Genomic DNA, 144,179 nt, shown 5'->3' on the forward strand with positions numbered 1-144,179 from the left:
TCAAGGGAGGCTGAGGCAGGAGGATTGCTGTGAAGCCAGCCTTGCCTACATAATGTGTTCAAGGCCAACCCAAACTACACACTGTCTCAAAATTTAATTAAACCAGGCATGGTAGTACATGCTTTTAATCCCAGCACTCGGGAGGCTGAGATAGGAGGATCGTTATAAATTCAAGACCAGCCTGGCTTCCAAAATGAGCTCAAGGCCAGCCTGAATTGCATTGCAAGACCCTGTTTCAGAAAGACAAAAATAAATTAATTAATTAAAACAAAAGAACTCAGGATGTAGCTCAGTGCTCCTTGGGTTCAATTCCCAGTATGGCCAAAAAAATAAATAAAATCAAGGAAATTTTCACTATTAATTATCCAAGTGCTTTTCTGGGGCAGCCAGTATGTAAATCCTGCTGTCTTTCAATTTTGGTTTAAAAGGGAGTCAGACATAGTTACAGCCTCAGCCTCCTCAGCAGCTGGGACAACAGGTACATGCCTGGCTGACCATCTGTCATATATATCGTCATTTTATACTATATATATATATAATATATATATATATATATATATATATATATATATATATATAAATGTACTCGAACTCATGACCTTGCACTTGCCAAGTAGGCGCTTGTGCCGCTGTTACACCCCCACCCTCTGGTCAGCTTTGTTAACCGTTTGTGTCATTCTGGCCGGGCCCTTGGTCTGCTTTGTGATTTTTTTTTTTTTTTTTGTCTTTTTTTTTCATTTTTATCGGTACCGGGGATCGAACTCATGACTACCTGCTTGCAAGGCAGGTACTTATGCCGCTGAGCTAAATCCCCAGCCCCCCGGGTTGCGATTTTGACACGTGGAGACTTTCTTCGGGCAAATGTCTTTCTCTACCATGTTACTCATCTTTGGGTTAGCGCTTGGCTTTCTTCTGCCCTTTCTGGGCTCAGCAGGGTTTCCGGGGCGCAGAGGGTTTCCCAGGCCCTGAACAGCTGCGGTTTTCAGTGTGCATCAGACAGGCTGCTTCCCTTCCCCGATTTTTACTATCCTTAAAGTTTTTGAAAAAGTAGAGTGACAGAAACTATCCTTCTTTCAGAAGATTTTTCCATGTTAACTGGTCATTTGAAAAGTTTTTTTCCCTAATACAAAGGGAATTCAGTATTTTTTAGACTGCACTTTTAAATGAACTCACCACCACCGCCCCTCGAGACAGCATCTCACTTTGTAGCCCTGGCTGGCCTTGAACTCACAGTGATCCCCCTGCCTCAGCCTCCTATGTGCTGGGATTACAGGCATGCTGGGCATGATGTCATATACCCAAATTTCTAAGCTGAAGCAGGAGAACTGTAAGTTTGAGCCAAGCCGGGGCAATATGAGACCCTGTCTCGAAATAAAAATTAGGGTTCACTCCCTAGTAAAAAAATAAGAAGGACCTTTTAAAATATTTGTCAGTTTTGCCTTAGTAAATCTGGGGGATATAATATGAAAGTATACATTTTTAGATGTGAAATGTTATAAAAATCAAAGTTTATAAAACATGTCAGCATGAGTAAATAACCAAAAACTAGTATTAAATAATTTTAACGTTTTTGATAATAGTGAATTTCTAGTTCATATACCGGAAATTATCATTGTGTGAGGTTTTCCTATTGTGCATAGAAAGGATTCAATGATTTGATAGGTTCCATCATACTGACCGACTTCTGCCAACATTTAAACATATTTCCTTCTTGACACCTGATCTGGTGTTTAATGACTCCAAGTGCTTGGCACCCAGAGCCAAGGGATTTCTGCAGCCAAAGGGAGTTCCACCTCCTGGTGGGCAGCATCCTCTTTAGGAAAACGGGTTTACGGAAAAATTCCTGCTGGTTTTCTCTGCTGACATTCTGTGGCTGTGTGAAGCATTACAGCTCATGAGAATGTGCAGCTTTATAGTGAATAAACGCATGCATTTTAAGCATACAATTTGCTTTTTATTTTTTTTGGACACAGGGTCTCATGATGTAGCCCAGGCTGGCCTCCAACTCCTGTCTCAACCTCCCAGCGCTTGGGATTATAGGCATGCACCACAACACCAGGTGCCAATTTGCTTCTTAGCACACTGAGTGGTGCACCCATGATCACAGCCCTTACTTAAAACACTACTCCCATCACTCCAGCAAGATGGTGCTGTTCTAGTTGACTCCTTCTTTGATTTTATTTTTGTTGTCATGCGTACATCTAACCAGAGAAGTACCTAACTGATCGACACCTGGCAGCCGCTGCCTAAGATAATTTTCAAACTCCCCTGACCAGTGATCAAGACAAAACAACTCAAGCAGCCTCTGGGGCTTTGAGATTTCTAAGCAGAGAGAGGAGGTCCATGCTGCTGTGAGACTGTGGACAGTTTTTGAGTGCCCACAGTGCAGTGGACACTGTCTGCTCCTCCGCCTGGGTGTCTGATAGTAATAGAACCACAGGCCACAGGCCTTCTGCCTGCACATGGACATCTCTGGCCATCCAGGACAGTACCCTGAGCTTGGAGAGCTGTTCACCTCCACCGCTTCACCCTATTTGGGAAATGATTTCTCCAGAAAGAAAACTGCACCCATTCACAACTTCAAACCCAGCTTCCTGTCCTAAAGTGAAAACTCTCTGCTGAACTAAAACCCTGCGAATCCCACTGCTGCCAAACCCGCCAGGGCCCTGAGACACTTCGGGTCACTGTGGGCCACACAGCACATTCACTTCTGAGTTTTAAAGCACCAAGACATGGATCCAGTTTACTTCTCTGTGTTTTGGGTCTGAGCATCGTGTCCACCTCCAGGACTCAATATAAAGAGCCACAGACCAGGTCACTCTGAATGGTGCCGAAGGGCTAAATAATCCACAGGGCAGCTGGGGCAGTGAATACTGTTCAGACGCTAATCCCAATACTAGGGAGGCTGAGGCAGGAGGATCCTTGTGAGTTACAGACCAGGCTGTTAAAAAGTGAGCTCAAGGCCAGCCTGAACCATAGCAGGATAGTGCCTCAAAAAGACAAAAAACACAACACGATATGATACAATAAAATTCACAAAAGTGACAGGGGCTGGGGAGAGTGCTTTGGAGAACGTGTTTATGGGAAAAATGAAAACTGCAAAACACAAAAGTATAGTTTACAAAAAGACTGATGGGCACTTGTCTCTGTGAAGTTTACAGAACACACTGCACTCTGCTGGTGCTCTGAGAACCAAGCCTGTAAGTCCACTGGATGTGGGGACGCCATCTCACACCCCCCAGGGTCACCCACACCTCCAGGGCACTCCACTCCCTCCAAGGCTACCCTGAGGAGCAAGGCATTATGGAAACAGGTGGCCCCCTGCGGGGCGGGCTCCCCGGGGGTCTGCAGCTGTGTGCAGCTGGGTGCTTAGCTTGGCCAGGTGGGGAGGGCGCTGGGCGTGGGTTCTGCCCTGAGAAGGTCTTAGAGCAGGGCCGCAGCAGCGCAGCAGAGCCGCAAGGGCGGCTCCCCAAGCCAGACCCAGTGGGCTCCGGGACTGCCAGGTGAGAAAGGGCAGGCCAGGCAGCTGCACGGACCAGAAGTGGCGGCGTCGTGCTCTGTGAAGGGCTGGCCGCACGGAGGACAGCGACAGCCTACCCGGAAACCTCTGCACACCGTTACCAAAGAGCACGCCGTGAAGCCCAGAACCGAGGCCGCGCTCGGTGATGCCCGCTCGCCCAGCAGATTGAGGGCCTGGGCTGGACCCGGTTGCCGCCGGGGAGGCGGAGAAGGCTGGAATGCGAGAAGCAAAACCATGGGACACGCGAAAGACGCATCCCGAGACCTGGAGCCCCACGAACACAGTGACATAGAAGAGCGGGCGGCGGAGCTCGCCACAGACCCGTGAGGGGCAGCGCCCAGGCCGAGACCAGGCCAGCTCAGTGCAGGAGCTGGGAGGGCGGACACGTGGTGCGGAGCCCTCCGGGCTAGACGCCAGACGGGGATTCCGGAAAGCCCGGTGTCACCCCGGGGCCTGCCCAGATGTGCCTCAGGAATCTGAAGGCCGAAAGTTAAAGAGGTCGCAGGGGCCCTGGAGGCGCGGACCCACCCGCAGGAGGCGCCCGTCCCCGGCCACGCGGGATGGGCGGGAGGCGGGGCTTAGCAGGGCGGGGCGGGGCAGCGGAACTCTGGGGTCAGGGGTCAGGGGGCGGAGGGTGCCCCTCTCCCACCCTGTACTAGGGCACATACCTCCAGGAGGGTGCCAGGGGCCTGGCATCCCAGTGTTCTGGGAGGCTGAGACAGCAGGATCGCAAGGTCGGTGCTAGCCTGGGCAGTAGCCTTTAGAGGGGCCGCGTCCAAAAGTATAAATAATAAAGCCGGGGCGGTAGCTAGGTGTGAAGGCCCGGGGTCCAATCCCCAGTGCCAAACACATACACACAGCCTCCCCCAAATAACTAAAACAGGGACCGGCGCCGAGGAGGGGTCCCTGGTCTTACAGAGCCCGAGTCGGGTTGCCGGACACTCTGCCTGGCTGGCAGGTGGCAAGGCTGGGTCGTCGCCGCAGCCTGGGAAAGGCTGGGCACCGGGCCCGGGTGAGCCAAGGCCGGGCCTCTGCCCAGACACCCAGGCCATGCTTGGGGCTTTATAGACAACTCTGGGATTTTGTGTTACGCAGCAGTGTATGCAGAGTGCGCCCATTGGCTGGGAGGCTCTGGCAGCCTCTAAGGTTGTGCAGCCAACCTGCCAACACAGAGACCAGGAGAGGGTCTGAGAACACGTGCTGCTGAAGCAAGCGCCAGGATGGGGACTTTAATGGGCACCTCGTCCACCCCAGCAGGGACAGAGACAGGATGCCTAGCGCACTGGCATGGGCTCTTATATTATTTGTATGTTATTTAGATGTAGGGTATGGCTGTGTATTCCAGGGAAGCCTCGAACTTACTGTGCAGCCTAGACTGCCTCAGCCTCCTCCGTGCTAGGATGACAGGTGTGCGCTTCTACTTTTGATCATATCACCAACTTTGTATCAGCTCCATGTCCAGTGAGGTAGATGTGCAAGTGGCCTGCGATCAGAGGTGGCCATTGGTAGCCTGCAGAAACACTAAAATGACCAGTTTTATCAGTAAGGGAAGCCAGCAATTTGCTTTGTTTTCCAAGGTAGTTTTTATTATGTGTTAGGGGCATTTATTATTTTATTTTTACGATTTAATTTTAGTGTTTCTGGAGTCTAGCAGTCTGATTAAATGAGATAATGCACAGTACCGTACTAGCTCAGTGCCTGGAATATGGTCTGTCCTCAGTGAATCTTAGCTAGTATTATTCTTTTTTTTTTTTTTGTCTTTTTCGTTTTTATCAGTACCAGGGATCGAACTCACGACTGCCTGCTTGCAAGGCAGGCGCTTATGCCGCTGAGCTAAATCCCCAGCCCCTAGCTACTATTATTCTAACAATGATAATAATAATAATTTTCAAGATTGCAATCTAATCTCTCACTGTTTTCTTCTGGCTTATATTTCCACTGGCTGTTGCAGCTAGAATAATTTCAAGATTAATTTTAGAGTAGATAATGAGATTTTTTTCTGGAAGAATGCCTAGGAAGATAGGAATCCACCCTCAGTAGGTAGTGAAGCACCTTCTGGGTGGGTTGAGGAAGCACGGGCCTTGGTGCCTGGGTCTAGTCCCCTGCTCCTCTCTGGCACTATTCCCCCGCTGTGCCTCCTGGCAGCTGTGAGCCCCGTTTTGCTCCGCCACGTCCTGCCCTTCTGCTGGGATGTGTCCGGCTTTAGTCAGTGATCATGGACTGAGACTGTGAATCAAATTAAACCCGTCCTGCTTTCCATTGTGGCTATAAAATGCTGTGTTCCGACGTCAGGAAAGCTGATTAATGTCAGAACTGAACCTGAGGCCTTCACACCAAGCTGATGTACATCCTTGGCCCTGTTAGAATTTTAAAACTTTGAGACAAGATCTCTTCACTAAGTCACTAAGTAGTCCCGCTAGGCTTGAATTTGCAGTCCTCCTGCCTTAGCCTCCCAGACTACAGGGATTACTGGTATGCACCACCACTCCCAGCTTGACTTTCCCTCTTATATTACAATTTCCAATGAAATTGTAGTCAAATATTAGCAATCCAGGGATGATCTACCTGGGAACAGTAGCACACACTTATAATCCCAGCACCATGGGAGGCTGAAGAAGATGCAGGAGGATTTACAAATTCAAACCCAGTATGGTCAAGTTAGCAAGGCTGTCAGGGTTCTGGGAGGCTGAGATAGCAGGATCACAAGGTCAGTGCTAGCCTAGGCAGTAGCCTTTAGTGGGGCTGTGTCCAAAAGTATAAATAAAAGCCCCCTTCTCCTCCTCTTCCTCCTTGGCTCTTACCTCAACACTCAGTACCAAGAATATAAAAGTCAAAACTTAACTGCCAAAAAAAAAAAAACTAAAAGTCACCCACAGTGGTGACTTCCCCCTGTTGGAGACTGCTATTTAACATGGTATGCTTCAGTTCGGATGAGCGGTAGGCTAAAACTAAACCAAGCCAGCAGACGGTGAGGTAGTCCCCACACCTGGAATTCCTGTCTGCAGCCTGCTCGGGGTGGCTGGTGGGAGCCAGAGCAGTCAGCAGCCTGCTCCTGTCTGGTTTGCATCCTGAGTTCAAGGCAGGCCAGAGAAGTGTTTCAAGTGGCACGTCTCACAGGAGCATAAGTGTGGTGTGAAGACAGAATAGGTGACAGAGGGCTGCCTGCGGGCCTGGGGATCATCCTCACCAAAGTGTGGACCCTGCAGCCTGGTCTTTATTCCTGCCCACCACTCACTGACTTTTCTGAATAACGCTGTCTTCGAGATGCAGTTTCAGGCAGGGTTTTTCCCATAGGCAGCTCACCTCGAAAGCGACGGTGAACACAGTTTCCTTTGGACTCTCTTCTCTGCGTTCTGGAAATTCCTGAGTACCTTTCAACAGTGCAGTGCAGAAGTTTTTCATTTTCAAGGGGAAAAACTAACACTGTTGCTTTCTCTCAGGTGCTCACTTGGCCACTGAGCCAGTTGGAGCGAAATATTTAAGGTAAAGGCTCCCTGCCTCTTTCTGCATGGCAGCCTCCAGCTCTGGTCCTGATTGGAAAACAAATGTCAAGCCAAGGATCATGCTGTTTCCTCTGGACTGAATTGGCCCCTCTCAGTTTCTCCTTAAACAGAACAGTACAGGAGGGCCCTAGGAAGGGACCAGGTTGCATTTGCAGTCCATAAAAATCTAATGTGGTGGTTTTGGAAGAGCTGTGTGCTTCTTTACTTCAGTATGCGTTGACTCCTGAAATAAATGCCCATTCTCAAAGGTCATGGACACAAAAAAAAAAAAAAAAAAAAAAAAAAAAAAAAAAAAGGACTCATGCACATTGGAAAAAACAAAAAAAAAAAGGTCATGGACACCATAGTCTGTACTCGGAATCATTTCCTTTTTCATACATTTAGGAAAAAAAAAACCCTCTGGTTTGTAAACAATCCATCTCTTGACTTTTAAAGCCGTTCTCTTAGCAAGCGAACAAGGCATTGTTAGCATGTGGGGGTGAGGAGGAAAGTTTAGTTTGATTAGAAACTCAAATTAATAATCACCATGAGAACTGCAGAAGGCAGACAATCCTTGACTGAGGAATGCAAAGTTATACAGATCTTTGTTTTTGCATTTGTTTCTAGCTTTCATAGTACTTCTGCTCCCGCCCCCCAGCCCAGCACAATCAACACCACCCCCAAGTTACCAGTGTTGTTAGGATGACCTAAAGCAAGAATCAGCGATGGTGTGGTGGTGCGTGTCTAAAATACCAGCACTCTGGGAGGCTGAGGCAGGAAGGAGGATTGCAAATTCTAGCTCTGTCTGGGCCACAACAATTTATCAAGGTACTGCCTCAAACTTTAAAAGGACTGTGGGTGTAGTTCATTGGGAAGGCACTGAGTTCAAGCCCCAATACCAAAAAACAAAACAAACCAAAGGAGGAAAAAAAAAACCCCTTAAATCCTGAGAATCAGAAGGTTAAAGGGTTCATTGGGATGCATGTATAACTTCAGTTTATCAAAATAAATTTGAGGCCAGGGATTTAACTCAGCGGGTATAAGCACCTGCCTGGCAAGCACAAGGTCGTGAGTTTGCTCCTGGGTACAAAAAAAAAAAAAAAAAAATGGATTTGAAAGAGTAGGTTCCAGCCATAGTTTGCATTTTTTTTCTTTCTTTCTTTTTTTTTTTTTTTTTAAATTGGTACCAGGGATCGAACTCATGGCCACTTGCTTGCAAGGCAGGTATTTATGCTGCTGAGCTAAATCCCTGGCTCCCCATGGTTTGCATTTTATTGCAAGGTTTCTAACTGCTGGCAGGTCCGAGGAGATGCCCACAATGAGATCTCCTTCTCAGCCCCACTCCATTCTGACTTTGCCTGCTGGGCAGCAGTGAGGGATGAAAGTCCTCCCTTGCTTCCATGTTTCCCTGCCCTGCTCACCCCAGCATCAGGTGCTGGGACACCGGGGTCACACGAGGTGAGACCACAATGCCCACCAGTGCAGAGGGTACCACTGCTGGACGGTGAGCTCAGCGTGTGGGTGCTAGGGCTTGGGGACCACTGGTCGGTGTTCCAAACTACATGTCACATAGGTTTGTCTTTCATTTAACTGGGAGCAACACATTTATAGATCTGCGTACATCGAACCACCCTTACCGCCCAGCTGTAAATCTCATTTGACTCTGGTGAATGATCCCTTTACCACGGTGTTAAACTCAGGTTGCTAGTGTTTAGTTGAGAATATTTGTATCAAAGTTCCTCAAGAATATTAGCCTGGAATAATAATAATGATAATAGTAATAATAATTCTCCTTTCTGTAGCATCTTTGGTTTCAGGGTAATTATGCCCTTATACAATGAGTCTGAAAATAGTCCATCTTTAGTTTTTTAGACAGAATTTGAGGCACATTGGTGTTAACTACTTAAATATTTGCTAGTTACATACCAATTTGTTAGGTGATGGACTTTCCTCTGGTGGGAGACTTTATACTCATTTGATATCATCCATTATTGGTCTTTTCAGATTTTCTATCTTTGCTATGTCTAGGAATTTATCCATTTCTCTTAGATTATCCAGTTTTACGATCTATAACAGTTCATACTCATCTTTTGTGGTCAGTTGTAATGTGTCCTCTTTTGTTTCAGATTTTAAGTGCTGTATTTGAAATTCTATTTTTTTTTTTAACCTAAGAAGCCTTGGTTTGTCTTTAAAAACAAAGACCCCAAAGCTCCTGATTTTCATCGATCTTTTCTACTTTTTTCCGGTGTCTGCTTCATTTACTTTTCCTCTGATCCGTATTATTTCCTTCCTCCTAACCTTGCTCCTAGGTAGTGGCTGTTCTTCTAGTTCCTGGAAGCATGATGTGAGCTCGTTTATCAGAATCTTTCTTGAGATAGACATTTCTTGCTATATATTTCCCTTTTAGTTGACCCAAAAGTTTGCTATGTTATGTGTCCTTTTTTTTTTTTTTAGTCCCAAAGTATTTTTAAATGTTTCTTTTACTTTTTTATTGACTTCTCAGCTATTCAGGACCAGGAGTTTAATTTCCATGCATTTGTCAGGGGTGGTGGTGCACCCCTGCAATCCCAGCATTTGGGAGGCTGAGACAGGAGAATCACTGTGAGTTTGAGGCCAACATGGGCTATAAAGTGAGTTCAAGGCCAGCCTGAACTGCATAGAAATCCTGGCTCTCTTTTTTATTCTTTTGGTACTGGGAATCGAACTCAGGACCTCATATTTGCCAAGCAGATATTGTGCCACGGAGCTAAATCTGCAGCCCCTCCTGTCTCAGAAAAACAATAACTAACTAACTAAATAAATAAATAAATAGTTCCATGTTTTTGTGAATTTTCCAGTATTCATCAGGAAAAGAAGTGCATGCTATTATTTTCTTCTTCTTAAATGTTTAAATCTTGGTTTGTGGCCTGACATGTACTCTATTCTGGGGACCAACCTGTGTGTGCCCAGTTGTACATTCTGCTCCTGTTAGATGCAATGGCTGTTTGGTCTGGAGTGCAGCTCAGCCGGTCCTCTTGTCTTTTCTCTGGGATATCTGACAATCACTGACCCTGGACCATAGCGTCCTTGCTGTTACCTTACAGCAGTCTATCCTGGTGGGCCACCCAGAGCCCAGGCAGGTGTTATAGGCAGCTCAGTTAGATAGAAATATAGGTCAGACAGTGCTGGGCCCTCGAAGGAGCCAGTGAAAGAGCCCAAATACCCTGTAACTGTGGGGAAAAACAGACACCTCCTGCTGGCTGTAGGCCAGATCTCAAGACAAAGACAAAACAAGTGCAGCCACACCCTAAGGACATGAATCAGGAAGCCAGGAGTCACCATTCCAACCCCCTACAGTAAAGACCCTGTTCTGTATTCATGCCCACTTGCTAATTGACTTGCCTCCCCATTGGATCCTAATTTAATCAATTTTACCTGAGAAATTATACTTGTAATCTTATTGGTTGACCATAGTTCTGTCCCACTTCATGCCTGCCTTGTGTATTCCCATTTTTTCTCACCTTGGACAGCCTCACCTTGTGGTTTTACTCTACAAAAATCCTTAGAAAAGGTAACCCACTTGGGACCCCTTGTGTCTTTCTCTCTCTCTCGGACAGAAGCTTTCTTTCTCTCAAAAAACATAACCGCCATTGTTCCTAAAATTCATTCTTCAATTTTAGAGAACATGAACTCATACCAGACATCTAGTAGGTTGGGAGTCTCATTCCCCTATATCATTTGGAGGTCCCACCGAGATTACTGGACAGAGCTAAGAGTTTGCTTTTGTTTCATAGACTCTGGACTGGGACTTATTTAGGTAACAAGTTTTTACACTTCAAATTTTATGTCTTTGCCCATTGGTTATATAATTGCTTGTGCTTTGTCTGTTATATAGTTTTGTTAAAATAATGATTAATCTGGATCAGGATTTAGCTCAGTGATATAAGCGCCTGCCTGACAAGTGTGAGGTCATGAGTTTGATCTCCAGTACCAAAACAAAAACAAAACAAAAAACAATGATTACTCTAAGTTAAAGCATGCTGTTGAAGGAGGAATTTGAGACCTTAACCAGTGGTTTGGCAATGGACCTCCACACCTCAATTGGGTATTGCATGATTGACTGAACCTGACAAGAGATGAATCGGGTTGCTGTGTGGCTGTGAAGGGCACCCGTGCTGGCTGCCCTTCCCTAGGCTGACTGTGGAAGGAGGCCCAAAGATGTGGTTCAGTTTTTAAGACAAAGAGGAAAGCAAGCCTGCGTTCCAGTGTTCAGTTCCAAACAGCTGTTTTGCTTGCAGAATCCCGACCTAAGACGACGATGCTTCAGAGATATGGCCCGCCAAGCATTGCTGTGTGCAGTGCAAGGAACAAAGGCAGGCCTCTTCAGTCATGGCATTTACAGGGGGACTCATGGTACCCGGAAATGGGAGTCTGAAACCTTACCTGTGTCACCAATGCAGAAATGATGTGTCCAGTAAGCCTCAGCCACTCTCCTAAAAACTGGAAAAAACAAAAAAAGGAACTCCCTCAATAACATGAAGGAAAGGGATTTATGCAGTGAAGGATGATTTTGTTCGTGCTTTTCTTTTTTTTTTTTTTTTTTCAATCAGGACCTCACACCATACCACTGAGCTATATCCCTGGATCACTCTTGATTTGGAAATTTTAATTTCTGCCAGTGCTGAATTGCTTCAAAATCTCCTATCCTTTCTAATGTTTCAAAATGAGTCTCTAAGGAAAAGCAGAAGATCCTTAACCTGTGGGTAATCACTTGTTTGGGGGAGCCATTCTGCCTATATGCTTGGTACAGAGATTCCCTTATGTTGGGATTATTTTTAGGGAGAAGGGTGTGTTTCCCCTCTTCTTCTTCTCCTGTGCCCTCCCTTCCCCAGTGTACATTGTAGAGGGAACAGGAGAAGCCTTCTTGCTGTAGATTTACTCTGATAAACCATTTGCTAGCTACCGTCTGATCCAGGAGCTTTTTTAGTCTTCACTGATGACGGGAGTTTATTCTGTTTTTCAAAGCCCTGATATAATTTTAGGCAAAGTAACCGAGAGCCTTTTGTTTTGGTAAATTATTGGGGAAATGGTATTTAAGATGACTCTTTTTTCTCAAAGCATTTTATTTGAGAGTAGAGGTCTTGTTCCCTAACCAGCAAAGCTAAAATGGAAATTGCAGAAGGCTATTTTTTGAGCCTGTGATATAACTCAATGGCCTGAGTGTCTGCCTGGCAAGTACAAGGTCCTGAATTCAATTACACACACACACACCCAAAAACCAAAAAACCAGAAAGTGACGCTAAGCCATCACTAAAGATATATCCAGGCACAGAATTAGCACGCATGCTCCAAAATGAGTGGAATTATGGGCAAAAGCACTACTTTGATTTTCTGTCTAATGATATCAGAGAATGCTGCTAATTTAACATTTTTATTTTAGAACTGATTTGTATTCTGAGTGTTCAGAAATGATCAAAAGAGCAACAGCAAACGCATGATATAGTGGTACCTTGGTTCACGAATGCTTTTTGTTTGCAAATAATTTGGTTTGCAAACAGAAGCATTTGGCAAAAATTTCTTTTTGCATACAAACTCTGAACTGGGTGGCAAATACAACTGCAACCATCTTTCCCCCATGAACACAAACATGGGCATTTTTTGCAAAATTGTAGAACAAATCAAGCTCATGAATTGAGGTACCATTGTATTTTGGTCTTCGAAATTTCCTCTGGATGTTATTTGTTCCTAATATGTACAGTTTAGTTTAATCACTGATTGCCTTATTCTCTTCCTAGGTCATTTTTCAGATGAAAAACAAATCACTGACTCAGAAGCGCCCATGCCTTCAGAGATATCCACAGGCTGTCACAGGGTAGAAGAGAGTCCTCAAGTGTCCTGATGAGTAGCAGGGAGCTTGTGTTGCTTATGAAATGGTCAAGTAGCATTTTTTGCAGATTCTTGCTGGGTTCTGCATGCTGATCTAGAAAAGCTGTTTATTTCCTTATTTGCAGAAGGCAGCTATAACCAGAGCACACTGACACAGCGAGTGGCAGGGCATCACCAGGGACTCTTGTACCCTCTCCCTCTAGATATTACATCCTAACAAAGTCCTGCTTCTAAGGCTCTGATTCCAGCCTTGGAGTCATCTTGTCCTTCTGGAATTCATTATGCGGAGCCATGAGCATTCATTCGACAATCATCAGCTGGGCCAGTAGGGCTGGCCTGGAAGCTAGTCTCATACTCTTGGCACCTCAGACTTTGGCATGCAATTTGAACTGCCTACTTCCTATTGAGACAGGAGATTAGGGCGTGGCAGAACTGGCTGGGGAAGTAGGCGTGACCTGGTCATTATAAGGGCCCAGCACACACGCCTAGAACGGTTCCCAAACCCCTAGACACAGATTTCTCCCCAGAACTCAAGTAGGTTTTCCATAGGATGCGCTAGAGGAGTGGGATTGGAGGTCAGGCCACCAGGAAAGTTGCCTTTGTGTGTGCTCCTGCTCGGGGTTCACCCTCAGGCTACAGGTTATACCTCTTTTCCTACTTTAGCTTGGCCCACACTCACTCTGCAGAGTCTGTTTCTTTCCCTACCTTTAATAAAACTTTGCTATAATTTGTGCTTATCCTGACCAATAGTTTGCTCAGGACAGAAAGCACCTAGAAACTACTTCCAGAAGGAGACTCCAGCATCCCAAAACCCAGTAACACTCTCCCTGGAGTTGCTTTGGTGCTTTTCTTTTTCTTTTTTTTTTTAATAAAATGCAAACTTAGGGGCTGGGGATTTAGCTCAGCGGCATAAGCGCCTGCCTTATAAGCAGGCAGTCATGAGTTCGATCCCTGGTACCGATAACAACGAAAAAGACAAATAAATAAATAAATAAAATGCAAACCTGTAGAATCTTCCCTTCTTCATTCAAGGGAACAAAGGAAAATAATGTTTTTTGACAGTGTTTCTGAAAAAAAATTTTTTTAAGTCTTTTTCCTTTTTATCGGTACCGGGGATCGAACTCACAACTGCCTGCTTGCAAGGCAGGCGCTTATGCCGCAGAGCTAAATCCCCAGCCCCTGTGTTTCTGAAATTTTAAAGTAGAAGGAAAAAATGATGGTATCCAGAATTCTTTTATTTGCTGAATATGACAAAAGATTCCCTTAACACAGATTCAAGATCCACACACAGAACCTCAGTTCATACAGACTGATGACTTCAGGGGTGTTGATCAATACCATCACAGACCTTTCTCATTTGTCATGTTGTGAATTTTGTTGCTTAGAGGAATTGTGTGTGTGGTATGTGTGGTGTGTGTGTTTAATGTCCATTGTCAGTGTCAGTGCCTGCTTGAGTTAGGAGCATCACATCCCTGGTCCTGTGTGAGGAGAAGTGTATATAAAGCAACATAAAACGTTAGCTCTTTTTTTTTTTTTTGGTGCTGGGGATCGAACTCATGACCACGTTTGTAGTGCAGGCACTTACGACGCTGAGCTAAACCCCCAGCAAAACATTAGCTGTCTTAAATTATAGCACAGTGATGGCGAACCTGTTAGAACTTTCAGTGATACAAACAACCTGCTCTGGCACACGTGTGATAGGTCACCACCCCTGTACAGACCAATGTTAATTGTTCTCACAACTGGATTTTTCCCCCCTAAAAATCACAATTTTTTTTTCATTTAGTAGAACAATGCTAGCCAAAGCCAGTTTGACACAGAAGAAATGTCAGACTGATGAAACATATGCAGCCTATTTTAAATCCAAATTCTGAACCCTTTTGAGGAACAATATAACATATTTTACATGCCAAAAAGAAATCTACAGTCAAGTGGGATGGCACACTTCTGTAATCCCAGCACTTGAGAGGCTGAGGCAGGAAGATCATTGCAAGTTCAGGACCAGCCTGGGCTATAAAGTAAGTTCAAGGCCAGCCTGAACTGCATAGCAAGATCTTGTTTCAAAAAGGCAAAAAAAGAAAAAAGAAATCTGTCTTTTCTTTCAGATCTATTAGTATTTGTTTTACATATTTAGATGGCCTAATGTTAGTTGTGTGTGTATTTATAACTGTTACATTCTTTTGGTAATTTGACCCATTTAGCATTATATAATGGCATTTGTTATTTCTTTTTGTGGTTTTTAAATAAAATCTATTTTTATATAGGTATAACTAACTCTTCCCTTTTTTATTTTTGAGGAGAATAAAGCCAAACAAAGTATAACAGAATAAAGCCAGTCAGAACAAAGAAAGTGATACAGGACTTCAAAATAAGATAATAGGAAATCAACAATGGTTACCACATTACATCTTGTTATCTTCAAAACAGCTGCCCATACCACCAGACATCATAAAATTAAACAAAACAAAATGGAATAAATCCAAACCAAACCAAACAATGAGAACAATACAGGACTTCAAAACAAGATAATAGGAAATTAACAGTGGCTACCATCATGCCTCTTCTCATCCTCTAAACAACTATTCAGACTACCTATTTTAGACCTGCAAAGTCGATTGAACTGAGCATGGTTTGTTTACCTCTGTTGCTATCATCTCGGCCTGTGTTCCTCCAAATCAGCTGTTGCTTATGGTGTGTGTGTGTGTGGCTCTTCTCTCCTGGCCCACAGGACCTGCTGGATCCTGATTCTCCTCCAGCTGTGTGTCTTCTGCTGGCTCAAGGGGGTCGGGCTCTCAGATTCCTGGTTCTTGCCCTGCCAGTGTGACTGCTGCTGACTCACGGTGGGAGGAGAACAACATGGTGTGGCTTCCTCCTTCTTAGTTTTTTACTAATTTTTTTTTTTTTACCTTTTTGAGACAGGGTTTCATTATTCAGTTCAAAATAATGCTTTTTGGGCTGACCTTGAATTCACTTTATGGCCCAGGCTGGCTTGGAACTCCCAGTGATCCTCCTGCATTATGGCTCCTGAGTGTTGGCATGATAGGCATGTGACACCACACCTTTTATTGCCACTTGTATGAAATGTTTTTCTCCATTCCTTCACTTTATGTCTGTCTTTTTTACATATTTTATTTAGAAGTGCTTATACCAGTGCAGTGAAACTAAACTTTAGAGATAGGGGATGTCATTAGTTTAGATATCATCAGTTTATTATAAAGGAGACATGGGAATTATTTACATGATGAAAGAGTGCAGAGCTTCAGTGGAATGGGCAGAGTAGTGTGATATCATTTCAACAATGATTTGCTTCACTCTACATATTTTCCCAGAATGTCACCATCTCTAAATAAAAGCTAGTCCTTGTCCTCTAGAACTGCAATGGAGCCTCCATGTTCTGGAAGAACTTTGTCTCCAACTTCCACACTGGCATTAGATTGTTGGGGCACAATTATCATGTAAGAGCACATTTATAAAATAGCAAACTTAGAGGTATTTCATGATACAAATTAAAGAGCATTTAGAGGTCTCTCACCAAGTTTCTGCTGCTGAATTCAGTTGACCTTGACAGCTGCCTGAAATCAAGCTGCACACCTCTGATAAGCACTGAGTCAGTAATTATCTATACCTTGCTGGGGGTTTAGCTTGGTGGCAAATTGCCTGCTTGGCAAGTGTGAGGTCATGAGTTCGATTCCCAGTACAGAGGGGGAGGGAGAGGAGAATGGAGAGGAGGGGGAGGGGCAGGAGGAAAAAATGGCTATATCTTAAGGCTCGACCCTGGGCCTTTAGCAGGACAACTGTAGCTGTACTCATCCTGTAAGAGCCCCTTCCCCCAGAGTGCTTCTATTATTATGATAAACAATCCTCAGTTTCAGTGCATCTGTTCAAGACTAGTGTGCCCAGCAATATGTGACTCACTGCATATAACCAGTTATATAACAGCCACTTGCTTTGCATGTCCCACTTCTAAATGCTCTATAAACTGAACTCTTTGTGAACCCAGTGCTGTTGCCTTTGGGAATGATCTCAAAACGGTCCATTGGCATAAAGATTAAAGGTTGCCTTCGCATCTCCTTGGTGCTAAGAGTCTTCCTTTTGGTTTGACTTGGGAAGTTTCCCCAACATAATCTCTCCACCTTTTCCCTTTGAGCCCAATCCCACAGCTACCATGTTGTCTGTAGTACTTGGCCTTAAGGTTTTTCTGGAAGCATAATGCCTCTTTTGGTGACAGTTGCAGTTATGCTCCTTTCAAACAACACTCAACAGTGGGCAAAACTTCCACAGAGCCTGCCCTGCCAGGGGCTCCTGCTCTGCAGCCCATACTCTGCTAGGTGCTGCTGTAGAGAGAAACCTGTTCTGTCTGTGTCTTTAGAGGTAAAGTGGGTGAGGGTCTTACAGGCTTCCTTCGTGCAACATTTAGTTAGTTTTCTAGTCTAATCCACTCAGCCGCATTATTTTATTTATTTATTTATTTTGGTACTGGGGATTGAGCTCACGACCTCATGGTTGCCAGACAGGCACTTGTGCCGCTGAGCTAAACCCCCAGTGCACTCAGCCACTTTAATAAAAATGCTTTGCTTTTCTTTTTTTCTAGCGGTGCTAGGGATTGAACTCAGATCCTCCTGCATGCTAGGGAAGCCCCCTACATTCCCACTGCACTATGTTTTTTGATGAAAAAATTTAGTCCCTTTGTATTCAAGAAGATTATATATTTTTTCTTTTAAACTAATACATAGTTATACATTTCTGTGTTTATAAATGTGATAAGTTAATACATATATACAATGTGTAGTCATCAAATTAGAAGAACTAGCATTCCCATCTCCTTGGCATTGTGTTTGGAGACGGTTAGGATTGGATGCGGAATTCCAGTTCCCTGTGCTCTCTCCTTGCAGATAGGCCACCAGGATGTGAGCTGTTTTATGCCTGACCTTTGCAGCATACTTCCCCAGTTGGAGCTGGCCACCTGTGGACTGAAAATAAACTTCTCTAAATTGCAGTGTTGGGGACCAGGTCCCTGTGACTAAGAAAGAGACTTAAAACTTCACTCTCCTGGTTCTTCACAAAATGTGTACTGCAGTGAGCTGTGGTGCTGGGTGTAGCAGTCCCTTACCTGTGCGGGAGCACACAACTTGCTTAACTGAGCTGATTGGGCTTTGGTGACCGTAGACCAGCATCCCTCTCTCTGTCTTCCTAGACTCTCAAGGTAATTACTAACCAGGAAGGACTGACTGTTGCCCTTTTGTTTACTCTTCCCTTGTTTTCCTTCCTTTCTTGCTATCTTTGGCAATTAAGTGATATGCTTTAATTCTTACCTTTTTCTCTTGTCTACCACATAGTAGATATTTCTGCTCTGTGATTACAAGAGATTTTTAAAAACTAATAACAATTTAATGTTGATACCATAAAAATTCTATACTTTACAAATTTAATGTCATGATTTACATACTTTTATACTCCATATCCCTTAACAAATTAACTATGACTATTTTGCATAGATTTGCCCTTTGATCTTTCTACTAAAGTTGTGGGAGTGTGGTGAATTCATAACTGGTGGTCAGCTTGTAACAGCAGCTGAACTGAGTCGGTGAAGTGCTGCTTATGGAGGGCCCACCTGAGGATTGTTACCACCAACATAAGAGGGAGGACTGGAGGAGACCATGGTGTTGATTGTCCTGTCACTGTTGGCTCTCCTGGAGGAGCTTGTTGAGCTTCTTTCCTGATATGAACTTGGCTGTTCTCATCATCAGAGGAGCTTGGGACCTTGTTGTTGCTGTGAATGGCTGCGGTTCACTTTGGGGGAGCTCTGGTCCTTGCTTTGAGCATCACTTCCTAGCTCTGGAGGGGAAGATGTGTGCTATTCAATCTCCTGGAGAAGCTTGTCATGCTGGCTTCCTGATATGAACTCAATTGTTCTCATTGTTGGAGGAGCCCAGGACCTTGTCATGGAAGATGGCTATGATACTTTTCAGAGGAACTCTGGTCCTTTTGAGCATCATTTCCTGGCTCCAATGTGAAAGGTTCTTGCCCTAGTATAAATTACTGTACAATTATGGCGGTGGTCTAACATGGCGGAAGGCCAAGTGGGAACGCTTACCACTTCCTCCTTCTTCAGCCCTAATTGCAACTCCCCTTCCTGTTTGCATGCATAGAGAATTCCAATCGGTTCCTCACACATCATCAATATCTACCCCATGCACCACTTCCAGACGTTATGTAACCCTCTGCTTCTGCATCTGGTCAAAGGAGACAGCCCAGCTGCCATGGGTTGTGTGCTCCTTCCCATGTCTTCAATAAGCCTGTTCATTTTGTACTTTTTGGTTCTCTATTGCACCAGAATATTCTAACATAGTGTAGAACTCTCAGCCTGCTGGCACAGATCATTCACCCCGCTGCCACAGACTTTCTAGCTTCCTCTGATCTTTGGGCCTTCCCAGTGCAGATCTGTGAAACAGACTTGCCTGAGACAGTGTCATGAGCTTTGGGCCTCCAGCTGGATCTGTGGGGGGCATTGTCATGGGCTTTAGGTCTTCAGCTGTGTTACTCGCTGCTGAGTTGGAACTGTTATAGGCAATCAGACAGGGCTGGGCCCTCAAAGGAATCAGTGCAAAAGACCAGGTCCCTTGCAACCTTGGAGGAGACAGATACCTCCTGCTTTGAGCCAGATCTCAAGACAAAAGGCAAAACAAATGCATCCATACCCTGAATATGAACATCAGAGATTGATATTCTAAATAGGTATGGATCACCTTGATGAAGCCAGGAGCACCATCCCAGTGCTCTAAAGGAGGAGTCACTACTCTTTAAGCACGCCCACTTGATACATGACTCGCTCCCCCATTTGTCCCCGATTTGGTCAATTTTACCTGAGCAGTTAATATTATTGGTTGATCCTAGTTCTGTCCCACCTTATACCCACCTTGTGAGTTCCTATGTTTCCCCAATCTTGGACCTGTCTCACCTCATGGTTTTACTCTATAAAAGTCTTCAGAAAGGACAGAGTTTTTGGTAACTCACTCAAGACCCCTTTTGTCTCTCTCTCAGACACAAGCTTTCTCTCAAAAATTATATTCTGTTCTTAATCTTCATTGTTCCTAAAATTCATTCTTTGATTTTAGAGAACAGGAACTCTTACTGGATATCTAGTAGGTTGGGAGTTTCATTCCCCTATGTCTGCTGGACTCTTGCAGGAGGACTCACCAGGGATCCAGGCCTTCAGCTAGATTCTTTGGTTCTATAGTGTGTGGATAGATTTCTTGCACTTTTTTTTGGTATTTGACTTTTGGGTGACTATTATAAAATATGTCCTGTATTGTTTTTTCTGGCAAACACTGACTACAACAAAGAGATTTAAGCATGAAAATTATAGAGTATTCTGATTTTCACTGTTCTTATTTTACGTATGAGTTTTTTTGTTTTGTTTTGTTTTGTTTTTGAGATGGGGTCTCGCTATGCAGTTCAGGCTGGCCTTGAGCTCACTTTGAAGCCCAGGCTGGTCTTGAACTTGCAATGATCCTCCCACCTCAGCCTCCTGCGTGCTGGGATTACAGGTGTGAGCCACCGTGCCTGTTTTCCCTATAGTTTCTTAATTTTTATTTTTTGATGGTAATCAACACCCTCATCTTTTGTTTGCGCTATCACTCCTTCATCTCTGAAGGAAGACTTTAATGCCCACAGTGTTACACTGGACTTTCTTTTCCGTTAGCACCTTGACAACACCCTCCTGTTCCTCCCAGCTAGTTAAGGCTCTGCTGAGAAGTCTGTCCCCTCCACAGGACTCTCTTGTTTCCATTGTTTCTTTCCTCTCTCTGCAGTTTAGATTCTTCCTTTGACAATTTGATAATATTATGTTGGGGTAGTCTTATTCAAAGCTAATCTAATTAAGGGGCTGGGGATTTAGCTCAGCAGGCATAAACGCCTGCCTTGTAAGCAAGGAGTCATGAGTTCAATCCCCAGTACCGAAAAAAGAAAAGAAAAAAAAAAGTTAATCTAATTAGAGACGTTTGTACTTCCTGTTTCTGGATATTTATGTCTTTCTTCAAATTCTACTATTATTTCTTTAAATGAGCTTTCTAGCTACATTTCTTTTCTTCGTGCATTTTAGGAATTCAAATATATGCTGTTTTGGTTTTACCCCACAAACTTTCAAGCTTACTGTACTTTACACTTGGCTATTTTTCTCTTACTATGTATTTTTAAGTAAACCATCATAAATGCTGTCTTCTGATTCATTCATTCATTCACTCATCATATTTTTCAGGTCCAGAGTATCTGCTTGATTTTTTAAAAAATTTCAATTGCATTAAATTTTTAAAAATTTTTGTAGATCTTCTGATTTCACTGAATTGGTTCTCCATATTGTCTTGAATTTCATTGTGTCTTTAAATGAGTTATTTTGAATTCTTTTTCAGGCAGTTGATATATCCCCTTTTTTGAGTTAACTACTGGGAGATTATTATTTTCTTTGATTTGTCATGTTTCTAAGTGCATTATGATAATGTCTGTTTCCTTGAAGAAGTACTGAATTCTTACCATATTCACAAATTGGCTTTGAGAAGCCTCACAGAATCTGGTCTGAGATGTGTCTTACCGGTCAGACCTTCCAGCGGTTCTGGGCTGGCCCCTGCCGTGTTCCTGGGGTAGGCTTGGAAGGGGCCAGCCTGGCACTTTATCTGTTGAGATGACCTGAGACCTGGCTCAGGAGGTGGCCTGTGGAGTGGGTATGCAGAGACAAAAGAAGCAAGGTTGCAGGATGCACAGGTCTGTAGAATGGGCCTGGAGTCTGTGTATGTGGGTCCACAGGGGCTGGCCTGGCACTGGGCTGATCCTTGAGCTTCCCTCTGCCAGGGCTGGCCAAAAACAGGTAGCAGCCTGGCACCTGAGACTATTAATGTGGGTGGGCAGTGGGGTCCTGCCTGAATCCTGAGCCTGCAGGTCCCACCTGGGTCCAAGATCTGCAAGAGTAGGCTTGGCCACAAGTCTGCAGGAGCATGAGACTGCAGAGGCTGGCCTGGAGTGCTGCAGAGGCTTCCTGACACTGTGGAGACCAGGAGGCTGTCTCAAAGCTCCTCTTAGCTGCTCAAGGCAAGAGGTGCCAGCCTGGTACTGGGGCAGGCCTCGAGCCTAGGACTACAGGGGTGGCTTGGCACAATCAGTTTGGACTGAGATGTACTTAGCAGCTGAGTACATGGGTGCTAACCTGATTATTGGGCTCTGGAGACTCACATGGGGTCGGGACTGAGACTGAGGCCCAGGGCCATGGAGACTAGCCTGGGGCTAAGGTAGCTAAGTTAGAACATTACTGTTGTACTCTAAGAAAATAGCTTTGTTATATGTGTATTATAGCAAACCTGCAACATGGCTTACTAAGGTGTTTTTTATCCTTTTTCCCTAACTGATATGTTAAGTGACCTAATTGATATGTTGAGCAATACTCTCCTCTGTAAAGAATTGCAAGAATCTCACCTAACTGATATGTTAACCATTGTTGCCCTCTACAAACTTCAGAAGTTGTGCTAAAACAAGCTAACAAGGGTTGTTAATCACTGTTAGGCGCCTCTATTCTCCACTAAAGAGCTAAAGAAAACTAGGATGGCCCACTAATTTATACTTCTTGGAAGTAACTTGCTTGTGTGCAGAGAGATTTGCGTATGAGTTTAACCCTTTCCCTGACCTTGACACATAACCGCTGTTTTCTGTTCTGTATGGCACCTTATTGCCTCCCTTTCCCCTCACCTATCTATCTAGGCCATAAAGAATTTGGGTTTCTGGTGACCTCTTCCCGACCCGGTGATGATCTGTCATAAAATGAGCCTGCCCCAATTTTAAGAACTGTTTAGCTTCAAAGAAATTACCAGGAAATACTATGGTCCAAACCCCAATCGGTGCTTTCCTTTTGTTCTGTATGCATCAAATGAGTTAGATATCAGATCTTTGTAAAACTTAAGTTTCAGCTTCTTGTAACTCTTGACCCCTTCGCACCCACTAGTGAAAACGAGCTGTCCTGGGATAATTAACTCTCCACTTTCTTCTCCAAATATTGCTGCAGATGTGCCACTCCGAGATAATGTCAGTCTGTAGGATGGGAGTAATTTGAGAAACACCAGAAACTCCCGATATTGTCAGAGCTAAGTGGACAGCAATACAGTTTCCAGACTCGGGTCAACAAGTTTGATGGCTCTGCAGGTTTCTTTGTTTCTCCCCCCCTTTTCCTCCAGCCTCTTTTTAAAGTCCTCCCTTCAGTCTCTGAGGGACAGTCTCCAAATTGGCTCCTGGAGACTGGTTGCCAGGCCTGGAAATAAAGCCTTTGCCACCTAAATTTTCGGTCTCTTGCTTCCTTGGATTTTATATCGGGGCCTGAGTTATAACAATTACAAGCAGCCACACAGGCATAGGCCCTGGAAGAAGCCAATGCAGAATACCTTGCAATGGTGTGGGAGACAAACATCTCTCAGTGTGGGTCAGACCTCAAAACAGAAGATAAAACCAATGCAGCCACACCCTAAGGATAAATATTCTAAAGATTGATGTCCTAAATAGTTATCACCTTGAGGAAGCCAGGAGGACCCACTAACCCGACCCCCTACAGGCAAAGACCATGTTCTGTATTCACACCTGCTTACTCCTTGACCTGCTCCCTAGTTTGATACAGATTTAATCAATTTTATCTGAGCAATTACATTCTTGTAATCTCATTGGTTGGCCATAGTTCTAGCCCACCTCATGTCCACCTTGTGAGTTCCCATTTTTCCCCATCCTGGTACTCCAGGGGCTGGACTAGTTCAGAACCTGGAGCTGCTGGAGTTGTTCTGGCACTGGCCTGGGACCAGGACCTGGATCCTGGAGGCTGGTGGGTCCTGGATCCTGGACCACACTCTTGGAAAGAAAAGAAATTATCTCCAGGGGGATAGAGGTAAGCCAGGCCCTATCTCCATGTACAGGTATGTACAGAAGAACTGGATAGCACATTTCTTTGGCAATGTGAATTAGACTGGCTGAAAAGCTGGTGTGTGTAATCTCTGAAGCAAGGTGACAGTTGCTGTTTCCCCACCCAGTGACTCCCAGAAAAGCACGGTTGAACCAGGTGGATGGAAAGCCGTGTTCCATGCTGTGGAATGAGACTAGACCTCAAAAAAGAGGCTGTGACTTCCCAGGACAAAAAGATTGTACATCACTGTTATGCAGATTACTCTTTCCGCATTTTTTGTCCTCTGCATATTGCAGAGGTGATCTCAGTCCTCCTGCCTAGCCCAGCTCAGGACTCTCGAATTCCCTGCCATCCATAGTCATTATGGAGAATTAATAAAACCTGGGTTGGACCCTGAGTTGTGGCTGGACCATATTGACTGGACTTAGGACCCTTGGGTCCCAGAGCTATGTGTATGTGTTAGTATCTTTATCTCTGCACTGAGTGGTAGATTGGAATTAACTCACTAGAACTCTAACACCTTCTCCATGGGATTAAAATATAAACCTTCTGGCTGGGGATTTAGCTCAGTGGCATAAGCGCCTGCCTTACAAGTGTATGGTTGTGAGTTCAATCCCCAGTACAAAAAAAAAAAAAAAAAAAAAAAAAAAAAAAATATATATATATATATATATATATATATATATATGTTTGTGTGTGTGTGTGTGTGTGTGTGTGTACATATATATACCTTTGGGATCATGGGATTTAGAACCGAGATGAGATCTGGGAAAGGGCTCTCTATATAAATGTATTCAGTGAAAGGTTGTTGCCCTAGTATAAATTACTGTACAGTTATGGCAGTGGTCTAATGTGGTGGAAGGTCAAAGTGGGAACGCCTATCACTTCCTGCTTCTTCTTCAGCTCTAATCGCAACTCTCCTTCCTGTTTATGCACAAAGAAAATTCCAATCAGTTCCTCATGTTGTACCCCAAAAATGAGCCCCCAAAATGGTGTCCAAAAAAATGGGACAAGACGTATTTTTTAAAGAAAAAGTAGCACTTTTATTTATCCTGGCACCAGTGACACAGTGCAGTTGGGGTTTGTAAAGCTGTGTAACTTGCTTAAAATTTTGACATACTTTTATAGAAAGGACAATTACAAAGTAAATATTTATGGGTGTGGATCAGGAATGAGGAAATCCTTTATTTCCCTTTGCTTGAGGACAGAGAAGATTCCCAGGAATTTACAGTCCTTTGTCAGCTAATTTCAGCACTTAATTTTAGATAACATCTGTTCTTTGCAGAGGGGAACAATGGTTAACATATCAATCAGGTCACCCAGGAAGATGGCACATACACAACAGTATGAAGCATGTGGTCAATGTCCCTGGGTGTCTGGTTGTAGAAAATAGTTGTGTTTGCAAAGGGAATTAACAGGTAATTTGGTCATATAACTTGGGCATTGGCAAATGTAACACAGGATGACAAAGCTTTTTGTTAGTATACAGAGTCTTCCTACTTTATAATTGTGCCCCAACACTCGGAGACTGAGTATCTATAGGCATAACCTGCACAGAGCAATGGCTATGCAGCTACATTCTATGAGAAGTGAAGAACAAGGATGAAGTAAGAGCACACATGACCTCAGCAGAGCCGAGAGGGCTGGAAAGATGGGCGAGGCGACTTGAAGTCTTGAGATTTAAGGAACTGAAACTGTGCATTCGAGAATATTAGACTTCAAAGGGAGTGGAGAAGCAAGATGAAAAGGCACAAGAATTAGGCAATAGTTCTATTTTTGTGTATAATGGCGAAGACTTAAATTGGTAAAAGTAATGAATGAAATGAAGCTTCCAGAATGCTTATGGAGAATTAGGGTATTTTACTGATCCCAAAGTCAGGTGAGGTTAAAAATGCTGGTGGAATCCAAAGAATTTTCCAGACACCGTCTTTGTGGACTATGAGTTTGGTAAACTGGAATGTCTTCAGCTGTTAGGAGATCTTTACGAACTGAAAGGCAACACATGCAAAAACTCCTGTTTTTAATAAATACATTTTGGCAATTTCAATTCCAGGAAGGATATTAATGATGATGTAAATCAGTTTGATCTATTTTAAGAAAAGTCATTGTCATAGTTGAAAGATGGCAGAGCAAAAGAGAGTAAATCCTGGTCTTTCTGGGACCTCAAATTAAGACACACTCCTGGGCTCACCCTGCTGCAGCGACCTCGTAGTTGTCCCTGGAAAGGGAAGAGCTGGTACAGACCCCTCACCAAGTTAGAGCTTTGGTGAGCTAGGCTGGGAAGATTCCTTCTGACCCTAGAATTTTACATTATAGAATTTCTTCTAAATATAAAACAAGTCAACTAGCTGGGTGTGATGGCACACACCTGTAATCCCAGCACTCAGGAGGCTAAGGTAAGAGAATCCTTGCAAATTGGAGGCCAGCCTGAACTGCATTTAAGACTCTGTCACAAAGACAATAAATAAATAAATAAAGCAAGTGAGTAAAGTTACATGATGTTATCTCAAGCACTACAAAAATCAAGGAAAATTAACAACAGGAGACGGATCTCAGGAAATGATATAATTGGAATAACATGCTGACATTGAAGAATCATCATGTAGTTCTGTTTCTTGGCATGAAAAGATATCCATTCATATGGTAAATAAAGAGCATCACCAACAAGGCAATATGGCTGGAATGAATTTTATTTGTATGTTGACATTCAGCAGTGTAAAGGGCTGTCTTGTTTTTTCCAACACAAATTTCGTTATTTTTCTAGTATTTTTAATCGGTTTTTATTTACATTAAAATGGTAGATGGCTGGGTTGGCAGTGATAACTCTTCACATTGACAAAAAGATCTCATGGAAACACACTGAAAGACTGGTTCTATCACAGACATGAGCCGCTGCCCAAAACGCAGTTCTAGGTTTGCATTTTCTCCCCAATACAGAATGTTCTTCCCCTTTGTGCGTGACACCCCAGAAAAGGCCTCCTCCCTGGACCCCTTTTATCTGCCTCCCGGGCCCTTCTGGGGAGCTGGCCTGTTCAGCGTGAAAAAGAATTAGTGTGACGTTAAGTCACTGCAGCAGCAGGCACAGAGAGAGCAAAGCTGTTTTATGTTGTAACTGACTGACCAGCAGCAAGGTCGCCAGTGCAGACCTCCCTCCCGGGAGCACAATCCTCGCACCCACGCGGGGCTGGCGGGCTTGGCAACACAGGTTCTGGGCCAGCGGCGCAGGTTCTATCCCAGCAGGACCGGTGTAATGCACCATCCACCCGAGCCGCTGTGAGAGTGAACGTTGGGGCGGCTTGCAGTGCCAGGACCCCTGACAGCCGTGACGCGTGGTCACCCGACCCCAGCGCTGACGGCCTTGAGGCGGGACGGAGGCCTGTGGTTTGCACCCAGGAGCACGAAAGCTGCGCTGCCACCTCGGAGATTCCAGGGCCACGAGAATGCTCGGTCTAACTGGAGTTATGGGGACGGGCGGACACAGGGCCCTGTGCACCGTCACACGAGTGTCCCTCGGTCCTCGCGGCCCACGGGGGAAGATGAAGCAGCTTCTGACGGTCACCGCTGGGATTCCATCTGCGGCCTTCATGTCCTATGACAGGAGCTCTCCCTCAGACCCCCACATTCTGCAGAGGAGCTGTCCCGGGGGACTAGGGTCACTGCGCTTCCCATCCCTGGAGGGCTGCGGGAGGAGAGGAGGTGAGGCTCCTTCCAGATCACTGGGCCCCCTCTGGACGCTGCCCATCCTCCCAGATGCCAAAGCGACACTGTGTCACGCTCAGCCTTCAACCCGAGTGGTGCTGCGTCCCCGGAACATGGCGCCCTCCCAAGCCCCACACCTCGACAGACAGCTCAGCCCTCTAGAAAACTCCGCAACCCCCCTTCTCGGCCCCACACATCCGGTCCCTCAGGCAGCTCTGGCGAGAAGCTGCAAAACCTTCCCGGAGTTGCCTCTTGTCATTGTGCTGCTGGCACAGGCTGTCCAAGTCGCCATCATCTGACCCGTATTACTGCAGAGACGGTCTCGGGGTGTCCTGGCTTCCGTGCTCACCCACACTGGTGATCCTGTCTTACCCAAGCTCACCAGATGGGCCAGATTTCTCCAGTCCCCCTCTTCTTGTTCCCACTAGCCTAGTTTACTTTTTCTGTGTCTTAGTCCATTTCCTGTTGCTATTTTGAAACACCTGAAACTGGGTAATTTATAGAGAACATGTGCCTTTCTCATGGTTCTGGAAGCTGGGAAATTCGAGAACTCCAAACCAGCATTGGCTCAGTTCCTGAGCTGGGTGGGTCACACTGTGTCAGCTGGGGATTATTCTTCTTAATGATGCGGGGGTGGGGTGGGGTGGGTCCCCAGCCTCATGACCTCATCTAATCTTATTTCCTCCAAACGTCCTCACTGCCAAATGCAGTGTCATTTGGAAGGTAAATTTCCCATGTATGAATATTTGAGGGACACGATCCAAACCAGCCCCAGCTCCACCCCACTGCTTGCCTGAGATGAAGTGAGTGGGGGCAGAGCCACAGCTCTGGGGTATTTTCAGGAGGGAAGGCAGTCAGCGGCCAGCTTCCTGCCAACGCCCCGAGGTCCTGCTGATCCTGCGTGGGGCCAGCATCTCGCGCTGTTCTAACTGCTCATGGACGTGCATGTCCAAGAGGCAGGTCTGTGGAGGTCCTCCTAAGAGTGGCCTCGAAGATCTCTCCCAACCCCGAAACTAACCTGTCAGGTAAAGGACAAACCAAGCCAAATAAACAGCCAAGCAGAACAGAGGAGGTGGTGCAGGCAGAGGCAGAGGCAGGCGCATGGCTCGAGCTCCAAAGCAAGGTAAAGTACGTTCAGCGGAAGCGAGCCAGACCACAGGGACTCCACCCGGCTCTCCGCAAGGCCGACGCGCCGGCCTGGACCTTCTGGGGCGCACGCTCGCCAGGGACTCTGGGCCCAAGCGCCCAAGAGCACAAAGCTAGCAACTCCTAGCCCGGCCTGGTGGCTCACGCCTGAAATCCCAACACTCGGGAGCCTGAGGCAGGAGGATCCGTTGCGAATTCGAGACCTGCCTGGGCTACAAAGTGAGTTCAAGGCCAGCCTGAACTGCCTAGAGACCCTGTCTCAAAAAGACAAAAAAAAAAAAAAAAGGTAGCAACTCTTCAGTCCGGGAAGCGTCTGGCTCGCACATGCGCTCCCGCACCTCCCCGTCCGCGCGTAGAGCGTCTGCGCATGCTCACGGTGCTGCGAGGCTTGAGGTTTCCCGGAGCAGCAGTGCGGTTCTGCAGCTCCCCCTGGCGTCTGAATCTGGACGGTGCAGGACCGCGAGCCACGCCCCCTTCCTCTGCCCAGGAGCCCAGACAGCTTCTTGCTACACTTCGTGTTTCCACACAGCCTACCTGCCTGTGCCTGTAGCTACCATTTGCCTTGCTCCTTATTTACATTTTAAGTCTTTCAAGTAGGAAAAACCACGAGACGCTTAGCCTTCAGTGCCTCACTGCCTTCAGCGGGGTGCAGGGAGACGTTGGGGGTAAAATGATGGGGAGGTGAACTGCACGCGAAGCGGTCCCCACGGCGAGTGTCATCACAAAGTGAGCTCAAGGCCAGCCTGAACTGCATAGTGAGACCCTGTCTCCAAAAGACAAAAAAAAAAAAAAAAAAAAAAAAGGCCGGGGGCCGGAGATTTAGCTCAGTGGTGTAAGCACCTGCCTGACAAGCTTGAGGTTGTGAGTTTGATCCTCAGTACAAAAAAAAAAAAAAAAAAAAAAATTGAGCATTTCAACTGCGCCCTTATCCTCCAATCACAGTATTTTAGATAATATCTTTGGAGAACCTGCTTTTTAAGTGGATATAGAATGCTGGGGATTTAGCTCAGCGGCATAAGCGCCTGCCTTGCAAGCAGGCAGTCGTGAGTTCGATCCCCAGTACCAATAAAAAAGAAAAAGACAAAAAAAGAGTTAAATGGGTATAGAAAAATCATGCCTGACTCGCACTGAAAATTTTAAAAGCTAGAGCTCTTCCCCAACCATGGCAGTATTTTACCAAGTTTTAATTCATAAAGATGGTTTTAAAAAAAAGCATCAAAAGTGTGGAAAAATGTATTTTAAGGTTTGGCTAGAGAAATGATTCTGTGGTCCAGTTCCTTTAGTCACTGTATTGTAGGCTGAATGTGTGTACACACACAGAGACTTCACTCACTCATTGAAGAACATCTGTTTAGTCCCCACCATGTGCCCATTCTTTAGGGGACAGGAACATACTCTCCCAAACAAGAAGTAACTGTCCTAACATCCCTCTGTTCTCACGTAAGTGAAACCCTGGAACTACCGGAGTTTAAAACATTCCACTGTGACCCTAACGCCCCACCTATGCTGACCGCACTGGGCAGTCCATGGGCATCTTGGAAACAGAAGACACCGCGAGGAACACACACGATGGCCTCCTAAACCTGATGTTCCATCACGCTTGCACCCACAACCAGCTACTCTGATAGCTGGGGTGTGCAGCGCATGTTCCACTAGTGGCACTAGGGGCTGACCCCACGGCTGCTGCCTTGTGCAGCCAGGCAGGTCCCGTCCCCTCTCACCCAGTCCTGACCTCAGGCCTTACTGGCCCATCTAGGACTGCCACACTACATAACCTCGCTGGCTGATGGTCCCTAAGACACAGCGCAGGCGGCTTTTGTTCCTCTTGTGCAGTTGCTTACTGTTCCCAAAGGGTTTGGGTAATAATAGGAAAGTTGTATCGTTTCTAAAGCTACCTGATGTGTTATCTTCCACAGAAACCCAGTATCAAAACTTGACACTTTTTTCTGTCACCTCCCTGAATCTTGGTCTTATCTGAAACCCTTTATCCTCTCATAGTTCACTCCACAAGCATGCAGAGTGCCATGTATCAGGAGCTGTGCTCTCTCTTTAAGGAAACCAGTGATGATGAGCAGAGACGGGTGCACGAGGTGAGCAAGACAGAAAATCCGAGGGCTCTGATGTGACAGCTATGGCAGAAAAGCTGGGTTTTTGTCCTGAGCCTGAAATCAAAGGGTCATACATAGAATGTCACACTGCATATTTCACTTCCTTGTGGCAGCTGCCCAGAGGACAGTCTGTGTGTATGAGCATGTACACAACAAAAGTGGCACGGGGCGGGGGGGGGGGGCAGTGGGAAGGAGTTTAAAAGCCAAGATGGGTCCTGCCAGAGGTCTGGATAAACCACCAAGGTATGACAACACAGCTAGCAGATCAATTAAATGTGGGGTGTTGACGAGTGAAAAACTGCTTTGACTCTGGGGCAATCAGGAAAAGGATGCTGTCAGTTACTGAAAAAGAACACTACAGAATCAAGTCTGATCATGTTAGCTCTCTGAAGAGAACTTGCCCATAATGGCGATCTGAAGTGTTATCAGGAACCCTGAAGGGGAGCAAGGCTGGAGACAATTTGGATGCATCTGACATAGCAGAGGGCTTCCACAGGCCAGCAGGTGACTGCACCTGAGCAGACTGTGCCTCAGGAAAAGGGGCACACAACAGTGAGAGGGGGCCTAGAACTGCAATCTGAGCCCCCGAGTACGTGCCTGTGCCAGACTGATGAGGGCGCAAGCACGCCCATCATGCTACCACTAAGTTGTGTTTCTAGTCCTCAGATTTCTCACTAGAACAGGAAGTAGGACATTGTAGACTATTAAGACAAAACCACTTTTATCAGTCATTAATACTTTGAACTTCCTTACTCAAATGCAAATTTTACATTCATAAGACTATTTCCAAACAGTTCTGAAATAATTGGACCATATGATAAAAACATATTTATTACTTTTAGTGTCATTTTGTACACTTGTACAAATACAATATAGGCATATTTACAGGTATTGAAATCTGAATCCAGCATCTAAGTACAGCAGCTTTAAGTCCTGAACTAAAGACTATGATATGCAGTGAATTACTGTCTGCCCTACATTCACCCTCAAAGAAAGTCTTTTAAAAAGCTTTTGGTTGTGTTTAAATAACATAAAACTGCATCTGAAAGAATGACCCATTCTTTACAAGGTGTTAAGCCACCTCTTAAAAAACTTCACAACTGTGAAACACGTTATGTAAGACTTTAAAGTCATTTGTCCAATTAGAAGAATGTATCTTGAAAGAACTGGAGTTTGTAGTTTTCAGTGCACAATAAATCTGAAACCAGTCAGTTTTTAAAATCAAGTCTTACTAAACAGAAAAGGCGGTTTCTTCAAAGTTTTTCTAACAGATGCACCATCACAAAATATTTCTTGCCACAGCAGGTCTTAAGGTTTGAATACAGAACACTTGATTTTTTTTAAAACAGAAAATAAGTCCTAAAACTTGTGAGGGCTAATTCTTAGTTTCACATTATCCAAATCAAGGTAAACCCACAGCAATGGGCCAACTAAATATCCCAGAACACTGTGTCTATTCTAATATATGGTACCTAGTCACTTCAAAAGTAGGTTAGCAGCTGGATATCGTACTTATAAAGTGCAATACTTAAAATAATTTACTACAGAATTTTAAGTGGACCACGTATTATAAAAATATTTCCACAAGAAAATTTAGCATTTAAAAATTATCATTAAGAAAATTCAAGTTAGGCATCTTCTCCCCAGTATATATGACTAATTTACTTAGGGATATACACATTTGTTAAACAAAAGAAAAGTGTGACAAAAGCTATTAGCAAGTCAAATACATATTTAGCTAATCACAAGTTGTCATAAGACCAGGAAACATTCATCCTGTTACATCACAAATTGCTCATTTCCTCCCGGGAAAGGCTCTAGCTTGACAGCTCTTTGCAATTTCACTTATACGCACTAAGAAGTCCAGCAAATGGCAACAATCACAGGCACGAACATTTCATGACAAATGTAATTCATTGCACTTGTCTTTTCTTACATTTTAAAATTGAATCACAAGGGGAAAAAAAATCAGCCTCCTGTATGATTGAAATTTCAATTACATGGGAACATGTCTTCTACTTCAGAAAATAGCTTAGTTTACTTGTAAAATTAACGAAAGTTTGACTGCAAATTTGTATAGCTTAAATGTAATCAAAGCCCAAGAGGAACTCTGAAATCAAGGTGGTATTTCAGAGAGCGGCAGCACCCATGTGGACGCAGACCCACTGAGCCGCGCGGGGTGGAGCGGCAGTCCTGGAAGCAGGCATCTGCTTCAGCCACCACCCAACCAGCTCGCTAATCACAGGGCTGCAGCTGAAGATTTTTCTGCATGCAGAAATGTCATACAATACTGAGAGTGTCATAGTAAGGCCACATGACTAGTATTTTTAGCAAAGAAAAAAAAAAAAAGCCAAGGTAATTTTATAGTAGCAATAGTTTCTTTTTTTATTTTAATATACTTTAGGAAACAATATACAAAGCTGAGCTTTCCCACCATTTCCAGATAACAGCAGGAAGCTCCAATTACACAAATTTAGCGTTTTGTGATGGCTAAGAACAGCAGTCAGCACCAGACTTGAACAGTTAGCTACAACACAAACATCCTTCAAAATGAAACGTCATAATAGCAAGACAGGTAAACCGGGGCTTAACAAATGACAACCACTTGGGAAGTGACTTAATCATTCTTGTTGAATTTCATTTTCATTAAATATCTTATACACAATCTCCTGTTAATATGTTTTACACAAAATGTTCCTTTAGGAATTACTTCCATTATGTATAAATATTCAACAAGAATAGTTCTGAGAAAGAATCCCCAGGTAGTTCAAATTCTAATGTGCATTGACCGAAGGAAAAGAAAAATAACAATTTTTTGTTTGTTTTAACATGTTTATTACAACAGATACAATTCACATCTGACTAGCTTTGTCTTCTCTTTCCCCTCCCACAACCATGTTCATTGGGCCGTTTCCTTATCCCGAGCGGCGGTGTACTTTCAGCACACGTGCTCAGCAGTACTTTAAGTCCATTCTTACAGGGTGCAAATGGATTTTCAATAATTTATACAAACAAGTGGGTTATGCTCAATCACTGCAATTTTAAGCTACTGTACACAGGAATGAAAAGGTTATAGAAAAGTGCCCTAGCAACAGTGCCTTAAGAAAGGAGGAAAAGAGGAGTCTTAAAAAATGGGTAAAATCAGATCGAGGGTTTAAGAGGGAAATGGAACACATGGGAAATGAAAAACATTTCTCTGCAAAACAAATGGAGAAGCACTGCTCTTGATCAGGTGCAAGTGTGGAAACAGTTGTTCCATGATATTTTGTACACTGCCCATATGGTTCAAAATCGCATCCTTGGACACAGATCGCCTGGCGCTTGCACTGAATTTTTGAAAATGCAAGATTTCTGAATGATAAATTAACCCCCCCCAATTTTTTTTTTTTAAAAAAGCTAATTTTGCAGACAGGTTTACATGTAAAAGGCTAGGTACTTAGCCACCTCAGCACTGATTAGTTTGGATGTCTAAGCTCTGTTACACATGGCTTCCCATGGCTTCACTCTACAAAACATATTTACAACGTGAAGAATACATCTACAAGAAATCTACATTTCAAGGGTTTTACAAATCAATCTGCATCTCTCCCCTGAATTGACTCTCACAGACCCTCTCCCCCTTGTCATTTTCTCTGCCCAGCTTAACGGTCCAAAGTCTACTCAACTGCAGCTCAAAAATGTTAAGATTGGGCAACAGATTTATAGCTCCTGTACTCAACACCATGTGCAATTATTCACATCTTCACACCATAAAGGAATTCTGATTTTTTAGCTTTTCGAGTTCCTTAATTTGTTGTCTCAAAAACAGTATCCTGAAAAATAAAAGCAAACATGAGAATTTGTGTGAATATACAAATACTACAGAAAAACCAAACTGAAAATATCTTACAATTATACTAATTAAAACTGAATTAGTTTACAGTTAAAGACAAAAATAATCTGTACAATATCACAATGACAAAGGTTGTAAAATTTCTTAATTTTCTAATAATGTCTCAGAAATTACTCTAAGTATAAGGAATGATTTAAGATAAAATCATACTGCACATGTTTTGGCCCATAATATTAAGAGCAGCTTTTACAAAGATAAGAGCCTTGTCAACTTGATGTGTAATATTCAATATATACACATGAAATTGAAGCCAAGATAACTATGGTTTACAATTGTATTACTTCACATTGGCAAGCAGAGAGCCTGAATGTTCCCAAAAGAAATAAATGTCTGAAGTGATGTTGTCAATGACCCTAATCTGGTCATTACATACCACCTACATGTATGTACAATTACTGAAAACTGGACTGGGGGGGGGGGGCTGTAGCTCAGAGGGAGAATGTATGCTAAATATGCTTGAGGCCCTGGGTTGACTCTATAGCTTAATTCTCCAATTTTGTGACTTTGAAATGGAACTAAGTCAAACTCCAACTAGTAAGTTGCATATTTAACACAAAAGCTATAATACCAATTCTATATACCCTACAGTTAGACCTTCACACTATGAAACCCTTTCTTTTCTGACCCTTTTCTGTGGTATTTATCACTTGCAATACTGGCAAATTAAGCATAATTATATACTAGATTGGTATCTGACATGTGTACTGTTTTCCTTAAGACATAAAATGACCAGAATAATTTTTGAAGTATTGGAGGAATTTTTTTCTTTATGTCAACACTATTTCCAGATCTTAAAATTATAAAATTCCAATTGAGGGGTTGGGGATTCAGCTCAGCAGTGTAAGTGCCTGCCTGGCAAGTGTGAAATCATGAGTTTGATCCCCAATATCAGAAAAAAAAAAAAAATTCCAGTTGATGTTCAAAAAGTACCTACTTCAGAACTCAAAAGAAACTATTCTTTCAACTTTACTACAAACCCAATATTGGTAGTTAGTAAATATTTATAATTTCATGACAAGATTAACTCTTTCTTCTGAAACCACTGATATACACAAGATGTAATGCAACTGAAGTCTGCCCTCAATTTTGTCATAGGAAAAAACAAAAAACAAAAAAAACCCAAAACCCTGAGATATCATGTGGCTTAAATGTTCTACTTAAGTGAAATCTGAGGTAAGTGGTAGAAAAAAGTAAGATAGCAGATGTACTCCATCACTACAGCACTGCTAACAAAATGTCTCCCGTACCACCCTCTCTGAGGGGTCCGCAGCTGGTGCAAGGATACCACCACCAATATAGAATCTCATGTGAAACACTTTAAGTACCAAACTCAAACTGAGAGGCTCATAACTAGCTGTTGTCAACAATTCATTTTTAAAATAATGTCACTATAGCTTTTAGTTACAGAAAAAAAAAAAAAAAAAAAAAAAAGCTAAGAAAGCATTTATCATGGGTTAAGAAAAAATGTTTCGCCAATCATCGATAAATTTCAAGTAATTCTTAAGTCTTGTGTTATGCACTGCTGAGTGGTGAGACCCATCCTTCTAAGATAAACACGCTGTATGTTCAGTAGTCACTCAGTAGCAGCCTCATTAGCTACCAAGTTTCCATTACAGTATCACAGTATCTATGTTCAAATAACCCTCACTTCACTAAGTGGCTTGAAAGCACAAGAGCAACAGCACTGGCAATTCCAACACGCCCAAGAGTGCTGCAAGGACTCTTCAAGTGATACTATGAAAGTTCTCAACCAAATGGCAAAAGAAAAAATTGTATGCCAAGGTTTCAAACATCTAAGAACAAATTTTCTATCCATGAAATTGTGAAGGAAGAAAAAAATTTATGGCAATTACACTGTAGCACCTGAAACCAGGAAAGCCGTAGTGTTACACATACATGCTTCGTTAAGATGGAAAATGCATGGCATGGAACTATGAGGTCTTGGTACTACCTATGGCTTGAGAGTTCCAATGGATTCTTGGAAAGCACACCACCCTGAACAGGGAAAAGGAAATAGTCTACATTACTGCTATAGAACATAAAATGTTACCTTTGCTCCCGCAAAGTTGCTTGAATTTCACATACTCGGACTAAAGATCTTAAATTTTTTAATTCAGTACATATTTCTGACATGTGAACACTACCCATGTTATGGGCTTCTTCACGTAACCTTGATGCCTATAATTAAAGAAATAAAAGATTACACAAAATGTTATTGTAAGTAACATTAATGTATGCAAAAACATTGAATTTCTAAGGAGAATTTCATACTAAGATTGCAGCATAATCTTTCCCAATAAATATGCAAAAATGCTGGTGTACCTAAATGAAAAAATGATTTATAGAAAACCATCTCTATTGAGAGAAAGTAGTTACTCCATTTCCTCCTGAGATTTCCTAAGCAAATAGCATTTCCAATCACAGGACAGTTTTAACACTGTGATAGGAAGACTCAAAATCTGTGTTAATGAGAGATGCCCAGCCACTAAACAAAATGGTTAAGTCTTTTTTTGGGGTACTGAGAATTGAACTCAGGGCCTTGCACTTGCCATGCAGACGCTACACTGCTGAGCTATATTCCTGGCCCAAAGTTCAGGCATAGTACTGATGAAAGAACCTTACAAGGCCTGGGGTGTAGCTCAGTGATAGGGCACTTGCTAGCATGCATGAGGCCCTGAGTTCAATCCCTAGCACTGACAAAAACAGAAACAAAAAATGACATCACAACATATATGCATCACGTATTTGTGAATGACCAGCTATCTAACAAAGGAGTAGAAATGGTAGTTAACTGGGGATGTGCTAGTCTTATCTCTGAGCTAAAATACTTATAAACTTTTAGCTTATAAACTAATAGTTTATCAAATGATTACTGACATAGAATTAGAAAACTTTTATACAACCAGCTAGAATTCAGCAGTCCTAGTTAGAATTTCTGAAAGTAGAATTCTTTTATTGTTTGCTAGTCTTCAATTCTCCAGCATACCTGCTTTTCCGCATGGTCTGCAGGCCAGCCCTGAACGTGTTTTATGAGACTTTCATTGAAGTGTGCTGCTAGCGTAGGTGTCAAGGAACACGCAGGACGGGCTGATGAGTTCTGTGGTACAACTGCTGCATTTGATGCATTACTACTTGAAGTGTGATTGGGACCAGGTGACGGACTTCTCTGGCTACTACTAGGAGAGAAAAACAGACTTATAAATTATATATTTTAAAGGTGGCTTCTAGGTATTCTAGAAACTCCTGTTACTAATGTCTATTAATTTAAAAATACACAAATTCCTACAAAATTTTTCTTATTTTACTATTCAATAAACAGCAATCAAAGTATATTCATATCATGTATTCCTCAATATACTTTGGGGAGGAAAAAAAGAGCCCTTCCAACATTATTGTCAAACTCAAATTTAAAATAATTACAATCTCCAACAGCAGAACCTGCTGACTACTACAAACATAAGAAATAATGGTCATATTAAATGGTCGTATTTTAATAGTTACAGATATAAGGCACATCTGAATATTGTATCTCATATAGAGGGTAAAATAATGTGAAGCAAAACACAGGCATTTTAAAACTGGATAGCACTGAATGGAAACAGTGGCAAAATAAGACCAAAATCATTAATACTGAGGATTATCTTCTTTTAAAAGTCAATGGTTTGGGCCAGGGTTTGGGGATATGGTGGTGAGAACCAAAAATGTAATCACCCAAGTTGATTTCCTACCTGCTTCACCAGACTTGGCTCTGAATGAATTTCAGTTATTTCCAAAAACTAAATCTCCCAAAGGATGAAGAGTTTTCACCACTGAGGACATTTAAAATAACACTGCAGCCTCTAAAGACAATTTAAAAGAAGAATTTCCCAAAAATGTTCTGAGCAATGGCAACATTGCTGGAGTAAGCAGACAGCTTCCCAAGGTGATTATTTTGAAGGGAACAACTCTCATTTGGAGGTTTAAGTTCTGAAATGTTTATTTAGAAAACAACAATAAAAAGAACAGTTGAATTATTTTGCCACCTCATAGCATGAAATAAAAATAGGAAAATTAAATGAAAATCATTCAACAAATTTCATTTAAAGTTGTACTATAAATGAACAACAACAAAAAGACACAACACAGTGGTACATAACTATGTGAAGAGCAGTGTGTAGAGGTCAGAGCTGAAGCTGTGGGTCTGTCCACTGGGAGACACTTCCCAGGGTTAGGCTGCTATGAGGAGGATGGAGAGTGATGTGATGCCAACAAAGTACTGTAACTTCACGTATTTTTAGTCCCACATTTACAGACTAAGTGAAATTTTAAAAGAAAAAAGCTTTCATCAAAATAACCCAGGCTTTATTACTGGACAATAATCTACTTTCTGTATAAAAGATCTGTCTTTACCACATTAAAACTACGCTCTCCTTGAACTCTTAAGTCCTATGAAACATACACATGAATAATACTGAAAGGAAGTGGCATGCCACACTGTAGAGAATGACATGGTAACATAGAACACAGACCCACCTTGAGCGCTGAAGACTGCGAGGAGAGACCGGCTCGTGACCCTGTTGCTTGTCAGCAGTCACAGGCTGCTGCGGTGTGGCTGACTGTGCCGCTGGTCCTTGTTTAACTGCTGGAGTACCAACCTAGAATGGCAAAAGCTGGTGAGACAGGCTTGTCACATAGGGTAGAGTACAGGAACCACAGGAAATGACATAAACATTTTGTAAATTACTAGCTAAGCTCCTGAGCTGGAGGTGGCAGTGCACGCCTGGGACCTTAGAACTCAGGAGGCAAAGAGAATCACTGCAGGTTTGAGGCTAGTCTGGGATGTAAACTGCATCCCTGGCCTAAACTTCCTAGAGAGATCCTGTCTTTAAAAAATCCAAACCAACCTGACCCAAAACAAAACACATACTTACGTCCCATAAATTTAGCCCACGCCTTTCTCTACCTATTGAATTCATAATCTTAAACACTACAAGAAATAATGTTTTTGTGAAGTGGAAATCAAAGGTCTTGTCAAAGGTTACAGGATGAAGTTAAATTCTGAAGCACATCTAACTTCTCTATAAAATGGCTTATAGGATATAAAAGTGACTGTCACCACCAGGGAAAAATTTTTTCTGATCTTTAGCAATTTCGTCCCAACATTAATCTCTCTGATTTACTATTGTTTCTACATCAATGTATCTATGTTACTACATCACACAAATACAGATATTCGTATTTCCAACACATGCTAAAAAAAAACCCTAAATATATAAATTGAACTATATATACATAATTCAACTTTAGTGACCTTCCAAAAGATGCTACCATATAAAGGCAGACCAAGAAATCTATAAATGCCAATAAGGATCATATGCTATTTTTTTTGTCTTTTTCGTTTTTATCGGTACCAGGGATCGAACTCATGACTGCCTGCTTGCAAGGCAGGTGCTTATGCCACTGAGCTAAATCCCCAGCCCCGATCATATGCTATTTATAGCCAGAGAAAAGAGAGAATAAATATAAAGCTGTAAATTAAGGAACAAAACCAGACAGAGCCATTCATGATCCAACCACATCTTAAAGTTGCAAATTCTGGGATGATTATACTCCCAGAGAACAGAGCTCTTTCCCATCTCTAGCCCAAAGCTCTCCACATGTTTTACATTAACAGAAATAAGTAAAGACTCCATTGGTCCACTGTATATACAATCTGTTTGCTTTACATACAACACCAAAAGCCCACTGAAGTTAATTCACTGAATGAACACTGAGAGAAAAATACACAAGATTTATGTTGTCACCATTTATTCTCAAGCTGAACTGCTCTGTGTTTGAGATGGGAGTCTTGGTGGCCTAAAACTTGAGGTCCTCCTATATTTGCCTATCAAAAAGTGGGGTTACAAATGTTGCCACTATACCTGGCTTAGTAAATTTTTATTTAAAAACAACAAATTCTCGGAGACAAATCTGGATACTTCTGAGAAACCTTTTTTTTTGGAGACAGGGTCTTGCTATGTTGTTCAACCTGGTCTTGAACTCACTATGTAGCCAAGGCTGGGCCTCAAACTCATGGCAATTCTCTTGCTTCAGCTTCCCAAGTAGTGAGATTACAGGCAAGCATCACACTGCATCTGGTCTGTTACTTTTGACAATCTGAAAGTTCTTGTCCTTTCAAAAAGAACTCATAATGCATTTTATAAAGAACAATTAAATTCTACATAAAGTCAAATGCTAGGCCTGGGGATTTAGCTAAGCAGCTAAAGTGCCTGCCTGGCAAGCGCAAGGTCCTGAGCTCCCTCCCAGGTTAAAAAAAAAAAAAGGGTCTAAACTCAAACGCTCAATTATTTTTGAAAACAATGTAAGAAAAACTGATAATCATTCTGCTTAAGGGATCTGAAATGCTGATTTATGTATAACTATGAAACATTCTACTACTACTAGTTATGTTTACTATACTCTTAAAATATGGCCTTACAGACTAAGTTCTAAGCTCTAAGAAGGCCTAGATGGCTCAGATCTAACTAGTACCCCGTATCAAAATGCAGACAAATAATAACTACAAAACAGACAACTATAACTTGTTACTAAAATCAACTGGACCCTGAAATACGCACAGACCAATGGTTAAGGAATGAAGGAGATGAATAAATCTGAAGATCTAAAAGCTGGCCTCCAGGATAAGTTGCAATATAACTATACAGAGATTCTCCTTAAGATCTTATTTGAATAAAGAATTCTACATAGGGGTCAGGGATTTAGCTCAGGGGCAAAAGCACTTGCTCGTAAGTTCAATCCTGGGTACCAAAAAAAAAAAAAAAAAAAAAAAAAAAGTTCTATTAGCCCACTGTTCCACACTCACTTAAAAAAAAAAAAAAATCACAACTTCTTTGCGGTGAGCTGTACACCCGTGGTGTTTCACAGGTGCTACGCTGAAGAGCAAAGAGTGAGTACTACTGGGCCTGACGGAGCAGAAGCTGTGGCCAAGGCTCCAGACGCAGTACACACCGGCCAGGTAACATGCTGACTGCAGAGGTCCCTGCTCACAGTCCAGTAACAGATGAACAACGTTCTGTGTTCTACAGAGCCACTGAAGGAAGACTCTGCTTAGACAAACACGGGCAGCACTGCTTAGTAAAACGGGTTCTGTGTTCAGCAAGATCTACGTTACATATGTTGACTCTACCACAAAAGCCAGACTTAGTTTGAATCAGTTTAATTTTCTCTATTAAATGGGGTAAATATTAAGTGATGTTCATGGTATCAAAAAACTAAATATGGCACAAAGTTCTTGAAATCAACTCATTTTTAAAAGTATGAAACAAGTCACTGGTAAGCATATTCTCATGTGCTTCAGAGTTCAACAAACATTAAGACCTTCTTCATCTTGCTCTTGATGTCACAAATGCCAAAGCCAATAGGACACAGCATCAGATAATGTATAAAAATTAAGACTGACTCAAGTTTCCTCTCATGTATCTACTATCAATCACTTGTACTCATGTAACTACAACCTCAGTCTAAGGAGGTTTTCTCTAAAATGGAGATTCTAAAATGCTGATAATTTTTCAAAAGTAAGTAGCTTCTTCTGTACAACACTGCCCTCAAAGATGACATACCTTTGGCTGTGATGAAACAGGAGGTGTACTAATCAGAGGTTTGATGGGGACTGTGTTAGTCTGAGGTGTGCTTATTCTTGGAGATACATAAGATCTTGGAGATGAGGCATCAGATGTTAAAGACATGGGAGACTGATTAGATGGCTGGGCTGTAAAAGAGTAAAGTAATTAATTTCAAATAAACCGAAACCCCTTGACAGAAATGTGGTAAAGATCTTTGCATCACACCCTACATACTCCATGTCCTGTATTTCCCAAAGAACACTCACTGTACTGACTAAATGTGCTCCAGAGGTAAGCACACCCAATGGGGCTGCTGCTCCTCCTTTCTAAGGCTGGCGTAGGCAGTTTAGCCTGAATCTACTCCCATATGGTAGCACCCTTGGCATCTTAGCTCTTTCTTATTTCTCTCTGGACCAGGTACCCCTCTCAGTGCCCTGGTCCCAAGAGGCCAGCCAATGAGCTGTATATCTGCACTATTTCTTCCTACTCCACAGGTTATCCTGATCAGCTCCTTGGTGTTCTGACACAGTGACTTTTGTACTCCTCTGTGTATTTTGCTCCATTTGGATACTCTCATAGAGAAAAGGAACAGCTATTCATACAGGAACTAAGCACATCTTCATCCTCCAGTCAACAACCATGTGACAACCAACTTCAAGTCTTTTAATATATGAGATGTTTCACAAAGACTTAGGTGTATCAAGGTTTACCTTTAGGTCTGGAGTAAAGTATGTTACTGATTTAAATTCTGAAGTATACACAGTAAGTCCCCAACTTACGAATATTCCAGCTGTGAACTTTCACAGATATGAATGGACTCCACATTACATAAACGCAAAGTAGCTTGTGTCTGTAATATACTGTCCCAACTGTAATGCTGTGTACTGTATGATGTGGCTGGTGCATAGCAGTTCAGTGCCATTCAGAGCCCAGTATTTCCAAAAGCAAGAAGAAAAGCAAGCAGTAATGTGGAGCGTTGGTATTTTCATCCCTTACATATGTGTACGTCCGAAGTGGGGAAGGCTCACTTTGCTGAACTAACAAATGAATCTGACTTACAGTCGTTTGCCAGTTTGTATGTCTGGGACTTACTGTAGGTCTGACAGGAATACCTTAAGGTAAATGTCAAAGCTTGATAAAACAAAACAAAACAAAACAAAACAAAAAAACAGCACAGTTTATGCCATCTCCCAACAACCAAATACAAGAAAAATCTGTATTATAATCTCTTAAAAAACAAGAAAACTGTTAATTTCAAAACAAAACCAATTACAATTTTAGAAGCATCCAAGAATATGAATTTACCTTGTGTAGAGAGCTGAGCAGCTTGAGAAATCAGAGATGTTATGTTGAAAGCAGATGGTCCAGCAGTAAGAAACTTATGAATTATAGACTGCAGTGAAGCTTGTGTCACAGCTGCTGTAAGAACTAAAAACCCATTATTTCTTAAACTCAAATAAAAACAAAAGAGGCTTATAAACCATACTTATCGAGCATTTCAAAGTAAGACAGTGAAATAAATGAGAAATGGCTTGAGGCAGGGAAAAAGACACTCACTGAGTTCACCATAAAGATAAACCCAGAGTTTCCTTTATACCAGCAAAATCCCTACATAAAACTTTAAGAACTTCTGATCGTTACCAGAAGCCTATCTATATATGAGTAAAGTGCTCCATGTATTATTTGGAGTTAACTGGATAAATGTTGGTATTTCATGTGATTGCTTTATAGACAAGCTGACCATTCAAAATTTTATACATCTGTATCACTCCAACAATGACACATAAGGCCTTTTACTGCTGACATATTCTTATGCCATTTTCTTCAACTGTTGACAAGATCTATTTTGCCTAAGTAAAACTGTATAATTATCCTAGAGAATAAATATACTGAAAAAGATGAGGCCAGTAAGAGTAATGACCAATTAGTCTGACACAGCTCTATTTTAAAAACACAGAATGAAATGCATTTAATATTAAATGTATTAATACAAAAAGGCACACAGATTATTCTACGTAATGCTCTCAGGACTTAATGTCTGCATATGAATAGTTTTCAAATTAAAACCCTATCCCTAATGTCAAAACTACAAGGTAACTGCCTGAACTTTAGTAGTACAATGAAAAGCAATGTTGGAATTAATATAATTAACGAGAGAAAAAAAGGGCAAAATTTTATAAGACCTACCTCCTGAATTCATTACTTTAAGTACCTGAATTCCTAACCTTCTAGTAATTAGCATATAACTTCTCCACACATTTTAGAAGTTTTAGAAACAGACTACACGTATAATCTTAGCACTCAGGAGGCTGAGGCAGGACAGCTGTGAGTTCAAGGCTAGCCAAAGTTACACAGTGAAATGAAGGCCGGTATGAATTAATAGCACAAAATCCTGTCTTAAAAACAAGGAACAAAAAAAAAAAAAAGGTTTCATGCAAATTTTAACAAATGCTCCCCATTAAACATACAAAAGAGCTTTTCTTCAGGAATGAGACATACAGGTTTTTGTTAGGTTTTTTTTTTTTCCCTTAAATTTTTAAAATAAAACAGATGGAGGGGCACGAAGGTAGGGTCTATCTTGTTCAGGATGGCCTTAAACTAACTATATACCCCGAGGATGGCCTCAAACCTGTTGGTGATATTCCTGCGTCAGTCTCCTGAGTAATGGGATTACTGGGCATGTACTATTCTGGCTAGATAGTCTTTAAAGGAAACAAACCATTCATACAGTGAAATTTTAGCAACCATTTAATTCTGCACAATTCAAATGTATTTCCAAATTTGCTACTACAAAAATTTACCTTCATTTATTTTGGATATGTCCATGTTAGAATTATTGAGCTGCAGTGTGGCTTGCAAAGCAGGAAGCAACTGTCTAAGAAGGTTTGGGTCCTGGAGTAATGGAGGTATTGGTGACTGTGGAACAGGAGAAACGGGGACTGCAGAAGCAGATGTTGGAGGTGCAGATGTGGGATTCAGTCCAGAGGCAGAAGACGTAGAAGGAGTTGTGCAAGAATGTGACACTGATTTGTCTCCTGTAGATTCTAAATAAAAAGGAGATAATAAGGCTGAAAAAATTATCTATACAAAGAGACTAAACAAATACCACCAGAGCATCTTTCACATGCTAGGTATCTAATGTAAATAACCTCATTTATTCCTTACAAGACCATTCAGTAAATATTTGACTCAGTAGAATAATGAGATAAATAGTTTTATATCCCTATTCAGAAAGACTGAACAATAAAGATCGGGTAGCTTGTTTAAAGTAAAAGAATCTGGTGTTACATTCGCGTCTGATTTGGAAAGTGCTACATCATTCTTTATACAAGTAATGCTGTTGCAAACACAATCATACACCTTCAGGCAGCTTCCATTAGGGTAAAGGGACAGTACAACTCCTCGGAACTTAATTTACATCTTAGGATCAAGGACAAACTATATGTTTATGACCACAACAGTAACCTAAAAATGAGCACAACTGCCCTAATACAGGTCAAGACAGGTACCATAATGGTCATTCTCAAATGAGCAAAGGATCTGATGAACGAGAAGCAATGTTTTAGGACATGATAAAATACCAGCACTAAAAAGTAAAAGAAATCCCAAGACTGCCTCACAGTATTTAAAAATAAAAATGCACAAAACATGTATAAAAATGTTTCTATTTATCTCTCTCATATATATATACATGCTGTTGCAGTGAAAGCCAATACTATTTTTATTTTTGTTTGTTTTTTTGAGACAGGGTGTTGCTATGCAGTTCAGGCTGGCCTTGAACTCATGTTGTAAGCTCAGGCTGATCTTGAATTTGCAACAATCCTTCTGCCTCACACTCCTGAGTGCTGGGATCCCAGGGATCCCAGGAATGTGCCACCATGCCTGGCCTCCAATACTATTTTTATACTACTTGACAAAATGATAATATAAACCTTTATGAATCTATCAACTTTTGAAGAAAAAAAAGAATATAGCAAGCCCTGTCAAGTAATAAAAATAAATTAAGGCAGACTTAAAGACTAAAATATAAAAGGCAAACAAGCAGATATTTTTAAAAGGTTTTTTTTGACATTATAAAACATTTAAAAATTATAAAAAAAAGCAAAACAATCCAAAATATTAGCACCAGAATATTTAAAAGAATTATTGTGAGTCAACAAAGAAAAGGCATTCAACAGAAAAATTGTAAGATAGTTCACAAGAGAAAGCTGAATGACTAAAAAATAAACTTGGGCTGGGGATAGAGCTTAGTGCTGTAAGCACCTGCCTTGCAAGCCCAAGGTCCCGAGTTCAATTTGGCTGGTAAAAAAAAAAAACTTCATTAACGATCAGGAAAAAAAATATAAGATAATGCAATACATCCATTTATACTCGTCACAGAGGCAAAAATTTAAGTCTGACAATACAAAATGTTGTCAAGAAGTAATGGGCTGATTTATGTAACATTTTTCCTGGGAACAACACTGGTACAATCACATTAGAAAATAATTTGACATCTAGAAAAAATGAAGATAAAGTTCTTACGCCCAGTAACTGCCCTGATATATTACACCCTACAGAAACTTAGTAATTACTAGACAGGGGCTGGGGATTTAGCTCAGCGGCATAAGCGCCTGCCTTGCAAGCAGGCAGTCGTGAGTTCGATCCCCGGTACCAATAAAAAAGAAAAAAAAAAAAAGACCAAAAAAAAATTTATTAGACAGCATTGTGGTTTAGTTCAGATTTAGAAACAAACCAGACCTCCACCAACACAAAACAAGCACAAACTGGTATCTTCCTTCCATGGAATTTCATGAACATGGACTTCAATGTAGCCTAATGTCAGAAACATGGTCCTTCACTTAATATTCTCTCTCGGTTACTGAAGATACTGGTGTATGTTCTCTTATCATGTTTAAGTGAAAACTAAATACAAATGGTTGCTATAGCGTTTAAATCTTCCAAAATACACTCAGTTTTAGTTTTTTAAGAATGCATACCTGTCATATAACTAGATTAAGACTATGCTTCAAAAGTGATGTGTAAGTTTTAAGAGCAATGCATTGGAGTGTTACACTGTTGCCTGCTGATGTGACTATAAAATCTTCATGTTAATTCTAGGAACGAAACATTCACTAATCTTCACGGCCCCACAAGCTAACAACTGCTAGCAAGTTCACTGAATAGAGGACTCTCCTACCAGTCTTTCTATACCACCACAGTCACAACGGTTAAGAACCAGGGATAACAGATCTCTCAGGTATGGATAGCTACTTTAGTACATTTCAGATTATGTCATTAACTGTGACCGACTCTGAAGACCTAAGGTAGTTGTATTTCAGTAAGGCATGTGCCTAAAGACCTTTAAGAGTCTGACACACTGTTGGGGCTGCAAGATTTAGCTCAGCGGCATAAGACAAAACAAAAAGAGTCTGACACACTGCCTACCATTTTTTCAGCTTTGCCAGTCCTGGATTCATAGACCAAAACAAAACAAAACAGAACTGTATGGAATGATGAAACAAGTATTTATTTCTTATGAAAACCTGTTGACTTAAGCATCAATTATCATTTTTCTTCAGATCATGTCTAGTTTTTTCATTTAAAGCTCATAGGTATCTTTAACAGTACTAAGAAAAAAATAATCTTTTTAAATTTACTGTAGCATGAACAATTAAATTGGTACTTATATTTATTGTTATTTTCTGTGCGTTTCATTTTGCTTTTAATGACAGAAACAAGTTAGAAAAGGAGGTGCAAAGTGGTTTCAAATTTTGTTAAAAAATTCCTCAGTAGTACTCCTTTAAGCCAAGTGAACGAAATGCGACAAACCAGAATTCTGAAATAGATACTCAGAGTGGAAACCAACTAATCCTGTTTTTTTTTTTTTTTAAATAGTATATTTATGGACTCTGGACAAATGCCCCACCTGAAGCCAGAATTTTTCTATTACAGTTTGAGTATTATTTCTCAACAGACTACTTAAGAGAATCACTTTTTCTTACTTTTTGGTCTTTTTAAGACAGCCTCACTATGAAGTTTAGGCTGGCCTTGAGTTCACTTTGTAGCCCAGGATGATTTCGAACTCGCCATGATCTTCCTGCCTCAGCCTGGTGAGTGCTGGGATTATAAACATGTGCCAACATGCCTAGCAAGAATCACTCCTGAAGCTGAAGCTTAAAAAACAGACACCCAGGCTTCAACTCAGATCTAGTGAACCTGGGGAAACTTAAATCGTATGTACAACTTGCAAAGTTCTATGTATGATTTTGACATCTTTACGGGTTACAAAACAACTGGGCTGGAGATTCTCAGGCTCCTTTCAACTGAAAACATACAAAAGGAAATATAGGAGCTGGGGATTTAGCTCAGTGGCATAAGTGCCTGCCTTGCAAGCGCGTGGTTGTGAGTTCAATCCCTGGTACCGGTAAAAAAGAAAAAAAAGGAAAAAAAAAAAAAAAAAAAAAGGAAACATAATCACAACAAAGTGTAATATGGAGAAAGACAGGGACTTAAGCTACACCCATGATCTAGGTTCAGTGTCTGAGTGTGTGTGTATGCCCCCTTCAAATTCCCTTTCAAAGCCTGTTACAAGTTATTTAGAAGTTTTTCTATTGTATATATGACTATATTTCTATTATATATATATGACTATATATATATGTATATATATACCTATATACACCTAAATCACTAGAAACTACTGAGCTTAGTAATACAAATGCTATTCTGAAAAGTAGCTGTCATTTTATTAAAAATACTAGAACTGGGCACAGTGGTGTTATACCTGTAATGTCAGTACTCAAGAGGCCGAGACAGGACTGCTGTGAGTTCCAGGCCAAGCCTAAACAGCACAGTGAGATCCTGTCTCTAAAACCAACCAGCCAACCAGCCAATCAACCAAAACAAAAAACAAAGACAAAAACCCCAAAGGTACAAGTTTTATATTTAAGGTGCTGATTTCGTGTCCCTCCTCTTTGTTCAAGGTGTCCCAACACAGAATCTTCTGTTACTCAGTACTGTTCCACCTAAACATGAGTTTCCTCAGCAGGGAAATTGTATTTACCCCTACTGCAAAATGGAAGTCAGCATCAACATGTATTTGTTGACTACATTCAAATTCTGCAACACAGGCACAGATGTACATTTAGACACATTTTCTTTCAATTTCTAGGTCAATCCTTTTAAGTGACCTCAAGTTTGCTGGTGTTGGGGATGCTGGTTCTCAAATAATGTCAATGTTACAGAAGTCAATCAACTTTATGCTGAATTCACAAAGCCAAGCAGCGCTACACAGTAGAGAACCAAATTATCTGAGATGCATTTTAAATACTAACCATAAAATACCAAAGTAATTTTTTGATAGAAAAAGCAACAAAGTTACTAGTAAGACTATGTTTTCTCTATGATGAACATGACTGTTATGTGTATCTAAAATGAACCAATAAAATCTAACATTAAAAAAACCTTCGCTGAAATTCACTGTTTTTAGGATGTGGGGCTAATACAGTTAACAAAATTTTATAATGGATTTTATTAAACATGAACAGAAAATCTGGCTTGAATAAAGGTAGTATTTTGCATTACCAAATCAGTTAATAGATTGCCTTGCTTTTTAATCAAAGTATCACTTCTACTTTCCTTCAATGTACAGTTTTCTGAAGCATTTAAGAAACTCTAGCTACTTTAAATGTTTTTCTGTAATGTCTTTGGCAATGGGATGGTATCTAGTTTCAGCTTCAGTAATTTAACCATGTGTACCTAATGTTCTTTTTGCTTTTAAAATGTGCCTATCTACTGAGAGACAAAAGAACTTTCCTCCCTTTTACACTAACATTTCTCTTCTAACCCACCCTTTCAAAACACCCGAGTACATAAACCCAACACAAAACTGATCTACACTATTCTATTATGTCCAAGAACTCGTTCTTGATGGTGGCATGTACCTGTAATCCCAGCACTTTGGGAGGCAGAGGCAGGAGAATTTCACGTTCAAAGCCAGCCTACGTAACTTAGCCAAACTCTGTCTCAAAATTAATAATGAAAGGATTACAGTTGCAGCTTTGTAAAGACCCTATTCTCATTTCTGTTTCTAGAAGGGGGGAGGGGGAATCTATTAGGCTGTAATACTGAACAAGACATTTGAACACATGGGACTTTATCTTCACTAAAGTAGCAGCAGCAGCAAGCACATCCTTTCTTTTCTGTTTTGTATACTGGTATTACAGGGGGACATGCAGCAGGTTAAATAAAAAAGCATGCCAAGTGTAACACAAACTGTAACTTCCATTTTATTTTTAATTTCATATTATGACTATAAAATCACATATCCTAAAATCTGATTTTCATGGATAGATTTTTTGTGAACTGAATCAAATTTAATAGTTAGGCTCAACGTTGACCTTATCGGCAAATGTACTTTGGTTCATGACCAGAATCACGAAAAGAATTAAGTTCATACGCCAAGGTGCCATTGTAATTTGTGTGCTGACTGCCTTTGAATTTCTTTAGATTCTTAAGACATCAGATGAAGTATAAGTTGTGAAGAGCCTATAAAAACACATTTGTCACAGTACTTATGTTACACCTCCCAAGTGATTGCTACCAATTTCTACAGCAAGTTTCTGAACATGCTAATTGTTAACACTGAGTTGTTAACACTCTCTGGAGTGCCAACTTTACTTGTCATTCCCCAACTTAAGGTCTGATTTAGACATAAGCATCTTATCCTATAGCCTCTGTGACTCAAGTTTTCTAACTCACAAACCGAAACCAGTAACCTGCCGGAAACTAGAAGATAGGGAAGGCAATGAGGGGTAAGGGAGATGAAAAACATCACAGTATGTTATACATGTACGTCAACATATAAAACCAATCTCATTATTCTGTATTACTATTATGCACCAATAAAAAACTGATTGATACAAAGAAATGTAAGTTTAAAAATGCTTATATTTGCATCAAACTTTAGAAAACTGACACAATTTCTAATCAATATAATTACCGCAAAAATTACAAACTGTGTGCAAATATAAAAAGACAAGTCATTTGACTTTGACCAGTTAAACCACTGTTATATACTTCATTTTTGGTACTGGGATTGAACTCACAACTGCACGCTTGCAAGGCAGGCGCTTAGGCTGCTGAGCTAAATCCCAGGCCCTGATATAGACATTTTAAATTAGGCACTGATTTCAGGGTCAAAGGCAAAAAGAACTGAGTCATAATACTGTAAATTAAAAAGAAAAGCTACACATTACTAACTTAAGACCTACATCTATGCAGCAACTCAAAAACAAAATACAGCAAAACAAAAATTTGTACTTAAGTCTTATGCAAACCAAAAGAAGTATCATATATCAGAAACTACAGTTCAACGTGCAGTAGCATCCAGTAATTACGGCATACCTTTTCTTTCTGTTTTCTGTGCAGGGACAGAAGATGTGGGTGTAGGCAGTTTTGATAAAGTAGATGCTCCATTAGCATCAAATGGTTTCTTTGGCTGGTGATCAGACTGTAGCGTAAATGGACTAGAAGGAACAGTGCTTGGGGTAGCAGTTGGATGAACCACTGGTTTGATGGGATGCTGTACTGGCGTCGAGCTACTGTGAGTCTCTGCTCTTGGCAGTCTGTAGTCTCTGTCATTGTGTCTGCTTGTTTGAGACAAAATGTTCTGTGGGAGCAAACTACTGGCATCACTGGAATGCTTGTCTTCCACTTTACATTTCATAGTTCGAAAAAAGAGATGTTGGAATGACAGAGGGGGAAGAAAAAAGATTACGTTAGAATCCTGTCTTTACCACCAGCTAATTTAGCAACATACTTTTTTTTGTAATAAAAAAATAACTGCAAGCCCAGTTAGTGCCTACAGTTCTACCACTGGAATATACTAAAAAAACAAAAAAAAAAGAAGTTTAAGTAACAATCTATACTCAGACTTCAAGTGGGTTGATAGTTTCTTATTACTCTTTAGAACCATGCTGTAGTTTAAATAAAACACAAACAAATGAACAAAAAATATCAATATGGCACTATAACATTTCAAAAATTTTTAAAGTATTTTTAAAAATTTAAAGTAAACATTCTAGTCTTTAAAATACAGATCATAGAATCTAATTAATAACTGACTAAATTACTCATAAAAGTTTATCAGCAAAAGAATATTAACTGTTGGAGGTAGTTATTTAGTGGACTCCAAAGTAATTTATACGAGGCTTTAAGTGATTTCATTTTAAGGTGGGTGAATTTATGATGAACTATGCACTCAATAAGTAAACCAATTCAATATTTTTAGTAATAAGGATATAAGAGTAATAAAATTATAATATATGCTATCTACAAACAAGAGTTCTGTATCTACCTGGAGCATAATCAGAAAAATCTAACACAAGTTACACTGAGATAGATCCTCTTTCAATTTAAAGGCACAGAAGTATTTTAAATTCAGAAATAAATACTGAAACCAAATTATCAACAATTTAAGTCTTAGTACTATGGCTCCAAAACAGTACGTAGGAAAATTTCAACTATGTTAATACAGTTTATTACTTATCAAAGAATCTCTACATTGTAATATTCCAGTTGAAATAACCAGTGTTAAAGCACCCTCCAAGTGAAGAAACATGATTCATTTGCATGACTGATAATGACCACTTTCCCAAGGGCAAGCTCTCTGTTGAATATTGAATTATGTTTTCCAACTCACAGCTCTTCTGATTCTAAAGACCAAGACTGATCAAAGAAATACTCTCAAACTATATGTCAGTTTTAAAAAGGTCTCTATGTACAACTGCATGTTACATGCTAATCATGCATAGTAGGATCCTACCAAAAAATTTCATCATACCAAACAAAACACAAGATCTTTTAACAATGTCCCAATATAAGATATGGTGTTACAGAATTTTAGAATTTTTCATGCAAAGAGTATGCTAATATGTACAACACAAATCTTTAAGGACAGATAGAAGACTAAAAATCCCATGCCCAACTGCATCACTTGAATACCTACACCTTTCTTGATCAAGCAAATTCCTTTTCAGTTATATAGGGCCAGTTATATAGGGCCAAAATGTATCATGCAATACAATGTGATAAAAATTAAAACTAGTAGAACCACTTATCTAACTGTTCTATCTATACCACCATCCCTTGTATATTTCCACATGTCTATGAATAGGGGGTTGTACTATTGGCACCTAGTGTGTATAACACTCTATAACCTACAGAACAAAGCCTCACATAGCAAAAAATTTCAAGAAGTACTGGAAAATCACTTGTACTATGAGAAATCCCAAATAAAGTTTCTCTAAATTTAAGAGGAGCCAGGAGTGGTGGCTCACGCCTGTAATCCCAGCACTCCAGAGGCTGAAGCAGGAGGATCGTTGTGAGTTCGAGACCAGCCTAGGCTACAAAGTGAGCGTAAGGCCAGCCTGAACTGCAAAGAGAGACCCTGTCTCAAAAAGACAAAAACCAACAACAACAACTACTTAAGAGCATCACCTCATAGGTAAAGACATGGAATTAGGAACAACAACAAAAAAGCAATAAATATCAAATTTAAAATTTAACCATATAATTTTTACTATCAAGTATCTCTTATGTATAAAAACTTTCACAATCCTGCCTCATTTTTCTCTACTCAAACATCAACATAAACTTACTGTACCTATGGGGATATTGCTGGTGTTTTTGAATAGACAATATCTAATGTTTAAATGGTTTACTGACTTTTTATTACTACCACAATACATATAGCTCAGGTGAACAGTTTTTTTAAAAAGAAGGAAAAAAGCAACATAAAATCTAAAACCAGTGTGATATGCATAGGAATACACTTCAGCATAGCCAGAGACACACTGTCTCATCAGGTGTACACCCAGGAATTTCAGGTAAGTAGGCAGAACACCTTGTTCACAGGCTAAACAAATGACCCAAGGCCAAGGATTCAGCTCAGCACATAAGCGCCTGCCTTGCAGGTGTGTGGTCAAGTTTGATCCCCGGTTCCCCCGCCCCCAAAATACCAACCCAATTATCCCTTCACAGGGGTCTATTTATAAGTAAATGTAATACTATGCAGACCATGTAACAAATACTAAGTTATAAGCCCAAATGGAACTACACTCCTGAAATATTAAGCAAAATAGATTATAACCAGTGGTATTCCCATCTTTAGGGCAAAATATTCAAAATATGTATGTATCTATATAAATATCTCAAGGAGGTATGTGTGTACACTTAATATATATTATTTCTCTCAAAAAATTATGTACCAAAATGTTCCTAGATCATGGGGTTCAAAAATTTCACCTCTCTTCTAATTTTTTAATAACAAGTATGCCTTCCTTTTGAAATGACCAAAAAATTAAAATGAAAACATTTGAAATACAGTGGTGTCTCAGTTGACCAACACTTTTGCTTATGAACAATTTGGTTTCCAAACAGAAAAAAGTGTTTGACAAAATTTTATATTTGTTTGAGGACTCTGCATCAGTAACAAACATGACCAAGAGCATTTCCACATGAACACAAATGTGGCCATCTTTTCCAGAACTGTGGAACAAATGAAGTTTCTAAACCAAGGCACCATTGTAAAAAGTTGCACACAGGCAAACAACTGAACACAGAACACACAAAGATTATCATGTTGTTGTCCAATCAGTTTTGTGGAACTGGATCTATAATTTCCCCCTTTACGTGACTTAAATGACAGGTTACTTTGGAAAGAACTACTAGGCTTTGCTCTTTTTTCCTTGCTGAGAGAGCTATCAGCCCAATCTAGTGGTACTAATTTTGGGATCTAATTAGCAAGGGCACAACGCTGCATCTCCTACATTTACTGTATTTACCTACGTTTACTAGGAAAGGTTAATTTTACCCTCAGTGGTTACTCCTCCTCTATGACCCAATTCCTCTATTTGCTCAAGAGTACCACAAGTTTGGTGCTATTTATTTACTTCTAGAGCAAAAGCTCTGCCCAAAGCCAGTTCCTGAAAATGTGAAGAGACTAGATCAAGTCTATCTTAATGTAAAATGTTATTTTATTTCCTAACTTTGGGTACTCTGAATCACTTTTCCTGTAAGAATTCAGTACAATTTCACTATTACCTGATTTAAAACTTAATGTTCTAAGAAACGGTTTAAACATGCAGGCATGCAGAGCTATGTAACTATTAAATAATTCTTCCCATCAATGAATCAATATTCCTTGTTGAGACTAAAATACACTCACTAATACATGGATTTCTCAGTTAAACAGGAATTTAACACTCAGCTGTAAGAATTCTCAGAATACATCTTAAATGTCTTCTAAGGTTTCAAAATTCAACAAAGAACTCTAAATTTTATCTAGAATATGGAAACTTTTAGTAAAACTTAAAATTTAGAGAACTAAAAACAAATGTGTGGCACCCAAACCATCCCATTTTCATAAATTCTGGGCTCAAAGTAAAGTTAAGGTGTGTTCAGTTTGGCTTAGTGCTGAAGAGCACTTTTGAACAAGACATTCTAGGTCAGTTTTCTAGGAAGAATTTTGGTAATTCTGTGGAAATTTTCTGTACAGAGCTGTACTAGAGATCTACATAATCATGATGAAATTAATTTCCAAATATGGATGGTCCTTGACTTAGCAAGCAGGTTATATCCCAATAAGCCTATTATAAGTTGGAAACAGAAATGAACTTATTCTACTGCAAATCAGACCCTGATTTGCAGTAGCTCACCTGCTCACTACACACTCAAGTACATATAAATAAGCTTCCAGGGGCAGATCACCTAACACAATGTCTATTTCATAATTAAGGATTTGTATCATTGATGTACGCTTACCACTGTACAAAAAATGAGAAACAGAATGATTGTATGAGGTTTTGATACCACTTTAAAGTTTAAAACTCCTAAGTCAGACACCTGTACAGATAATGTTTTTGGTGTTACCATTTGTGTGTACCAGGCTGAAACCCAAGGAGTTCTATATTCTGTTTAACAGGACAAAGCTGAGAGTACAGGAGTCAATCATCTCGTGTTTTTGGCTTTGTAAAAAATAAAAACCAATATGAAATCTTATTAACAATTCAACTGCATTAAAAGCATTATAAATAGTGAAAAAAATACATAAAATATATTATTTCACTGTGTACCTTTCTTCCTTTCCAGGGTTCAACAAGAAAGTAACCAGGTACTTTTCAATTTACCCATGTAGACAACAATATATAAAAATGTGAAAATGAATAAAAAATTAATACTCACTTCCACCGGCAAACCCACTAGTGGCTGTTGCTTGCATCACCTCTCTTCTGTAATCCCTATCTTTTGGAAAGCTATTAACTGCCACTTTATTTGCTTCTTTTTGTCTCTGTTCTCTAAAAGTAAGAAAATATAGTCATAAAAATCACATCTAGGTCTTAAGTATCCACAATAACTTCTGGCCAAATGCTACAAAATGTTACACAGAAAACAAGAACTGAGCATCATCTCTTATTCAATTGCTGTGGGTGATGGGATGTATCAAAAACTAAGTTTTCACTCATGGCAAAACCTTATCAATTATTCATACTAACCCTACAATCAACTTTTGTAATACCTCTTCTATGTATGTCAGAAAAACGACATGAAAATTATAGACTTCAATCATGTGAGAAATATGCATAAATACAGATGAATACTTTTATTAATAACTGACTCTTCCAAAGGCTCCCAGAACAGTTCCCATTCTGCCCTGTCTGCCCTTAACCGAACCTGAGAAAGCACTAGATAAGGGGCCAATACATGAAATTAAAATTAGGAGTGATGGGTGTCATCATAATAAACCTAAAATTAGAAACTTTAATGCCATCAGATGTTTAACTCATAGAATTAAGAAATATTTAATTTGGTTACAAGCAAATACCTTTCAAGCCACTCTTTTGGTTTTTCCCACTGTGAAACTTCTGTTCGGCAATTGTAGTAGTATTTTTTCCCAGAGGAGCTAATATGCTCAGACCAGTCATCTGCAGAATCGTAAGGCTTAAAAATAACGTTTTTAAAAATTAGAAAATGTTATATAACCACCTGTTAGAAAATACTGCCTGTCAATGGCTGTCCCAGTACACACATGGGAAAAGATATTCATACTATCTTTACCTACAATCTAATTACTAACATATTTAAGTCCACAAAAACTTTCAGAGAAGCAGCACTGAAAAAAGTAACTTTAAACAGATTAATAAATATTAGCTTATTAGGCACAGGAAGAACATGAGATCTTTATGACTCTAAGAAAGCCAAAGCATCCCAAAAGCTCATTACCACAATTTTAATTGCTGGAACTCAGTCTCAACTATTATGGCATGACATAACTGGGCCTACACTCAAGGCAAAACAGCAACAATATGCATTGCAAAAGAATGGCTGCCCACACGTATTGTTAGTGGAAAAAAGGGGCACAAAAAAACAATTTAAACAGCCATTTGTAAGATATGAATTTGTTTCATCCTTAAAATTTATGAGACAAAATCAAGTATTAACTAGAATTTAAAAACAGTGTTTCAAAATTTTTCTGATACAGTCTCTTATATGTATTTTTAAGCAATGTGAAAAATACAACAAAATTAGAAAAACTTGAAAGGCCCAATTAGGTGCCTCTACTGGTTGCTTTGTTTTGCGACAGGGTCTTTACTGGATATAATTCTGCAGGCAGCACCCCTCAGTGCTCCATTACAAGTGTGTGTCACCGTGCCTGAGTTTAAATACCTCTATTGGGCCCAGAACATTTGGTAAAATCTCAGATTTTCTTCTAGTTAAATTCCTTAACTGTTTTCTCACAGAAGCTTGTGATCAGTCTGACAAAGTTATACTAAGGTAGCCTATTCTGGATTCAAAACAATGAGGAATCACACAACTTTAAAGCTGCAGAAAATAAACACTTATTCACTGCTAACTCTCTCCCAAGTCTTAATTTTACCCATAACAAAGCAAACTTAAAAACTATGTCACAATGCTAGTGATAAAAAAGAAAGGCTCAAAAACTCTGGTTTCCCAATGCCAATCTTTCCGCACTAAATTGACACCGCATCTGGAAGTGCCTTAGTAAATTTCAAGGCTATTGAAAACTCATGTTGGGCTGGGGATTTAGCTCAGTGGCATAAGCGCCTGCCTTGCAAGCAAGCAGTCGTGAGTTCAATCCCCGGTACCAATAAAAAGGAAAAAGACAAAAAAGAAAACTCATGTTTAGAGTCTTAGATTACATTCTGAAATAATGATGACACTGGTTATCAGCCCTGTGTCTCCATGTCTATAGAAGCAGTGGAGCATTAATTCTCAATCTTCAGCTTTCAATAGCTACAATCAAGGTTCAGGAACCCAATTACAGAAGGTCAAGGCCAAATTAAAAAAAAAAACTTTTCTTCATCATCTGTATCTGAATTGTGTAAAATTATCCCTTTTATGGATGTAATCAAATATATGGTTTACCCGACAAGCTTGTTACATGAAGTTACTGAATTATGGAGAGATAAATGAGATCTGAGGTTAGCAGTCAAAGGACTCTTATACTAGAGCAGATCAGTGTGGTCTAAACCATTGCTCATTAGTGATGGTAAACTGTCACCGAGGAGGCCTTAAGGCATTGCAAATGTTTTGGTGGGGGTGGGGCAGGGTGCAATCAGCCCAACTAAAGTAGGGCTATGCTTAATCAAGGTCTGTATACATTTCAGATTTTTCTAAATTAGGCCTGAGATAGTAGCCAATGCAGGCTCTCCAGCAGAGGTCCTTTCACAAGACTAAAACTACGTTCATCACATCACTAAAATGATTTTATTTTTCCCCCTCATTGTGTCACAAGTGCATTTACCCAGAAAGCACACGTAACATTTGATACCACAGAACACCTAAGGAGCAGGTATGAAATTCTGAGTCTATATCAGGGACTAAGGAGATAGTCAATGTCTACTTTCACTTAGGAAGCTGCTGCCTCATGTGGTCCTGGGGGTGGGGACCTCTCAAAGACAGCTGGATCTAGAGTTTGTGACTAACTCACTGTCTAGTGCTGGGATTGGTGGTGTGAGCGCTGTACCAGCCAGGGGCCGGGAGCCAGCATACAGTGTAGGGGAGGGAGGGAGGCTTGCTGCTCCCTCGCCACACCGTGTTTTTGGTCTTGCTGCCAGCCACCATGAACTTGCCCCTTAGTAATGCCACCCTGCCCTGCAGCCTGCTAGCCAGGTGCATATGGACTGAAACTTTCGTAAACTGTAAGCTAAGTAAGCCTTTCCTTCCTTCATTTTATGCATCAAGCATTTTGTTTTTTTGGCTGGGAACTGAACTCATGACCTTGTGCTTGCCAGGCAGGTACCTATGCCACTGAGCTATACCCCTGGCTCTCATGTCAAGTATTTTGTATCAGCAAAAGAAAAAAGTAACCAAAACAGTTACTTTTCATTAAAAAGTTGCAGGCGTGGTAATGCACACCTGTAGTCCCAGCACTCGAGAGGCTGAGGCAGGAAGATCCTTCAAGTTTGAGACCAGCCTGGGATACAAAGGCTAGCCTGAACTAGATAGTGAGATCCTGTCTCAAAAAGACAAGACAAAACAAAACGAACAAAAATCCCACAAGCACACACACCAAAAAACTCCAACAAATTAACATATAATAGGTTTATGGTTGATTTTAAATAAAGATTTAAAAATCTGTCAATTTTTAATATAGTACATTTTGATGATGAAGCCCATATAAAGCTTTCTTTAAAAAGAAAGCATGAGAATGAACACTCTAGATAACAACAGTTACTAAGGTATCTATCTAATCTCTCCTTGAATTCAAAATGTCTTCTTGATCTGCTAGGAAAATGCTATTTTGTTCCTTAGAAAAGCATTCTCCACATCTATTCTCCAAAGTTGTACTACCACTTCTCTAAAACTATGAAAAAGTTCATCTTAGAATTAACTTATGAATTGTTAAATAATAAGTCATTAGATACCAAAGATGGCATACCCTGTTATCAAAAATTCTGATAAATCTTTTTTTATTTAATCAAAGCACCAATTCCAGAAAGATTGGTTGTAAACAGGAAATTTTAGGGCACAAACTTTAAAATACACAGGAAACAACTGAGTACAAGAAGGATAGGAATATGAATACATCACAGAGGATTGAACTTAAAGCTTCCCAACAACTTGAAACTGGCACTGAATATTTAGAAGGGGAAATCACAATCACAGTATTTTTAAATAGGAACACTTTTTCCCTAAGAAATTAAGAGCCTTTTTTTCTTAACAAAAAAATCAAATATCCATGACTAACTTAAAACTACCGTGTCTGTAAGTCCTATTGTGACTTTCTTTTTCAATTGGAAAGGAACAGAGTAAGTCTGTCCTAAAGATACACCATGAAAAATTTTTTTTACCAGGATGTGTGATGTAGAATAAATGTTCCTGATACAACTTAGCAAGGAACTAGATAGTAATATCTTAATCTAAACCTGTAAAAAAAACATTAATTTCCCTTCACTTTCAACTGTTATGAAAAGACCAAAAAAAAAAAAAAAAAATGCCTGGATAATCTAGGTTAAAATGGTGTGTGACCTGTAGGTTTGAGACATACCTAGGTAAATGGATGCACGTTGAGACCATATTCTTAAATGGAATAAATCAGACATGTATGTGTAAATATTTCACTGTTTATCTGGTGTCAGAAAGTATAAATAAGGATCAAAATGTATATTAGGTATTAAGCAGGAAGAAAATGTTCAGATAGGGAGGGGAACAAGAGAGGGAGGAGGGGGAAAGAAAAGGGAAAAGTTTTTTTAAAAAATGAGAAAAGGAGGAAAGAATGGAAGCAAAACTTTTGTAAATAAATGGGTTGGGGGAGAGGAGTTGCAAGGAGAGTCACGGAATGGGAAAAAAGAATCAAGTTGTATCATGCACAGGTACAAATTCTCTGATAAATGTGATCATTATGTGTATTTAAAATGTACCAATAAAATCTGATTTTTAAAAAATGATGTGAGCTGGGTGTGGTGGTGTACGCCTGTAATCCCACACTTAGAAGGCTCAGGCAGAAGCACAGCTGTGATTTCAAGGCCAACGTGGGCTACAAAGTGAGTCCAAGGAAGCCAAACTATATAGTGAGAACCCTGTTCTATTGCCAAATATAAATTCTACTTATATTCTTTGATTATAAAAACAGAATGAAAATTAATTTTTTGTTTACTAGTTGCTCAAAAATTTCTGTTAGAACTGATTTGGGTGTATAGTGCTGGGGTCAAATCCAAGACTTCCAGCATGCTAGGCAAGCACTTCAACCGGACTAGCTACCATTCCCCCACTGAAAGTGGGATTTAAAACACAAAGTTGAAAATCACAAAAAAGCTCAAAAGCTAATTCTCAGTTAAAATTAAATTTCCTGTTTGTGAATATTATTCACACGACCAGTGTGTTACAATATAATGGAAAAATCCATCACAACTGGGAATTAATTATGAATTACAGTGGATGTCCAAAGAAAGGAAAATCCTAAGTTTGCAAACATGTAAATTTCAACCCATTCTGGAAATGTTTTCCTAATTTTTCACCACCAAAGAAATTTCTTGGCATCTCTAAGATTTCACTGAATCAATACATTTCTGGATAATTTAAACAAAAATTTGCTTTCCCCGGATAAATAATTTTTACACAAAAGCAGTATCTGCATGAGATGCCACTGTCTAAACAGCAGACAAATACTGTATTAAATTATCAGTGATAAGCAGATCTTTAGATTGGTGTTGCTTGAGCCACTTTCTAGGAAGGAGACTAAAATCCCAGCACACAGATTATGACAAAACGACTCATTTCAAGTACTATAATTTGATGATCAGTGGCACCTGTAAAGGTACTGCCTTGTGTCTTTCTGCTGTGACTCCAGTGCAGAGAAAACACTTACATCTTATTTAGCTTGCTGACTTTCTGTCAGAAGCGTTCAAGAGAAATGAAAGTTTTCATCTCCCTCTCCCTAGAACTAGCTCCAGGTGGTCAGAAGTAGTACCACCAGCTTTGTGCGACTCATCTGAACACTGAGTTCTAGTAACCCCAACTTCTTCCTTCTGTTATATGGCCCTGTAAGTTACCTTAGGGTTCTTTTGCAGTCCCCAATTATTGAAATAACTACTTAACCAATCCATGTATTAAACTTTAGCATGATTTCTGTTTTCCTAATTGGACCCTAATACAATTTTAAAGAACTAAATTGAAACTATGTTTTAATTTTCTGCAGCAATGCACTATCTCTGTTCAACAAAGGGCAAAAAGTAGTAAACCCTGAAAGTCTTTCAATGCTAATTAAAGTATGATAGTCATCTAAGTATCAAAGGCAAAATTTGCTAAATTGTTATCCTGCAATTTTGATGGCCTTCTAATAGTTTCTTTCCCATAATAATTTTTCACAGCTCTACTAATTGAGATGATTTTTAAAATTACAAATTTGTCACTATACCAACGATATCCTTTAGTAGCTCTTCACTAACTTTCTACATGATTTATATATCTTGGTCAGATATACAGCTGCTTATGATCTGGTCTCTACTTATCTCTGTAACCAAAGTGTCACTTTTCCGCACAATCAAAATTCTTGCAGTTTACCAAATGTTCTATATTTCACACGTACCCAACGAAGTATTCTTCTGTTTGTAATACAAACCCTTGAGCTAGCTAATTTATATTCAACCTTTTGGGGAGCATTACTTATCTGTTTTTTTTTTTTTTTTTTTTTTGAGGATCTCATTATGCAGTTTAAGCTGGCGTTGAGCTCACTTTGTAGCCCAGGACAGTCTTAGACTTGTAATGATACCCCTGCTCAGCCTCCTGAGTGCTGAGATTACAGGTGTGTGCCACCACATCTGGCACATTACTTATACTTTAATGTCTCCTAATTTAAGCAGACAGTTTCTGTGTTGAGCATTCCCAAAGCAACTTTTAACAGGTACTGTGCTGTTTGCTTTTGTTTCCACTACTTTCTTTTAAGATGGGCTACATTATCTTACTTTTGTGTCTCTACAAGCTCCCAAGTCTAGTAAATTGAAATCTTATTAATTTGCCAAATGAATATACCAAAATTTTTATTTGAATCTGTGACACTAGAAATTTAAAATGAGTAACAATTAACCTAAACTTTCAAAAATACAATACCTCATTGGGTTTAGTGCTCTCGAGGACCTTTTTAAACTACAGACTCTGGTGGAATATACAGTATACAACACATAATAAATATATGCTAGAAGGTTGCATGTTATGCAAATCAAGTCATCCTAAATCTTAAAGAAGTCTTAAGGTTTTTTTTTTTTTTTTTTTTTTTACAAAATCGCAGATATCACAAAAATTAAAATTTTACTTTGCACAAGAGTGCTAACGAAGTATCAAACACACTAAAGGCAGCTTCGATCAAAACATTTTTAAAGACACTAGATCTAAGATTTGCTGTGGGATTTTTTTCCCAATAACTTTTGTTAAAAAATTGGGCAAGTTTAAATACTTACTGCATCTGAAGTTTTGCTCGGATTATTGCTTGGATTAGAAGAATGTGAATTTGAACTATGAAGAGCACTGTGGTTGTGTGAATTTTCTTGTGGAGAGTAACTGGTCCCTTGAAAAATAAAGAACAAAGTGAATTACAGCTGCATTTCATCTGGTTTTAATCATACTGTGTGATCACTGTAGATGTTTAAATCTACAGTTTTACATGAACATAAGCAATATAGAATACTTTAGTATTTATGACCTTTTACATGTGGTTTAAAAATACGTAACTGAAAATCAGTATCATTTCTAGAAACTTGTAGATTTTTCGATTTAAGTTTTGACAAAAAATGCCACGTATAGACAAAAAAAGCACAAAAACTCAACTGACATGAAAACTAAAAAAAGATCATTGTTACCAGTGTTTCTACATATCAAGCCAATTTTGACTGTAATACCATGAAGTTTTCAAAAATTTAATAAGTTTAAAGGAGGGAACCAATTTTAAATGGAAAAAATAGCCTAAGTGTCTTCTAACAGATCAACTCTACCTAAAAATCGTCTAAGAATACTACTTCTTCTCCCCACCACCCCATCTAGTACCAGGGATAGAATTCACGATCTCACAGTTTCAGGCAAGGGCTTGTGTTGCTGAGGTAAATCCTTCACCACTTGAGTGGTCTCAAAACTTTACAACTCAAAGATCATCATGAATAGGCGTTTCTCAGTTATTTTAGGAAAAGCCAATAGATAAAAACCCAAACTTGCAAGAACTCAAAGAGATCCAACACACCATCTTTTCAATTTTATTCTACATACCTAAGGAGGTTTTTAGTAACAACGCAGTGCAACTAGTATTAAAAAAAAAAAAACAAAAACAAAACACAACAAACAAACCTGCCAGTGCTTTGAGACTAACCAAAATGAACAACAAAGTGAGACAAATAAACTTTTAAAAAGGTCCAGTAGGCCATGAATCAGTCAGAGTAATAGCATACGGGAGGAAAAATACTATTTCAATCAACAAGAAAAGCAGAGTGGCACAATGATGACAATACATGCAACAGATAGACTGAGATAGACGATGATGACTAAAGCATGCAAGTAGAAATAGCAGATCTATGCAAAACCAGAATTCAGAATAAAAGCAGCCCAAATATGTGAGTTTAGAAGCCTTGCATTTGAGGGCAAAAGTACACGAACTTTTCAAGTAATAATAATTTTGAGGTAGCAGCTTATAGATTAAGTACTGAAAGAAAAGTGATAATAGTCAATATTTAACCCTTGACAAAAATTCTCTTATAAGGGAAGAGATATACCCCCTAAAGCTACTTGTGTCACAAAAAAGGGGATGGACTTAAGAATATACAATATTTACTTAAAGGACAATGTATGCGGTGTAACAGCAAATTTCCCAAGCAGCTCTTTGCTGGAAAGGCCTAATGATTTCTTCATCTACTTATTTTGCTATATTCGATCTACATACAAACCCAAAAGCCCCCTTACAATACAGCCCATAATATAAGTCCTTTAATAAGTAGCTAAAGAATATATAAATTTAGTGTGCTGACAAATTATCAGAACAAGTCTGATATCTTCATTAAGGCTTTTTGCATTGCCAGCCCTTGGCAGGCATGTGGGTACTTGGATTTTCAGAATTCCCACAATTGATAAGAACTGCTTATTGAGCCCAAGCTACTAGCATGCATAATATGGCTTATTCTGTACACCTGCTTTTCTAAGCAAGAGCCTACATTTTTGCTATGTGTTTGACAGAGCATACCTATAAAACTGACCAAATTCAATGTAAACACACCCTTGAGATTCCCTGGGAAGATAGGGTTTGAGTCTTCATAATTTGCTGCTGGAAGATCAAAGGCATTCTTTAATCTCAAATTATTGTAAGAGGACCTTTTGCTTGCACCCAGATTACTCCACTGTGTCCCATTTCTCCCTTTGCTGAGTCTTTGCTCAATACCTTTCTTCTGGAAGTCACAGCCACTACAGTGACTACACACTGGCTCTTGAGTCTTAAGAGAATCCTTGAACCTAGGAATGGGGTAAGAATCCCTGAACACTTCCTAGAGCAAAGAAAATTTACTTCACGTTTTCCAAAATATCTTTTACCTACCCTAAAACTTCCATTTTTCAGACATAACTCAACTGCCCCCCCATAAATCAGCATGGACTATTAGAATAGAATATATAGTATATACCAAAAAAAGTGTATACATATTTCAGCAGTTCACCATACCCATAAATGTCTGGAAGCTAACAGGCATCACTTTAAGCACCTCTTATAAATGTAGAGGCTAGTGGTTACTTCTATGAATCTCATGATGTCTCAATAAATTTGGTATTAAAATATTTACAAACATTTTTCTTTCCCTGATAACATACAATTTTTGGCAGACTGTGTGAATTATAGTTGATATTTCTATGGAAATTCCCATAAAATAGTAATGGAGGAAAGGCCAATACACTACCAGTGGCTGAAATAGCACAAGTAATTTATTAAAGAAACATTGGATTAGATGCCTCACTCTGACACTCTTGAACAAAATGGTCCATGATTAAATCTATGAAGTAAGAGGGGCAAACTAAAGATTGGTTGGAATAGACTTAATGCGCACTCTGTGAACAGAAGGTATTTGATGGAAGAAAACAAATACTGGGAGGCATTCCAATCAATAACTTCTTACCTCTAAGAAATGGTAAATCTTCCACCAGAATGAGAAGATACCAAGTTTTTAAGTCTAGCTTTTGGGCTTCCAGAGTGCTGGACATAACAATCAAAAATCATAAGCATCAAGGAACACTAGCCCAAGAGTTTAAAGAGAAAAATAAATCAGCTATTAAGAAGGGAACTCACTTTCAGAGACAGTAGCTTTTTGGATAGGGATTGCATTGCTCATTCTATGGGAAAAATTCATCTAGACTACTGAACAAAAACCAATACTTTTAAAAAGGGAAAGGATTAAGATATTTTTAGCAGTAGTCTAAGAATAAATGAACATTCTTAAATAAAATTCAAACTCCAACTAAAACTTTATCCAAAGTACAAGTGGTAAAGTCTTGAGATTCCAGTCAGAAAGATACTTTTAAAAAAACAAAGGGAGGGTGAACATAGGTCACAAATGATGCCACAAAATAAGCTAAACAAAGTTAACTCTCTTGCAATAAAAGCTGTTACAACAGCAGACAAAGCATTTTTGGGGCTATTTCATTTGAGCATTTTACCCTCTCCTTGAAACTTTCAAAACTGATGTGACAGAGAGCCAGCAGATCCGCCTCTGCCTGCCAGGCACTGCCACCAGAAGGCCCTTTCCTTAAGGGTGCCCAGTGCAAGAAGAGAGAGCCAGGGATGGCTGCCTCTGCCTGCCAGGTGCCACCACTGAAAGGCCTTGTTCCGGGGAGGCTGGAGCAGTCAGAACCAGTAGATCCATCTCTACCTACAGGGAGCTGCCTGGAAGGCTCCTTTCTGCAGGCAGTCAGCAGGCGCAGGGACACACAGCCACATAAGCCCTGTGCACCTGTAGGCCACCCATTGGAGGCCTTTGGTTCCCTCAGACAGTCATCACTCAACAGCAGAATTAGACAAATACAACCCTGTGTGTCTGTCACCATTGTGGGAGTCCCAGTGCAGACACACAGGCTGAAAGCAGCAGCCCCACCTCTACGCACCCCGATCATCAGGGAAGCCCCAGTGTAGCTGCACAAGTCTGAAGAAGCTTGCTCCATGCCCTGCTACCTCCCTGTAAATCTGGGGTTAGAGGAACCCAGGTTCCTGTCCCATCCCCCTACATCATGGAGGGGCAGCCAATGTGTGAAGTGCTTGGGGCCCCACAACCAGCTTGTTGGGAGGAACCCAGGAAAATGTCAAGACGAAGCAGCAAAAGGCAAACTCAGACCTCCAGCCCACACAGAACAAGTCTGAGAGATAGAGTCATGGACGGAGGTCACACACCTGAAATCTTGAGAGGATAGCAACTGAAGTAAGGAAACAACATGAGATCGTAAAAGCAGTCAAATCAGAAATAATGTCTCAGGGATAAAAAGAAATCACAAGCATACTGAAAGAATTGTTCAGTAGGTTTAAAGAAGACAGACAATAAAGAGGAGCACAGGAAAATGATGGAAACCTTGAATTAATATGGAAAGGAATTACAATGCATGAAACAGATTCAAAGAGAGATTCAGGAAATTAAAAACTCAATGGAAATCTGGCAAAATCACTTGAAAGACACTGAAGATAGACTTTCAAACCTTGAAGATAGGATTGCAGCTAGTAATCCTGAAAGGAAAGACCTCCTAAAAACAACATGGAAATCAGAAAATAACTCAATGACTGCAAGATGACGTAAAGAAGCATAATTTAAGAGACGTGTTGGTGAAGAAGCAGGGGTCAACACAAATGAAATTAAAAAGCTATTTACAAAAGTAATAGAAGAAAACTTCAGCTGGGCGTGGTGGCGCACTCCTATAATCTCAGCACCAGGAACAGCAGCAGACAATCGCCAAACAAGATAGGCATTTGAATGAAGGGCAAAAGTGGAGGGCCAACAACAGGAGGATAGCAGGGCAGAGACAAACCAATGTATGCTCGTTGTAACCATTAATGTAGATGGCCTCAGGTCAGCAATAAAAAGAAACACAGGGAGAGTGGATCAAGAAACAAGATCCATCGATATACTGTATACAAGAAACACATTTAACTGGAAAGGAAATTCATAGACTGAAAATCAATGAGAAAACAACTGCTCTATGTGACAGGAGACCAGAAAAAAAAAAGCAAGAGTAACCAACCTGCCCATCAACCACACAATGGATAAGATACCGTGTTTCCATGCAGTGGAAAGCTACCCAGCTATAAAGTAGAATAATCTCAAGGCTCCTGCAGGTAAATGGACCCAACTGGAGATCATGTTCATGGGTGAAATGGTTCAAACTCATATGCGTGAACCCTAACGTAAGAAAAAGAAGCAGTTAATGGGATCCAAAAGCAAAAACGGTTTATTGTAAGAGTGATAGGAGAGGAAACACCTGGGGAGGGGAAAGGTAGTTAACTACTGTTAATTTCTTATTATCTTGCCTTGAACTTCTGCATTGTTTTCACAATTTTGTTAGGTTTAGCTTTGTTCTATCTTGTCTTGTTGGGTTTTACTGTCTGACAGCAGCTATTCTGAATATAATGGGATATATTATGGTAATCTTGGTTTCCTATTATTTTGCTTTGAAGTCTTATAATACTTTCATTTATCTGTTTAATTGGTTTTACTGTTTGGTTTTGATTTTAGTATGTACGATGGTATGAAGTTATTTTTAAGAAAATGAGATATTACAGTAGGTATTGCTAATTTCCTATCATCTTGCTTTGAAGTCCTACCATGCTTTTGTTCTTCTGTTGACTGGTTCTATCCTGTTGTGTTTTATTTGACTTTATGTGTGATGGTATGGATAACTTTTTTTGAGGAAAATGAGATATTGCTATTATTGTGTGTAAAAGTATGGTCAACTATTTCAAAGAAAACAAGAGACATTATGGTAGCCACTGTTGATGTCCTGTTGTGAAGTCCTGTGTTGCTTGCACTGTTCTGTTCTGATTTGCTTTGTTCTGTTTTCTTTCCTTTTGTTTTATTCTCTTTAAAAAACAAAACAAAACAAAAAATGATGTGGTGCATGCCTGTAATTCCAGCACTTGGAAAGCTGAGGCAGGAAGACTGCTATGGGTTTAAGGTCAGCTTGGGCTACATAATCAAGTTCAAGGTCAGCCTGCAATACACGTAAAACCTTGCCTCAAAAAGAAAAAAAAAAAGGCAAGGACGGAAAAGAAAAATTACTCTTAAAGAAAGTTAGTTTGCTGCTTCCTGGACTAGTCAATGAAATATAACCAAACTTTTTTTCCAAAACTGTCAATATTCAAAAGGTATTATAATCCCCAGTTAGCCCCAATCTCAGAAGCTAGACGTAACAATGAGAAGGATATAACCTACAGTCTGAGAAAGATACAGCCTTGGAACAGAATTCTGAGGACGGGGTCACAAAGTACAACAAAATGAACATGACCAAGCAAGAAACCAGCATTAATGTGTAGAAAAGAGAACTTGGATATTAGAGAGAAAGCAGATGAGGGAGATAGTATTCTGAAACACCAAGAGAGGCAAGGAAATATAGACTTTTTCAAACCTGCAATTAATTTTCACTCTCCTTCCCTAGGGGGGAAAACACACACAAACAGCTTTTCATATGAACCAACACAATTTCAGTATTTATGGATGACATCCTGTAAAGCAGCTAACTGGTCACTTGCAGGAGGGGAGAATAGTATGGTCAGCAATGTGCTGGCCTGTGATAGTCCACTATTGTAGAATGTCAGACCTGAACTGAACACTACTCTGCAACAGCTGTGGCCCACAGAGTTACTCTGCGCTTGAAACCAGACTCATGAATTTAGATTTGATGCAGGTGTAATTTCATACTGGCTCCAAAGACTCAGTACAAGAAGAATACCAAATATCACACTAACATTTTTATATTGATTATATGATAAAATATTCTGTCTATACTTAATGATACATATAATTAAAATTTACTTCAGATGTTGACACTAAAATTTTTATATACATAGCTCACTCATCTGCACTACAATACACACAGAGGGGCCCACTGACAGTTAATGAGTTATGTTCCCTCGTGGCCCTCCCATTTTTTTCCTAGACTGGAGACATCTTTCTCTGTACAAAGAAACAAAATCTTATGGCATCTGTGACTTTAGTCAGAACATGACAACCACAGAATTCCCTACCAGATCCTCTGATGAATTCTAAAAATAGGAATGTATACAAAAACAGTTATACAATGAATGAAAGAAAAGGCCTCACTAATTCCCTAAATTGTTCAGGCTTGACCTTGCAATCCTTCTGTCTCAACATCCTGGAGTGGCAGGATTACAAGCATTATGCCAGTTACCACACCCAGCTACCACAATGAATTTTCCAGGAATATGACTGCTATGCAAACCACAATGTTTAGAACTTCATGCTGTTTAGAACATATACCAAAGTTTACAACCTGGAAAAAAACTCACCACTGACAATAATGCTACACATAAAACATTATTTCCTTTGGAGCCATCTGTGTTTTCCATGCTCTTAACACTTGTAGGATAAATACTGTAAAATGTTTTGTATCTGTACAGTTAAGTATTATAAACAATAAAAAGCAATATAACAATATAAATGAATCTTGAAGATAATATGCAAACTGAAAAAATCCACACAGGCCACATACTATGATTCCATTTATATGAAACCAGAAGTGGCTATCAAGAAAGAAAGTCAATTAGTGATTTCTTATTGGGGACAAAGAGTAGACTGGGAATGATTGCTACATAGTTTCTTTTTAAAAGTGAGGCAGGATGAGCATGGTGGTAGCATGCCTGTAATCCCAGCACCTGTGAGACTTGATGTAGGCCTACCACTTCAAGTTCAAGGCCAGTCTGGGCTACATAGTGAGTTCAAAACCAGCCTACAGTTTTGATCCTATCTTAAAACAAAACAAAGGCAAGGAAAATGTTCAAAAACTAACTTGGTGAATGCTACATAAATATGAAGATAATAACTAATGCCTAAGTAGATGAACTGTATGGCACACAAACTATACATCAATATAACTGTTAACAAAAACTAACTATACCTTGTATATGACTCTGAATTTCTTAGCTTAGACATGGCCCTAACTCTTAGTTGATCTCAAAATTAAATCTATGAGATGCTTTGAGAAAATGTTACATGGCTATGTAAATACAAAATACAATGAATGCAGTATTTTCTTGTAATAAAACAACTTTATAAGGCTCTGAGAATTACTGATATAGAAACTTTAACCATATTAAAAAAAAATTACTGACATGATACAACATGGATAAACACAGTTCACTACACTAAGTGAAATAAGCCAGTTACAAAAGATCATGCAACATATCAGCATAGATGAAATAGATAGATGAACAAATATCTATAGAAATAAAATGCATCTATAATCGAGTTGGGAGTGGAAAGCAAAAATGGTAGTGACTGATGGAACTAAGGAAGGAAATATGGGGTAACTAATGAGTACTTCTTTTGGGGAGGTGGTAAATATATGAGTTATATCTCAATTTTTAAAACTACCATGTTACAATATTTTTTAAAGGGGCAGCTGAATCTAACCAGGATGAGCAAAGCCCTGTCCTGAGGCAGAAGGATCACTAGGAGTTTGTAGTCAACCTGGTCTACATAGTAAGTTCAGCCAGCTTAAACTACACAGCAATACCTCATCATCACCACCACCACCACCACCTCCTCTGCCCTTACACCCCACAAAAAATCTGTAAGAGGATTCTTTCTAGAGAAATGCCTTCCTAATTTTTTTCCTAGTTTCTTAAAACCACAGAATTCTGGGCACTGGGGATTTAGCTCAGCGGCATAAGCGCCTGCCTTGCAAGCAGGTAGTCCTGAGTTCCATCCCGGGTACTGATACAAAGGAAAAAGACAAAACAAACAAACAAACAAAAAACCACAGAATTCTGTTACTGATTCTTTTTTTTTTTTTTTTGTTACCTATTCTTTGGTTGCTAATTCACAAGCTAACTTCTATAATACCCTTTCCTTGATCAAAGAACGTAATTCTGCCCATATCTGCCACTACCATTTTGAAGTCACTATTTCTTTTATAGCATTAAATCATAACACAAAAATGTCTGACTTATAAATCAGACAATGTCCACAAGAGAAACACCTTGAACACAGGAATATATTCTATAAGTGTAATTCTGTAATTACAAAATTAGCTGGATCTGTCAGCAGACTAAAACACGTAAATGCATCAATGAGAGCTCATTATTTTGAAATGATGCTATTCTTACTACAATTACGGCAGTAGATTGAAGAACTTCCAGCCTAATTATGTTCTTGGAACCTGTGGGTTCCATACAATATCATTTAAGAACAAGCAATACAATGCCTGTAATTCCAGATACTTGGGAAGCTGAGGTAGGAAACTGAGTTCTAGACAACTTAGCATGAGTCTGCCTCAAAATAAAATAATAAAGAAAGGGTTGAGGATGCAGCTCAGAGGCACATTCTCCCATCTCTAGAGATTAGCTGTCAAAAATCTGTAACACAGTTCCCATTTCATAAGTAAACATGTACACTTACTTTACATTTAAATGTAACTTCTACGACAAAATAAAAAGCTTCAGGACATACAAAACATCTGCAACATCCACTGAAAATATAATTCATATATAGATATATATAACTTGTTACTAATAAATTACTTCAGTCTCCTATACATCTAGGTATCTGATCACACACAAACATATATATCAGAAATTGGAAGTGTGTTCCCCAAAACTAAGTATTAAAAAAAGGTATATTAAGCAAATTTTCATTATTGCTCATATGTCTCAATCGAAAACTTTGTGCCTGTGTTCTCAAATGTGGAAGTTGTCCATCAAAGGGGAAAATAAACACTGCCATGTTGTCCAAAACAACTCTGTACAGATTAAGACATAAATGCAAATGTTACTAATACAAAGTATGTTAATAAAAACGTATGCCCAAGGAATCCCTGACAAACATTTGCTGGAGATGGCTAGTCTACATTATCAATTTTACTACAATATACTTTGACTTTTTTTTTTAACACTGGTACCAGGGATCGAACTCACGATCACACGCTTGCAAGGCAGGCGCTTATGCTGCTGAGCTAAATCCCCAGCCCTATACTTTGGACATTATAGCTCCACTCTTCCTTCAGACCCATTCTTCCTATTTTCTTCCAGCCTCCTTATGCAATCATAGCTCCAGTTAAGTAATTCTTACAATGTGCTATCTGTTCCAAAGATTCAATCACAAAGGCAACCAGTACCAAAACCTAAAAACATATCAAGAACCAAACTGGGAATGTAGCTCAGTATTAGAGGACTGGCCTGCCATGAACAATGTCCCAGAGGTTTGATCCCCAGTACTGGGGAAGGAGAGGACTGATTTTTAACAAAGCATTAAAGATGAACTCTAGGAATAGATAAATGTTTCCTCAAAAAGAAATGATAAACCTGCAACACCAATGATTTTTACATAATGATCATTCATTACCAGGCATTATCTTTCAATATCAATGAGAACAACATTTCCAATAAGCCCATCCTTACTATTATTTTTTAAAACTGCAATACTACTTTTATCTGGTTTTCTAAATATTTAAATAATCAGAAGCTACAGAAAAACATTAGGAAAGATAACTCTTCTCCTTACAAGTTTTTTTCCTGTATGTAATGGTGATGCCCAAGGATGAAATCACACATATTACTGTGTATGTGGATATGTCTACTTATAACCCAGACACATCTTCATTCACTACTTCTATTAATATTAAACTCCACATTTACATGCATATGTATGAGACAATACGTAAGTATAAAAGTCAGAAAGATATTTATGTTCTCTACCATTTTTCTGGTTAACTCAACTCATAAGAAACTGTACCTAACAGTGAAAGAATCATACAAAACAAGAGAGTATTTCCCAAAGTGACTTTAATACTTTGGTCATTCTTTTAAGATCACGACACACAATGTATTAATCATTTTTATCCTGTAATTATTGTTACAAAATTTTTTTCATAGAAGGGTACTTTTTATATTTTACTAATATACATATTTGTATTACATCAGAATCACAAAGTCACACTAAAAGCAGACTTTGAAAAAGATGACAGTATGACATCGTATTTCTGTACTTGCCCTCCACAGCATTCATCAAAGTAACCTTTTTACAAGAACCAAGAAAGGAAATATAAATCATCATATGCAACAAGAGAATAGCCAGATGGCATTGGAAATGCCTTCTCCACAAGGATATATTCCTTGTGGAGCAGGAATATATCCATGACATGCTACATTAAAAAAAGGAGTTTTTAGGGCTGCCAACCTTACAGTAGAGGTTGAGTGGTAATATATTTCTCCTACATTTAAAAAAAAAAAAAAAAAGAAAGAATAGCCAGAACTCAACCAGCACTGGCAAAGAATTGAGAAAAAAATTAAATCCATACTGAAGTACAGGGAGGACGTAAATTCCAATTCCTCCCAAGTCTACATATTTTGCAGATTTATGGTAGGTAGAAGAGGTGGTAGAGAAGGGTTACTTGTCCCATTAAATTGACTTTTTTGGGGGGCAGAGTGTAAAAAGCAGAGATCTTCCTGAATCAGAAGAAAGCCACCTCCGCATGGACCCTTGGATGGAATTCCTTGGAAAGAGTATTCATCAAGTACAGAGAAAACCTCACCTCTCCAATTTGTCTCTCCTCCAAATACGTATTTTTCACACTTCTTTCTCTAAACTCTGCTTATAAACCACCAAATATTAAGAGTACAGTTAAAATACTGTCCAGGAGAATAAGCAGAATCAAAGTGGATTTAACCACACTGCCTGCCTGTAAAAACACCCTACAGAATGACATTTATCAAAATATGCAGAGACATCCCATGAAGAGCCTATACAAAAACCAAAAGAGTATACGTACAACATAAATCGTTGAAAGAAATACTTTTAAAGAATTCTCAGGAAACCAAACTGAAACAAAACAAGAAAAGAAACAAGAAACAGGGGCTGGGGATTTAGCTCAGTGGCTTAAGCGCCTGCCTGGCAAACACAAGGTCGTAAGTTTGATCCCCAGCACCAAACCAAAAAAAAAAAGTGCAAAATATGGGGCAGGAACTGGAAGAAGTAAAGAGGAACACAAGAGAAAGGATGAAATCATTGAAAAAATGAAAAGCACATTAGAAGTAACAATTGAATTAACACTGCTTTCAGCAATGTCAGTCATAAGGCACACAGTACAGAGAAGTATCACAAAGCATACAGGACAAAAAGACCAAAATAAAAGCACTAACATGTCAGACAATCGCAGGTGAAGGAGACATGCATAACTGGAGGCCCTGAAAACCAAACCAGAATGACACTTAAGGAACAAACTACCAAGAAACAAATGAGAAACTGAATCTTCAGGTGGAAACGGGCCTACTTCAGGTGGAAACGGGTGCACCAGGAGAAAGTACTACAGTGGTAGCTCGGTTCATGAACTTAATTTGATCCTCAATTCTGAAAAAGATGGTCATGGTCTTGTTGGCCACCAGATACAGAACTTGTTAACAAAAGTACAATTCTGCCAAACTATTCACAAACAAAAGTATTCATGAACCAAGGTACCACTGTAGTAAAGAACTAATAAACCTGTATCTTCTGTATCTGCATAAGTTGATGATTTTTTTGCATCAAAAATTCTAAAAGGATGCAAGCTGAAGCATGTTACTTATAAAACAAAAATTAGTTGATGATAGATTTCAACAATAAAACTAAATAACAGCAGGTAATGTAATAATGTACAGAGAGAAAAAAAAATAACTCAATTTTTTTCAAGCCAGTATGTCATTCATGAGTAACATTATTTGGAGGACACTGAAGGACATTTTCAAGTATTTTAAGAACTAAAAGACTGAAGTATCCATAACTTAGTGACACCCACCTGTAATCCCAGCACTTGGGAAGCTGAGGCAGGAGGATCACTATAAATTTGAGGCAGCCTGGGCTACAAAGTAAGTTTAAAGCCTGTATGAATTGCACAGTGAGATCTTGTCTCAAAAAGACAAAAAACAAAATAACAACATGAATTTCAAAAATTGAAGTAAGCTTGCAAATACAATAGCTATCAGCACTTTGAAGAGCAAAAAAATGCACTGAATCACCTGCTAATGATCTGATCAATAACCATTCTGATTATCAAGTTTTGTTTTTTTTTTTTTTTGGCCTACCAGGGATCAAACTCATGACCTTGCACTTGCCATGCAGGTGCTTGTGCCTGTGAGCTAAATCCCCAGCTCCCCAGTGTTTATTTTGATTATTGTTTTGTGCCAAACCTTAACCTGAACAATTGACACCAAGCAAGTTTTAATTTACTTAAAATACACTCTTTCATCTGTTTAATTTTACACAAGCTATCACTGGTAACTTAAACCATGGATAAAAAGCACATGTATGTATAGTATCCTTGTTTTAATATTTAATTCACTGAATATTTACTATATATCAAAGCTGGTAGGAGACAACAAACTAAGAGAAAAATTAACTTCTTTCTGGAGCTTTGACTAATTTCCCCAACAACTTAAGGTGCTCTTAAATTAAAATATTGTAATTCCTATTGTATGTAGTTTCATACTCTTTAGCAGCCTGAACTTTCTGGTTTAACCTCCCACGTAATTCTAATAAAGAACCAGTCTTAAAGACTACAAGTCAGCTGTAGCAGCATGATACTCTACAATCTTGTCAAGTCTCCTAAACCTTCAAAGACAAATTAACATACAGAAATGCACAGTAATTTATTCTAAATGTTTTTTTTTTAAATTCTAAGTGTTTTTTAAAAAATAGTGGCACTATAATAGGGGATGGAACTTTGTTCAAATGTCAGAATCTAGATTGCATCCCTGGTTTAATTTCTTAATTTTAAAATTACAGAGTACCAGCAAAATGTACCTCTGAAAATAGTAGCTCAAGAGACTGATCGTTGGAAAATCACTATCTTACTATATTGGGCAAATCCATACTATAAACTGTTCCACAAATTTTTTTTGAGGGAGGGACTAGGAATAAAACCTAAGGCCATACTACTGCTGAACTGTATCTCAGTACCCCCCCACCCCTTTTTAAAAGTCACGGTCTAAGATGTCTAGGCAGGACTTGAACTTGAAATCCTCCTGCCTCAATTTCCCCAAAGATACCACTACATCCTGCTCACAGTCCATACTAACCAAATATTAAAGCATATGTTGGGGCTGGGGATTTAGCCCCATAAGCAGCATAAGCGCCTGCCTTGCAAGTGTGCAGTCATGAGTTCGTTCCCTGGGTACCGAAAAAAATATAATGTTATCCAAGAAGAGTCACATTATTCTAGAAGCAAAATGAAAAGGAAACACTACACTCACTGGTACTCCCCATTGGCTACATGTACCAAAACATTTTATTAGGATCTGGTAATTAAGCGCCTTCCCTTAAAAGTAGTTTAGGTATTTCTGTAAATAGAAAGAAACACTCTGATAACAATAATAATCTACAATAATACACTTTCATAATCAACTAATATATGGTTCAACTTGCAAATGTTCCTAAAAATATGCAATGGGATGAAAAGTAATAATGAATGATTAAAAATTTTTTTAAACTTATGAAAGACATATTTTCAGTAATCCCCCTCAAAATACATGCTCCTCATACTTCAAGCCTACTACCCCATTACTATTTTCAAAGCAGTTCTTTCAGGTCCCTTTTGCATCTTTAGCTGACCTTTGTCCTGAACTGATTCTAAATATGTCCTTTCATGGTCATTTTGACTTACTACTTATCATTAAAATAAGAACGCACTTCCTTATGTGTAGAGAGAATGCTGGAGGCAGAGGCTGAGCCCCAGACATGTGAAGCACATGCTCTACGACATTCACACCCAATCCCAGGCACTGGCAATACATTAACTGCACAGACAGTTTTCAAGGGAATTATGCTCAGGGAAAACAGTCAATTTTTAAAAATCAGTGCTGTGTGATTCAATTTATAACGTTCTTGAAAGGACAAAATTATAAAGGCCAAGAACAGATGAATGGATAAAGAAGGTGAAAAGCTATGACACAGCTGTGGCAATAAAAGTAGAACAGGAGACCCCTGACTGGGAATGGTCCATTAACTTATGTAATAAAACTGCGTGCACTAAATACATATCCTGGGATATACAATCAATTTACACTAGCAAAAGCTGAAAAGGGTCAGTTTCTTGACTGTGATAAAATACTGTGGTTATTTATGTAAGGTGTAATCATTATGGCAAACTGGATAACCATGTTTACTGTCTTTCTCTGCATTATGTTCCACAATTACAAGCAAACCTACGACTGAGTTTTTAAAAAAAGATGTTAACCAGAGAATGACAACCAAAAGTTAAACCCACGTGTGACTGCTCCTTTTCCTCTCCTGCTTATTAACAAGTCCAGGTGGTATGATTTTTGTTGTCACTGCTCAGTAGACACATCCTTATTGTGGGTGCTTTTTCTCACCGTGCCTCACTATTCTTGCTTAATCCCTACTAATTAACACTTACTCATTATTACTAACTGGCCCAACTCTCATGGCTTCTCTTTCCACTTCCATGACTTCAATCAGCACCAAAATGTTCTCAAAAATTCTCTTGTCCCTAGCCACAAAATCCACCAGTCAATGAAATCCCCACCAACTGTTTTTATTCCTAAATTTTTCTTTTATCTCTGGATCTGATGGCATTTCAGAAATCCTTACTCAAACCTGAAAACTGTCAAAGCCTAAAAAACCTAAAGACACTCTATATTAGGATCTACTGTAAAGTCACATGTGGTTGGCACACACTTGTATATCCCAGCACCCCCAGAGGCGGAGGCAGGGGATCACTGTGAATTTGAGGCCAGCCGAGGTTACATATGCGGTTCAAGGCCAGCCAGCACTACATAGTGAGACCCTGCCTCAAACACCACCATCACCAGTGTAAAATTCCCAAATCTAACTAATCAGTACAAATATGAGTTAAAATTTAATATTTAAAAAAACTATTAACTAGGAAAGGATTTGGTCTTCCAATACATAGGGTCATATTTCCCCTTCTATATATACCTCCTTGAACAAAATCACCATCCTTGGGTATAAAGTCAAAATTAAGGACAGACAAAAATATTAGGTACTTTACAATTAAACATCCCAGGTATAGAGAAAAATAATCAAATTACCTGAATACAGCAAAAGTGCAAGAATAATGTAGTGTAGTACTGTATATACTGCAGGCCTTTGTGTATACATACAACTAAGAAATTCCTACTCATTAACAGGAAAAAGGATGTAAAATTTTTGACCATGATGTAACATTTTGTATCAACTTTTACATGGTAGGAAATACAGATTTTGTTATGATATTAAGAGTGAAAAGATTTGCTTTACAGTTCAAAGTACCAAAATGGGGAGGGAGGTGGTTTACAGACAGCGTCTCTTTCTGTACTTCAGGCTGGCCTCAAACTTTGCACTTAATCTTGGCCAAAAGGCTGAGAAGTGATTTGGCCTCAAACTGTGGATCATTGAAAAGAATTTTTAAATGAGCCCATGTTAGTTACTAAAAAGAAGACCAAATTTAAGTCTGATCTCCTTAAACTATGGCTATTACTTTCTCTACAATATGTAGTAGTACATATTGATGTACTACTATTTATGTAATACATGATACTCTAAGACAATGAAATGTAAACATTTAACCTGATTATAAAATGAAATACCTAACTATTGTCAAAAGTATTAAATACTACCATCTATCTCTTAGATGTATTTCCCTGATGTTCAAATTTTAAAACTACCAACCATGACATTATTGATCCTCCAAGACCAAACCTTTAATTTGTATACTAAACCTCTCAATATAACCTCATTACCCATTGCTTTATTTTCTATTTTATTTTATAGCAAAGTTCCAGTAACAAACTTGGAATTCACTGTCTTTACATTCTCATCTCTTAAAACTCCACTTTCCTCACCCTTCACCCCCCAGCCTGGATACTGCTCTCCCCAAGGCCAACAATGCTACTGGTGGCAGATTTGGATACGGTGAACACAACACTCCAGGCATTCTCAAAAAGGCTTTTTCCTTCAGCCAGCTCTTCCTACTCTGTCAACCACTGCTCAGGCTCCTTCGCTAGTTTCTTCTTATATCCCTAGTTTCTAAACAATAGTCACAAAGATTAATGCTCAGCCCTTACTTTTTCTCTATGCAAAGTAGGTAGGTAGAGTACCCAGATTTCCCACTTGCAAATCTGGTCACACTCATTCACTTAAATACTGTTATGGCGGCTTTCAGTACTTGAAATTTCATCTGTATGTCAGTGACTCCAGCCCAAATCACTGTCTTAAACTCTAGACTCTTACTTATTCAACTGCCTACTCACTATCTCAACTTGGTTCCCAATCAGAAACTCACATGTAAGACAACCTCGAAAAACCCCAACTAGCCTCACACTTCAAATCTTGCTTTGTATTCTTCATTCCAATAAATAGCAATTTCAGCTGACAAGTGCCTGAGTTCAAGAAAAATGTTGGAGGAGTTACTCTTAATGTCTTGTTATCAATAGATTCTTCCAAAGTCACACCACCACTTCTATCATAATTGATAGGCCTAACTCCTATCTGTCCACCTTCCTCTCTGCCTGAATCCCTGGGATGGCCAGTTTCAAACCACAAGACCCCAGGAAACAATGCCTACTTTGCTAGGAAGTACATATTGGTCCCACATGCTAGCTCACAGCCCCTGATGCTGTGATCACACACAGAGCCACTCCCAAGCCTCCAATTTCACACCCACCTCAACTCATGTCACCCCACCTAAGCCTATCCCACTACCCTCCTCCACCTGAGCCATAAAAGATGCAGCTCAATAAATTGGACTTGGGTCTCTCCTTTGGAGTTATACCAGTTATTAGGGCTTCAGGAGATCCTGCCTGAAACCCTGAACTCAGGCTGGTGCTGTCTTCTTTTATGGGGCCACCACCCTTTACCTAACAGTTACCACCCTAATCCAAATCCTGGCTACATAGTGAGTTCAAGGTCAGACTGAACTATACAGTGAGACCCTGTTTTAAGAATACAACACAACACAACACCACACACCTACCCAAGGACCCCAAGAAGTTTACCTTCTCTGCCAGAACACATCTCATTCATCTCTATATCCACACTGCCTTTCTCCTCGCAATACAGAACAGCAACTCTTACTTTCCAAGCATATTGTTTTTCTTACTCAGCTTAATTTTTCTTCAAGGCAGCACTTATCTTCTTTTTTTTTTTTTATATAGCACCATGTACAGTGTGGTATCTTGATTCACAAACTTAATTCTTTCCATGATTTGAGTCACAAACCAAATTGGACAAGAGCCGAATTCAGTGGTTAAGTTCAGTGTTGACCTTATGGAGAAATTTGACACAGTTCTTGTTCAGTTTGGTTTGTGACCAGAATCGTGGTTACATAAAATATTTAACACTTTACTACACTGCTATACATAACAAAATTACACAGAAGGACAACAGACTGAGGCAGCTCAACGATGCTAGTTTCCCACCTAAGCAAAATTAAATTTAAGCTCAGCTGATTACAGGTGGCCAACTGGATATAAGTTACACTGCCCTGAACTTCCTCTACATAGATAGTTTAAATAAAGTAACCGCCAAGTTTTAGTAAATCAGTGACTTTTTTCCTTGCTGCTTTGCCTTTCTCCTCAGACACTACTGGTGGAGTCCCCAGACTGTGGTCTGTTCTTTAAATCAATGCTTGTTCAAATTAAGTTCCTTAAAACTTTAATGTGCCAATCATTTAACAGAATATTAATAGCAAGTGTGGCTACAGAAAAATAAATTTTTATCTCTATAATAAAAAATAAAAAATAAGTTTTTATCTCTAAAGACCAAATATGCATTGTAAAAATTTCAGTAGCCCAAAAAAATTTAGAGGTTCTCAGAAAGTGATTTGAGTATCCCTAAAGTACAGTTTCAACATCTATTTGAAAAACTAAAGACTAGGGATGCAACTCAGTGATAGAGTGCTTTCCTAAGCATTCACCAAGGGCCCTGGATTCCATTCCCAGCACAGAAGAGAAAGTTTGTTGGGGGCCCCCACCCCCAACAAAATTTCACTTATGGACCAATGGGAACTATTCCTTACTATTATGACACTGCCTCAATATGTGATTTTTATTGGTGTTGAAAACACACCAAATAGTTTATACATTATTTATTGATTGATAATTAATGAACTATAATCAATAGTTTATTATTTAAAAGATACTTAAGTTACTTTTAAAAACTTGGTAAGGGGTCTACATAGCAGAGCATTGGGGAAATGGGTTAAGCGCGTGTATCAGGGTAAGATGCTTCTGTACCACCTATGCAGGCCCCAACAGTGAGCTTAGGGCATTTTCTTTACCTGATCAATTCTCACTGTAGGTGGTACCTTTTGCGTAGAGCCTGAGAGAATCATGAAAATGTTGCAGACAAAGTGGGAGCAGAGAACTGGATATGGAGAGATTAGGAGACAGGGTAATACACGAAACACAACTGGAGGAAATAGGGAGGCTTCTGCCACTGCAACTGTAAGCTCTGCTCAGTGCTGATATAACTGGGAGACAATGTGCATTATAAGAACCAGGTGATGGAATGTGAACAGGTGACCAAAAAAAAAAAAAAAAAAAAAATCCTAAACTTTTAATAGAACTACAAAAGATGCGGGCTGGGGATTTAGCTCAGCGGCATAAGCACCTGCATGGCAAGCAGGCAGTTGTGAGTTCAATCCCCGGTACTGATAAAAAGGAAAAAGAAAAAAAAAAAAGAACTACAAAAGATGCCCAACAATAATCGTAAGAAAAAAAAAAAAAAAAAACCTGGAGGTGTTGCAGTGTTGAATTTAAAACTATATTACAAGCTATGGTAATTAACACAGTATTATACTATTACAAAAACATACACATGCAATGGAATAAAAAACACAGCATCCAGAAACAATCAACCAGCAACTATAGTCAACTCATCTTTGACAAGGGCACCAAGAACACATGACAGGGCCAGGGATATAGCTCAGTGGCACAGTGTCTGCCAGGCAAAAGTGAAAGAGTTTGATTTCTGGTACCAAAAAACCCCAAAAAACTCAAATAAATACATGACAGGAATAAAAACACTTTGAGAAATGGGTTAGGGAAAACTGAACACATAATGGACACTTGTCTTGCATCATATACAAAATAATTAAAAGATTAAGGATTTCAATGCAAGGTGTAAAATTGTAAAGCTCCTCCAGAAAACATACGATGATCTGACATTCATCTTGGCATTGTGGTTTTGACATCCAAGGAAGAAAAGAACGAGACTGTATTAAAATAAAAAGGTTCTGCGCAACAAAGGAAACAAAATGAAAAGACAACCTATGAAATGAGAAAAAGTATTTCAAACCAAATTATCAGGCCATGTAGCAATATCCAAAACATAAAAAGTTGTTCATCAACTCAACAGCAAGTGAATGAATTAACAAATGGCAACAGACCTAAAAAGACATACAGCCAGGAATGGTAGGGCACACCTGTAATCCCAGCACTTGGAAGGCTGATATAGAAGGAGCAGAACGATCCCTGGGAGTTTGAGGCCAGTCTGGGCTACACAGTGAGCGCAAAGCCAGCCTGAACTGCACAGTGAAGCCTCGTCTCAAAAGTACAGAAAAGCAGTACCAATATGGTAAAGTGACAGAACAGTAGCCTAGCACTCTTGAAGTTCTGGGTTTGAGCCCTTGCACACACACGAAAGGCTAGGAGGTATATGAACAGGCTCATTATCACTAACCACTATAAAATACAACTCAAAACTTTTCCACAAAGCTAAGAGGCAAGTGTTGGTAAGAGTCTGAAGGGGGAACTCTTCATGTGCTGGTGGAAATGTAAATTGGTGGAGATGTAAACTGGAATAGTCACGAAGGAAAGCAGAGTGGAAGTGCCTCAAAAAGTAAAACTACACAGCCAGGCAAGGTGGCACATGCCTGTAATCCCAGCACTTGGGAGGCTGAGGCAGGAAGACTGTTTTGAGTTTGAAGCCAGCTTGGGCTTCATAGTGAACATGAGGGCAGCCTGAACTACACAGTGAGACCTTGTCTCAAACAACGCAGAACAAAAAAACCCAAAACCATTCAATCTAGTAACCCCACCTAAAGGAAACCTAAATCACGATCTTTGTATCTTACCCCATGTTCACTACCGACATTGTTCACTACAGCAAAGATACGGAAACAACAAAGTATCCATAGATGGTCAAAATAATGTGGGACACGTATGTATATATATATATATATATATATATATATATATAGAATATTACTCAGCCACAAAAAGGAGGTCCTGCAAGGCATGGTGGCACATGCTGTAATGCCAGCACTCAGGAAGCTGAGGCAGAAGGAATGCCTATGCTTCATAAGGCATTCAAGACCAGTTGGGTGGTGGAGTAGAGGAAGAAGACTATCCTGGACTGCATAGCAAAACTCAGTCTCCAAAAACACAAACTAGGTGTCAGAAATCTTTACAATATTCTCTGTACAAAGTAAGATTACAAAATATAGTGACTGTTTAAATTTTTACAATGTATATGCTAAAAGATATATTGCAGAGCTGTGCATGGTGGTGAATGTCTGTTATCACAGCACTTGGGAGGCTGAAGCAGGAAGATAGTTGCAAGCTCGAGACAGCCTAGGTTACAAAGTGAGTTCAAGGCAAACCTGAACTGCATAGCGAGAGCTTGTCTCAAAAAGACCAAAACAGGGAGGAAAAAAAAAGGGAAAGATACACTGCAATTAATCCTCCTCAAAATACTTCTCACTCCCTTCCAACACATTTATCACATCATTCTTGTCACATTCTTAAGCAGTTCTGCAAGTTCTCCCTTTTAAGTGTCCTTAATTGCATTGCCGGTATCTGACTTGATGGCCTGAAATGGTTTAAGAGGTTTACCTTTCATGATCATTTTGACTGGGGAAGAGCCAGGAGTTGCATCATATGAAATCTGACGAATAAAGGAGGTGAGGATGCACTGTGACGTTTTACAAGGCTTTAGAGTTGGATGGCACTCAGCTGTAGCATTCACTATATTTCTGATCACATCTCATAACAGACTCACAAAAGAGAACTTTCAGAACAGCTTCAGAAAATGATAAGATCAGTAGGGTAGGTATATATGAAGAGGTAGTATTTTTAGGATTAATGGCAATGTTTCTTGCTGTAATAAATTTTTACTTATGCACAGTTTTTTGACTGGTCCATGCAAGTTTCTGTGATATGAAGGGTGTTGAATTCCCAAGATTCTCTAATGTAAATGATAAGATGTTGCCAAGAACTAAAAAGCATATCGGGAACTCCAGATGGACCCTGCTCAGTTTCAAAACAAGTTATACTTGCTTTCTGGTTCTCTGTTACCATGAGTTCCATAAATAAGGATTCAACCAATAAAGGAGTGGAAATATTTGGAGAGAAAAGACTAAATCCACAAACACCCCACAGACTTTTCTCTTGCTATTATTCTCAGAATACCTTATAACAACTATTTACACTAGCTAAGTAATCTAGAGATAGTTTGAAGTACAGGGGAGAATGGGGTAACTTATATGCAAATACATGCCCACTTTTTAAATAAGGAACTGAACACAAGCAGACATGGGTATCTGGGAGAGTAATGGAACACATCCCCACCAGGTACTAAGTCTGTACTTTTCCAGACTTTAAGGGCCCATGTTTCCTTAATCAAAGATTCAAATTCTAGTTTTAAATATATTTAACTATTTTTTATAGTTTTAACTTACAGTCTATCTTACACATATTCACTTATCATACTGTGGGATTTGATTTTCAGTTCCTCAATTCCATCACACTTCATCAGTAATCAAACAGTGGTTGGGAAATTTTCATGTGAAGCATCAACATGACTTCTGGGAGCAAGATGAATGTGCAGACATCTAGGGCCTATTATCCAGAGGTTCTCACTCAATTGTCCTTGAGAAGGACATAGTAGCATTCCTAACACCTCAAATAATTTTAAAGCAAGGAGCCTAAGCTCCAAACTTGGGAAAATAATAGCATGTTTCTGATCATGCAAAAAGGGGAAAAAACAAAAGCAGAAATGTTTCTCTGAAACTGAATGAACTGAAAGTATGTTACTATGCTGAAAATCTAAGACAAAATCACCAGCATTCTATTTTATAACACAGACTCAATTTTGCAGTGGTAGCGACTGAACACAGTGCCTCACACATACCAAGCAAGTGTCTATCACTATGCTAAATCCCTATTTTTCTTAAAATTCTGAGACAAGGTCTAGTTAAGTTGCCTGGATACCCTCAAGTTTGAAATTCTCCTGCATCAGTCTCCTGCTAATTAGAGGTGTGTCATTCCCTCTGGCTATATTCACTTTTTATTAAACACACACTCCTATTGACCCTTAAAGATTACACTAGATTTGCTTTTGTTTTTTTCCCTTTTTTTGGTGCTGGGAATCAAAGTCAGGATCTTGTGCTTGCCAAGGAGGCACCAGGTCACTGACCTATATCTCCAGCCCTACACTAGATTTAATTTCTAAGATGAAATATTTACATCCACTGGGGAAAAAATTAAAAGAAATCAAGACTTTGACCAGTCTGTTCCTGCCCTGAACAAGAAAAAAATTAACAAGTACAATTCCTTCTGATCATTCCATTTCAATAACCCTAATGCTGCTAATAATTATTACTCGTTACAGGTTTTACGTATAATCTTGAAAGTTCCTTAGTGATGGACTGTATCAGATTGCCAATAAGACAGGCTGACCTGTAAAGCAGAAATGTGCTTGAAATGCTCAACTAACTGCAAGATCAGTGCGGCCGAGAGCTCAGCATGTGAAAAGCATACACAGAGATGGGAGGTCACGGTAATAATGAGGGAGTAACAAACAGCAGATGGCTTTGCAGAGTGACTATAAGGCTATCTGAGAGAACCTGACTGGACTGCAGCCTCCATGGACCAAAGAACTAAAGGGCAGAAAAGCCAACCAACATGTATTAGGAAGGAGCCTCAAGATAATTGGCTTGACCAACTGGAAGGCTTTAGTTTCTATTTAAGAAAATGTACAAGACTAACAGAAGCAGCTTTGGGAAAAGAAAACAAGCAGCTCGGTTTTAGATATTACAATACATATAACTACCCGAAATAAACCAAAATCACTATGTTGTGTTAACAACTGTACTTAGTAACACTAGGCTGGTGTTGGAAGATTTTAGGAAATAACTTTTTAACTGAAGCCTGAAAAAGTAGGCAGAAATTAATAGCATGTATGAGATGTCCGATAGGACACCTTTTGAAGAACTGAAACATGAAAGATGTAGCTAGCTATTCCTAGAAATGTTTGTACATTCTCTTTAGCGTAATGGAGAGCACTTAGAAGTCTTCAACATAAAAAAATGGGCAAATGTATGCCTTTTTCTTTTAGGGTGAGTTTATAGTGGACTCAGGGCCTTCACACTGACTCTCATTCTTCTCTTTTTTGAGACAAGAGTCTTGTTAACTTGTCCAGTCTGGGGTCAAACTTGTGACCTCCTGCTTCAGACTCCCAGACTACAGGAATTACAGGCCTGCACTACCGCACCTAGCTGAGTTTTTTTTTCATAAAGGATGTTTCTGGCTACACTGTATGAACTACAGGGAGGAAATATAGTTTAAATCACGCCAAAGGGAATTATCACCTGAACTAGAAAAAGTGAACCAGGAGGGCATTGGAGACTAAATGGATACAAGAGAGGAGGTGGATAATGACAAAAAGGTCAAGAACTAAGTAAAATAAGTGAAACCAAAATATAAAGAAAATGAGTAAGTTTCAACAAATCTCAGTTTTTCTTCTTTCCATCCCACAACTGCAGAATCCTACAACTTTATAAATATTTATTTATTCTAGCTATTTGCACTTTCAAATATTCATTCTCAAAAACAATCAAATTTAGATTATTTACACTATACATACTCCAAGCCTGAAACTAACAACTGTTTGTTCAATCTAAAAAACTGGCAAAAATCAGAAAAAAACCTACTTAAAATATAAATACATGAGAATGTCTAAACAATGAAATTAGCATTTTTCTTTCTTCTTCTTTTTTTTTTTTGTTTTGGTATTGGGAATTGAACTCACAACCTTGTGCTTGCCAAGAAAGTGCTTAAGCCGCTGAGCTAAATCCCTGGCTCCATTTTTCATTTTCATACATGTAATCTCATCAGAAAAAAATTATTTGAACCAATGATTAACACCTAGTATTTTAAGGGTCAAAAGTGATTATTTTCTAACTTAAAACAGAAAATGAGTATTGTTTTTGGAAGACAAGATAAGTTAGAAGCTGTACTGACCTAATTTACAGAAACAAAGTTGATTTTTTAAAAAAAATAAAGTGTAAAATAGCATATAGACTAAAACTATAAAAAATTACTATTTACAATGGTCTTGAAATTTCTCAATCTTTTAAATTGAAACTTAGTCCAGAGATAACTATTTGGCTGTACTACCCTTCTCCACATACAGCTAAAAATACTAAATGTCCCACTGGCAGCCCAAACAATATTCCAAAGGTCTCAATGTAAACAAAATAAGCAAGAAATAGGATTCTAAATACCCCTGGCAGAACAGTGTAAGTTACCATGGGTTATCAGGGTATGCAACCATTTGAAAGAGGAAGTAAATGCACAAAATTCAGAATTTTTTCTTATTTAGGTCCCAAGTCATTTATTTGGACAAGACCTTAGGAATCAGCAAATTTAACCTTGTTATTTAGTAAGATTAAAAAAAAAGAGGAAGATTTGTTCACAGTCAAAATGTTCACTAGCAAAAACAAAACAAAACCCCTGAAACATCCAGATCAAAACTGCTGTAGTACTCTTTCCACTTGACATTACCACACTTTAATACTTGTTATAAAGTTAACAATAACCAGCACACAATTCTAAGCTACACATAGCCAAATCTGAAAAGGAAGTTTCTCACTGGATTAGAATCCAGTCAGTATAGTATTCAAAGAAAATGAATCAGCATTCTTTTTCTTCAGTGCTGGAAAACATATGGCCTCATCCACAGGAGGCAGGGACTGAGCTACATTCCTAGTTCTTCGTGTTTTCCTTTTAAGTTGAAATTTTATTGGCAGTTTGTGTACATTATCATGTCTATTAAAGAACAAAATGCTGGCTAAAGATGCAGCTCAGGGGTAGAGTGCTTATGCAGCACACAGGAGGCCCTGGACTGAGTCCCCAACACAGGGCTGAGAAAAGGACCCAAGAAAATCTAACAGAAGCGCTCTTGGTTTTACCACTGACAACAGTATGGGTGGTAACATAAAAGAGTGGTACATCATAAAGAAACAGGGCTAATAAGTTAAAGTTCAACTTTTCTGAATCAACAAGCCTGAATTTCTCCACTTTATGATCAGTTCTGAGCCAAGAGCAAAAATACCTCTAATGTGACAGACCATACCAGCACCTACAGTTAATGTTTTAAAACAAAAGATAGATCTTAAAAAAGTCTAAAGAATAAACATTGAAAAGACTCCAAAGAACTACAAAGCTGTCAAATAATGTGACAGCTTAAAAAAATGGAAGCTGGGGCTGAGGATTTAGCTCAGCGGCATAAGTGCCTGCCTTGCAAGCAGGCAGTCTGAGTTTGATCCCTGGTACTGATAAAAAGGAAAAAGACAAAAACAACAACAACAACAAAAAGGAAGCTGCACACCAGACAGGAACCACAATGCATTCACAGTTGAGGAGTCTATAATGGTGCCAATTTTCAAAACACCACCATTCACTATGAGGAGTCTAAAAACACCACGTCTCAATTACATCTCATCACTTCAAAGCCTGTAGCTTATTTATTCCAACATTATGCTAGCTCTTTCATCATCGAGGATGGACTTAAATACTAAAAACAAATTAAATAAAAATACTGGAAAGGGCTGGGCGTGGTGGCTCATGCTTGTAATCCCTGCGTTCAGAAGGCTGAGGCAGGAAGATCGTTATGAGTTTGAGACCAGCACGAACTACAAAGTGAGCTCAAGGCCAGCCTGAACTGCATAGTGAGACCCTGTCTCAACAAGACCAAAAAAAACCCCAAACCAAAACAAAAAACCAAGTGGAAAATAAGACAGAACACAGCTGACTTACATTGTTATTGATCAAACTAAGATGTGATTGAAGTGAAATTGAAATCTACCAGATGGGCCTTTGCTTTAAATAACAAATTCCATTTCCATAGACATTAAAAAACTGAGTCACTGGCCAAGCATCCTGATACTTGCCTCTAATCCTAGCCCTCAGGAGGCTGAGGCAGGAGGATCAAGTTGGCCTGGGCTACATAAGCAAGTTCAAGGCCAGCCTGGGCTACATAGTGAGACTATATCAGATAAAGCACCAAAAACCCAAGTCACTGCTGAATTAGAAAAGCTTGGGGCTGGGGATTTAGCTCAGCGGCATAAGCACCTGCCTTATAAGCAGGCGGTCGTGAGTTTGATCTCCGGTACCGTTTTAAAAAAAAAAAGCTTTTATGCTTCCAATGAGTTTAATTTTAAAAGTCAATAGTGTAAAAGCTAAAGAATGTCAATGTAACAGATGCATTCTTTTTTCATGATACAGAATGACTTTCGGTTGGTATTATAGTAACAAAAACAACAACAACAACAAAATCACAACACAGTGAATGACTAGTTCAAAATATTAAGAGCAATTCCTAATTTTAAAGAAAACAGCACCACACTAGAGTTTTTAGGCTGTATAATGCTCAAATACACATTTGTATTTGGAAAGCAGGCAACACCTCCTCAAATGTACTCCTCTCTCAGAACATTATTCTATTATACTACAGAAAACACAACTGCACAAGTTCCTTAGCTACTAGGTGAATGTTAAAAGGTTTCAGGAAAGAAACAGTCAAAACAGTAAAATGCTTAAGCTGTAGGATTATAAAAACTATTTCATTATTCAAATTATGTTTTACAAGATTACAATAAAGCAACTAACAGTCCAAAAAAGACTACTTAATGGGATGCTAGTAACAGCTTGAGATTAACATTACTAATGAAGTTTAGAAGTCAATCCACATTTTTCTTAAAGTCTGTATTTGCTTCTCTCATAAATAGTATGTAACAGCTTCAACCCAAACACTATAGGAATTCTACAATAGTAGATTTTTCATAAATACATTTCATAACCACTTTGCGTCAGGACTAGACTACATAGTACAAAGTGTGGTTTAAGTTTGAAATTCCAGCAACATAATTCAGGATATGTTTAATTTCTCAAAGATTCAAGATAAACCCATAAGCAGAAAATCAACTCTTAAGATGCTTTTTCAGCATGAATAACAAAAAATGCTATTTTAGTATTTTCTCTGTGCAACAGATGGAAAGATTTCCCTAATAAAAATACCAAGAAGTGGATGGGAAAACACATTCAGAAAATTATGTCAACACAACCTAATAAAGACCTGTAGCAGCAGGCTTTAAAAGCGAGCAAAGATAACAACCTTTAAGTTTGTAGTCAAAAACCTTTATTCAGGAGCTCAGCAATCAGTGCAGGGTACTTATATAAAATTTTTACTCAGACAGTAATGGATAAGGAATGTGACATCTGTTAAGATGACATTGTAGTAGTTACATAGGTAAGATACAGGCAATGAAGTTTGCTAGTCCTCCCTAAAGACAAGAGAAAAGAAATAGGAATCAGACAACTCTCTGAGAATTAATCAGAATAGTAAATACTAAAGTTAGAAACAGATTTGAGAAAATTACTGATGGAATATAAAGATACTGGCTTCCCAATAAGCAAAAAGATACACAGGTCTTGAAACCAGAGTCGCAGAAGCCTTGGAGGCTGGCTATACCCAGATAGGGTTTGAAAAATGAGAAGCAGCAAAGACAAACTCCTTCAGAAATGCTAACTCTTCACAGCGGCAGGCAAGTGAGAAGGCTCAAGAACAAGATAAAACTGTAAATAGGAAAACAAACAGTATAAAGAAACTGTAAGAGAAATCACTTCAAAGCACAAGGACTGAAAGGTTTTTCAGTGGACTTGTTAATGAAGACATTATTAATAACCATAAAAAAAGAAATCTCAATAATGAGTCCTAACAGTTATAAACTACACGGAAATTATAGTTAAGTAACATTAAAAATTGAGCTATAGTTCAAATATTTAGTAGGCACGTGATCGTGGTTATCACAATGAACAGCAGCTCAAGACACCGAGTATTTTCAACCACACATTCTGTTGGCAGAGGCTGATCTATACTCTCATGGTCAAACATGAAGAGATAAACAGTAAACATCTGAGGAATCTAGTAACTAATATAGAAAAGATTTGTTACAAACACACACACCCTGAGGAAATGTATGACATGAATAAAACAAAAATTATGACTGGAGTATTTCTGAGGAATTAAAATTCACAAAATCATCACACACGCTGTAAGAAAGTTAAAGTAAATGCAGGGATGGATATGAGCAAAATATATTAGACATACAGGTGGTAGAGGGTAAAAATTATCAAAGAATTATGCACATGTATGAAAATGCCAAAATGAACCCCATTAATGTGTATAACCAACAGAAACTGAAACGTGGAACATCAATAGGTACCCATCAATAGGCGGGTAAAATGAACATGTAATTAGGATATGTATGGAACATACCAAAGAATTTTCCCCAGAGCAGAGATTATTCTTTTTTCACCCAAAAAAGCATCCAAATGCTTACTATTTACCAAGTGACAGGCAGAAAAAAACCAAAACATATCTAACAGGAGTTCTACAAAGAGAAGAGTCAGGAATAAAAAAGGATGGCAGAGTGGCAGTGAGTTCGGGGTGACTTTAGGCTTGACTTTAATGAAGGAAGTCTAACACACCTACGAAGGGAGACAGGAAATTTTTAATCTAAGGGTAAAAGGGGAAAACATCCTAAAGATGCTCAAATCCCAGGAGGTATCTACTTACAAATGAGAACTAGGTTCAATATCAGACTTATTTACAAAAATAAATGGTAATCAATTTAGAAATGTGCATGTTCGGAGGGGAAAGAGACTTGAGGGCAAATTACTTTTTAATGTCATCAGGATTCCTTGGGTATGACCAAAAAAACACGTTTCTCTACATACAAGTCTGCCTGCTATCCACAAGTTATGAATCTTTACACAATCATTTGAAGAGCACGAAAGCAAGTACTACTTAAAAAATTAAAAACGAAATCAATTTCACTGCAAAGCTTCCCACCTGTGAGAAAATGGCACATCAAGTAAAAATTAATAAACCTTAATTTACTATTTACTACATAAACAATCTGATCTACTGACCAAAATTTTCGTACCAAATACATTACTTTCAAGCCTAGGGCACTTGCCTAGAATGTGTAATGCCCCATGCCTATAATCCCAGCACTCTGATCACTACAACTTGAGGGCCAGCCTGAACTACATTAAACAAAGGTGCCCAGAGAACAATTTAAAGCCTAACAAGAAGCCAAATAATGGTCATTTACAAAACTAGTTCATTTAGGCCATGGGTTAAAAATAAAAGACAAACTGAACCAAAAGTAGGCTTGAATAAGCAAATGAGATCACTCTTCAATTTTTCATCAAAACCTATGTAATAAGAACAAAAGTGCAAGGAGCTGGGGATTTAGCTCAGCGGCATAAGTGCTTGCCTTGCAAGCAGGCAGTCGTGAGTTCGATCCCCGGTACCGATGAAAAGGAAAAAGACAAAAAAAAAAAAAAAAAAAAAGAACAAAACTGCAAAGTAGAAATTTGCATGTTTAATAAAATTGCCTGGTGTGGTGGCACATGCTGGGAAGGCTGAGGCAGGAGGATTGCTGTGAGTTTGAGGCCAGCCTGGGCTACAAAAATAAGTTAAAGACCACCCTAAACTGCATAGTGAAACTCTCGTCTCAGAAAGACAAAAAAAAGTTCTAAATAATAAAACTGGTCCAGGGCCAGGGATTTAGCTCAGTAGCATAAGAGCCTGCCTGGCAAGCTCGAGGTCATGAGTTTGATCCCTGTACCAAAAAACGAAACAAAAACACAACTGGTCCAAATCAAATCAAAGGAGATTTTGTGGGCCAAGTTATATCCCAGTTTTTCAAAGTGATAAATGCTAGTATTGTAACCGTCACATAAAAAAGGAACTCTCAAGTATAACTTTGTAACATAAGCCTTGATATTCTGAGTCTCAGGTAGCAGCAATATAAATCTGTCCCAAATCACCTTACAACAGGCTGTAAGCTTCAGAGAATGCCGCCTGTGCCACCCTGCTTCAAGCTCCCCAGTTCTTTCCCATTATAATCATCTATTCAAATCAATGGGCACACCCACAAGTTTGGAAGATACTGCGGTTATTCTTCAAAAATCAGTTATCAAAGGACAAATACCTGTGGCCTCTTCATCCTAGCCAAAATATGTCAAGATAACACTTTACAAGTACTTTGTCTTCTAGCAGGGTGTGGTGGCACATGCCTGTAAACTCAGCACTCAGGAGGCCTAAGCAAGAAGAACATGAGTTCGAGGCCAGCTTGGGCTACACAGTGAGTTCAAGGCCAGCCTAAATTACTAGCAAGATCCTGTGTCAAAAAAACAGCCAGGGATTTAGCTCAGCAGTATAAGCACCTGCCTGGCAAGTGCAAGGTCTTGAGTTCAATCCCCGGTACCAAAAACAACAACAAAAAAACAGGACCAGAGATTTAGCTCAATGGCGTAAGTGCCTGCCTGGCAAGTACAAGATCGTGAGTTAGAGGCATGGCATGCGCGCACACGCACGCGCACGCGCGCACACACACACACACACAAAACTACCACCACCACCAAAAAAATAACAAACCCCAAGTAGTATGTCTTTTGACAGAACTGACTAGTTCTAGAAGTTCAGATCAGAACCTTGCAAATGATGTTTAGTTATGTCATCATGCTCTAGCACACTGTTCTATCTAAATATATCAACTACACAAATACTAAGAATGAATTTAATAAAATTTATCACTAACACCTAAAGTCAATATGAAGCCTACTGATTGGGGTGAAAGCCACTCTTTAAATGGAAACAAAACAAAACAAAACAAAACAACCAAGTGAAATTTACCACTGAACTGCCTCAGGACAACCTATAATTGGGGTAATGACAGCAATACCTAAGACAGTATTATGCAAGGCTGTGATGGAGAACTTTTTAGAACATTCACTGCTAAAAACAATCTGCTGCAATGTTAAGTGTCACAGGTTTGCCACCACTAATCTAAAAAACAGTGGTAGCTGTAGATAGCTACTGAAATGTCCAACACTGGCTTGTCCATTTGTTGTTTCTTTGAGAAAAGGTTTTGCTATGTAGTTCAGACTGGTCTTGAACTCAAACTGCTTCTCCTGCCTCAGCCCCCAAAGCTTCCTCTTGCCTTACAGCACCATGCTCAGAGCTTATGCATTTACTATCAATGGTTTGGAACTTACTGTTGGGGATTAACTCTATTGCTGGACGTTACAGGATATTAAGTTAGCTACTTAATATGCAGACAAACTATAAGACTAACTGCAAACCTGAGCTAATAGAGAATATTCTTCAGAACTCAAGAAAACACAAGCAGCACATAACCATTCTAATGTCCATATTCCTAACTATATCCACTTCTGCTCTCTGTACAACCTCTCTGGACTTGTAGGTTACAAATACAGTAGTAACTAAATTAAACCAGTGTCTATTTAAAAATTTAGTTTTCCAGACCCCTTACCGCTCTGATTCAAGGTAATGTCAAGTAACCTGTAGAAATTCTCTGAAATAATTCTAATTACTTGGGAACCAGTATTCTACACTTGGGCAGTTTTAAACAATTTTTTCATCTAATTGAAAGAAAAAACATGTATATGTTTATGCATATGTATGTAAAAATGATAGAAATAAACTTCTCATCTATACTGAACACTCTTGTGAAGTGCACCGCCTCGGTTATTATGGGAGAGGCCCTGCAAGCATCACTGCAGCTGCTTTCATGGACAGCTCACCTACAGAACTACCCAACATTTCCCTTTCAAACTGCAAAGGGAGAAAGATCTTGCGACTGAGGGCTGCTGATCTCACAGTAAGTATTCAGATGACTGCAATAAAACCAATGATTTAGTCCATTACAGCTCATGACTTATCTAAGTGCTCTTCCATAATTTCATTGGCCCACAATTTTAAGGGAACAGAAACAAGAGGTTAACATGCGTATACTTACACGTCTTCAAGTATCAGAGCCTGGACTTAAAACACTGAAAGATATTTATGGAAAAGAAAGACAACCTCATTCATTCAAGATGTAAGTAGCTATTAATATTCCCTAAACACTAACTGAAAATACTACTAGTTCCCTTGGATTGATAGTCAACATGCTGTATCTACTGAATTCACTAAGCAAACATTAAACTTTTATAAAAAGTAAATAACATGACACAATTTTTATAAAATTCCTGCAAATAACATTCATAGAATTTTATTTTACTATCTAATGCCTGTGAAAACTAGTGACTAACTGAAAATGGCAGGACTTTAGACCTCACTTTTTCCCTGAATTTTCTATTTTTTTAAGAACATGCACCAACAAAGACAAATTTTAGTATACGAGGCACTATATACAAGCATGTAGTAATTCCCACTGTACTTTGTGAAATCAGGAAAATTCTTTAGGGCTAGAAAATACAGTGTAGTGGAAAAGTGCTTGTATAGCACACACAAAACAACATCTTCAATCCCCAGCACTGTCCCCCCAACCCCAGCCAAAAAAGAAAAGGAAGGTCTCCAGAATGGCACTGCCCAACTAGGCAACCACAACTATACAGTGCAATTAAAAACACAAAATGAAGTGTCCTGGAATTTCCTACAAATATAAACTGTGCAATAGATTTTAAAAACCACATAAGAAGTAAAGCATGTGAAATATCTTACTAATTATTTTAAAAGTATGACTATATGGTTAGGAGAATACGGGAATATATTAGGCTACATAAAATACACTAATATTGATTTCATTTCACTGGTACTATTTAAGGCACCAGAAAAGTACACAGACAGTTTCCATTTGTATCTGACATTCTATTACCACAGGATGGTGCTTCCCTAGAACCCTGTTACTCTTGGGAAGCCAGCAGCATGGAACCACCTGGGATACTGTTAAAAGGCAAACTCTTTGGCCCTACACAGAACTGATGAACCTCAGCATGCACTTTCAGGAGTCCCCAGAGGGCTAGTAGAGACATTCAAATTTGAGAAGCACTGCTCCAGAAAACCACAATTTCACTATCACTAAGTCATAACCTCAGCACCTTTTAATCTATTCATTTATTGAAATGTTATAAGGTATTAAGATACTGTTTTTGGTCAGGAGTAAGCAGTGGACAAGATATTAAAACCTGGTTACCAACTCTGGTGGCACCTACATTCCACAGAAAAAGAAGAAACAAAAATTGTCAATTTTGCTTTAATATGTTTCAAATAAAAATCTGTTCAAACACTACCAATGTATCAGGAGCAAAAAAAAAAAAAAAAAAAAAAAAACCCCACGACAAATTTTCGCTTCTGATTTCACGAGAAACATCAACTGCACTCTAGTGACCCACACTGCACAGACTCACAAAGCACACCTCAAATCTCACTCAGCTCCCTCTGGCTCTTAAGTTCTGACTCATCCATTTACATCTGATGTATAACTTTCCAACTGACTTTTGAACCATTCCATACTACTTTTATATTGAATGCCCAAAATTTTTGTTAACAGATATCTAAATGTGAAGAAAAAAAGATTTTTGGTATGCTTTCATATTAAAGTTAAAAAAAAGTAAAATCTAGCATTTGACAACTTGGCCCAGGACTATACACAAACATTGTACCAATGTCCAGTCCTGGACTTTTAATAATGTAGTACATTAGGCTAGGCAAGATGGAATCACTGAGGGAAGTCAGGTGGAAAATACTAAGAGAAGGGCCGGAATTTAGCTCAGCTGCATAAGCTCCTGCCTTGCAAGCCTATGGCCATGAGTTCGATCTCTGGTACAAAAAAAAAATACTAAGCGGATAAAAGCAAAAATATCTGTTTCAAACATGCTTCCAACGTATCTTTCATTTCTGATAGAGACCAAAGATCTAATTTTTAGACTCACCTGTCACTATTTATACTAACAAATTTCAACTTTGTACTAATGAATTTTCCTTTGGTTGTAAACCTGCAAAAATATGGATACCATCTGTCTTACCTACCTTCCAACATTACTGTAAGGATCAAATGTGAATTTAACATTGCTAACTGCAAAATGTATTTCACTCAAAATAGTTTCTTGAATAACCAAAAGCCATGCTGTACAATTTACCAGTCTAGCATACTATTTGAAAACATTCCAAGATTATAAAGAACTATGAAAATTAACCCTTTTGAATAACTGGATAAATGATACCTTTTGAATAATCTCTTCAAAGTTTTAATGTTATAAAAAAATGCTTGGGCACAGAAGTATTTTAGATTTTGGAGTCTTCTTTCATTATCACTTGAGCACCCTTCACTGAAAACCTGGAAGTGCTTGGGGATTTCAATAGGACGCTCAACTTAATACTTCAGATTTTCAGTTTAGGAATGCTCAACCAGAAATAAACTCTGTTTGAAAATTAGGAGACAAAAGTACATTCCAAAATACCTCCTTAGGCTGGGCATTGGTGGCCCATGCCTGTAAATCTAGCACTCAGGAGACTGAAGCAGAAGGATTGCCATGATTTCGAGGTTATCCTGAGCTACACAGTGAGTTCAAATCTAGCCTAAACCACATAGTAAGATCCTGTCTAAAAAGAAAAAAAAAAAAAAAAAAGTCAAACCAAACCAAGACAAAACTCTTTTGATAAATGCTGACAAGATAAAAAAACACAAAGCAAAAAAACTTCAGTATGCAGCAGCTACAAACCTAAAAGTATATTTAAGTTTTGTGGAACAATGTAACAAAATACAAAAGTATCTTTTATTCCCACAGTAACTTGTATAATTACTTTTAAATTTAGTTACTTGATAGGGACCAGGGATATAGCTCAGTGGCACAGCTGCCTTGTCTGCCAAGTACAAAGTCCTAAGTTCGATTCCTAGTACAGTAACAACAAAAAAGATTTAAAATGAGAGGAGCCGGGCGTGGTGGCTCATGCTTGTTATCCCAGCATTGGGAAGGCTGAGGCAGGAGGATTGTTGCGAGTTTGAGACCAGCCTAGGCTACAAAGTGAGCTCAAGGCCAGCCTGAAATGCACAGCGAGACCCTGTCTAAATAAACAAATAAATAACAAACAAGAGCAGGAACTAAGGAAACCCAAGATTCCCTTCCCTTATGAACTTAATGAAAACACAAAGTAGAAAGCCCATTTACGTATAAATTCAGTGTGTTATAGTTCTGAGAGCTAGGTGATGATTACAGATTTTTTTTTTTTTAATTGTTTTCAGACAAGGTCTTCCTATGTAATTCTTAAACTCAAAATGGAGCCCAGACTGGCCTTCATGGCAATCATAGCAATTGACCTACCTCAGCCTCCCTAGTGCTCAGGCATGCATCATTATGCCCAGCTATAAGATTCTGGTTATTTTTAAAGAATACTGTATATGTTTACAAATAGGCATTATTAGCATCTGGCTGTCATATTCCTGATGAAGGAATTATGCCGTAAAATGATGGCTCCATTCTGAAGTTCAGAGTACATCTTTAATGTTCATTTTCTTTAAAGATGTAAAGTGGTTTTCTCTTGTTACTTTGATTAAATAAGTTTGACTTATGCTGGGGATTTAGCTCAGTGGCATAGGTGCCTGCCTGGCAAGCACTTGTAAATAGCATATACCTATTATATTCACAGATGTAAATCGCATATACAAAACCTTTAACCAAGGTACCATTTTAAGAATGGCTTCACATAACCTCTAGTTCATAAGAGATAATCTACATTCCCTTTAGTAAGTTTTTAAGAATAAAAATCTCAAACTGCATGTGCACTGAAGTAAATCTTGCTTTAATAAAAATTGTTAAAAGGTTAAAAAACAATCCTTGAGCTGGGCGTAGTGGCACACACCACACCTGTAATTCCAGCACTCAGGAGGCTGAGGATCACTAAGAGTTTGAAGGCAGTCTGGGTTACATAAGCAAGATGGAGGCCAGTCTGCACTACATAGAGACCCTGTCTCAAAACAAAAACAGAACCAATCCTCAGTCCCTGTATTTTTACAATATATCTTTTAAGTATTTTTTATAATTTCTAAAAATATAAAATCCAAGATACTAAGAAAAAAAAATCCATGATGTTAAAGAAATCCAGTCATTACTTAAAAAGTCCACTGTAATGTCCATAAAGCTAAGCTTAAAATATATTTTACAATCAGGAGTGGTGGCACACACCTATAATTCCAGCACTTCAAAGGCTAAGGCAAAAGGATCATTGCAAATTCAAGACCAGCCTGGGCTACAAATTGAGCTCAAAAGGCCAGCCTGAACTCTACAGTGAGATCCTGTCTCAAAAAGACAAAACAAATCTTACACATTTCGTATTTGCTTATTTTGTAAAATCCAAGTTACAAATCATTCTATGTGGGCCTTCACACATCTAATATAGTCATCAGATTTAAAAAATGCTACAATGAAAAAAAATTTAAACTAGTTAAATGAACAATCAGTTATTACAGTAACTCATCACTTGTACATGCCTGAGAACAAATAATCTAACTCACTTGCACATGATTATTGACAATGGCTGAGTTTACATATTTGAATATTTACATATATTTGAACTTAAAAATGTGAGGTAACTCATAATGCCTATGAAATCATACATGTATGCTTCCATAAATTTAACTAACACATAGCGGAAATTTTTTAAAAATGTACATCTAGGGGCTGGGGATTTAGCTCAGCCGCATAAGCGCCTGCCTTGCAAACAGGCAGTCATGAGTTCGATCCCTGGTACCGACAAAAAGGAAAAAGACAAAAAAAAAAAAAAAAAAAAAAAAAAAAATGTACATCTGGCTCATGCCTGTAATCCCAGCACTGGAGAGGCTGAGGTGGGAGGATCATTGGGAGTTCGGGACCAGCCTGGGCTACAAAGTGAGCTCAAGGTCAGCCTGAACTGCACAGCGAGACCCTATACATCTATAGCTTAAGTCAAACTTTTTTTTTTGGTACCGAGGATCGAACTCATGACCTTGCACTTGCCAGGCAGGCGCTTATGCCGCTGAGCTAAATCCCTGGCATAAGTCAAACTTATTTTAACCAAAGTAACAAGAGAAAACCACTTCACATCTTTAAAGAAAATTAACATTAAAGATGTACTCTGAACTCCAGAATGGAGCCATCATTTTATGGAATAATTCCTTCATCAGGAATAAAGATAATGTAGACAAGAATGGAGCTATAATATTAGAGCAAGGCTCCATGGGTAGACAGTTGCTAGAACAGAAAGTGAGGCTTATCAAATGTCAAAATCAGAAAAGTAAGTTTCTTACACTGGGCTCTAAAGTATCAACAAAGATATAAAATAAAAGGAAACTAGAAGTCATAAGTACATGCAGTTCACACATGAATGAGAAGTGAAACAAGAAAAATTACAGAAAAGCAAGCAACTAAACTACAACGAACTATAAAATGTCAAAGCATTTAAGAACAGCTTCAAGGCCAAGCATCACATCTATCTTAACTTCCAGGAGTATCATAAAGCATTGCAGAGGTCCAGTATCTGTTGAACACACAAGCAACACAATGTTCTTGGTATTGTTTCACCTGTAAAAGAACTGATGGGGCATGACTCACTGGAATCAGATGAAAGGATTGGCAGCAAAGTTTCCTTGATTTGTAAACTGCCTTCTTTCTTGTTTTGGGCATAGACTGATTGTCCATTCACTAAAAAAGCGCTGGAGCCAGGGGTGGGGTACATGCCTACAAACCTAGCACTCAGAAGGCTGAGACAGGAGGATACAGTGAGTTACGAAGTCAGCTTGAGAGATGCTACACCCTCCCCTCTGCACATATAAAAATCTGGGCCTATCTACAAGGAGATGAGGTGCCATATACTATCTTGCCATATTCACTGAAATTTTCAAAATACATAAATCATGTAGTATACCTAGTACCTACAAGAGCTAATAAATAAAACCCACTATACAGTGGATGAGAAACAGTATTATCTCTAGTTCTATCCAACATTATGGAAAATTAATCCAAATAATGAAAACATTAATAGTTTCATCCCGCTACCAAGGCACTTCTAAACTCACCTGCCACTCTTACCTGTAGCACAAAACTATAGGTATATTCAATAAAGAAGTACTTTCCTCTCACTTAATTGTAAGTCACTACACCCCAATGCAATCTTCTGAACAATAATTCAACTCTAAAATTAGTTATGTAAAGGAAGCCAACGTTTCTCAATATATGCTCACAAAGCAGATTCTCCTAAGAGGCAAACAAAACAAAAACAAACAAAAAAACCACAACACCAAGACCAGCAGATGCAGGCAGGACAGCTTAAAGAGTAAGTCAACTACAGAGATACTAGCTGGTCACAGAGAAAAATGGTATACGGTACTCTATTATAGCTGGCTTGGAAGCTTTCAACTATTGTGTAATTTACTCAAATATTACCCATTTAAGTATTATGAAACCTTACAGTGGAATAAAATATTGCTCTGAATCACCTTAGTTTGCTCCTTATAAAACCTATTATTTTGGATATTTTGAGCATCTAGTCTAAATATTTACTTATTATCTTTCCTACTGCAAAGAGCTTGAGGAAGGTAGTAATAAAGGATATCAACACTGTGCAATAGAAATAATGCTAACTTCTAAAAGCTATTTCAGTGACCATAAGTAGAGAAATTACCTTAACAAGACCCTGGAGAATGTGAAGGCTTTAAATGTTTACAATGAAAATCCAAATTTTCTGGATCACAGAAGTGTTATAACCTGGGAAACGTTTTGAAAAACCTCTCTGAAATTGTCCTCTATCAAAGCTGAGTGTGGTGACACACTCCTGTAATCCCAGCACTTGGGAGGCTGAGGAAGGAGAATCCTTTGCAATTTTAAGACCAGCCTGGGCTACAAAGTGAGCCCTACACCAGCCTGAACTGCATAGCAAGACCCTGTCTCAAAAAGACAAAAAAAAAAAAAAAAAAGCCCCCTCTCCCTCTCTAATATACTTTGGTAGACTGAATTCATAAACACATACATTGCCTATTATCAGGCTCTGGAGGTCCATACCCATGTTAGCGTATTATTCTTACAGTTAACTTAGGCAGGCATCAAAAAATAAACCACAAGATGACATAACCACACAGTAATATCCTCAAGCTAGAAATTTTACTATGTTGTTTTATACACAGCTACTGTTAAAAAATAAATACATGTGAAAGTTGCAACAAGAAAGCTACTCACCACCTTCCCTCTCTCTAACTCTGTGAGTGTGCACATTTTTGGCCTTATTGTGACCTGTGCTGTCACTGTATTTGTTTTCAGGACTATCAGATCTCCGCAACATTTTATTTGGTGGTGAAGGATCTGCGGCGTCTCGCATCTTTTCATGTCTGTGATCACCACTACTGGGGTGACTCTTCGATGAATACTTAAGTGCCTGTAAAACATCACCCCCCCAAAAAATGACAGAGAATTGAAACTTTAAACTCCATTCCCTAATTTAATCACACATTTTGGTGTACTATTTTCATAACAGGTTTATGAAATTTTATCAATAAAACTTCCTATTTTTTAATTCTGCCCTTATTCAGATAAGGCAGCAGTGTGTTTCTGTAGCACTCCTGCTAATATCACATGTAACTACAAAAAGAAAGAAAATAAATTCACTACATTTTCTACAAATATAAGAAATCAAAATTTCTGGACCATATCTTAAATTCCTTTTTGGAAAGTTTAATGGAAAGAAAAAACTTGGGCCAGGGATGTAGCTCAGAGACATGGGCACGTGCCTGGCAAGTGCAAAGGTCCTGAGTTCAACTCCCAGTACCAAAGCAAACAAACAAACACACACTTCACACTATAACCAACTTTTGTGTACAACTGATTTACACAGGCACATATATATGTATGATTATACATAATTATAAAAAAGATGACTCTCAATCTTTGATTCAAATAAAGCATATCAGATCTTACCCTGCATTTTTGTAGATATGAAAAACAAAATTTCAAGTCTTAAAAATATTCGTCAAATAAATATTACTTAAAAAACAGCAATGCTTCTAAGATGAAATAATGGAGCTTAATGAAATGCCCTCAAAATAAGTTACCTTTTACTGTACACATACCTTCAGAAAATCATGATACACCTGTCCTTTACAAAGAGTTTGTTTTTCAGACTAAATACGATTCGTATTTTATCTTTGACATAAACAAATACTGTACAATGCACAATATCTTAATTTCAGGGCACCTATGGTTTTAAATGTGAGTTTTGATAACTCATTCTGCTACCGGGTCAGGAAACCTGCTCTTATCTTTTAAGTGATTAGATGCAGGACACATGCATTTCTGATAAGTCTCTCACCTACTTCTGTTAAAATTTTTACTTGCAGTAACTGCAGTAACAACAAGTAACCTACATAAGTAGAACCATCTATATTGGATTTATTCAAGTATCCAAAGAGTTTAATTTTTATTTTAATAAAAGCATCATCTTTCACTTAAAAGACAATTACTTGCCCCCAAAACAACTAAAATGGGAAGAGTAGCTGGCAACTGACTTAAAAGTTAAAAATCATTTTACTATTTCTCCTGAACCTTGAACCTAATTTTACTACTTAAACATAAAATGTCACTTCCCAAATAAATAAATAAACAGGCCTTCAAACATACCTATCCCTGCATTCCTTCCACTCCCTCCCACTAAGGAAAGAGTAACTATTAACTTAATAACTAAGTCAGCTCTTCCTGGCTGCGAGTGAATTTTTCCTAAACAAAACAAAAACAAAAAAAGCAAAAAACTCAACTTCCTCAAATCACCTGTCAAAATAAGTCGCTAAACCTTCCTGGGGAGCACTAATGGAGTCCAGCAGCACCTTTCCAGGAGGCTCGCGGCGCCTGTTTCGGGTTGGTTGCAGCGAGAGGCCTGCAGCGACTTCTGAAGCCTGCGCTCGAGTAGCAGGCAGGCCCTCCCTTCCCCCGCCGGCCCCTTCCCACCCGCCGCCCGGCCTCGGCTGGTACCTGGTAAGGCTGCGAGTCCCCCCTCCGGTCGTGACAGCTGAAAAACAGGAAGAAAGAAGGCGACATGAGACGCTGCGGGGGGCGGGGGCAGAAAACGGGTCCCCTCCGCTCCCGCCCCGCGGGACCCACCGGACGCCCGGCGCGGACCCGCACGCACGCGCGCTCGCTAGCTCGCGCACACGGCTTCCGCGGCCCCGCTCCCTCCGACCCCCGACCCCGCTCCTGCCCGCTCTTCCTCCGCCGCCCCGGCCGCTCCCGAGCGGGGTTCACAACAAAAATGGCGGCGCGGCCGATCCAGATAAGGAGGTGCCCCCCCCGTCGCCGCCCCCCGCCGCCGCCCGGCCCGAAAGGAAAAGGCGATTTACCCATCACTGAGTCTCTGCTGTTTCCTCGCATACATTACCATCAATGCCCGCCGGTGAGCGTGGTCGGGAGGGGGGAGCGGCCGCGGGCGGGCGGTGGCGGGAGGCGCGCAGGCGGCGGCGGCGGCGGCGGCGGGCGGGCGGCAGCCCCGGCCCGGCGCGCCCTCGGCGACGCTCAGCACCGCCCCGTTACTGGCGCCGGCGCTCCCGGGCCATCTCCCTGCGTCCACACCACGCTCACGCTCGGCTGGGGCAGCGGCGCTAACTACACGGCGGCAGCGCGCACCGGGGGGAGGGGGCAAGAAGACGCGTCCGGTTCAGACTCGTGGAAAGCGACTGCGTCCTCCGCCTTCTCCTTCCTCGGCTCCGCCGCCTCCTCCCCCCGCCGCCGCTGCCGCCGCCGCCGCCGCTGCCTGGTCCTCCTCCTCCTCCCGCCGCTGGTGCCGCCGCTGCCGCTCCACCAACTACATCCGGGCAACTCGGACGCTGCCGCCTTCGGAAAGCCTCGGCAGTTTCCGCCGCGCCCCTCGTTTCCCATCCTCGGTTTATTCCCCCGCCCCGCGTGGCTCCCGAACGCCGCCTTCGGCAAACCTCGGCTTAGTCCGGCCTTCCTCTTCCTCTAAGGCCTGGCTCGCCTTCTCGCGGCTCGGGAGCCTTTTCCGGTTGCCGCTTCTCGCCTTCACGCTCAATTCTGGCCACTGTGGTTTCAGTTTAGGGGTAGTCCTGGTTAGGGGCCTGCTGAAGGCTGGTCCCAGGGACTCTGGGCTGCGAAGGGTGGGAGCTACCTTCGGGAGGAAGACGGTGGGGCGCGAGGGACGCCATTGCGGACTAAATCCCGGAGGTGGCGGCGCCTGCGCGTGCGCCTGGAGGGGCCGCGGCGGCGGGGAGGTGTGCCCTGCGGCGAGCGCTCCGGCCGCTGGCCCCCGCCCCTCAGGCTCTGGCGGGTGGTCGGAAAACCCCGAAGTGGGCGGCGGGCGGACTTTTTACCGTGGAGCTGCCTCTTGGGCGCCGCGGAAGTGGTCCTGCGCCTCAAGCAGCGCCTAGAGCCCGGAATCCGGAACGGGGCCGCCGCCGCTGAGCAGACGCCGCGCGTGACGGCCTCTGGCGGGCAGGGCTGCTGCGAGCGCGGCCCAAGCGGTTAGGCCGTAAGTCTCACCCCAAAAGCAAGAAGGAAAGCGAGCTTTCCAGGCGAGGAGTAGCGGCTGTGGAGGATCTGAAGGGTCCCGTGCCGAGTGCAGGAAGGCCGTGCGCCGTGGCGGCTGTCGGCGGAGAGTCTGGACTCGAGGCCGCGCCACGCCGCGCCGCGCCGGGCGGTGAATGACAGCAGCCGAGGGGAGGGGGGCCGGGAGAACGCGGTGCTGCGTGGCCTTGGCGTTTTCCACATCTTCATCCCCAGCCTTATCCTCCCCACCCTCTCGGTTTTGGGTTTTTCTCTTTTCTAGTTTTTCCATACCACCGTTGTTTGGTGAAGGAAAATTGATTTGGAGATTCTAGATGTGAAATAAAGACAAAGGATGTGCTAAATGGAGTTGTTCCAAATTCAGTTTGGGGAAACGCCAGATATCCCAAACAATTAACCTTTTCTTTATATGGGTGGTATTAGAGTGGTTGATTAACTTTGCTCAGAGCTCTTTATAAGGCAACATTGATTTGATGAAAAGGGTTGTAGTAAATACAAAGTGCAAATACAGTATTTAAGACAAGATACAAATCAGAAGAAACGAGACTCCTGGAGAAAACTAGCAAAAAAATAATGTTCTGTATCCAACAAGTTACATTGTTGCTAGTTTTAAAAGATGGAATGATGTGGGCCGCTGAAATCACAACTGAAAAGATAAGTACGTAGGCTTATTTGTCAAAAGTTAAAATTTCTACTGTTGGCAGCGACCAGTGAATGTCTTATTTTTTTTGTCTTTTTCCTTTTTATCGGTACCCGGGGATCGAACTCTACTGCCTGCAAGGCAGGCGCTTATGCCGCTGAGCTAAATCTCCAGTCCCAGTGAATGTCTTATTAATGGCTACTCAGAATGTCAGTAAGGAAAAGAAAAAATGAGAAATCAGTGCGGCATGACAAAAACCCAAAACAAACATCAGATTAAGAGTTCAAAAAGTAATACCTATATGTATTTATGCACAAAGTCTGAAAACTGGCGGCAGTATTACTTCTGCTTCTTGGCCAAATATCTGCCGAAATTGCTGTATCCTAATTGAGAATACACTGGACTGAGTTACGGGCGACATTCCAGACAATGTACAATTCTCATTCTGTATTTGCAAATTCTACTCAGTAAAATGTATTGGTAGTTGGGGCTGAGGATTTAGCTCAGCGGCAAAAGCGCCTGCCTTACAAGCAGGCAGTCGTGGGTTCGATCCCTGGTACCGATGAAAAAGGAAAAAGACCAAAAACAAAACAAAAAAATGTATTGGTAGTAGGAAAACTTGTCAGCATTCATGCACATGAACAAAGTGGTGGAACATTTGACTTGCCAGAAACCTGTGCTCTCAGCTGAGACTGAAGATGACTTTGTCTTCCTATTTTGCCTCGTGCTGTAAGCAACAGTCGTTTATAACATAGTTACTGCCATGTTTTCTGCATTTTGTGCATTTTTATTGGTGATTTTGCTATTTTAAACGCCTCCATCTACAACCCCAGAATATGCTGTCTAATATTCCTATGCACAAGGTTTTGATAAGCCTTAAAGAGAAAACCAGAACGCTAGATAATTTCATTCAGACTTACCATTAGTGCTTTTGGTTAAATAAGGTTTCTTTATATGTTGATTGCTGATGAAAATGTGACCAAAGGCTCACAAGACCTTACCCTTGTGTTTACCCTAAAAGTAATTCGGTGTCATTACTTAGACGCAATTGCCACAAATAGCAAGAATCATCTGTTTACCAAGGGACACATTGAATGTTAAACTAATTAAAATCTTTGTCTAGCTGATAAATCATTTTAAAATACCTGCTTTCTTTTCCTCTCCTTACCGCCTAAACTACAACCCTGGTTAATTCATTGCAGTGTAATTTTACAACAAGCATAACAGCTGGACAGAAACATAGTCATCCTACCATTGAAGTTAATTTGTGTTTCTCACTCACCAGGTGGTATTTCCTTAGTCCATTTACCCTGCTTTCTTAACCAGCTGTTTAACATTCTCTGAACCCATTATTGCCTCCTTACTTAAAGGTCATTCTCTTGCTTTTTTTACGTCTTTAAAAAAAAGTCAGTAGTAAGAATTCCTACTAGTAGTATCCTGAACCTGCCAACTTTTCTACATCTAAAAATACAGCGTAACACTGGTTAATACAGATAAACAGTTCTTATCTAAGTGCAAACTTTCCACTGTGCATTAAATTGCATTTTACTCTTAGAGTTGCTTAACAATCTTTCCTTTTTGACCAGATCGCTTTCCTCACTTATAAAATAATTACACTAGTTACCATCTTAAAGGAAAAAATTCTTGACTTCCAAATACAACCCCACTATTCACAGGTCTGCTAGCCTTTATAGAGATACTTTGTCTCTCTTAACTCACAGTAGATTTATTCCTGGTCTCATGAACCCTCAAGATCATATTCCTAATCTGAGTTGTAGACTTCACTTGTCAGCAACATTTGGCACAGCTGGTAATTCTCTTCCCAAAGTTCTTTATCTTGTCTGTCAAGATTTTGCTTGTCTTCCTAAATGGCTTGGTATTCTTTCTGGTTTATTTTACAGCCTCTGAATCCTGGAGTGCCCTAGAATGGCAATCTCACAACTGTAATTTTGTTTTCTATTCCTGGGCAATACCAATCTTCCTTGATGAAACCCATTTTTCCTGATGCTGAAGATTGAACCTGGTGGTGCTCTATCAGCTACATCCCCAGTCTCCACACCTCCTCCCCTTTTTTTGGAGACAGCCTCACTAAAGTTTACCCAGACTGTCCTGGAGAACTTGCAGTCCTCTTGCCTCAGCCAGCTTAATAGCTGAGATTACTGGCATGGGTGACCACATACAGCTCACATCAGTGCCTTGAACCCTAGACTCACACATAACTACTTATTGTACAGCACTGCCTGAATGTCACGGACATCACAAACTTAATGTAACCAAAACCAAGTTCTACTTAGGTCCCTCTGTCCCATCAAATGGCAACTCCATTCTTTCAGTTAAGGCTAAAAACTCTAGTGTCATCTTTGATCTTTCCATACATCGCATCAACTCCATTAGTAAATCCTACTACCATTTCCTTCAAAATACATCCAGAATCTGATCGCTGTCACTTTTCACCTGGCCCCCAGCAAAGTCCCCCGACTTCATTTTGCTTGTTTCCACACAGCTTTCTCTACACAGCGGAGTGAACCCTTCAGGAGTCAGTACCACTCCTATTTTATACTACACACTAGTGATTACCACTTTAGAATAAAAATTCTTTATTTATTTTTTGTCTTTTTTGTTTTTATCGGTACCAGGGATCAAACTCATGACTGCCTGCTTGCAAGGCAGGTACTTATGCTGCTGAACTAAATCTCCAGCCTCTAGAATAAAAATTCTGCTGATCCACAAGGCTTTGTGGACATGGCTCCATCCGTGTTACTCTGGCTGACCTGATGACTTTTTTACTTGGTAATATACTTTTCCCTCGGTGCTATTCTCCTCTTCCATGTCTCTGCTCAGGAGTTTTGCACTTGTTATCCCCTCTGCGTGGAATGCCCTTCCTCTAGGACATATGTGGCTCACGTTATCACTTCATCATATCTGTGCTTAAATCTCACCATATCAGTAAGGTATTTGCAGAGAATGTTACATAACAGTATCCTACCCCTTCCATTTCTTTTATGCCATTTGTCATGTTACATATTTTATTTGTTGTTTTCCATAAGAATGACCATTCTAGGTCATATATCAGATAAACATTTATTGAAAAGTATTTATAAAAAGAAAATAGCCATACAAAAAAAACGCCACCACCACAAAACTGGATGTGTTGGTGCACAGCTGTAATCCTAGCACTGGGGAAGCAGGAGCTATTGTTGAGTTCAAGACAAGCCTGGGCTACAAAATGAGTTCAAGGCCAGCCTGAACTGCGTAGTGAAACCACCTCAAAAAGACAAAAGATTAAAAATTATATATAGCGATAGAAATGCCAGTTAACTCCCCAGAAGAAAAGGCATAGTTCTTTTTCTGCTTTTCTAAAAGAACAAAATTGGTCTAGTCTCATCCTTCAAAATAAGATGAAGGAAAGCTAGATTATTACTAATACAGTTAAAATAATTCTGTTGCCACAGTTAATATTAAAAAATACGTAAATTTGTAGATAAGGGAAACCTTAAGCGAACCACCTGCATTGCTGTCTACCAAAGAATAGCAAGCTTGTAAGTATTTCCATCAATAGTAGGTTAACACATTTCAACCAGTACACACGTTAATCAATAGAGGGGAAGGGCTATCAGCTTATAGGCTGTAGGTGACCAAGATCTTAATGTGATCCTATTGATGGAGGAAGAATCAAAAAGTAAAGTACTCAAGGTTGTAATTGTGAAAGTGACTTAAAAAGCTTTGCTGTAGTTTTTACAGGACCACAAAATAAAGACACTTTCACCTTCCACTCTTCATTTAATTTTTTCTCTGTCCTTACCTTTCTCTTAAACTTAGCATAATATACTGATTAAAAGTATAGGTTTTAAGGGACTGGGGATTTAGCTCAGCGGCATAAGCACCTGCCTGGCAAGCAGGCAGTCGTGAGTTCGATCCTTGGTACCGATAAAAATGAAAAAGACAAAAAAAAAAGTATAGGTTTTAGAATTAATTGCATAATCTTGAACTCTATACCAGACGTTACTGACCAGTGGTGTGATCTTGGGCAGGTTTATAGCAATTATACTTCCTCCTCTCTGAACTTGGCTTGATACATACAGTGCTGTGTGTGAGAAGAAAACAAAATTACATAAATAATGACCCCATGCTCAATTAGTCATTTAAAAAACAAGCATTGCTGAACTATCATATATCATGTATTGGGAAAATAGTGTAAAGCTAAATCACTTAGTTTCTGCTGTTATGGGAGTTTATTATGTAACTACAGTACAGAAGAGTTTGTGGATATGTGTTGGTAATTCAGGTATGAAGAAAAATAGAACAACAGCAAGAAAAATTACGATTTGAAAAGGAACCCAAAACTTCCAAGGCACTAACCTATATGATGTTCTTTAGACAGATATAATGTAACAAATGTTATCAGGAGTTATGTGAAAATTAGTACCTCGTGTATTGACAGTAGAGAAAAGTGCTGGATTTACCAAACATAAATTTTTAGTATGACCTGAGGGTAAGGGGTGACACAGGTGTTTATTTGTCAAGAAAGTAAAGATTCAAAAACACAGCAATGTGGAAAACAGTCCTTAAAGAATTGTCAGTTGGGAATATAGCTCAGCAGCATAGCACCTGCCTGGCAAACATGAGGTTGTGAGTTTAATCTTCAGTATCCCCCCCACAAAAAAGTCCTCCTATAATCCCAGCACTCTGCGAGGGGATCACTGCGAGTGCAAGGCCAGCCTGGACTACAGTGAGTTCAGGACCTCCCTGAACTGCATAGTGAATCCCTATCTCAAAGTGAAAACAAAACAGTTCTACTCAAAATGAGTACCATATTGAGAATCTGAATGGTTTCTTCATGCCTATGTGTAGCATGCTTCAGTCTTTTTCTACTTAATCCCAGAATGTTTGATATTGATAGCTGCTCCACATTATCCTTCTCTTCTGGGATCTGTAGTGCAACACATTATTTTCTTAATGCTTCTCTGACTGCTCCTGTCACTCCTTTCCATACTCTCATCCTCTTCTCTGCTGCCAACAATGAAGTTCTTCAAAAACCATTTTCTTGGGCTGAGGATTTAGCTTAGCTGCTCAAGCGCTTGTCTGGAAAGTATAAGGTTGTGAGTTTGATCCCCAGTACCAAAATAAATAAAATAAAGTAAAAAATCAGAACTAGTCCCATGGAGGGGCTGGAGGTTTAACTCAGCGGCATAAGCGCCTGTCTTGCAAGCAGGCAGTCGTGAGTTCGATCCCCAGTACCGATAAAAAGGAAAAAGACAAAAAAAAAAAAAAAAAAAGAACTAGTCCCATAGAAGTAAAAGCAGTGAAAATGCCACATAGGGAACTCCATGGATCCCATTTCACAAAAACATTGGCAAACGTTGCCAGAATCAACTTTATATGAGCTATGGTTTATTTTTTAACCGGGGAGCCCTTGTAAGGAGCTATGGTAGAGGACACCTGTGGTACAGCATGAGTAGTAATTGGCTATAACTGAGATTCTAATACAGATCATTTATAAATGCAGTTTCTTTATTTAAAAAACTTCCTTTTCACTTTTTTCATTTGTGAACAATTTGCAAAACCATGCTGAAAGCAAAATTTATGTACACAACCTGTAATCCCAGCACTCAGGAGGCCGAGGCAGGAGGATTATTGTTGAGTTTGAGAACAGCCTGCGCTACAAAGTAAGCTCAAGGCCAGCTTGAACTGCATAGTAGGACCCTGTCTCAAGATGACAAATAAACAAAAAACCTCAACCATGTATCTATATATCTATCTATATATACACATATACAAATCCATAAAGAGTTTGAATTTAGAATATGGTAAATGCTTTATGAATTACTTTAATAACCTGTCTGCCACAGCTGGGCCTTTATGTCATCACCTTTTCGTTGGGGGGGGGGTGATAAATTGAGAATTGAACTTAGAACCTTGCATTTACCAGGCAGGCACTACACCATTGAGCTATATCCCTGGACCCGTACATTGTCATCTTTGTGTGTGTATGTGGAGGGGTTTTTCTGATCTTTTTGAGACAAAGTTTCACTATGCAGTTCAGGCTGGTCTTGAACTCACTTCATAGCGCAGGCTGACCCTGAATTCAAGGTGATCCTCCTGTCTCATCCTCCCAACTACTGAGATTACAGGTGTGTGCTACCATGCCTGGCTTGTCATTTTGTTAAATCAAAAAACTTTTTGAGCCTGGGTCTCACTATGTAGTTCAAACTGACCTTGAACTCACTCGATAACCCAGGCTGGCCTCGGACTCACTATGACCCTCCTTTTTCCGCCTCCCAAGTGCTAGAATTACAGGCACGTGCCACCAAAAATATTTTTGACACCATCCTTTTTTCCACTGCCCACAACTATAAAACATTTAATGAGTCAAAACACGGAGGACTAAACTGAGTCAAAAAGAAAGTTTTATTAGTTTGAGGTTTCAGAATCATTTCAAATTAGAATGAACATCTTGATAAAGGCAAAGCTGGGAACACAGATGTTGTGTCTGTGCACTTGGTATCCTCAGTGATCTGGGGCTTCAGTGATCTGTGAGAGCTTCATCTATATAACTCACTGAACTGTCCGGCCAGTCAGTATATTGGCTTGACTGGCCATAATTCAAAAAAGAAAAGTCATATTCATTCCATTGTTCTGTGGTTCTACGGTAGCGTTTAAAAATACCTCAGTGGGATAGGATTATGATATTTCTTCAAGTAATTGCTGAAAGATACTGGATATAATTGTTCTGTAATACTTACACTCCTTTCATGTAGGTAGTCAATGAATCTATAAATCTCCTAGGATTCATCACAGTAACTGTAGCAGAACCTTTGACTGTAATGGCAGAAGTCAGAAGATACCACAGATAACTAAAACTTGCTAGATATTTGCTGAAATGTTTTCTGAGTTTCTGTTCTTTTGACTCGGCATCCTAACTGGTATAAGAATAGTGATAAATTCATCCTTACGGTTTTTCATGGTTTCGACCATAAAACAAATGCATTTCAATATTGTATGCATTTCATCTGCCTGTAGAGACATGAATTCAAACATTCCTGTCTTCCCTAGCTCTCTGTAAGTTTTTTGATCAACACAAAGGTCATGCAAAGGTGTCCTGTACATATTCAACGCTGGAAAGTGCACTTTCGGAGAGTGGCACATCATGAGGAACTCAATGAAAATTCTCTGGGTAACATAGGAATCCGTTTGTTTGCAAGTACAGCATCCCAGAACCCACAATAAGTCTATCCTGCGTGGGTTCGTTTCCACATGTGCAGTGGCTGATTCACCGACATACAAAAGGGTTGCTATTATTCCACCTGACCAGAACTCCACTGAGGCAGAGAAGTGACTACCCACAGGGCATTTGTCAAAAATATTTTTATTAGCAGCTCCCATCTGTGAAAATTAGTGGGACAGGGATAGACATACCAAAAAGCCTATAAGGAAAAGCTAGAGAGCAAGATACTTTGGGGAAAAAAGGCTTTATAATTTCTGGAAATCTGAAAGGCCACATGTACATAAGAGACCAGAGAAGATTCTAATCTCTCTGCTCTGGCCAATTTTCAGCTCTGCTTGAAGAGAAAGTGAAAGTTAAAGTGAATCAACTGCTCAGCCCCACCACATAGAACCTACTGTTTTAGTTCTAGGGATTTAAGGAAATACTTCTGTGAATTACTAACTGACCACTAAAACCAACTGAATTGCTGGCCACACACAGCAAAACAATACAAATGTAAAGTTTGAGGAAAGTTTTAAACAAGGGTGATCACAGCAAGCAGCAACAAGCCCTGGGGAGGGAGGAGAATCAGATTTCTAGAGTTGCCACATTATATTAATAGGCAGCACTTACTGGGATTGAAGCCAGGGCCTTTGCACTGAAATATTACCCTCAAAGTAAAATTTTATTATTTGTGAGACAGAGACCTGCTAAGTGGCTAAAGTGGCCCAGGCTTGTCTGGACTTGACCTTTTGATCCTCCTGCGTCAGGCCCCCAGAGTGTCACCATGTCCAGGTTTGAAAACAAAACAAAACTATTTTTAACAAATTGCAAGGGAAGTCAAAAACAAAAAACCAAAAACAATCCTTGCAGAAAAAAAACTGTCAGGACAGGGATTTAGCTCAGTGGCACAAGCGCCTGCCTGGCAAGCATGGCGTCATGAGTTCAATCCCCGGTGCCAAAAATAAAAAATCTTCATCCAAGAATTTTACATCCAGCAAAATCATCCTTCAAAAGTGAGGGAGAAACTAAGGCATTTCCAGATTAACAGAAACAGAATGTCATCAGTTCACCTGCCTTGGAAGAAATACTAACGAAGACTTAAGAGACACTAGTTCAAAACTTAAGCCCCTCAACCCTGAAAAAATGTTTTACAGGTAACTACATAGACATAAAAGTTAATAATAATGTGCTCTTTGTTAGTAACTTTAAACCATTATAAATTTAGGTCAATGGGTACAACAGTGAATAAAGGTATAATGTGTGATGACAACACAGAAAAATACAGGAAAAAAGATTTTATGTGGCACTGAAACTAAAGGAATATCCAAGGTAGATTGTCATGAGATATTAATCATAATCCCTTGCACTGCTACTAAGAAAAGAACTAAAAATTAGGAAAACAATCAAAACGGTATGCTAGAAAATAATCTAACAAAAGCAGTAATGAAAGAATTGAACAATGAAAAATATAAGACATATGGAAGACAAGAAGTCATAAAGTCTTCTTAGCTGTACAAAGTATATGTGAATTAGATTCCCAATTAACGGACAGAAAAATTGGTGGAATGGAATTTTTTTTTCTGTAAGTGTTCTAACCAGTTACTGCCTATGAGAGTCTCACTTTGGAGACAAAATGCTCAGGGATTGTAAATGGAAAGGTGGTGTCTTAGTCTGTTTGTGCTGTCTGTAACAGTACGTGAGACTGTATAATTTACACACAACATAAATTTATTTTCTCACAGGCTAAGAAGTCATGATAAGTCACTGATAAATTTAATTGTGTCATAAGAGCTCTGTGTTTCCAAGATGCTGCCTCATGACTGAACCCTGAATGAAGGAACGCCCTGCCCTCCCATGGTGGAAAGGAGAAAGGCAAAAGTGATGAACTCCCTGCTTCTGCAAGCCCTTTTATAAAGGTACCTGATCGTGTTCACACATGGGGCACCCTCATGACCTCATCAGTCACCTTTTAAACATCCCACCTCTTGTACCATCACAACTGTCACGCATGCCTTAATACCTGAATCTTGGAGGGAAATCATTCAAACCATAGCAGGTACAAGAAGTTACTCCAGGATATCTCAAGTCCACGTAGAACATTCTTCAGGATAAAACATGTTGGTCCATGTAAATCTGAATAAATTTTATAAGATTGAAATTGTACAAGGTATTCCAGTTTTGACTTGAAATGCTGCCCAAAACTTATTTGCTGCAGGCTTAGTTGTTAGTGATAGGCTTCTAGACGTAGATTAATACAGTGATTATAATTTGATGGTATTGGAAATAATGGCAGCTGAGGAGGCAGGGCCTAGTTAAAGGGTGAGGTCATGAGGGATGACATTGGGAGGTCTATATTTGTCTCTACTCCGGCCCCCTCTGTCTCTCTGCAGAGCAAAGACGATGAAGCCAGCTGTCTGGGGACTGAACTCCTGAAACCATGAGCCTCGGTAAACCTTCCTCCTCCTTAAACCTGAGGTTCTCAGGCATGTTATCACTATTACAGTAAAGAGACTTACACACCAGGTATCTTCTCTGATGACAGTGGATGAAACTGGAATCAACACACTTTTAATTAGTTCATAAAAGAAGGAATCACATGACAAATTAGGAGATATTTTGCAATAGGTGAATGAAAAAGAACATGTGAAAACACAGTGCAGAGTGCTTGGAGGGAAATTTATAACTATAGATGCCTGAAAAAAAACTGTAGGATCACCTAACCTACCTTAAGGATCTAGAGTATGAAAAGCAATCTTTTTTATTTTGTACCAGGAATTGAATTCATGGCCTCGAGCTTGCCAGTGAGGTGCTGTGTTACTGAGGTATATCCCTAGTCTAAGAAAAGCAATCTTAACCTAAATCTAGAAAAAGGAAAGAGATTTGAGAGAGGGAGAGAGAGACTGGAGCATAGATAAATGCAATAGTAAAAAAACATGATGAGGGGGCTGGAGATTTAGCTCAGTGGCATAAGCGCCTGCTTTGCAAGCAGGCAGTGATGAGTTCGATCCCCAGTACCGATAAAAAGGAAAAAGACAAAAAAACAAAAACAAAAACAAAAAAAAACCATGATGGAATCAGTATAGCCAAAAGTTGGTTTATTGAAAAGACCAATACAGTACTTCCGGGAGAACATGGCAGACAAATAACAGCAGCTACGGAGGCTCTCTGAGATTACCAGTTTAGAATCCAGGAGCGGTGCTGTGTGAGGAGTCCTACGTGAGAGGAGATGTACCCTTCCAACCCAGGAACAAAATAAACTGAGAGAAACCAACTGGAAATGCAATCCTGATGCTATAACAGGAACAGATAAAATCTCAGTGCCAAAGCTGGATCCCGCGCCATTGGAAGCCATGATTTGAATTTCCTGCTGCCGATACTGTATCCCAGTCCACACAGCAGGGAGAGAGACGAGCAAAAGCTCTGAGAGCTGGAATGGGCGAACCAAACGGCGTTGAGAGTGGGACTGGCAGGGAGCCCTGCATCGACCTGCAGTGAATAAGAGGAATGGGGACCCTTTCATAGACTAGGAGGCTCCAATAGAGGACATTCTGGGAACAGCAGACTAGCCGGAACAGGGCCCTGCAGTGACTTTAGTCGCATATCCCCCTCTCAAGCGGGATTGGTGGGGAGCACTTGGCCTGGTGACACCATGGACTAAGATCCAGTAGGCCAGCCCAAATCAGATCTCTGCACCTGGCAGTGCACCCTAGCAGTGAAGCATTCAGTAGGTTGACCTGGAGGGGCGGGCCCAGCAGAGGCTGCCCAGGTCTGTGTCTCCCTAGTACACTGCAGTGGGCAGGAACACCTAGCCAGCGCAATTCAAACAAACGGTAACAGACAAAGAGAAAAAAAAAAATTGGACCTCCAACATACGCTTGTATGGAAGGAACAAAAAGTATGGGAAAAGAGAGCAACAAGAAAGGGTCCTCAGTCCCCAATCCTGAGAACACTAATGCAGGAAAGGTAAAGGCAAAAGAGAATGAAGACAGAAAACATGCAATATCAAACACGGCACCTATAGACATAAAGCGCTATCTCCAGAGCCTCATAGATGAGTTCAAAAATGAAGTATTTAATGAAATAAAGCAAGAAATAAGTAGAAAGTTAGAGAAATGCTAAGCACCACCCAAGAAAAAACAGATGGTGGAATGGAAGAACAGAAAAAAAGGGGAGAATTGTTTGATGGAGAAAATAGAGAAAACATAGAATATGTGAAGCAGGTTCAAAGAGATTTCCAGGAAACTAAAAACTCTATTGAAAGCTGGCATAACAGCTTGAAAGAAATTAAAGATACATTATCAGAACTGGAGGACAGATTTGTAAAGTGGGAGCATGAAATGAAAAACTTCTTAAAAATAACAAGAAAACAAACAGCAATAATACAAAGACTAGAAGATGATAAGAGGATCTATAACTTAAGAATAAAAAACAAAAGAAGAAGTAGGGACTCAAACAAATGAACTACAAAAGCTATTCACAGAAATAATCCAGGAGAATTTCCCTAATTTAGCAAAAGGTAAAGATACTCAGATGTATGAGGCAGGCAGGACCCCAGCCACCTATAACCCAAACAGAGCTACACCCAGGCATATAATAATCAAAATTCCAGAAATCCAATATAAGAACGGAATATTAAAAGCCGTCAAAGACAAGAAACAGATCACTTACAAGGGAACACCCATCAGAATTACAGCAGACTTCTCAGCACAAACCATCAAATCACGAGGAGCATGGGGGGAAATAATTCAAGCTTTGAAAGATAATAACCTCCAGCCAAGATTGATATATCCTGCACAACTGTCCCTAGAAATTGATGGAAAAACAAGGTGCTTCCAGGATAAAGAGGAACTAGAGGAATTTGCAACCACCAATTCAACTCTACAGAGAATACTGCAGGATATTCTAAAAATGAAAAATACCAAGATTCCAGAAACAGTGGCAGAGCGGCCACAATGAATGGAGCAGAAAGCGAAATGAAGAGGACAAACTGACAACTAATGACAGAAAAAGAGCTCAACAGAAATGAGGCAGAGAAGGTTGGATGGTAGGAACAGCCATTTTGGAGAAAACAAGACATCATAATAGGTAGTGCTAATTTAATATCCTCTTGTTTTGAAGTCCCATCAAGCTTTTGTTCTTCTGTCTCCATGGGTTTTAACGTGTTGTATCTTATTGGATTTTATTATATGTGATAATATAAACAAAAACTTTTATAGACAAGGAGATTATACAGAAACCATTGTTCATTTTCTGTTAGTTGATTCTAAATACCCTGTAATACTGACATTCTCTTGAATGGTTTTACATTGTCTTAATAAGTTTGATGCTACAGTATATGAAGTTATACCCAAAGATTTTAAGGGAAGAGACACTATGGTAACTACAATTATGTCGAGATTATCTTGTGGTGAAACACTATTTTGCTTAAATGGCTATGTTTTGACCTGTGCTGTTTTGTTGTTATGCCCTCTTTTTTTTTTTAATCTCAATCTCCTTTTTATTATCTACTTTTTCATTTTTATCCTTTTAATTAAGGGAAAAATAAATAAAAAACAGCAGGATATATTATAGTAAACCACTTTGATTTCCTATTACCTTGATTTGAAACTCTATATTGCTCTCACCATCTTGTTTTGACTGATTTTCCTCTATTCTGTTATGCTTGATAGTACCAAGTTTGAAAGTATAGGCAACAACTATGAAGACAATAAGATTCATTGTGATGCCCATTCTGGTTGACTATTATCTTCTTTTGAAGTCCTCTAATGTCTCCAATGTTTTGGTTTTATTGGTCTTATTCTTCACTGTTTTGTTCAATTTTATTATAACTGATGATATAGGCAATTCTTTTTAAGATAACAAGAGGCATTATGGTAACCATTGTTGATCACCTTGTATTTTGTTTTTACATTATGTATTATGTCCATCCTTTTGATTTGACTGACTCTGTCCTGGTATGTCACATTTGGTTTTACTTTCTTCAAAAAATTAAGTAATAAGAACTGTGGGAGTAATAAAACCCAAAATGTGTGATTGTCATTATACAAAAGAAAGGAAAAGAAAGTTCTCTAAAAGATATAACTGCATATATATTTAAGTGTATAAGATAGATAACCGTATTACTGAAGTTTTGTTGGATCATTGAACAAAACTGTTTGCAGTCTCACTGTTTGAAAGTCCCCTCTATATGCTTTAATTTTGTAACTTCAACAACTATTTCTAACATGACAATATGTAATTAGTGATTTCCTACTGTTTATTTTTTTCTGAAATTCTGTATAACTTGTACGCTTTTTCTGTTTTTTTTTCTTTTTTCTCCTTAAATAAAATTAAAAAAAAAAGAAAAGACCAATACAATTTACAAACTTTAAAATGACCAAATAAATAATGCAAATCATAAAAAATCAGTAATAAAATGGAGACAATACCAACCTCATAGAAGCCAAAAATATTGCAAGAAAATACTATTAGTTATTGTATGTAATAAAAGAGATAACCTCGGGCTGGCTTTAGCCCAGCGGTTCCTTCGAGTCTGGCTTCCCAATCGCCGGGGCCGATTAGTCCAGTGGTTCGAGACCCACGGACGCTCTCCAGTCCTTTTAAAAAGAAAAAAGAAAAATAAAGAGATAACCTCAATGGAAGCGACAAATTCCTGGAAACTACTAGGAAAAAACTGACTCAGCAAAAACAGAATAGACGCATATAACAATAATAACAAAGCCAAAATTGAATCAGTGATCAAAAAACTTCCAAGAAAGAAAGACCCATGCTATGTGGCTTCAGGGATGACATCAAATATTTTAAAACTTTTTGTGTTTTTCAAACCTGAAAGACATAAAGGAAGAGGGAGCACTTTCTACTAAATCTATGCTGTCAGCATTATTCTGATACCAAAGCCAGACAGACATCAAAAGAAAAATTTGAACTACTTACCAATATTTACATTAAGACCCTCAACAGAAGTGAATCCAGGTCCTGGAAGGATGGCTTAATGGAAGAGTATTTGCACAGAAAGAAGTTAGTAAACAAACTGTTCTAGGTTCTGGTTTTTGTTCCTATTACTTTAACAGTATTTGAACTCAAATCCAGGACCTTTGCACTGACATAGTTAGTCATACTTAGCACTTTGATAGTTTTTTATGACAGGGTCTCACTAAGCCTCTAAATTGCCACTCGGGGCTTGAACTTAAAATTTTCCTGCCTCGTCATATTCTTTCATGATATAAAATTCACCATTTTGCTATATGTACTTGTGCGTGCCTCTAATCCTTGCACTTGGAAGGCTGAAGCATGAGGATCGCACAGTAGAGGCAATTTGTATCTCTAGCCCGTATCTTCTTTTCTGAGTACCAGACCTGAATCTGTAACAGCTTACTTACCTAACACCTCCAATGTATGCATCTTTGATGCTTACAAAACTGAGCTTGAGGTGGGGCTATAGCTCAGCAACACAAGCACCTTACCTGGGAAGCAGAAGGTCCTGAGTTTGATTCCAGGTACCTAAAACCAAAAGCAAACAACAATAAAAACAAAAACTGAGCTTGATACCTTGCCTTTGAAACTTAGTCATCTTTAAATGTTTTCTATTTCCCTAAAGAATAATGATAATCATTGAGGGATTACTATGTATTAATCTAAAATAAATATGCATTAATTAATTTACTTTATTCTTACAAAAAACCTCAGATTTTGTTATTGTTTTCAGACAGGGTCTCACTCTGTAGTTCAGGCTGGCCTTTAACTCTGTGTAACCCAGGCTGACCTTAAACTCTTAACAAGTCTCCTGCTTCAGCCTCCCCAGTGCTAGGATTACAGATGTCCACCATCATGTCAAGCAAAACCTTAGGTATTATTATCTTCTTTTTTCAGTGAGAAAAATTGAGAGACAATATAATTTGTAGGAATTACACATCTTCTAAGGAAGGCCAACTCCAAACAAAGGTACTGTGATTTCTCAGATACTATGTTCCTGATGGTATTACTGTAATATCCACCTTTTCACTGAAACCTGGAAGTCACCCTTGTCCCCTTACTCCTTATCTAATCAGGCTTATCCTTCAGCCTCTTTAGAACTGGATCCACCTAGTTGCTCTTGTCTGTTCACCAGCCCCACCCAAACAACACCTTTTGTCTTCTTTTGGTTTGGTTTTCTGAGCTACCCATATTGAGAGAGAACAACCTAATGAAAAATATTTTAAATATAATTTTGTATCTCACAAGTAGGGAATTCAGTCTTATACCCATGGCACATTTTCTAGTATCAATCATAAGATTGACCACATAGAAACCTTTAGTGAATTTCATAAAAGGAGAAGTTATTCATAGCTGCTCTTCAGGGCAATGAAACTGAATGAAGTTAAGAAAAGTTCATTTTACTCCTTGCTGGGGACAAGGGGATATGAAATAATAGTGTGCTGTATTGGGAACCCGGCTATGTGCCTGGGATCCCACGGTCTCAAGGCTGGTGTGACCTTGCTTTAGGAACAGAGAAGTCTGTGGAAGCCTGCCATACTTCCTGGCTGCACAGAGAAGGCTCGTAACTCCTAAGGCAAGACAACATCTGCTGAGAACAACATGCAGAATGCAAGGGGCCAGTGGTCACAGAGTGAGGTCATGAGTGCAATTCCCAGTACCAGAAGAAGAAGGGGAGGAAGAGGAGGACGAGGAAGAATGCAGCATCTGGGTATAGAGAAGAACCTGTCCCCCATTAACTTGTCCTATTCACCCAGTCACTGTTCTAAAAAAAAGCACACTCTCCCCCACCACGCTCCTCACTTGCTAATAAAGTGGGTCAACTTGGAGGTTGTTGTGCCTGCCCACTAGAGGCAGGTTCTCCTGGTCACTGTGAATATTATTGTTTGTCTTTATTCCTTGTCATTCCCTCCTCAGGTGTCTAGCGGGGAGTCTGATCAGCCACCAGCAGTTGGTGCCCAAACAGGGACATGAGACTTGGTGGGGAAGACCTACCAGAATGGAAGAGAGCTATCCAGACATTGGGGTTGGGGGAGGGATTCCACAGGATGACTTCAGAGTTGGCTGAACAGAAGTGAAGGTAAGTAGTAGTGCTGCATTAAAACTTTTCTACCTGGGATAATCTGGAAAATTTGTCAGTGGGAGAACAAAGACGCATATGATTGTGTATGTTACTCAAACAGGTAGTGACCCAGGTCAGTACTCATTCTGTCTCTAAAATGTTACATTATCAAGTGTAACCTGTGGTTCCTGTAAGTGGAAACTTCAGACACAAAAAATTGGGATAGGGTGGGGAAAATATTTAAGAAGGATCTGTACTTTTAAAAAAGAGCCAGTTACTCTAAGAGACTTTCTCTATGTGGAGTCTAATAAAGTTGGTATTGGGACCTTTATGTCTGCAATGATTACTGCACCTACTACTGTTCCTCATAAAAAGCAAAAAGGAAAAGATCATAAAAAAGGTGCTTCCTCTTGACCCACAGCTCTGTAATCTCTGGAAGTTAGTGGGGGCCAGCCTTGCTTATCTAAGTACCAGTAACTTGCTCAGCAGGCTGTGATGGCTGGGGACTCTACTGGGCCCTTTTGTTTTCCTATTACTGTTATCAGGAAACCAATAATTCCCAGTGAGGGATATATAAACATCACAGGATAGAATCTCAAGTTTAGAAAGGGTTAAAGTGTAATAAAAGAAATACATGGAGCTGGGCGTGGTGGCACACACCTATAATCCTACCACTAGAGAGGATAAAGCAGGAGGATTTTTTTGAGTTAGAGACAAAGCCTGGACTACAAAGTGAGCTCAAGGCCAGCCTGAGCTGCGTAGCAAGACCCTGATTTTTACTCCTTGCTGGAGACAAGGGGATATGAAATAATAGTGTGCTGTATTGGGAAGCCGGCTATGTGCCTGGGATCCCATGGTCTCAAGGCTGGTGTGACCTTGCTTTAGGAACAGAGAAGTCTGTGGAAGCCTGCCATACTTCCTGGCTGCACAGAGAAGGCTCGTAACTCCTAAGGCAAGACAACATCTGCTAAGAACAACATGCAGAATGCAAGGGGCCAGTGGTCACAGAGTGAGGTCATGAGTGCAATTCCCAGTACCAGAAGAAGAAGAAAGGTAGAAGAGGAGGACGAGGAAGAATGCAGTATCTGGGTATAGAGAAGAACCTGTACCCAGGTTATGTTATATATATATGTCTTTTACACAGGAACTCTTTGACTCTGTGGTAGCTCCGCACCTGACTCCATAAGATATTAAACATTTTGCGAGTTCCTAGCTATCAGTGGGTCAGTATTTCCATTTCAGTGTATAACAAGAGCTTATGATAGATCAGGTAGACAAAAACAGGGCAGCAGAAAGACCAGAAATCACGGAGGATATGCTGCTGGGGACGGAACCTTAGGCAGACCTTATATAACAATTTATCCTAATAAAGCATATGAACAGATACATTTAATGGTAAATGGACATGGGTTATAATTCCTGAGGAAGGTACTCCAGCCCAGTCTTTTTATGTTTCTTACACAGCTCATGAGATCCTTGTGTACAGTGCCTTGATAGATTATAGGAGGCTATTCACAAACAGATCCCTCATTCATGAGCAGCCAAAATTATCATGCTTCAGTTGGTTTTTAAGAATGTAAACAAGAGCTGGGTGTGAAGGCACACACCTGTAATCCCAGCACTGGGGAAGACTGAGGTAGGGGGATTATTGGGAGTTTGAGACCAGCCTGAACTGCATAGTGAGACACTGTCTCAGGAAGACCAATAAATAAACAGACAAATAAATATTACAAACAGGCCCTTGGGGGTATAAGGGTCACAAAAATCTTGGAAATTATGTAAGAGCTTGTTAAGATATAGGGACCAAATCTTGTAAAAGCTTGATGTTAGCCCAACCTATGTTAGGTATTATTGGGTGGAGGAGTCCCACAAACACTGTTTTAAAACAATGATCTGGGAAGATGATAAGTATGGAGGTGACTGAGTTAGAAGGTAAAGAAGAAGCAGGAAGTTGCCAAAATTCTTAAGACGAAATAAAATACAAAAAAATTATTAAGAAATTTTTATTCTTTCTATCTTGTTACAAGAGATCTCTGTTAAGTGACTCATGAAAGTTCTGACTAATCATATAAAATTATTATAATTTAACTTAGCCAAATACATCTGCGTGTACTCTGGTGTAGTAACAGTTGTCTTATGTGTGCCTGTCTGTCTGTCCATTTAGTTTGTGACTTGTTACAATACTTCTAGCTATTTTGTTTGAGTTCAATTTCTTCTTCTTGCATTTTTGAATTTTTAAAATATTTATCTATAACTTAAATTGACTTATGGATGTTATTAGAGTTAAGGACATGCCTCCACTTAGGCTGCTAGTTGATCAAAATGATGTCAGGACTGGTTTTATAAATGCAATGCATTCTGTTGTCTGTGTATAATAGACTTTTTTTTTTTATCGGTACCAGGGATCAAAGTCACCACCATGCTATTGCAAGGCAGGTGCTTATGCCACTGAGCTAAATCCCCAGCCCCTGTCTGTGTAAGTTTAATCCCTGGAACCAAAAACAAAACAAAACAAACCCCCACAAACCCAAAGAAACAAAAACAAAAAACCCCCAAAACCAATTCACCCTTCTCATGAAGGGCAGTGGGTCAGCTGGGAGACAAGAACAGACCCTGTCCCCCAGCTGATTTGGAGGAACACAGGCTGAGTTGACAGTAACTGAGGTACCAGAACTACCTAGTGCTCAAATAGTTTATTGACTTTGCTGGCCTAAAGCTGGTAGTCTGAGGATAACAATATGCAATATAGCAATTATGGGGATTTCCTTTTGTCTTTTTTTTGAAATTCAATATTATTTTCACTGTTTTGTTTGGTTCTATCATTTTGTTTTCTTCAATGATATATTTTGATTGGTTTTATTTGATTTTATTATATCCAATGGTATAGGCAGTAATTTTGAAGAAAACAAGCCATTGTGGTAACTATTGTTGAGTTCCTATTATCCTGTTTTGAAGTCCTGTATCACTTGCACTGTTTTGTTTTGATTGGCTTTATTCTGTTTTATTTTGTTTTGGTTTTATTCTCTTTAAAATGAAATTTAAAATGCCCTAAAAAATCTTAAAGTAGTTTAAAATGTATGCTATAGATCTTAAAAGAGACAAACAGTATATGGCGGTGATAGAAAACCTGTGCCAGGTTTTCATGTAAGCCATCATGTAAGCCAAGTCATCCCAATAGTGAAAAAAAATCTAAATTAAAATCTCAGTGTTTAGGTTTAATTGCAGTGTTGGCACTTCACAATACGTATATGGGTTTTGGGTAGTTGATTGGACAGTTGGTCTCTAAAAGCTTTGTCATCACTGAAGTATCTGAACTGAAGTGGGAATGTCAAAACCTGGTTTAGTTTACGTCTTAATATTTCTCAGTATAGTCTCAATACTTTCTAAAAACATATTCTTGGGTACTGAGTAGCATATTCTATAAACGTGTTTGTGATTATTAACCTCAGGATAAAAACAATAAAACATGCAAACTTATGACTGTGACTTTTCTTCTATACAATAATTATGTATAATGAATTATATTTGAAAACTTTATGATGAAAATAGCACAAATAGTCAACAATTAGTTTTAGATTATAAAGTTTATGATGTAAAGTGTGAATTTAGATAAAATAATTGCAATACATAATACAGTAGGGAAGTTATTATGTAGAACATATAAAGAGTTGAAATTAGTAGAAAGATCAACAATTCAACAGAAAAGTTGATAAAATAATTTAATAGATAATTTAGAAAAAAGAAATACAGACAATAATAAATATTCAATCTCGTATATAAGAAATAAAAATAACAATGAACTTCCAGTTTAAGACTAGATTGGGCACCTAATGTATTTTCCTTTAAGCTCTCTCTCTCTCTCTCTCTCTCTCTCTCTCTCTCTCTCTCTCTCTCTCCCTCTTTCTCTCTGAGACAGTGTTTCATTATACATGCAGTTCAGGCTGGCTTTGAACTCACTTTGTAGCCTGAGCTGGTCTCAAACTCAGAGTGATCTCCCTGCCTCAGCCTCCCTAGTGCTGGGATTACAGGATGCACCATCATGTCAGACATCAAGATCTCATTTTCTTTTTCTTTTTTTTTTTTTTTGTCTTTTTCCTTTTTATCGGTACCCGGGATCAAACTCACAACTGCCTGCTTGCAAGACAGGCGCTTATGCCACTGAGCTAAATCCCCAGCCCCTATTTTTCTAACTGCAGTTATGTACATTTATAAATATCAACTGTTATTATCTTAATTTTATCAATAAGAAGACTAAGGCACAAAGTAGTTTAATTACTTGGCCAAAGTCAAACAGATAATAAAAGGTGTGGAAACTGGTGTGTAGCTCTGTGGCAGAGCACCTGACCAGGATGCAGGAGGCCCAGGGTTCGATTCCCAGCACTACAACATAAAATAAAACAAAGCAGGTCATGATAATAATAAAAAAACAGTTATGAACTCAGCAGTCTGGCCATAGGACTTATCCTCTAACCACAACATCATGCTAATTTCCAGTGAATTAACAAGAATTTTCAAATATGGTCTGGGAGTGGTCAAGGGGATTTTAAGAAGATCCATGAAGTCAAAACTTCATGACAAGTTGCAAAAGGTTGAATTCAGAAACAGATAAAAGAATCCAGCTGATTTCATTAAGTCAGCTATTAAAAGATTTACAAAACTGTTTTATTCTTTTAAGTGAATTAAATAGTCTGGGGGATATAGTTCAGTGGCACAAGCTCCTACCTGACAAGTGCAAGGTCCTGAGTTTGATTCCTGGTATCACTTCCCAGAAAAGAATTAAATACTTTGAATTTTTCTCAGATTTGATTTCAAATATGATAAATGTCAACAGATAAAGCCCAATTAAACAAGAGCTCCTCGGAATCTTTAATAATATTTTTAGGGGCTGGGGATTTAGCTTAGTGGCATAAGCGCCTGCCTTGCAAGTGTGTAGTCATGAGTTCAATCCCCGGTACTGATAAAAAAGAAAAAAACAAAAAAAAAATTTTTTTTTAAAAATGTAAAAGATGCCTGAGTCCACAAAATTTGAGAGCTATTAAAGAATCTCTGCAGAGAGCTGATAGCTGTTAGGCCTTTACTCCTTTCCATTTTCTGTGGTCACCTCTGCTTTCTCCCAAGAGTGAAATCTCAAGAAGCTGATCTCTCTCTGGCTAGAGCAGCATTTCCCAACATAGTTTGAAAGAACATCTGAGATGGAATGAATATTTAGTATGGGAAACATTAGAGATGAGTCTGTCTCTGCTCCTTGGGCACACTCCGTCCATGACCAGTGTCTCTGCTTGGGAAATGGCCCCACTCTAGCACACAGAGCAATGCAGTGGGTGTGCCTATCGAGCACCAACAGAAAGGAAGCCCTGAGTGACCCAGGAGTGATCATTTGTCATCTGCTGTGCCTGGTGGAACACCTGATTCTGGTTTTCTGGGTACAGTGATGATATGAAAGTATTTTTTTTTAAAGATTAAGTTTAATTTTCTTTTCTTTTTTTTTTTTTTTTTTTTGTCTTTTTCCTTTTTATCGGTACCAGGGATTGAACTCATGACTGCCTGCTTTTAAGGCAGGCGCTTATGCTGCTGAGCTAAATCCCCAGCTCCAAGTTTAATTTTCAAAATAAGTTGATGTAAAGTATTGAAAAATATTAGAAAAATAGACATCTAAATATGGCTAAGTATTTTTACATGGGGGAATTCTGAGGAGGCATTCTTGGGCAGATCTGTGATCTGTCTAGGGTAGATCTTCGATACAGCTATTCCAAATCTCAAGAACATGAGGCACAGTCTCATGTTCCTGAGACCCTTATACTAGGGGGACTAAAAAGCAAAAGGGAAGGGCAGCTCTGCCTAAGAATGAAAAGTCAGAATTCTTTGCTTTAACATTTGTGGAAGATCTATAAAAACCACAATGGGACTTGTTCATCAGATGTTTCATTTACTTACACTTTAAAGTAAATGGGTTCATTCCTGTGTGTTTTGTACTGCTTCTCAGTCATCACTTGGGTTTAATTTCCTGTAATCCCAGTATTTGGGAGGTTGAAGCAGGAGAATGGTTTGCAAGTTCAAGACCAACCTGGGCTAAAAAGTGAGCCCAAAGCCAGCCTGAACTGCATAGTGAGATTCTGTCTCAAAAAGACCAAAAAAAAAAAAAAGTGTTCCTATATCTCATAAGCAAAAGAGGTGCAGAATAAACAAAGAACTGTGCAACTCAACAACAAAAAAATTAACCTAGCTTTAAATATAGATACAGGACTTGAATAGACAGCACTCCAAAGATATACAGATGATGCTCAACTTTGAGGTGGAGGACAAGGGCAGGGTGGGGATGGATGGTGGTGGCAAGGATGCTTAACATCACTAATCATTAGGGAAATGCAAGTCAAAACCCCAGGAGACACCACTTCACCTGCATTGTAATTTACACACTTCTTCTGGATCCTTAATTTAGGCTTTTGTTTTGTAATTCTGTTAATATTACAAGAGAGCAGGCTGGAGAAAGAAGCAGGAGGAGGAGGAGGAGGAGGAGGAAGCAGCATTGGGGCTCTGCTGTGTTAGGAAGTTACCCAACACAGAAGAGCAGGTTTTCCCACATGTACGATGCATCTCCATGTGGTCAGAGAGTTATAGTGCTAAGATAACTGTTGCTCAGACCCTACCTGTTCAGATTTCTGGTTTATCTAGATCATGTTGCAACGCAAAGCTTCCTCTGAGAACATTTTACAAAACTATGTGATGCTGTACAAAACCTTAAGTTAATGTAAGTGAATGGCAAACAACTTCCTTTTTAGCAAAGCTGATTTTTTTTTTTTTTTTTTTGGGGGGTGGAGTGCTGAGGATTAAACTCAGGGCACCAAATGGTAAACACACTCTCTGGCCCAGAGCTACACCCCCAAGCCAGGAAAGCTAATTCTACTGAAAAAGTTTCAGAATTTATCTACTTTTTTACCAGGATACTGCAATTGATCACTAATTAATCACTTCAGTGTTATCTTGGGATAATGCAGCCTCTGGGGAATATATGTCAGACCTCCCCTTGGCCTCTATCATGTCCTGTTAGGTAACTTCATTAAGAGCCTGGCAGCAATGGACTCACAGGGTACACGCAGGCTGGTGTACATCCTGCAGCCCTGCCTGATGGGGCAGAGGGCTCCATGCAGCAGGCTCCAAATTGATGTTAGTGTTGCCTTCTTACCAAGCAGTAGTGAAAGTGCTTCATAGTACTGAGCTCTTTCCCATTTTTTTCTTCCATCTTTCATCACAAAGTACAGAAATGGAATGCTCATTAGGTATATTAAAAAACATACTTTAAAAATCTTTATTTAGTCTACAAAAATTAAAAGCAAAATTTTGATGTTCTTCTGTATAAAAATTATTTCCATGCTTGGAAAGAATAGTGAACTGTTTATCTAGTGAACAAATTTATCTATGGAATATGACATATATAAAAAGCCCTGTCACAATGAGCTTTCTCCCAGTATCTTCTCCATTTTTTGTGGAATCCTTGGTTTTCAGGGGCTCTTCCTTTGTTCAGAAAAAACAAAACAAAACAAAACAAAAACCTATCTCCCCACTTCCCTTGTAGTTTAATGGAGTAATATCCCATAAGGTATAAGCAGTAGCTGTATATAGAATTTTCAGAACACGTGCTTGCTAGGAAACTGTCATTCTGATTTCCTCTCCCTTTGGGCCATAGTGTGAATGTGGTAGTTGGTGCCTGAAGAGTCATCTTGGACTGTGAAGCAGAAGCCATGTGCTAACGGCAACAGAACAAAGAGTAAGCCTGGTTTTCTAACCCCATGGAATTGCACATCAGCTGGAGAGAGACTACTTCTAAATCTCTTTAAAGTCAGAGAGAAAATAATGCATTTGGTTGGGCCCCAGGAATTTTTTGGATTTTTTTTTTTTTGTTACAGCTGAAACCAATTCAAGTTGAGAAACTCAGATATAAGAAGAAGTTATTTCCTTTGGAAAATATGCCACACTGTGCTCTCACTTGTTTAGTTTTGGCTTATAGCTGCATCTCCACTTAATGTGGTCAGTCAGTCTAAAGGATGTCCCCAGTGTTAGTAGGAACAGTGGTAATACGGTGCTCTCTGAATTCCCCTTAGCACTCAGTATGAAGCTCATTTCCTTCTGAGGAGTAACCTGTCTCAATGAGTAGAAGTAGGTTATTGAAAGCAATTAATCTGTCAATTCAAATCTGCTTTAAAAGAAACTTTGCTAATTCAAGTCAGCATTCATTTCACTTTCCATTCTTTTTTTTTTTTTTTTTTTGTGGAGGGCTTAATTTTCAATTCTGATGTCCATCCAGTCCAATTGTGAAAAAGAATCAGTGTCAGAAATAATGTGTATTGGAATGGATTGAAGGTCAAAAAAAAAAAAAAAGAAAGAAAAAAGAAAAGAAAAAAGAAATAATGTGTGTTCTGAGGAATTCAAAAGCCTGAGTATGAAATTAATAAGTATATTTTGTATTAAAGAGGATTGCTCCCAGAGCACTGGTAATGTTTTTACTTCTTGATCTGGATGGTAATTTCATTATATTTATCCTGTAATTACTCATCAAATTGCACATGTGCTTATGTTCTTTTTCCTGTTATGTATCTTATAATAAAGAATTGCAGAAGTGAATTTTGTGGTTTAAAAGTATGTTTTTCACTTATTTTGAAACAAATATTTTGTTGGCAAAAAAAAAATATATAAAACTCACCTCGGGACTGGGGGTTTAGCTCAGTGGCATAAGCACCTGCCTTAAAAGCAGGCAGTCGTGAGTTCGATCCCTGGTACCGATAAAAAGGAAAAAGACCAAAAAAAAAAACCTCACCTCATTGTGAGTGAATTTCCCGTTTATTACTTTGATGAACAAATTTTATCAAGTATATGTTTTTTGTTGTTGTTGTTGAAGTCATCAGTAGTTTTTTATTTTTGGGATTTTTGTTTTGTTTTTTGAGACAGAGTCTCATCCTGTAGTCAGGCTGGCCTTGAACTCACTGTGGAGCCCAGGCTGGCCTCAGACTCATAGTGATCCTCCTGCTTCAGTTGGACCACAAGTGGCACAATCAGTAGTTTTAACTGAAATTTTAAGTAAACTTCCAGAAAGTCATTAGACTTTCCTTATAAATAGCACCTAATTTTATTTGTAGAACAAGGTGAGAATAAGTATCTAAACATCAAATTTTAAAATCTAAGAAGCTAAGACAGCCTTCCATAAGAAATACAGCAAAGGAAGTTCCAGTCTACCATCACAAGTATGAATAAATAAATGTTTTTTGAGCTTTAGTTCATTCTATCTATAAAAGATACAATAATCTCTGTCCTCCCATTTAACAAAGTTGTAAAAATACAGCAAGATATGTGAAAGACATTTGATCAAGCACTTTATAAACTTGTTATTATTAAAATACTGATTTAATATAGATATGGTTCAGATCAATCCAAGTTACTGTAGGAAGTACATTAATAAGGTTAAGCCACACTACTTTAGTAGGCAAATTTGAGTCTTCTCAGTGAATTAACATACAAATATTTACTTTTTTTTGGTCTTTTTCCTTGTATTGGGGATCGAACTCGCGACTGCCTGCTTGCAAGGCAGGTGCTTATGTCGCTGAGCTAAATCCCCAGCCCCAAATATTTAATTCTTTATCATATTGTTATCCAGCATGGTAGGTATCTGTTTTGTGATTTTCATTTAATTCTGGAATCTGAGATGCTTATATCTTACAATTGTACCATCTTAAAATTTTTTGCTTTCAGCTCCACAAGTGGGAAAGAGAAATCAGAACTTACATCTGCTTTTTGAGATTTTAGACTAAAAGTATTGTGTATCCTTTCCCTCACATTTCCCTAGTTACAGCTAGTTTTATAGTTCATCTCAAATACAGCGGAGGCACAGTGTTTGTGAAAGATCTCTTGCACAGGGTACCACCTGATGTAAAGCTCATAAATGACTTTAAGATATTTGGGACTCCTTTAAAATTTTACACCAAAATACAGGCTTCTTATGTGATGTTCATTTTTGTAGGAAAAGGGCCTGTTGCTTTCTTCAGACTGAAAGGAATGCTGGAGGGGAAAAAAGGAACTACTGACTTAAGACAAGCGGAGAAAACTAAGACTGCTGTCCTTCCTTTTAATATTTAAATTGAACATTCTACTGCTTGCAAATGTAAATGACCCGTGGGTCACTGAAGTTCAACAGACAATGCAAGGTCTAGTCATCCGAGCAGGTTTTTTTCTGGTCTTATCTTTAGTTTTCACATTGCCCTTGAAGGCACATATTCTTATCCTCTTTGTGGAAATGTAGTATCTAAAACACATGAAGATCACATAGAATCCTTGGTCACACAGTCAGCAGAAAGCGGAACTACAAACTTTTTTTTTTGAGGAACTACAGTTGTAACTTAAGACTTTATAGCTTCAAAATCTCCCTATTCCACTGGGTGGCTTAGGTGTTTATCATCCATTATTAATAAAGTGTGAAAGACAATATAGCTTAAACATAGTCGTGGTGTTTTTCCCTGCAAATTGAACAAATTCAGCAAAATGTCAAGGTTTAGTAGATAACACTGAAGAAATTTCTGCAGGTCATTTGAGAGACCACAACACTGATGAAAATCTGGTGCACACAGAAGTGGCTGTAAATTGAAAAAGACAAGCAATAAATGATCAATGAAAGCCAATGAAGAAATCTTACTCTATTCATGTTTAGATAGAGAGATGGCTGGATAAATAGAAATGTTTTCTTCTACTGGTTTTGGGATAATTTTTCCAATATCTTTCACAATAGTTACATTTAGCTGGTGAGATCATTTTAGTTTTTTTTCCTGATTTTTTACTTGACCTCTAAAATTATATTTAAAATATTAAACATTACCATAAAGTACCAAGAGGAACTAATGGGCCTCACAGCTGTACAAGGGAACAGTTTACTGTTGTCATCTTTGAGTACTTTTGGCAGGATACCGGGATATTATTTTTTATTTTGTAATGGAATCAGAAGTAAGAATTTGTATTTCAGCTAGGATTTTTATTGTTGGAAACATCAAAAATCAACTCTGGCTGTATTAAGTAAAATGGAATGTACTGGGAGTGTTCAGAGAATTCCTGGAAAGCTAGAAGGTCTGAACTTAGACAAAGAACAAAAACCAAGTTGCTTTTCAGGGTGAGAGAACAACTTCTTAGCAAAATTCATGAGACAGTAACAACGTTTCATCAGTGTCTAAGTATTTTATAATTGCTTCACTGGTTCAAATTTCAGAATCCTAGAGAGTGTTCAATTAATCAAACCTAAATTTCAGTCTTAATTCTTCCTGCTGTCCCCTTATCCTTCACCCTGAATTCCCAAAAGAAAGTGGCCACTCCTCCCTAAATTACATAATGGAATGTTCTCCAAAAAAGAGATAAGCAGGCCAATAAGACAGCCCAGCAACAATAACCATCACACCATTTGTTGACTTTCTGTCATCTTACTGACAATAGGAGCTCTTTGTGTACAAATCTTTAGGAAAGGAAAGTTAAAGCTCAAATGTCTTAGATTTCTTAGTTTAGTTGCATACCTTGTTAAATTATAAATTAGATACATAGGTAATGTATTGACTTATACATACTCCTTATCTCTTAGTTACTACTTTTCCCATCCCAGTATTTTCAGAGAAACAAAACTTCAATAGAAGTGTTAATAGTCTCTTAAAAATGGCTTGTCAAATAAATGTCACCAGGTCTTGTGGTGCTCACATCTCCTTCTGGAGTTGGTTTCCAGGTTCACATACGGAACAAAGAATTGAATGAAATGAGTGAAACCAAGAAGCAAACAAAAAACGGTGACAAAATTTATTTGAAAAAGTAAAAGTGAAAAGTGAGTGAGAAACTGGCTTTGCAGAGTGAACTTCCACGGAGTAAAAGAGAAAAAGATAAAAGTGTGCCCTGGAGGACCCAAGGCAGGGTACCACGTGGAAAGCCAGGGCTGCAAGCTCTTCTGGGCATCCATGCCATTTTATGCTGTCCAAATCTCAATGAGACGCATGAGAATGTTTTCATAAGGTCTTGAGAGGTGGTGCTGGGATACATACACCTCCCACTGAGGTTGTGTGTAGGGGATGCTATCGAAAACCCGCTTGAGTTCTCATGAGAGGTCCACCTGCAGAGCTTTGAGGACTGGTCTGCACCTGGTTCCAGGGTCTTTAATTACCACTCCACATCTCTTTCCCCAGGCAGCTTTGCCATACTCTCATGGCCTGTCTCAGAAGCATGTCTTGAAAAAGAAAGTAATTATATTCTCGCATAAACTAAAGGAAGTTCAATAAAGAAAAGAAGATGTTAAAAAGAGATAGAGGAGATGAAGAGACAATATGAAGGGAAAAAGACAGTTGTAAGAGTCATGGGCGCTACTTTTGGCCATTTTTCCCTAATGCAGTCTCACTCCTTTTGCTAATGTGTGTCTTTCATTGATCTTCTTTCTCCTTCCCCTTCTCTTCCGGCCACTCCCTTCTTCCCTGCCTTATCACTTTGATCCGCCCCAGTGAGTTCTTTGTACCAGAACAAACACTACTCGAAGCCCCTTTCAGGCACTGAGGATTCATTCAGCTCCCAGAAAGCTGGAAGAACCAATTCCTACCAAGTAGATAGAGCTTTCCTTCCTTGTGTAATCAAATTAGGAGCTCCAGAAGGCTGTGGTACTGGCAGCAGCCGTAGGGGACGGTTTGAATAGAAGCCTGGTGGAAGGTGACAACAGTGACCTGTCCCATCCTTTATATCTTCAGTACCAAAAGTTGCTCCAAAAGAGATTAGTTTGTAGCCGAGCCCAGTAAAACACACCAGACGTCACTCACCCCAAAGCTTTGCCTGTGTCTCACCCAAAAGTCTGCCGAAGCACATCTGTTGTGTGATAATGTATTTTGTGACATTTACCACATTCTCTCTCACATTTGGCCAAAACAGGATTTCAGGATTAGCTGCTTCATTTGTAAGTTTTTTTTTTTTTTTTTTTTCAGTGAGCTTAAGCAAAAGGGACTTGTTACGGTTTGTGTCCAGATGCTCCCTCAAAGCCCCACGCAGTCATGGAGGTGGGCTTTTAGGAGGCAGCTAAATCTAGACTGTGTGATTGATTTCTGGTGCCATGCTGGGATGAAGGGTGCTAGGATTAAGGGTGGGTGATTGCTAGATCATTCCGCTGACTGGACTGGCACCTCTTCTGGTCTTGGTAGGCTGGATACAACATAAGGGGCAGAAAGAGGCTTGTTCTCCTCCCTCTCTCCTTTGTTGGTTTTGCTGTCTTCCACCACCATGAACTGTTGCCCTTCTGCCATGTGCCACTCTGCTGTGGAGCCAGCCATTTACAGACTGAACCCTCTACAGACTGTGAGCTAAATAAACCCTTCCTCTCAACTTTGGGTGTTGGGTATTTTGTCTCAGCAATAAGAAAACTCATTAAACAGGACTGATCTCGACCAACAACTTGGAACCACAAAATCAGTGGTTACTAAAATCCTGAAAAGTTCATTTAGCCCCTAAAGTACAGTCTACCTTGAAAATGAAAAGTTGTATTAGACAAACAGACTGAGACTAGCATGCTTCTACACACCTGTAAGCAATTCTGAGATTCTGATAAATTTAAAAGTAGGGAGAGGTAGGAAAAATTAGAATGTCATAAAACCTTTCTACTCCATGTTTTCTCAAAGAAATTTTTTCCCATTCTAATTAGGACTTACCCTGTTAACTCCCTTTTCTTCTTAAAGTGTCTCTGTGTGGTCAAATTTTGCTCAATTTTGTAAATGAAAAAAGAGGGTTTTTTCCTACCTGACATAGTAATCATGGAGAATTTTTAAAATTTATTTTTCTGGGGTTTGAACTCATGACCTTGCCAAGCAGGCGCTGTGCCTCTGCTATATCCCTGGCCCTCATGGAGACTTTAAAAACAAAAGTGTTATAAAAAATATGAGTATCTGGACTGGGGATACAGCTCAGCAGCATAAACACCTGCCTGGTAAGCGCTAGGTCATGAGTTTGATCCCTGGTTCCAAAAAAAAAAAAAAAAAGAGTATCTATAAAGACTGACTCAAGGAAGAATAAAAACACATTAGTTTAAGCTGCATGATGTCAACTGTGTGCTTCTTGATAAAGAGAACTTTTTTAAAAGTAAAGGAGTTCTGTATTTGGATAAATTTTTACAAGAAATAAAAATTTTTAAAAAGATCTTTGCAAATTCTCCTTGAAAATTGGTAATGGATTTGGGAATATATACTTATAATTTGATACATAGTCATATAGTATGCTTGATACAGAAGATGACAGTTTCTGAGACAAACATCATTTGAGCTTTGTGATAATGAGATAGAGTGGTGAAAGAAGGAGGAGGAACAAAACTCCTTCTTAACTTTTAGAGAAATCCTTCTCTCTTCATAGATTGCAAGAGCTTTAAATCAGGAACACATTAGAGAAGATAAGCCTGGCTTTGGTTTACTAGGAAAAAAAGGGTTTTTCCTTCTTGATCCATTCTGCCAAACTATGTCTTTTGGTTGGTGAACTGAGTGTTAACGTTGATAGTTATAACTGATATGTGTTGACTTACCCTTGTCATGTTACTTTCCTGTTGTTGGGCCCCCTCTTCTTTTTCTCTTCCCTCTGTTTAACTGTTTGCCTTACCTGCTGGATTCCTTCCGTTGGGATTCATGGAGCTGTAGTCCTTGTTATCTCTTTCTAGAATGTCTTTCAAAACATTTTGGAGTGCTGATTTGGTGGTCATAAATTTCGTCAGATGTTCTTTGTCGTGGAAGTATCTTATTTCTCCATCAATTTTTAAAGATTATTTTGTGAGATATACAATCTAAGTTGAAGGTTGTCTTCCTTTACAACTTGAAATCCTTCACTCCAAGCTCTCATTTGCTTGAGGATTTGTGCTGAGAAGTCAGCTGTGATTCTGATGGGCCTTCCTTTACAGGTGATTTGTTTCCTTTCCTAACAGCTTTTAAGATTCTGTTCTTGTGTTGAATTTCTGAAATCTTGACTATGCTATGCCTGACTGTAATTTTTTTTTTTATCGTGGCTAATTGGTGTTCTATATGCCTCACTTGTCTGTTAAATTCTTTTTCTCTACCAATAAAGTTTTCTGCCATGACATCTTTGAACAGTTCTTTTTTATATCATTTGTGATATCTCCTGCTTTTTCATTGACTCCAATGGGTGTTAAGTTATTCTTCTTTGTCTCATCAGGCAGCCACTGGGTTGATTCCTAATGGTCCCTTGCTATTTTTGAAAAATCTTTCTTTTCACGATTGCTAACTGCAAGTATTTCTTCTATATCTGAGATCCTATCCTCACATTGGCATAATCTCCTGCAAATACTTTTAATGGAATTTTTATTCTCCTAGATATCTGCTTGAATCTGCCTTGTGGATTCTTTTTCTTTCCAATACTGAGCATTCATAGTGTCCATAATTTTCATAAGTTCATCTATTTTTTTGGTCTGTACCTGCTCTAGTGTAACTTACAATAGTCTTCATTTTGGACACCTTCTCATTATTTGAGAAATTATTTCTGATTTGATTTTTTTCCAGAGCCTCATTTCATTGATTTGTTGTTACCACTTCAGACTGGCCAGGTGTGTGGCTTTCAGACTGTCCTCTTCATTGCCCCCAGGGTTTGCCTTTGGTGAGCTGAATGTCAGGGGTTGCATCTTGTTTAAGTGAGTTTTTATTTTCTTTTCTTAACTTTAATTCCTGGGGGGGCTGGGGATTTAGCTCAGCGGCGTAAGCACCTGCCTTGCAAGCAGGCAGTCGTGAGTTCAATCCCCGGTACCGATGAAAATGAAAAAGACAAAAAAAAAAAACTTTAATTCCTGGGGTGATGCTTGTAAATTGCCTAATGTGGGTTGCTTTATTGCTAGTATTTAGAACACTTATGTAATGATGATGGCTCCAAGTATCTTCCAGGTATAGCTGCTTTTTAGGGTTTTTGTTGGGGGGGCTGAGTCTGTTTAAAAGGAAGATCCTACTTCTTCAATTTGTTCGAGATGATATGTTGCTGCTTTTTTGGCCCAGTCCCTGGTTCTTTGGTACTGAGAGACAGTATTTTCCATGACCTTTAGTCAATCTCAGTCATGGAAAACCAGGAAGGACAACTGTTTAGAACAATTATGCCACTTTTGTATGTAGTGGTACCATTAGCATCAAACACAGCCTAGAAAATAACAAACTGAGCTAACCCCTAATTTGTCACTTTTAACTGTATGAACTAGATTTGTGTTTATATAACAAAATCTAAAACAAATTAGAAAATTATATGCAGTGTACAAGTCCTTAATATGTCAATTTTACCCCCAGGGAATAAAATTTAAAGTGGGTTAAGGATAAAATAGAGAAGTGGAAGAAGAGGAAGAGATTAGAAGTAAAGCCGAGGACAAAGAGGGATCAGGCTGACTTTGGGAAATTGTTGCAGAAGACGGGGGAAAGAGAGAAGGAAGAGACGAAGAACAGAGCCACAACCACAGAGGCTAGAGACTGTGCTTACTCTCATATAACAAGAAGATTAAATGATGAATGAGAAAAGAAACAGAAACAAAAAGTAGAAAACAGTAACAAAACTACTACCACCACAACAAAAAACAAATAAGAAGAAGAAAAGAAAAGAAAAAAGAAAGTTTGTCTTTGTCACTAGTAGACAACATGTGCAGACAGGGTCCCAACACGTGCTGATCTCTCGCAGCAAGCCAGCAGTAGCTTTACGGTGGGGTAGTGGATAGTCTCAGCCAGCCTGCACTTTCTGGACAAGATCAGACTCATTCAGCCTGCAGCCATCTGTGCACCTTCCTCAGGGTCTGAGCCCACCTGGGACCTGCTAGATGGACCTGGCAGTCACTCTTTGTTCTTAGCTCAGCCAGCCCATCTCATAGGTGGCTCCTGGCTCCCTTTGTCTTGCAGGGGAGGACCGAGCCCTCACATTCATTGCCCACCAGTGCAGTCCTTCACCACCTGAAGTATCCCTCTACTGCTGTATCTCTGCAGAGGCCTCAGGGGTTTCCAGTTGTTGCTGTGTCTGCAAGTCTGAACCACTCCTTTCGTGCAGTAAGTGCCATCTCAGGGAGAAGGTGCTGCTGGCTACCTCCTTCTTTTTTTTTTTTTTTTTTGTCTTTTTCCTTTTTATCGGTACCAGGGATCGAACTCACAACTGCCTGCTTACAAGGCAGGCGCTTATACTGCTGAGCTAAATCTCCAGCCCCACCTCCTTCTTTTTAATTGAAGTTTCTCTCTTCACTCTCTGTGGGTTTAATAAATGCTTCAGATTCTTCCTGGGTCAAGGGATCCACTTCCCTCTTTCTCATCTTCCTCATATTGTTGTACTCCAGTGTCTGGATGGCAACTCTCAGAAAGTCTTTTTCTCTGCTGCTTACTACTCTTCCTTCTTGGTATTCCCCCTGAGTTTATCTGGTTTACTAAAAAGAGGGAACTGGAGTTAAGACACATTTTTAAAAGTAGCCTTAAATTGGGTAGCTGCTTATTTGACTATCAAGAATGCAGTTTATACTGGGATCAGAAGGTCAGACTTAGGGCAAGACAGAAAGGAAAGTACTTCACTAATACACAAGGGAACTGAGAAAAGGAAATATAACAGTTGCTTTACTTTTTCACTGTAGCAGGCAGAATGGGTATCTAAATAAATAAATGGCTCTGGTTTTGGCCTGGAAGTGACAAACAGTGAACTATTGTGAAAAATGGAACTCATTTAAAGGCAGATCTAAATGGCACGCATGTTATTTGATTCGGTAGTACATACTTGTACCTAATGCTTGGCCTGGACTAGAGTAAATTAGTTTAGACATTGTAAATGATGACACTGAAATGGATCTGGAATGCAGAGTACAAGCCATATGACTCCAAGGACATCCCTTGGAGCAAACTGTGAGCTCTGCAGGTCACTCATTGGCTGTGTCTTCAAAAAAGGTTTGGTAGCAAATGAACAGATTCTACCCAGCTCCAGAGCCTGTTCTTCAGTTGTGCATGTACATTTCCACCCATAGCATTTTCAGTTGGCTAGGTAGTCCATCATCTTCTGGATTGCAACAAATGGCTGTCAACTCTTTCTAACTCTACTGGGACATTAGCGAGTATGATAAGAACAGAGCCTTGCAATTCCTGGATGCAAAGGCGCTTCCACTTCTGCTGCCTGAGACCTTGCTAGTCCTACTTGTTTCCAAAGGAATGAAAGAGCTACTCCGGCAATCCAGCGTCTCCAGAGGAGACCCTTACTTAAAGCATGAGCTCAGCTGTCTCCAGGTGGAGCAAAGACCACCCAAACTGCTAATTTATAGAGTTAAGGGCAAGTGATCGATCGCTGCTTTAAACAACTATATTTTGGAGGTTACATAAATATGTTTTTTGGAGAGGATAGTAGTTTATTATATAGCAAAATGAACCACCATTGATAAAAAGAAGACACCAGTTATAGTTGTTCAATCAAAATTTTGTCACAAGGCTTCAATAAACTCACATGATATAGAAGTTGCTGTGGTTTGAACATGTCTCAGCTGTTGGAAACTCATTCTCTGATTCAGCAGTGTCAACAGGCACAACACTAGGAGCTGTGGGGTCACAAAGCTCCACTCTTTTGAATAGATTAATACCTACTTGTCTGAGTCATTTTCTTGTCACAGGACCACAATACTAAGCACCCAATCTTAAAGGAGATGTTTATATTTGCTCACAGTTTTCAGAGGATTCAGTGTACAGTTGACTGGCTCCTGGGCAAGAAGGACATGGTGGAAGAGTCTGGCAGAGGAAAGCTGCTCAGGTCCCAGCTCTCAGGAAGCAGAGAGAGAACAGTGGGGGAGCTGGTCTCTTACAAGTTGCCTCTCACCTGACCCCACCTCCTAACAGCTACTCAGCTATGAACTCATTAGTGGACTAGAGTTGGCACCTAGCAACATCGCATCACCTTCCAAACACATGGGTCTTCTGGAGGAAGGCCCTCCCTAGATCTCAAGCATAATACACTTATACAAGGGCTTGAGGCTGCAAGTTTTTACTCTTGCCCTCTTTAGCCCTCTCCTAGTCCTTCTGTCAAGCAATTATGAAGCTAAAAGATCGTTATTTAATAGAATACCCTCCAGAATCATAAACCAAGAAATTCTTGTATAATTTACCCAATCTGGTATTCTGTTATATAGCACCAAATGGCCAAGGACAATGGTGATTTTTTAAAAAGACTAAATGTAACATTAATTAATTATTTTGGCCTTTTGGAGACAGCGTATTGCTATGCAGTTCGGGTTGGACTTGGGCTCACTTTGTAGCCCAGGGTGGTCTCGAACTTGCAACGTATCTATATTTTATAACAAATCGTTATATATTTTGAAAGATGGCGGAGTCCAGAAGAACATGTTGGATAGATAGCAGCAGCCTCGGAGGCTCTCTGAGAAACCACACTTGAAATATAGGAATGGTGCCGGGCAAGAAGTCCCAAGCAAGGGGAGATATTCTTTGCTGACCCAGGAATAAACTAAATTAAGAGAAACCATCTGGAAATGCAATCCTGGTGATACAGCAGGCACAGATAAGGTCTCAGCACGAAAGCCGGACCCGCGCCACTGGAAACTGCGATTTGAATTACCTGCAGCCACTGTTGCATCCCGGTCGGCACAGCGGGGAGAGAGGCACGAAAGCTTGGAGAGTGGGAAGCGTTTGAAAGGAGTTGGGAGCGGGACTGGCCGGGTGCCCTGCATCAACCTGTGGTGAGTGAGCAAATCAGGACCCTTCCATAGAGAAGGAGGCTTCAGCGGAGGACATACTCAGACTGAGCAGACTTCCCGGAACGAGAAGCTGCAGTGACTTCAGTCACATATCGCCCTCTCAAGTGGGATTGTTGGGCATGCCTGGCCTGTGAGATGCCACTGGCTGAGACCCAATAGGCTAGCCCAACTCAGGTCCCAGCGCCTGGAGGTGCACCCTAGTGGTGAAGCCTTTGGTAGGTTGACCTGGAGGGGTGGGCCCAGCATAGGCTGCCCAGGTCTGTGTCTCCCTGGTGCCCCTGCGGTGGGCAGGAACACCTAGCTGACGTTCAAATTCAAACAGACTGTGGCTGACAGGGAAGGAAGCTGGGCCTCCTATACATGCTTAAATATAAGGAACAAAGAATATGGGAAGAGGGAGCAACAAGAAAGGGTCCTCAGCCCCCAATCCTGAGAAATATGCAATAGCAGACACAGCACCGATAGACATAAAGCACT

General features: G+C 39.5%; 1 protein-coding gene and 2 pseudogenes across 8 annotated transcripts; 1 reads left to right on the top strand and 2 right to left on the bottom strand.

The window, feature by feature from the left end:
- Positions 1-31,559: 31,559 nt before the first annotated feature.
- Wac (WW domain containing adaptor with coiled-coil) lies at positions 31,560-106,700 on the bottom strand. 8 transcript variants are annotated; one of them, XM_063253706.1, is made up of 14 exons: positions 106,510-106,694; positions 105,557-105,593; positions 103,775-103,970; positions 63,699-63,805; positions 57,104-57,219; positions 56,464-56,576; positions 51,625-51,933; positions 45,039-45,281; positions 43,543-43,665; positions 42,235-42,383; positions 39,149-39,270; positions 37,623-37,812; positions 36,687-36,814; positions 31,560-34,556 (listed from the first exon to the last, which is right to left on the bottom strand). In XM_063253706.1, the coding sequence occupies exons 3-14, from the start codon at positions 103,911-103,913 to the stop codon at positions 34,487-34,489; spliced, it is 1,809 nt and encodes a 602-aa protein (XP_063109776.1). In that variant the 5' UTR covers positions 103,914-103,970; positions 105,557-105,593; positions 106,510-106,694; the 3' UTR covers positions 31,560-34,486. The 8 variants fall into 8 exon arrangements, with proteins under 8 accessions (XP_063109776.1, XP_063109777.1, XP_063109775.1 ...); XM_063253707.1 differs by having other exon boundaries at positions 103,775-103,987; positions 105,556-105,593; XM_063253705.1 differs by lacking the exon at positions 106,510-106,694 and adding an exon at positions 105,922-106,106 and having other exon boundaries at positions 37,623-37,809.
- LOC111756458 (small nucleolar RNA U109) lies at positions 74,551-74,693 on the top strand (annotated as a pseudogene).
- Positions 106,701-114,261: 7,561 nt separating the features above from the next.
- On the bottom strand, positions 114,262-114,884 carry LOC100722534 (protein MEMO1-like; annotated as a pseudogene).
- Positions 114,885-144,179: the final 29,295 nt, after the last annotated feature.

This window comes from Cavia porcellus, unplaced genomic scaffold, assembly GCF_034190915.1.
Source record: "Cavia porcellus strain 051 isolate PalLab524CR breed Dunkin Hartley unplaced genomic scaffold, mCavPor4.1 scaffold_7, whole genome shotgun sequence".
Classification (NCBI taxonomy): Eukaryota; Metazoa; Chordata; class Mammalia; order Rodentia; family Caviidae; genus Cavia; species Cavia porcellus.

What these genes read in the sequence shown, in the direction of transcription:
- Wac (XM_063253702.1), bottom strand. Translation starts at nt 105,962, where the DNA reads ATGGTAATGTATGCGAGGAAACAGCAGAGACTCAGTGATGG. An exon ending in GGACTCGCAGCCTTACCAGG is followed by an intron (nt 103,988 to 105,555) that starts TACCAGCCGAGG and finishes TCATTTTTTGGG; the next exon opens with GGGGTGATGTTTTACAGGCA. An exon ending in AGTTAGAGAGAGGGAAGGTG is followed by an intron (nt 63,806 to 103,774) that starts GTGAGTAGCTTT and finishes TTATTTTTCAAG; the next exon opens with GGACCAGTTACTCTCCACAA.